Below are 139,025 nucleotides of genomic sequence, written 5' to 3' on the forward strand. Positions count from 1 at the left end.
CACCGCCACAGTGGGTGCCCAGGCTGACTGGCTGCCTGCGCTGATGGACGGTCCCTGAAGCAGGAGTTTGGAGATGGAGCCTATCGAGGCACGCCGAGTCCCCATGGGGTCCCCTGTATCAGAGCCAGGCTGGACGCCTGGGAAATCCCAGTGGCACAGAGGAAGATGGAATGGGGTCTCAGCCCAGCCTTCTAGACCAGGCTGTGATTTTTCTTTATCCCGTGTCACAGATACAGTTACAAAGCTTTCATGATTGAGTTTCAGTCAGACAATCAGGCTGATTTTTTTTTCCTTTGGCCACACCCAGCTCAGGGCTACTCCTGGCTCAGTGCTTGGCCTCCTGCTGCACAGCCTTGCCCTGAGCCCGGTCTCTGGGCACTGTGCAGTGGGCACCTGGGGGGGTGCACCTTGGGGCAGCCCCAGGTCATCTTCCAGCTCACTGTGGCCCTCATTCTGCAAATTTGTGCAACTAGTGTGTTGCGCATTGGGAGGGGCAGGAAGGCAAGAGAGGGAGAAGCCGCTTCAGGTGAGCCCCCGGGGAAGACCCTCACAGAAGCAGCTGCATTTGGACCCCAGAACACAAGGGGAGCACCCTGGGGAGTGCCTCCCTCCTGCCGGGACTGGCTCAGGCATGCAGGGCCCTGTGCCCTCCCACATGTGGGGTGCACATGGGTCGTATTGGCTCTGTGTGTGAGATGCCCTTGTATGTGTGTGCATGTGCATATGTATGTACATATGTGCGAATGTGCTTGCAGGTGCCATGTGTATGTGTGCTTACACGTGTTCATGATGTGTACCAAAAAACAGCCTGTGCTGAGTGCTATGCACATGAAACACATACTTAGACACGCATGAACCACACGCTAAGATGGGTACAAATGGCCCCGTTGGCTGCCTCGGGGCTCGGTCCATCGGGGGGCTCCTCACCCCACCAAGAGAGGGCAGTTGAGACAGCAAAGGGTCTGGAAGGGGGCTGGCCTCAGTTTCCCCTGTTTGAGCAGTGGGTTGTTCTTTCGTAAGGAGGACTCAGGGTGGGGGGATTCTGAGCCTTTTTGGGGTGCAAAAAGAGGAGGTAACAGATGGGAGGAAGGGGGCTAGGCATCTGGCCTAAAGACCAAGTCCCCAGACACCAAGACGAGCTGTGCCACTGCCCTGCCCCCACTGGTCTCTGGTGCCCCAGAAAGCCCTTTCCCCACGACTGCAGGCCTGGGGAACCCAATGACTCTGCGGGGGTCACTGCATTGTCCTGGTGGTGATTTTAGAAAATTAAGGTGGGGACAGCTCATGATTCTGCCAGTGTGTTGGACCCCCAGAATAACCCGTGTTCATCTACCCTTGCACCCTACCCAGTGTGTCTTGGTCACACCGGATATATGTGAACCACATATATGGTGTGAACCACAACAAAGTGTGCAAGCACCACAGCGCATGCAAACCCAGTTACTGAAGTGCTCATAAAGGGGAGGGGTGGGGCCACAAGCCCGGAGTATGGTGAAACTGGAGGGGTGTCCCGCTTCTCCTGTGGGTGGGGGTGCTGGGGCCAATTTCTGGGACAAATTATCTTTTTGCAGGGGGAGGGCACACCAGTCTTGCTCAGGGCTGACTCCTGGCTCTGCACTCAGGGAACACTGTGGCAGAGCTCGGGGAACCATATAGCGTGCCGGGGATCGAACCCAGGTTGCCTGCATGTGCAAGGCCAGCACATAGCTGTTTTCTGGCCCGTTTCTTACTGAAGGAAGCACAGGTGCAGGTCCCTGCCACGTTCTGCTCCCTGCACTCCAGCTCTCGATGCTGCCCTAACCTGGGATCTTGCAGTGGGACTCATGGAGATGGGGCTCTAAAGAGGGAATTAGAGGGCTGGAGAGATAGCACAGCAGGTAGAGTGTTTGCCTTGCACGCAGCCAATCCAGGTTCGGTCCCCGGCATCCCATATGGTCCCCCAAGCACCACCAGGAGTAATTCCTGAGTGCAAAGCCAGGAGTAGCCACTGAGCATCACTGGGTGTGACCCAAAAAGAAAAAAAAAAAAAAAAAAAAAGAGGGAAATATGACGTCAGGCAGGCGATGGCTGCCTGCACAGCCAGGGACGAGGCCCCTGGGCAGCGGCCTGGCCTGTCTCAGGTTCCGGCCTGTGAACGGGGAGACCAAGGGTGATGTTGGAGCCTCCCAGAGCTACCATACAGCGGGTGTGGGCCTTGCACGCAGCGACCCAGGTACTATTCCAGACACTGAGATGGTCCCCTGAGCACCACCAGGAGTCATTTCTGAGCGCAGAGCCAGGAGTAAGCTCCGAGGGGTCAGAGCAATAGACAGCGGGGAGGGTATATGCCTTGCATGGAGCCAACCAGGTTCAATCCCTGGCATCCCATATGGTTCCCTGAGCGCCGCCAGGAGTAAGCCCTGAGAACCACTGGGTGCAGCCCAACCATGAAAACAAAGAGTAAAATAAAATCTATTCTATTTTCGGGGCTGGAGAGATAGCACAGCGGGTAGGGCGTTTGCCTTGCACGTGGCCGATCCGGGTTCGAATCCCAGCATCCCATATGGTCCCCTGAGAACGGCCAGGGGTAATTCCTGAGTGCAGAGCCAGGAGTAACCCCTGTGCATCGCCAGGTGTGACCCAAAAAGCAAAAAAAAAAAAAAAAAAAAAAAAAAAAAAAAAATCTATTCTATTTTACTTAGGTGAGGTGAGGGTTTCCCGCACCTCTCAGAGATCCAGGATGCCATCCTGGGCCATACAGGAGGGGCCGGGGGATACAGAGCAGAGGACATGGGGGAAGAGAAAGGCGCTGGGTGGTCAGGGGCACAGTGCCACTCCCTAGCTCTTAATGTCTGTCAGCAGGACACTGAGGCGGGGTATGGGGAGCACTTTCGAGACTGCCCAACCCAACACCTCCCTGCATCTTTTTCATTTTTTGTTTTTGGGTCACACCTGGCGATGCTCAGGAATTACTCCTGGCGGTGCTCTGGGGATCATACGGGATGCTGGGAATTGAAGCTGAATGGGCCGCAAGGCAAATGCCCTCCTGCTGTATCGGTATCTCTGCATCTCTGGCCCCTGCGTCTTTTTCTTAGTTGTGGGGGGCAGTGTTGGGGGCTATGGGGTGCTGAGAACCGACAGAGGACTTCACATCCACCCTCTTTAACTGTCCCACAAATGCTGTCCTGATGGGCTGTTTTGAGGTTCATTCTATAGATCCCTCATTCCCCGAGTTCCTGAGAGCTGGGCCCACTGTGGGGCATAGTGAGGGGTCTGGGCTGTGGAAAGCCCCTTGCCCTGGTTTTGTGGAGATTGTTGGTCAGACCTGGCAAAGAAAGGAGGCCAAGGGCTGGGAGGCCAGGAGGGAAGAGTGGCTGGGTGGCGGGCACTGATTGTTTCCTCCATGGGTGACTTGGGCAGCTGTGTCCTGGGCGCTGTGACCACCTGGGCTGGGGGGGGGGCAGCATCTGTGTGAGTGTGGTGCAGTCAGGCAGTGTTAGGGGTAACCTGATCACCTACTTGGCTCATCTCCCCAACACCTCAAGGGGGCAGATAGGTGCCCTGTCACCTCAGCCGGCAGGGCTGCCTCCCCCAGCTCCTGGTCTGTCCTCAGGCCAAAGGGGGCTGCCGCAGTCTGTGGTCTTCAGGACCATGCTTGGGGGTGCTTCACATACTTTCTGGGTTCCCCTGGGTGTCAGGTCCTGAAACTTCCCTGAGCCCCTCCCAGGCATGCTCCTCCAGGGCCAGTTCCCCTCCGATGTGCAAAAAGCTGCTGCCTTTGGTTCTTTGTCCCTGGCCCCCCAAACATGCCCGTGTGGGCCCAAGCAATGATTCCAGCAGCGGGGCCCGATGGGGAACACAGATCCCCCCAGAACCCAGGTCACAGGCTGGAAACTGTTCAGAGCAGCCCTGTGGAGGACCAGGCAGCGCTCGCACGACACCTTCCTGGGTGGCCCCATACTCGAGCTGCCTGAGCACGTCCTGTCTCAGCCCACATGCATTTGGTGGAGGGCAGCAAAGGCCACCAAAGTCTGGGGCTGGAGCTATAGCACAGGGGTAGGGTGCTTGTCTTGCATGCGGCTGACCCGGGTTCGATTCCCAGCATCCCATATGGTCCCCTGAGCACTGCCAGGAGTAATTCCTGAGTGCAGAGCCAGAAGTAACCCCTGTGCATCGCTGGTATGGCCCAAAAAAGCCAAAAAACAAAACAAAAAAACAACCCCCCAAAAAAATGCCACCAAGGTCTGTGGAGCAGGAGAAATAGAAACCACGTGCGGGTGGGCTTTGTCAAAAGCTTTGCGTTCAGACTAAGCTGGGTGTTGCGAGCCCAGCCCAGGCGGGGCCTGGGACGGCCCTTCTGCCCAGGTACTCCACGGGTCAGGGGAGTCTCTCCTTTCACTTGACCTTCTGGCTACTGACTTGTGCCACAAACCAAAGATGAAGATGGGGTCCAATCCGGGCCCCTGAGCCCCAAGGAGGGAGGGTCTCTGCAGGACTGGCCTCTGGAGTCTGGCTTCTCCAGACTCGGGCTTCTCCTCACGGGCTCCCGCAGCTCCCAGCTGCCTCCGGCTGAGGGTGGCCTTGCAAAGCTCTGCAGTGACTTGCAGAATACCCCCAAATCTGTGTCTCTGGGGTCCCTGCCTGCTCAGACAGCTGGAGAGAGGAAACAAGAAGCGGTGGAATGCATGACGTTTATTTACAAGAGTCCAAGTTACATACTGTACAGGCTTTTTACACACAGCAGTTTAAACCGTCACTGCATCTTTACTACCAGAAGGTAAAAGAAAATTTTAATAAACTATTTTATGCAAAGTGACGGGTTGGTCATGCAACACTTTAAATTTTGAAATCCTCTGCTAAGTGCAAATACTAGATTCCTCTCTCCAGTTTTAAGGCAAGTAGAAGGGGACGGTCACTCTGGGGAGTCAGCATGGTGGCCTAGGAAGGCAGCTTCATCCCCAGATGGGGCTGTTTGTCTCTGATGGGGGCTGGCTGCCACGGGGTTCTGGCATCTGTGTTCTACGGCACCTGTCGGCGGGTCAGCTGGTGGGAGCTCTCGGCAGTGCCCTCCTTACCATGGCGTGGTGGCTGGGATGCACGGAGCTGGCAGCTCGGAGCTCCCTGCCGAGGACCATCTTCCGTTTCCTTTCAGTCTCCTCCCTCCTTGGCCTGGGATCTGGCCTGATCCTACTGGACTGCTGGACATCAATGCCAAGGCCTTCGGGTCACTAGACCTGTCCCCACAGCAGCCCGACTCTGTGATCCACGTCCTGTGGGCTCCTTCAGAAGAGCCATTCACTGTAGGAGGCCGAAGAGGTCCCTGTGCTTGAGGCCCCAGTGAGTGCTGTCACTGGTGGGGGAGGTGACAGCGCCTGGGTTCCTCCGCCCATCTGGTGGGCAGATGGCTCACTGCTCAGATCCTCTCAGAGGTGTGGGGGACACGCTTCATCAAGCCATCCCGCCACAATGCCAGCAGTGTGCCTGGGGCAGAGCTTTCCTAGGGCAGGGCCAGGCAGGCCAGTGGCAAAGGTCAGGCGGTGCGCCACGCCAGATGATCACTTGCCTCCATCAGGTCTCACTGGAGGGGCAGCAGCGAGTAGGCGCAGGTGACCTTGGTGAGGGGCTTCACTGCATCTGCTGCCGATAGGGCAGCCAAGGCCACACCCATACTCTGCACTGAGTGGATGTCGGGGGCCATCTTGACCAGAGAAGGTGGCACATGCGAACACAGTGCAGACCCATGGTCACTGAAGTGCAGGCGTGGCTAGCTGATCCGAGTGGACTGCCGGACATCAAAGCCAAGGACAACCCCATGGCCGCGGCAGAGCCCTCCTCCTGATGCCCTCGTCATTAAGACAGAATGCGGAAAGAGGGCACCAGCAACGCCAATGGGGCGGCATTCTGGGGGACAGGGCCCCAAGGAAAGCTGTGTCCCCACCAGATTTCAGGAGCAAGGCGGTGGCAGAGAAGGCTCAGAGCCGTCGGGCTGCATGGGGCAGCCTTCAGGCCTGTCCCTGCTCCTCTAAGGACCTTCCGGCTGGCCCTCCGGAGCTGCCAGTGGGGGCAGGTTTCTTAGACCAGGGAGAGAAGCTCTAGCAGGTCACAGAAACCTGGGTCAGTTCTAAGTAAACAGTGAACGATTTTTAGAGAAACTATGGAATGGAGCCCCCAGCAGTGAGATGGCTCTCTGGGGGCTCCTGTGAGTGGCTCAGGAGGGCAGGGGAGAGCCCCCTGAAAGGCCTGCTCATACCAACCCACCACCTTTCAGCTTGGACTAACCTGAGCCTCGGAGAGAGAGGCTGGGTCGGAGCAGAGGGTATCTGTCTCAGTGGCCCAAGTGCAGGGGTGGGGCAGGAGAGCTGGACTGTACCTGCTGCTACCTTGGCTCTGCCCTGGCTGCGTGGCAGGGAGGAAGGCCTACGTGGTCTGGGAGGGAGAGCAGTGGCGGCAGCAGAGCGGGCAGCATCCTCAGTCTTCTGCAGGAATGCGCGGGACACAGCTGGAGGGCTTGCCCGGGGCCTGGGACTATGGCGCCGGCCTCTAGGAGGATGGCAGAGCTCTGCAGGGAGAGGGTGTGGCAGTCCCCAATCTCCAGGGAGCCCCAGTTCAATCCTGAGTGGGACTCAAGGTGTGTGGGCTGCCAGTCACTTTTGCAAGCGGTAGAGGCTCTTCCTGACCCGGCCTGTGTGGGGTCACTCCACCAGTCCTACTTGAAGGCAGGGGCAGAGCTGTCTCAGGGGTGAGGGGACCTCGCTAACCCACCCACACAGGCTGGGGCTGCTCAGTGGGAACTGTCCGTGGGCTCCTGGCCGTCAGAAGCGATGCCGGGGCTGGGGGCCAAAGTGCATGGGCAGGTTGTGCTCCAGGGGCACGTGGACAGGTGCAAACTCATAGTTGACCCGCACGTTGGGCAGCGGGGGCACATAGGGTGCAGGGATGGGGCCCATGTTGAGGGGGAAGTTGTTGAACATGGGCCGGACGGGGGGCAGAGGGAAGGGCGGGGGCACGAAGGCGTAGGCGGGCATCTGTGGCTGGTGCAGGTTCTGCGGGACAGGTCGGGGTAGGGCCTCCATCCGCTGCACTTTCTCAGGAGGCTTCTCCAAGGGGGGGCCGATGCGCTTGAAGGTGTTCTCTGAACAGAGACACAGGGAGTTAGTGGGCGGCTGACGGCTCAGCACCACTGTGTTCGGGCCAGCAATAAACTATTGGAGAGATAGTACAAAGCTTAAGGGGTCTGCTTTGCGTGCAGCTGACCCAGTTCAATCCCCAGGACCACACCCTACCCTCGACCACTGGGAAACCTCCAGGAGAGCTTGGAGTAGCTCGGGGTCACTGCTGGTGCTCGGAGACTTGCCCAGGCAGGCACTTTTCTTGAGCAGCATCTGTTTGTTTGTTAGCCATACTTGGTGATCAGGGACCGTGTGGGGTGCCGGGGACTGAACCCAAGCGTTGTACTACCTCTCCATCCATGCAGAAATCTTTCCTACACAGAAGAATGGCTGATGAAACACCCAATGTCCCCCTTATGTCTAGCTGTCACCTGAGACAAACCCTGATGCCCTCCTGTGATTGGTGGAAGGGATGCTCAGCAGAGGGAGAGCCTGTGTGTGACATCTCCCTGGAGAGCGTGACCCGGCTGAGCCACTCACACAAACCCCATTTGTACGCAACCTCGGTAAGGGAAGGAAGGGCTTCCACCTGCCTCCTACTCTAGCCCACCTGGTACTTCCTCACCATCAAGGCGAAGCGGAAACCTCCTTTAAATTAAGAGGGGACCCTTGCTTCCTGCTCCCAGAGAATGGGCTGGGCAGCACTTGCCTCCATTCTTCCTTTTCTGCTCCTCTTCAGCCTCCTTCTGGATTTCTTCAATGAGCTTCTCATCATCCTCCTAGAAAGAAAGCAACAGGTGGGCGGGCACAGTCTCAGCAGCCCCCAGGAGCCTTTATTTGCCGGGAGTGCCTTAAGAGTGGGCCAGGCAGGTCACGTGCCAGTGACCAGGTGGACAGAATGCTGTACAGCTCAGGGGGCAGACTGACCAGTGAACACTGAGCCCTCAGCAGACCCTACCAGCACGACAGTGGCCGGGATCAGGACTCAGGCACCCCATATCATCCCTTGGTCCCCCCAGGAGTAATCTGGGAATGATTGAGTGCGAAGTCAGAAATAAGCTCTGAACATCCCTGGGTGTGCCCCCAAACCAAAAAAAGCAAAAGAGGTGCAGCTTGGAAGATGTTTTCCCAGGATTTCCTTCAGTTGATTTCCACAGTTCAAGGGAGACTTTGTTTTGCTTATAATTATTAGTAAGTGTCACTTGCGCCAGTGCTACATCATAACTTAATTGTGGTCATGCCATCATTAGTTGAAGGATGCTGCCTGCAAGGCCCCTGATGGCACGGGACAATCCTGTTTCCTGGGAACACCGATACCCAGGTCCTTGAATGTGGGGGTAGCTGGCAGTGACAAACACTTAATACTCATTCACAGTGCCACTCCTATAATTCTCCCAGGGAGGACCCACAGAAAAGACCTCAGGTGGGCGGTTCCTGTCCCCTTAGCTTATTCAATTTGGACATGGGGTAGTCTGCTCATTCTTTCAAAACGGAGTCTTGCATGGTCAGCACGAGCCAGCACCGTGCGGGGTGCAACCCAGTCCCTTCCCTCTGTCGGGGCCCAGATCTATGACTTGGGAGATGGTGCCAAGGGTTGGAGCACACACTCTGTGCGTTAGAGCTGAGTCCTGGGGCTGAGGCCTCCTGTCTCGCAACCCACCCTGTGAGCTGCCCCTCACTTGTACCCTGTTCTATCTGGGAAGAGGATTCTGGCATGCTTGATCTAGTGGAGGCAGTGAAAAATTCTGTATCAACAGAGATTATTTCACTAGAAAATACCAGCGCTTAACTAGCTGAGCAAGGATTGTTACCATAAATAATGAGAAAATTGTTAGTTATACCTAAATTCTTGGGTTAGATCAGATTTCAGCATTTGCAGGCATCACAAAGCACTGCATTTAGAAACTAGAAGTGAAACAATGTTTTTTAGGACTGGAAAGATTGCTGTGCTGCATGTCCCTTCACCCCAATTCCTCTGAGCAGTGCTGGGATGGCCCTGGGAGCCCCTCACCCTCCCAGGAGCTAACTGCTGCACTGCTGGACTGTCTGACCGAGCTGGCAGGCCGGCTGGGGCGCCCCCAGCACTGCTTGAAAGCCACTTCCCAAAATGATTTTTTTTTCTCAAAGGGGAAAAATGACATTTTTAGCCAAATATGTTAGACTCTGTGGGGAAAAAAATTTTTTTTTAACTTCATCCAAGGCAAAAGTTCTTAGCACTGTAAATTCCTAAAGTCAAAGCAGATCGAATCATATTTTATAAAGGGCAAATCTTATTTTACCATGATTAAAAAAATAACGTTGAAAAGAATGCAATGAAGTCAGCATTAAAATGGACTTTGAGATCCAACACAAAGACCGGCCTCTCATCAGAACCCTTCTCAGGTTTGGGCTGAGTGACAGCTGGGCTAATTGAGGCTTCTCTGGAGATGAGTCCCCAGGGAACATTCTAGGCACCTCTGGTGAATAAGGACACTTGCAAAGAAGACCTGCTTTTCTGCAAATCTAGGACATACCTAAGCTGCTGGAAATGGGGAACAATAGGAGGAAAGCTGACAAGCAGGCGGGCGCGGGGGTGGCTCCCAGACTCCTGGGCCCCAGCCCGCTGCAGGCTGAGTCGGCACAGGAAACACAGGTCTGCCGGGCGCACCTGAACCGTGCCTGAATGCCACAAAGAGCGGGCCTGATGCGAGGGCTGTAGCTTTAGGGTTCTACAGAATGGGGCTTCGGCTACACCCCCACACCAACTCTTACCACCTACTCTGGGGCTTCCATTCATTTTCACAGCAGGTTTATTGTAAGAAACTAGCATCTTTCTCACAAGAGAACCTCAAGGGATGGAATCTCAGTAACAAATGGGAGTTAGGTATTACTATCAAATCCCCACTTGTCTAATGAGGAAACTGAGGCACAGTGAGATTTGAGCCCAGCCTTTTCAGTCTTCAGAGCTCCAAACCAGAATTGGATTCTGGAGCAGAGCAACTAGACGGGCCTTGGATGTTGGCTCCATACCACCCTCAGCACGATCCAAGGTAGTAACACTTCTAGAAAGACTACCTCATCTGGAGTCATAGCATATCATATATTGCACTTGCCTTGCATGCGGCTGACCTGGGTTCGATCCCAGGTATCCCATATGGTTCCCCCAGCACCGCCAGGAGTAATTCCTGAGTGCAAAGCCAGGAGTAACCCCTGTGCATTGCTAGGTATGACCCAAAACGCAAAACAAACAAACAAACAAACAAAAAAACCCAACAATCCCCTCCCCCATATATCTATATATAAGCACAAAGGCTCAACCTGTAACAGCATGTTAGTAAATCTCTTATACAAGGGCTTAATGGCTCCAGGCTGAGATACAACAATCTTCACACACTTTCTTCTAAGGAAATTTTGATCATTTAAAAAAAATTTTCTCTTGATCATTTTTAGCAGATTATTAATAATAATAAAAATAAATTATTTAGGGCCTGCTATTGGGGTAGGCGTGGGTGATGGTGGGAAAAATTCGAAATATTGGTGGTGGGAAGGTGTAATGGTGGTGGACTGGTATAGGAATACTGACTGTAATAAATGATTGTGAACTTTATAAAAATAAAATAAAAATTAAAAAAATAAAAGAACATTCTTTTTCCTAAAAAAACCAGAGCTTAGAGTCTCAAACATAGTAAAACAAGAAGAAAAAACGTTTAACAAAACAACACAAAGTTGCCCGTAGTAGAGATAAATCCTGAGAACATCTTTACTAACTGTCCTGCCAGCTCTGGACCTCAGGCTGCCTCCCAGCCCCGCTGCCATGCCTGTCCGGAGCTCACTTCAGAAAGCCCTCAGCTCTGCCTACAAGACCGTGCCGCCTTAGCCGTGGACCAGGCTAGTCCACATACAGCTACTTTTCCCAGCCGCAAGGGATGCCAGGGATTTTACCCAGAAGGAAACTGAGGCTCCAAAGTTGCAGTGACTTGCTGAGATCAATGAGTGGTGAAGTAGGAAGCTGGGAGCAGGCTGAGAGCTGCCTTGCCTCTGCCTTTCATCCCCAGAGGCCGGGCTAGCTTTCCCACTCAGCGAAGTCAAGGCTGAGGGGCCCAAGGGTGGGCTGACAGGGGAAGCGGCTTGAGTTTCCTGGACTCGCCTTTGCTCCCGCAGGTCTGGGCCCCAGGGCCACTGCAGGAGCAGGGGTGGGAGGGGGGTGGTTGTCTGCCTTGCCTCCCCCCTCATCCCCTTGGGCCCCCTCCCTCTGTGTGTCTGGTGTGGGCTTGATGGCAGCAGGTCTGGGTCTGTCCCATCGGCTTAGATGAAACCCCTCCTTGTCCTTCCTGCCCACCCCCCTCACTTCCCCATCACAGTGGAACATCCAGACATGCACAGAACATAGAGCATGGCCGGGCTGAGGGAGGAACTAGATGCTGGTCAGGGATGCGGATGTTCTGAGACAGGCGGGTTGCAAAAGACGTAGTGAAAAGGCAGCCGTGGTAGAAGTGAACCCCAGCACTTGTTCTTGCTCCCCACAGACCATGAGGGGGAGTCAGCAGCAGCCACAAGGCCAGTGCACGTGCACGTAGGGCTGAGGACAAAGGACTGTTGTGACTGAGAACAGAGTCTGGCGCCCAGCAGATGTGGAAGGAGTGGTTCCACAGAGACAGCGGGGCATCATAACAGGGTTATTTCCTTTCCTTGAGCTCCTTTGAGCTCGACAGGCCACAGAAAATGCTGGAAGACAGACATGCTTGTTGCACATGGGGATTGGGTGGGGATTAAGGCGAGAGCATGAGTGGAGCCTCTCTAGAACACCAACTCAGCATGGCTGCTGCAGCGGAAGTGAGCGGGAGAGTCACCAGAGGCTTATGGGTGGGGAGAAAAACGAAACACCCAACTCCTTAATAATAAAGCCGGCAGCTCTGCCCAGGCAGTGGCATCTGGGCAGGAGGAAATGAAGAAGAGAAATATCCAGAGGTTCAGATATGAGACAGATGCTTCCACCAACCACGTAACAGCAATAACCAGCAGCCAGGGCTGAAGGGTCCCAAGACAAACTTCTGAGAGCTTGGCACCAGGCTGCTCTGGACAAAGCAGCCTGGTCCGTCTGAGCCCAATTTTTTCACCAATTTGGTCACTAGTCTGACAGTCCCCTATGCCCATGGAGGGAACACCAGCAAGCGTTCTTCCCAAGCTTCTCCCCCTGAAAAGGTGACAGGGAACTGTGAACCAACTGCTTCCTCCTGCACGGCTGGGCTGGGGCTGGGCTCCAGGTCCTGTGTGGTCACAGCTGCTGTTAATAAACTTGCAATGATTCTGTAAACGCTTCCAAGGAGCTGAGGATTTAGTTTCAAATTGTTCCCAGATCTGCTGCAGATAGATGAGCAACAGCAGACCCCAGGGCCCCGGCACCCAGTTGTTCTCCTCTGACAGGAAATTGGGGGTAGGGTAGGTGGAGGGTGCAGTGCTGGAGTGGCACATGTCGAACAGCTGGGCTCTGGACCACATGCTCCTGGCTGGCACGGGCTCAGTTCCAGGGGCCCAGTGATGGGGAATGCCACTAGGCAAGGACGGTTGGCAGGTCGAGGGCAGTTGGGGTCTGCTGTTTGCTGAAGGTGCACATACCCCGACACCTGGCTGATGGTTAGCCATGCTGCCAGGGCCCCTTCCCTACCAACTACAACTTGCACAAAAGGAAAGGAGCCATTGCATGGCGGGCCCGGGGAGGTTCCTGAGCTCGGAGACCTAGAGGCCGCTATCCCCGCTTGTGAAGGACCTGGAGGCTAACTTCCTGGAGCTCCAACGGGTAATGGAATGCTCAGACCAGACAGTGGGGCGGCAGCGGGCCCGCCACAGTGGGACTCACTTCACTCTACTCTTCGTAAGATGAGTTTCCGACCTAAGTCTGGATGCTCTTTTCTCTGAGGTTTCGCCTTCTCTCCCCAGTCCTCCCTAAAATTCTTCCCCTTCATTCTTACACATCCTCCATCCTTGGACCCCAGGTCAGAGTCCCAGAGCTGGCCCTCCTGGACCTTCAGAAAGCTACTAGCCGTGGGCTAGTCTGAGGTGCTGTGAGAAGACACGAGAAGAAATGAGCCTGGGCCTCCCTTCACTGACCGGTACCTGTCCTGTCCGCCTCAGGGGACTGTCAGAATCCCAGTCCACAGCAGAGCAGGTGCCACAGGCCACATACTGGGGGCGAGAGACAAGCCTTCGGACCGAATGGCTGGGCGAGACGGCACCACACTGGAAACTGGCTGTTAAAGCCTTGGGGTCTATTTGAAGGGAATACGCGTCAAACTTTTTTTTTTTCTTTTTTCTTTTTGGGTCATACCCAGTGTTGCACAGGGGTTACTCCTAGCTCATTCACTCAGGAATTAATCCTGGCGGTGCTCGGGGGACCATATGTGATGCTGGGAATCAAACCTGGGTCCGACACGTGCAAGGCAAACGCCTACCCGCTGTGCTATCGCTCCAGCCCCATGCTTCAAACTCTTATTCAGAAAATAAAAGGTTCACGGGGACAAAGGGATGGCTGGAGCAAGAGTAAAGTGCGTGAGGTGTTTGCTTTGCATGTGGTTGACATGGGTCTGATCTCTTCCACCCTATATGGTGCCCTGAGCACCACACTCGAGTCATCCCTGAGTGCAAAGCCAGGAGTAATCCTCATGGCCCCAAACAGAAACGAACAAACAGGTTCATGGGGGAAACAGCTGAAAGGGCTGGAACATGTGCTTGGCGTGTGGGAGCACTGGGTTCATCCTCCAGTGTCTATTCCACTGGCCGAGAAGAGTGTGCCTCCCACACGAAAACCCAACCAACTAAAGCCCGCAAAGCAGAAACAATTTTCTACAGTTAGCTTCCCGTAGCCCAGATCCAAGATAAACATGTGTTTGTCCTGCATTTCCAGACTGATTTGCTGGAACCCAGACACCAGGTGGATGCTCTAAAGCATCTTGTATGCGCTGACCATGCACAGACCAGAGTTGGCATACTAAGCACAGAGCCAAGAGTAATCCCTTAGCATCATTACCAGGTATAGCCCCCCAAACCAAAGCAGCAACAACAGAAGCCAAACAAAGAAAAACCTCCCCAAAATAATAATAAAAAAAAATGCACCAGAAGACCAGAGTCCACTCAAATCCCAGCATAATCCTCCCTATGGCAAAATAATGTTTGCTCATTTACAATAGAGATTTAGCTTTGCACTATATCCCTAAACTAGAAAATTGGCTTGATGTGATTGCAATATTCCCCCAGCCGTCCTTTCCCTCTTTCCTAAAAAAGATACTTTTTTTGGGTCACACCCAGCGATGCTCAGGGGTTATTCCTGGCTTTGCACTCAGGAATTGCTCCTGGCAGTGCTTGGGGGACCATATGGGATGCCGGGGATCAAACCCGGGTCGGCCACGTGCAAGGCAAACGCCCTACCCGCTGTGCTATCGCTCCGGCCCCTAAAAAAGATACTTTTAATAAAAGTTTTGGGGCTGGAGCGATAGCACAATTGGTAGGGTGTTTGCCTTTGCAAGCGGCCAACCCAGATTGATTCCCAGCATCCCATACAGTCCCCTGAGCACTGCCAGGAGTGATTCCTAAGTGTAGAGCCAGGAATAACCCCCGTGCATTGCTGGGTGTGACCAAAGAGGGAAAAAAAAAAAAAAGAAAAAGTTTTGCTCAGGACTTACTCCTGGCTCTGTGCTCAAGGAGCATTCCTGACAGGCTCAGGGGGCCATATGGAATGCTGGGGACTCAACTTGGATCAGCGCCATACAAGGCAAGTGTTCTACCCACTGTGCTATCCCTTCAGCCCCAAGGACATCTTGTTTTGTAAGACTTTTAGCTGAATGTGTTCAGTTTATTTTTTTGGCTTTGGGCTCCACCTGGCTGTGCTCAGGGGACCACCTGAGCAATGCAATTCTGGGGATGGAACTAAGTTGGCCAAGTGCAAGGCAAATGTCTTAATCCCTCTGCTCTGTATCTAGCTCTTGGCTTATTTCTGATAACAAACACAGTTACTAATCACTAGTCCAGCTCTAATCAGAAACTAGTACAGGCTCCTGAGCAATTTCTAGCCATTACGATGAAAACTCAATTTGTTTCCAAATTACCAAGGGACAACTCTCTTCACTGACAAATGAGAATCCTCCTGGCCTTGCCGGTTAATTAAGCCGGAGCACAGGCTCAGATGACAGGGCATGCTTTGTTCCTCTCAACTTCTGAATGGCTTTGTGTTCTCCGGAGCCCCAACAGATGCTAGGCTGGAATTCAATCAGTCTCCTGGTGAGAACCAAGGAAACAGGGCTGATCCCAGTTTTGATGGGAATGCGACAAATGGAACAAAATCTCTGCTGCGGCTAACCAAGGAAATTGGAGGGATTTGTATTTGCTTGACCTTCCTTTGGAACTTTCAGAAAACACGGAGCCTTCTATCCTTGCTCAGGATAGAAGATGACACCTGAATGAAAAAATAAGGGGCAACTGTGTGCTACTGCATCCCAACAAGGTAGCTTCATGCTCACTGCCAGGGCGGGAAGGCAGAGGGCAGGGGAGGGGCAGGAAAGGGGAAAGAAGGGCTGTCCCCCTCCCCCTCCCGTGTTTCAGAGAAGACCAGAGGAAGACAGACAGTCCCTGCTGACGGAGAAGCCTATTTCGCCAGTGGGTCCGAAGTCCGGAGAATCATTAATTAAGTCTTACACTCCAGGTACTTGAGCCCCATAGATTACAGGGTTTTGTGTGTGTGTGGGGGGGAGGGGGCTTAGGAGAGGTTGGGCATTTAGGGGGGGTGCTTAGGGATCATTCCTGGCTCTATGCTCAGGGTACCATATGATGTGCTGAGGACCGAGTCAGGGTTGGCTGTATTCTAACTCTCTGGCCCTCCTATGATTATCTTATTTTTTCCTGATCTATGGAGTATCTTACTTTTCATGAGCTGAAATTTGCTTTAAAAAAAAAACTGTTGTGAGGGCTAACTCCTGACAGTGCCTGGGGGACAAAAGAATCACACCCCATGGTGCTTGCAGGCCATTAGGACGATGTCGAACAGTGCTGGAGTGAGACTAGGGCCTTTCAACGTGTCTGAGTCACAAACTTGGCTTTAAAATCTCTTTTTAGGTTCTAAGACAGCTCAGAGGAGCCTTGGCTTTGACTCCCAGCACCACATGGTCCACCAAGCACCACCAGAAGCAAATTTGTTTTAGGATTTGAGCTACATCCAGTAGTACTCAGGGCTGACTCCTGCCTCTGTGCTCAGGGATCACACCTGCCTGTGCTTGGGGGGCCATATGAGGTTCCAGGGGTCAATCCTGGGCCAGCCATGTGCAAGACAAGCACCCTACACACCTGATTATGTGTCCCCACCGAGCACTGCCAGGTGTGGCCCTCACACCAAACAAAAGTACCCGCTATTATTATACTGCTGTACTGAGCCTACAAAGCAAGAGGCAGCCCTGCATTCACTTACAGTAGGGTCGGTCCACAGAGAGCATCTTGAACACTCTTGGCATGGGGCTCCAGGCGAGCGAGGGTGCTGGCAGAAATGGTCATAGCCATTGATAGAAACTCGGCAGAGGTAGCACATCTGGGCACCGCAGCGGCAAGACATTCGGTTGCAGCCCTCAGATTTGATGAGGCCGGTCCCACACTTGTGGCACTTCCTGATACGCGCAGCGGTCATTTTTTCCTCACTGGAAAAAGGAAAATGGGTTATGGACAGCAAGAGACCGAAGAGCAGGCTTCACTCTGCTCTACACAGAATGCTTCATCCTCCCCTTCAGAAAAAAAGCATTCAGCACACCTCCCAAATCTACCTTCTTTCAGTGAACAGTCTGTGTCCCCCTGTTGTACCTGAGGCTACTGCCCTCCTCCATGGGGATGGGGGTGCGGTAATGCCCACCTCTGAAAATTGCGGTACAGAAGAAAGAAAAATGATGATAGTAAGTATTCTTCTACCTGCATTGACTGTGTGCACTTTGGGGTCATTGAAAGAGCAAATCTTTCCCTTCCGTGCTGCTAGGGATCACAGAGCCTTATGTTTCGAGGAATGCCCTCAACTACCAAGCCACACCCTCACCCTGGGGAACCCATGCCTTTAAGTCTGAAAACTCAGTTCATCAGCTTTATCACCAAGATTCTCTAGGGACCTAAATAATGTGCCTTATACTTTCAAAGATAAGAGAACAGACAGCCAGGAAGTCTAAAACCTTAGTAACATACACCCCTTGGGGGTTTCAAATACACAAAAAGGGGATGGTCCAACTTAGCCTATAGTGTCCTCCTACTGATAGGGCTCATACCTCTATGTCAAAACGTCACTGCCAGACTCCCTCACAGCAGCACATCAATCAAGCTGGACAATGGGAAAGTATTACAGGGGTTTTTGGTTTCCAGAAGCATCTAACTGACACAGAGGGGTAGATGGCTAGAATCACAACGACAAGTCTTAGCGAGCTGTTAAGAGCAGACACAGCCGACAACACAACATTCACTGTGTACCTGCTGCTGTCAGAACCGTCACTCACCCATGTGGGGTGTGCGCTGCTCACTGAATCCCCGAGGGCTGTGCTGTCATACCGCCCACCAGCATGAGAAAGCTGGTTCTGAACAGAAGATCCAAGGGATGCCTGATTGGAGCATCCGGGGCCCTAAGTTTGGGTCACCCTGAAACCTGACCTTGTACTCCCACTTCAGCCCCTTTCTGTTGCCCAAGCAGGAACTCAGTCTCGTGACCAGGAAGTGCTTCAATGCTGAGACTGTAGAGCGTGGAGCTGCCCTCTGAGCTGCATCCTTCCTGAGGTCCTAAATGTGGCTCCCCCCTTTTGGGGGGACAGTGGCACTGAGGGGACCATGCAGTGCCAGGGATCAAACATGAGCTCCTACATGCCAAGCTGCACTCAGTTCATGAAACGATCTCTGGTTCCTGTTGCTCACTTTCCTGCTGAGGGAGAGCAGCTAGGTGAGTGCAGCAGAGAAGCCAGATCACAGTTAAAACAAAAACATGTTGGGAAATTGGCTCTACTCACTTGGTCTACTTCTACTGACTGAACATGAAGGGAGCACTCCGGCTGGAAGATGATGCCAGAAATAGGCCCTGAGCACTGGCAGGTACGGCGTAACACCCTGCCAGGTTCCACCCCTGGCACCCCTCTATGGTTCCCTGCCAGGAGTAATTCCTGAAAGCAGAGCCTGGACAAAACCCCGGACACCGGTGGAGGTAGCCCCCAAACAAGCAAAGCAAAAACCAGTTTTCTACAGCACAAGCTTTCTGTGTAAGAGCACCTGAGAAGGAGTCGGGGTCACTTGGCCCAGGGCAGCTGCTGTGGCTCTAGTGTGAGAGCCGTGGAGAAAGAAAACAAAGCCACATGGATCGTTGCCCAGGGCTTGGGAAGAGGGCACACCTGCCTAAGGGAGGAACAGATAAAGAAGGCTGACTCGCAACACGGCTCCGTGCATCCCCATGCTTCTGCATTCACAGGGACGAACACCCGGGAGCGAATAGGGGTGCTGGCAGGGGCTGTGGTGATCACGCAGACAGTAACACTAAGTGCAAAGTGGGACTGGGGAGAAACCACAGATGATTCTTTTGGGAAGAGGGCACTTTGCAACTTGATTCTAAACCAGGCAGGAAACACACAGCCCCACAGGAAGTGCTCCTGGACAGGACAGGAAAAACAGTGTGAGTTGCAGCTGTGCCTGCTGACCTCGTGTCCAAACAGGAAGGTTTACTGCGCTTTTCTACATGACCATGTAAAATCTGTTTTCCTTTCTTTCTAATGTTTAAATTTTTGATTTTTGGGCCATAGCTGGCAGTGCTCAGGGAGCCACAGGTAGTGCTATACAATCCTTTCAGCCACTACTGGAAATCTTTGGTGTGTGTGCCACACTTTGTGGTGCTCAGGATCACTCCTGGTGGGGTTCAGAGGACTATATAGGGTGCTAGAGATTGAATCTGGGGTGGCCCTGTGCAAGGCAAATGCCGACCTGCTGTCCTATTACTCTGGCCCTGACTATTTGAGATCTTCAATTTTCCTCTGTAGTGTAAGATTTTATGTATGCAGGCATTGTTTATGGTGGTTAAAATGCACATAAATAGGGGCTGGAGCAATAGCACAGCGGGTAGGGCGTTTGCCTTGCATGCGGCCGACCCGGGTTCAATTCCCAGCATCCCATATGGTCCCCTGAGCACTGCCAGGGGTGACTCCTGGGTGCAGAGCCAGGAGTAACCCCTGTGCATCGCTGGGTGTGACCCAAAAACCAAAACAAAAAACAAAAAAACCCAAAAAAACAAACAAAAAAGCACATAAATAGCACCATTTTAAAGGGCACACTTCAGGGATATTTAGCTTATTCACAATGTTGTGCAACCATCAACATCATCCAATTTCAGAATATTTTTATCACTCAAAAGAAAAGTTTATTGGGCTAGAGAGACAGAGCGAGAGCAAGAGCGAGAGAGAGAGAGAGAGAGAGAGAGAGAGAGAGAGAGAGAGAGAGAGAGCACAAAGCTATCTCGGCTCACCAGCAGCGCCTTTGATGCCCACACACCACCGACCGTCTGTTCGTGGTGATTTATAGATTCGTTCAGCAGGGAAGTTTTGCCTATACTGCACTCACGCCGGCGCCACCAATGAGGTGGTTCTAATGTCTATATTTGCACTCAGAGTCTGTTCAAGGCAGAATAGGCAGAATAGGTTGTTTTCCATCATGCTTCCCAGATTCTTGCAGCCTCTACCCACTCCTATTCTGGGGCAAGGGAGGTAACAGTGATAGAAGACTCGCCTTGGATGTATGAGGCCCCCAGAATAGTACCAGGCACTACCAGGCGTGGCCCCTAAACCCAATCAAAACAATAAATGAATTCCAACTGAATTTCTACTTTTAGGTAGTTTCCCCCACACACATGGCAGGTTTTTATTAGAAAACCCCGTTTGGTAAGCACTTCTAGACTAGGACCAAGATCAGGCAGCAGCCAAGGTGCGGTGTCCCCTGACCCCCTATCCCCAGAGTCCACGCTGCCAGGAGCACCCCCATGGTGCCTCCAAGGGCCTGGAGGCCAGGACTCTGCCAAAGGCATTCCTGTTCATATGGCTTCAGGCAGGGACCCAGGAGGCGCTGGGGGCTCCAAGAGCAGGTGTGAGGTGACAGGAGCAGAGGTGGCGGTGATGACAGTGCCCTTCAGAGTCCAGAAAGCACCTGGGTGTCCTAGGCTGAGAGTGTCATGGAGGCTGACTCAGTCTTGGAAGTGTCGTACTTCTGCTTGCTGGAGTGCCACAGCAGCAACGGGATGCTGATGGATGGGAGCGTCATGACCCCGAAGTCTGCCAAGTCCAGAAAGTGTGGGGAGAACCGTCGATCAAACTCCCGCTGGGCCAGGATGCTGCCCTGTCCCGGCGCACTGGTGAAGCCCACCACCACTGGGCCGTCCTCCTGCGCCAGGTAAGTAACAGTCGCAGAGGTGAAGCTGAAGTAGCCTGCCTTGAGGGGGCGCAGGACCACTGTGTGGGAGACGTTGCTGGCCAGGGCAATGCAGTCCCATTTGACATTAAGCATTCCGGAGATAAAAAATATAAAACGCTTCACGAATTTGCGTGTCATCCTTGCGCAGGGGCCATGCTAATCTTCTCTGTATCGTTCCAATTTTAGTATTATGTGCTGCCGAAGAGAGCACTGTTTTTTTTTTTTTTAAACAGCAGTACTTGTTTGGTATCAAAATTTTGTTTTCTACTGCTGCTGTTATTAATTACCCAAATTTCCTTCCATTAACATAATACAAATTTGTTTTTTTTTTTTTTTTTTTGCTTTTTTCGGCCACACCCGGCGATGCACAGGGGTTACTCCTGGCTCTGCACTCAGGAATTACTCCTGGCGGTGCTCAGGGGACCATATGGGATGCTGGGAATCGAACCCAGGTTGGTCGCGTGCAAGGCAAACACTCTACCCGCTATGCTATCACTCCAGCCTCCAATTTTGTTCTTTATTTTCTAGAGGTTGTGAGGGCTGTTGGGCCACACCCGGAGGTGCTCAGGACTCACTCCTGGTTATGCACACAGGGATCACTCCTGGCAGGACTCAGGGGACGATATGAAGTGCCTGGGATCAAACTCAGATCTGCCACGTGCAAGGTCAGCACTCTATTGTACTATCGGTCCAGCCCCCAATTTGTTATTCTGTGGCTTTTCAGGGCACAAGTCCACCAGAGATCTCATGAGAATAGACTCAAAATGATAGGAAGCTCACTCCGACTGGAGGCTCTCCAGAAAACTGAGCTGCTCTCTGCACTGTCAGCAGAATTCAGTTCCCCGAGGAATTGGAGAGAGGGGCCTATTTTCTTGATGACTGCTAAAAGCAGTTCCCTATTTCTAGAAGCCACTACATTCTTTAATATTCTTCTTCCATCTCGTTGTTGGGAAATGCAGTCCTTCTCAGTAACATCCTTGCTCTGTCCATCACCCCATCTCCATCTGACCAGTGGGGCCTCCTGCTCTGAAGGAGCAGACTGAGGAAACTGGGCTCACCTGGATGATCCCAAGGTCCATAACCTTAGTTACATGTGAAAAGTCTCTTTTGACATATAAAGTGACACTTGTAGGTTCACTGGCTCAGGACTAGGGCATGTGTGGGCATTCTGGGGACAATTATTTGCTTGGCAAACTCGTGATAAAAAACACTATCAGGAAAACTTTTGCTTCGGCTCAAATTCCTGCTTTGCCACTTAGTCCCTGTGTGATGATGAACAAGATGCCTGGGCCTCTGGGCCCCAGCAGGAGTGTTAGTGGAATGAAGGTGAAACATGATGTACTGAGACTCAGCAAATGCTCCACGCCCCATTGCCACTTCTGTTAGTAACCAAACCTGATCCTTATCCTTCAAACTTAAACCAGACCTAAAATCATTCAGTTAGAGGTCATATTAGGTGTCTGCCCCGTGATCCGGTGACTCAACATAGAGGTATGAGTGAACGCGCACATATGCGCGCACACACACCCCCCAAGTAAATTTATGAATTTATAAATAAAATAAAAACGTATATTCATCTATCACAACTTAAAGAACTCATCTCTTTCTTCTTTCCTCTGAGCTAGAATATAAATGTGGCTACTCCCCAGTTACAAGCAGGCAGAAAAAAGATACCTCCTTAGTAAATGGTGAAACAAGGAGAAAAAACAACCCGAGTCTCTCAATAACCTAATGGATTTGCGTGGTCAGGCTGGGAAGACTGGGATATTTTATGAAACAGTGAGATTTCTGTGTTGTCACTCTATTGTTGCAACAAGTTAATATTCTGAATGTATTTAGCCACACAGAGTGGTATACGGAACTGGTTCTTAATTTTTTTTGGGGGAGGGCACACTCTGCAATGCTCAGGGAGGCTCTGCGCTCAGGAATCATGTCTTGCAGTACTCAGGGGACCATACTGGGTGCCAGAGATTAAACCCGTGTTGGCTGAGTGCAAGGCAAATCCTGTTTTCAGTACTATCGCTCAGGCACGCTGGTTCTGAATGTTACTGATTGTATTATTTTGCAAGCCGAAGGTTGCAGTTCTACCTCACATCTTCATATCACCAGTGACTGATAGAAAACAGACACAAGTGACAGTAGCACAATTGAATGGAATAGAAACACACCATTTATAGGATAATAAGGAGCAGTGCATAATATGCTGCTCATGGCCTCAGAGACAGCTCCACGAGGCTGCAGAGACAGAGGCTCAGGAGCTAGGGCACTTCCTGAGATTGCTCTAGCAGGGAGTGGCTAGACAATATTCATTCACACTCCCTATATGCTAAAAGGGCAAGTATGAGTCAGTCAGGTCACTCACATAGATGTTCGGTACTTGATGTCATCTTTTTCAGCCAGCTCCTCACAGGTGAGGCCATTGTGCTCTTTCCAGAGTCCCTGACACTTCCTACAGGTTTCCTGGGGAGAAAGAAAAAGACAAAGAGTCTGTGGTAAGTGATTACATACAAGTTTCTGTGCAAAAACAGGGCACACAAACACGCTTCCCTTGACCTGAATTCTTTCAAAGTTCACTATTACTTTCATCAGGGATGAATCTAAACATAGCTCTCAATAGAAGAATCGTTAGGAACAAGCATAGGGAAACCATTTTCTCTGTCAGTGGCTGGGAATGCTTGGTTCACTGGCCATATAAGGCCTGTGCAATCAGATGGTCTGGCTGTGGTACATGACAAAACAGACACCTATGCTTTTTGTCAGCAGCCCACGGCTTGTCTGCCAGTATTGTATGGCCTGTGAATGATGTTATAAATATCCAAATGACTCTTGGCAGAAAAAAGGTTTCCCACCCCTGTCTTAGATCAAAGAAACGATTGCTCCCAGTCACAGAATTTGCATAAGGCTTTCTTTTCTTTCTTGAGGGAGGCACATATGCACTCAATCTGTTGAGCTATCTTTCCAGTACCAAAACTAGGTTTCTTTTTTTGGTTTTTGGGCCATACCTAGTGGCCCTCAGGGATCAGTCGTAGTGGGATTGGGGGACAATGTGAGATGTTGGGGATGTACAAGGCAAGTGCCCTACCCGCTGTACTATCTCTTTGGCCCCCTAGACTTTCTTTTTTAAAAGGTTTTTGAAGGGGGTGCCATGCTGCCAGCAGGCCAACCTATACTAACGGGGTGAGTGCATCAACTGCCTGATGGTGTCTTCAGGCTTCCTGATACCCCCAAATTGCCACTGAATCACTGGTCGGATCCCAATAACTCGGGACCAAGTTTCCAGAGAAATTATATAAGGCCAACAGTTAGGTATATGGGAGCTACATCCACAAACCATCTCTAGCTCTGCTATAGAAGCTCATTTATGGGCCTTACTTCAGAGACCCAAAAATCTCAAAATCTCAAAAAACTGCTGAACAGACTGGGATAAATCAGAGGGGAGCGGGTTAGCCTGGAGCCCGCTCAAGCAGAGCCCCCGGCAGCCACTTGCTTCCACAATTGCTGCCATGCCCCTGGCTGGACTCCACCTTCTCGGGACAGATCTTACCAAGATACAATCTGCTGAAAATCTGTGTATGCGGGTTTTGACTGAAATCTCTAGGTTTTCTTGAGCTTGGGATGGGCTACCTCCCCATACCACCGGAAGCCTGGGCAGTCACATCCGCACACCAAAGCTGCTACCCAGTTAAAAAGCTACTCCAACTTTACCTTCCCGATAAAAATACTGAATGCCCTGAACAAATATAATGACCTCTTAGTACTTGCATTGCAAACTGTAATGCACAAAAGAAGAGAGAGAAAGAAGAAAAGTGCTTGCCATAGAGACAGGCTGGGGTGGGGTGGGGGGCTGGGAGATGGTGGGAGGGAAACAGGGGACACTCTTGGTGGGAAATCTACACCGGTGGAGGGATGGGTGTTGGATCACTGAATGACTAAAACCCAATCATGAACAGCTTTGTAAGGGTCTATCTCACGGGTATTCAGTAAAAAAACAAAACAAAACAAAAAAACAAAAAAACTCAACAAAACTTTTCCTCAGTTTCACTCAAAAACTTGGACATCACTTCCCAGCTCAGCTGAATTTTACTTAAAACATGAGTTAGAAGGGGTGGTGGTGGTGCCAGACACAGCAAAAGGGCTTTAGGGTACACATCTCACACACAGTCAAGCACAGTTTGAATCCTGGCACTGCAAGGTCCGGGCCGTCACTGGATCCACGTGGCCCTGGAAGCCCCCAAACAGCACTTCATTCTTGGGGTCAACATTAAACCGCTGTGCTCAGTTGGTTAGAATTCCCAGGTGTCACCCCCATTTAAAAATTAAGACCCTTTATAATTTATAAAATATTTTTATGTAGGCTAGAAATGAATTCACGTGAGTAATAAAAGTAATGTGGGGCGAGGAATATAAGCCTGTGGTAGAGCACATGCCTTGCATTTATGAAAGCCAGTATATGATCTTTGGCAACATGCATGCATACAATTTAGACTCAATTTTAGTACATGAAAATTACAACTCCAAGCAGCACAATGAAGTAAAAGACGGTACTGTTGCAGCTTTAACTGGGAGCCTGATCAGTCTGCTGGGACAGTGAAGAGTTGAGGAAGTGGACTCTGCTGTCTGAAAGACGAGTCAAGACAGGGGAAGGAGAACCGCGGCCAGACAGACAACACTCAAAGAAGACTGAGACAAGCTGGCACGTCTGGTTCCTGAAGCTGAATTGAACACAGTGGAAAAGGTCTGGCGAGGCTTACAGGGCCTGATTTGTGTGGGGTCTCAGATGGGCACAATCGTCAGCCTGATACCTTCTACAAGTGTTAGAGCTGTGTCACAGGTGTCAAGTACAAAGAGTTCGATCGGGTATGTGACCTGAAGAGACTGTCTGAGGCAGGCAGAGCAGACAGAGACTGAGGAGTGGAGCTGAGGCAGAGGAAAGTTGGCCGACTAAAAAGGGATTCGCCGAGTATGACTGGGTCCTGAGTGAGAGCTGGGTGTGAGGAAGACCCAAGAGGACCTGTGGGACACTCAGTGGAGATGTGAGCTCAGGCAGGGAGGAGGCAGAGATGGTTAGCATGGCAGAGGCCGTTAGGAAGTGCACTGAGTCTATCTTTATCTCTAGAAACATCTACCTGTACCCTTGACCTGTGACTGAACTTTCTCTTAAGATAATTCTACTACAGAAGAGAACAGAAACTACTATTTTTACATTTTAAAAAGGTGGTAGGGGGCTGGAGCCATAGCACAGCTGGTAGGGCGTTTGCCTTGCACACGGCCAACCCGGGTTTGAATCCCAGCATCCCATATGGTCCCCTGAGCACTGCCAGGAGTAATTCCTGAGTGAAGAGCCAGGAGTAACCCCTGTGCATCACCGGGTGTGACCCAAAAAGCAAAAAAAAAAAGTGGTAGTGGGGTGGGATAGACAGTATAGCTTGCTTGCACATGGCCAACCTAGGTTCAATCTATATAATGCACCCTATATAATGCCCTGAGCACAAAAAAGGAGTAATCCCTGAGCATCCCTGTGTGTGGCCCCAAAAGCCAAAACATCAACCAACCAACCAACCAACCAACCAACCAACCAACCAACCAACCAACCAACCAACAAAACAGAACAGAAGTGAAATGTTACTGTTCGGGGACCAGAACATGAAAACCTGTGATGGAAGTTGTGACAAGATGTCACTGAATGGAACGGGCAAGGTATGGCGCAAGGAGAGCCTGATGGTAGTGTGTTTAAAGGCCACTGATTCTCAGGGACAGAATATGTCATTCGTTAGGGCTCTGTACCTACGTCCTTACCAGTAAAGAGGCTATATCACTAGCAATTATTACACACCAACATGTAAAGCAGCAAAAGCCTGTTTTTAAAAGTCCTTGTGCCTAACTATTTTGGGAAACTGGAGGATAAACAACAGCTGGAGAATAGAGGGGCTGGTATCTGGATCCTAACCTTCAAACAATACCAGCCAGCCACCCACAGGAACAACAACTTGAAAACAATGCACAGCATTTAACATGCTTTTCAGCATTCCTGGTGATCCAGTTATTAATTCATGAGACCTTCTTTCTAAGGGTAGACTCAGCTCTAGGGGGCACAACAGAACAGACATGGCCACCTCACTCCACTGTGTGGGGGTCACCAGGAAGTCACTGTTCCATTCCCATAAAAATGGCTTTCAGTTACTGCACTTCTCATGGAGGGGGCCCTGGGGTTCCAGAGAGCATCGTTTGTAGAGAGGGTGGTTATAAAAGTAAGTTAAACAAGCAAACAGCAGTTTGGATGACCTTACAAAACACTCTCTTCTAACTCTAGTAGATTTTAATAAATTATAATTCCTCTTGAGCACTCTATGCTTTGTTCCCAGGCCCAATGAATGCTTAGAAGTGGCCACATGCTTCTGAGAGGCTACTAAGAAAGTCTCCAGGACCGAAAAGGACCTGTATATCCTGGCTCTCCACGCTCAGTTCACGAGCTGCTGAGCTCCTGGAACAGCGAGGGCCTGGGCCCTCGATTCACCATCACCGCTTTTTGGGGGCCAGTAAGCAGGATCAGGTCTGCTAGTCTTTTTTTTTTTTTCTTTTTCTTTTTGGGTCACACCCGGCAATGACAGGGGCCACTCCTGGATCTGCACTCAGGAATTACCCCCTGGCAGTGCTCAGGGGACCATATGGGATGCTGGGAATCGAACCCGGGTCAGCCGTGTGCAAGGCAAACGCCCTACCCGCTGTGCTATCGCTCCAGCCCTGGTATTATTTCTTAAGGTCTTTTTGTGTTTTGGGGCCACGCCTGGCTGTACTGGCTCTGCCCTCAGTAATTCACGGATCCTGGAGGTGCCTGGGGGACAATGTGGGGTGCTGGAGATGGAACTTGGTTGGCCACATGCAAGGTATCCAGCTCCCATCCTTAAGGTCTTTTTTTTTTTTTTTTGCTTTTTGGGTTACACCCGGCGATGCACAGGGTTACTCCTGGTTCTACACTCAGGAATTACTCCTGGCAGTACTCAGGGGACCATATGGGATGCTGGGATTCGAACCTGGGTCGGCCGCGTGCAAGGCAAATGCCCTACCCGCTGTGCTATCGCTCCAGCTCCCCCCATCCTTAAGGTCTTTTTTTTTTTTCTTAAAGAAATATTTTATTGAACCACCGTGAAAACAAAAAAAAATACAAAGCTTTCAGGTTTAAGTCACAGTCAAATACTGATTAAACCACCTTCCCTTCACCAGTGCACCCGTTCCACCACCAAGAACCCCAATACACCCCCCATCTAAGTAGCTAATGATATTCCCATTATTCTCTATATATATTGAGTACATTTCATATTTCCATACAGAACTCACTATTATTGATTGGAAATTTTCCCCAACAATCAGGCCTGCTGAATAGGCATCATCTAATAATTTCTCTTCATTGGTAAGAGTGAAGACTTTGAGTTTTGGGTTTCTAATATTTTAGCTCAGTTCACAGTCAAAATGGATGGCTGCAAGAATCCGCTCTGGTGCCAAAGTGGGTTAGGAAACCTCAAGATCACAGTCAATAGGCGCGGAGGCTCTGCTTCTCGTGCCGCGGCTCTCGGTTCATCTCTGGGTGGAAGGCGCGCCGGGAACACCCCCCCTCCCAGGACCACCTACAGGCTACGTCACTAAAGAAAGTCCTACCTCCTGGTGGAGGGGTCTTAGAGGGTGGCTCTCACCGCGTGGCTGCTGCCGCTGCCGCCATTTTCGCTCAGAAAAATGGGGTGGAGAGGGAAAAAAATCCCTCCCCGGGCTGCACGAGGTTGTAGCTTAGTTCACTGTCAAAATGCATGGCTGCAAGAATCCGATCTGGTGCCAAAGTGGGTTAGGAGACCTCAGGATCACAGTCAATAGGCGCGGAGGCTCTGCTTCTCGTGCCGCGGCTCTCGGTTCCCATCCTTAAGGTCTTAACTGTCAATATCAAAGGAATAATCCAGAGCCTGCCTTCACACCTACTTTCTCAGGAGGGCCCATTTCCAGCCCATTTCCAGTCCTGTACTTCCTTGGGAACAGGACCATGCAAAACACCATGTGGCGTTGTGAATGGCAGCACACCAGGCAGGCACCTTAACCCCTGCACCACCTCTCTGATCCCGAGGGAATGTGATACTGAAGATGAACGTGCAGGGAGGGCGGGCGTGGGGAGAGGATGCAGAGGGCTTGCTTCCTGAATGAAGAGGAAGTGGGTGCGCACAGGTGCTAGAGCTGGGGAAGGCATCTATGATGTCGGGTGAGTGGGGGAAAGGACAACACTCCGAAACATGTTTTGAAGCCCCATGGCTGCTGAGTGCGGAAGAGCGCTGGTGGGGTGCAGGACCTGCACCGCTCCCTCCCTGAACGAGGGCCCATCATCGTCTTCTAGAGACAGACTTAGCCTGCAATGATTAAACTCTTGGCCAAACTTCCTCAATATACCTCCAAAAAAGGGCCTCGACTTCCTGAAACAAATTCTGCCAACACTGTGACTGGGGGAGAGGGACCCCTTTCCTGATGTGGCACTCCAACGGGCTGTTTTCCTCTGCACGCACACTCTAGGCTTACTCACTGATGGATGCAATCTTAGTTGTCTTAGTTGAGGCGCAAAAGGCTGTGGCATCTATAACCCTTTTGTGTGGCCAGAAATTGCCTGTGACTGTGGGGATCGCTGACAGCAGAGCCACCAGAACAGGGCTCAGCATCTGTAGAACACTGGACTTGTGCACCCAGCCACACTCTTGCAAGGCTGGCATCCTGTGCCCTTGCGCCCTTGCATATTACTCCGGGCTTACTGTTATTATTATTGTTATTTATTTTTTTGGAGGGGGCATACCTGGAAGTACTTGGGGACCACACGTGTTGTTGGGAACTGAATCAGGATTGACTGTGTGAGAGGCAAGCACCTTAACCCCTGTACTATCCCTTTGCCACCCCAGCCCAATTATTATTTTAAAGTAGTGACAGCACAGTGGGAAGGGCGTTTGCCTTGCACACGGCCGACCCAGGTTCGACTCCTCTGCCCCTCTCGGAGAGCCCAGCAAGCTATCGAGAGTATCCTGTCTGAACGGCAGAGCCTGGCAAGCTACCCGTGGTGTATTCGATATGCCAAAAACAGTAACAACGAGTCTCACAATGGAGACGTTACTGGTGCCCACCCGAGCAAATCGATGAGCAACAGGATGACAGTGATAGTGACAGTTACAGATTATATTCTAGTCTGGGCTCTTTAGAGGAGCTTCCTACTGCAGCATCTTAAACAGCTGTGTGAGTATCCTAGCAGTGCAGGGGCCTCCAGGGCTGCAGCTGGCTGTACTAGGTAGGCCCTGCAGGGACTGAATCCGGGTCCAGGCAGGCCAGGCATGTGCTCCAGCCTTTGTGTTATCTCCCCAGTCCCTGTGGAGCATCTTCAGGAGAACCTGGGCTCCTCTTTTTCTCCCACTCCACGCAGTTTTGTCCCAGGCTCCAAGCCGGATGTCTTTCAGCAGAGTCCTGCACACACGCGGCCCTCACAGCATTCTCCGAAGGAAGTACTGGATCACTACCCTGCCCGTTTTTTTTTTTTTTAAAGTGACCGAGAAAAGGCTCAGAGAGACAAACTGTTTAAGTCACAGAGGACGGACTCTCTTCTACTGCCCGCTAGCAAGAGCAGCCCATTGTTTACTGAAGGCCAGAGGGCACAGGGAGCTGAGACAAGGCCCGGGTTACAATGGCATCCTGTGTAAGGAGACCCCAGATGAATCAGAAGGCTGCAAAGCTGACAGAGCATGACAAAGGCGAGGCCGCCCAGCTGCAGCTGTGCAGGCTGCTGTGTCCAGCTTCCTGGAGATTTGGGAGCCATCCAGAAGGAGGCCTGACAGAGCAGGATTCACCGGGGACACCGCTTCTCAGTGATAATGACAGGAACCTGTTAGTCACAGAGCAACCTTCCCACAACACCGTGAGGAAGTAGCCATCCGGCCAGCTCCATCCTCTCTGCAGGACTCGGAGATGAGGGCACTGGTGTGTAGATTCCTGTCAGTGTCCACCTCCTCAGTAAGCATCCGTTAAATAATGTATGTTAAAGTATGTCCTTTCCTTAACTAGCCAAGGGCCTTTACTCACCAGGTCAAAGGTGGCCAGGACATACTGCTTGAGGCCACTATATCACTCTAACTGCTCCAGGTAAAAGTTCAGTTCACAATGATCTTAGACACAACTTATTTATTTATTTAGTTTTTTGGGGGGACATACCCGGCAATGCTCAGAGGTTATGCCTGGCTCTGCACTCATAAGGGAAATCATAAGGGATGCTGGGGACCGAATCTGGATAGGCCACATGCAAGACAAATGCTCTGCCTACTATTATTCCGGCCCTGGACACAACTTCTGCACTGGAAGGGGTCCAGGTTCCCTACAGAGCAGAGTCTGGGGGTGGGTTGGGGTGTGGCACGCATTAGGGAACTGAAGCCAGGTGAGGGCATGACTATTTCAGTGCAGAGGGAGAAGTGCTTGGCCGGGGAAGAAGCAGCAGCGGGCAGGGCAGCACCACACGCCCGGCACCGTCAACCATACAACACTCCAGACATCCTTGCTCTTTTGGACATTCTCTACTTGCAAGTTTTCATTTCAAATGCCAGGGGTCTCGGGAAAGTAACAGTATGGCTGAAGGCTGGAACTCCTTCGCTCGTCTCTTGGAGCACTTGGCTCAAGCTCTACTCTAGCCATTCCCAGAGCTTAATCATCTGATCGGTCACAGCGCAAGGAGCCAAGCACTGGAAGGCAGTGTCTGCAGCCTGCAGATCCCTTAGTCTGGTCAGAATAGAGGGTTCAATTCACCCTAACAGCTTCCTTCTGAACCTGTTTATGCTACATGGGGATATGTTGGAAAAAAATGTCTGAAAGAAATTTCTGATCTCAAGGTTCTGATCCTAAGATCAAACAAAGGACTGAGAGTATAAAGCCTTATCAGGAGCTGTCCAGGCACAGCCCTTCCCTGCACAGTGACGAACACAGTCCAGCCCTGTTCCTATGACTTCTATATACCACATGGCAAGAAGTGCAAATGAAAGTTAGTGTACTGACCTGTCCCCCCAAAACATTACTTCCAAATGATCAACCCTTCATGTCTGTAAGATGTAAGGTATAATGAGGATCTTGTGAGATAAAGATTATAGGGGCCAGAGTGATAGTACAGCAGGTAGGGCGTTTGCCTTGCACGCAAATGACCCAGGTTCAATCCCCGGCATCCCATATGGTCCTCCAAGCAATGCCAGGAGTAATTCCTGAGTGAAGAGCCAGGAGTAACCCCTGATCATCGCTGGGTATGACCCAAAAAGCAAGAAAAGCAAAACAAAACAAAACAAAACCCCCAAAATGACTATATACATATGTAATTCATTAGCTTTTCCCTTTTCCCCCCTTTTCTTTTTTGGGCCATACCAAGTAGTGATATGGAGACCAAATGTGGTGCCAGGGATCAAACCTGGGTTGGTCACATGCAGATCAAGAGCTTTATCCTCTCTACTCTTTCTCTGGCCAAGGAATTCACACTGTCCGGTGAATTTATTAGCTTAACTCTTAAGAATACATCCTAGTTTCTATCTCTGCTCTTTAAGTCCCTGCCCTAGTCTAAGATTCATAGCTTCAGAGATCAGTTATCACCAAGAAACTAATGGCCACATGCCTGCAGATGGCTCTCAGGAAAGTCACATGGGTTTTTCTGTTTATTTCCTCTTCAAGTTTCAATGTGTGGAAACTGGGGTCCTTTTATTCCAGAAGGGAGCTTCAAAAGCAAGTTCAGTCCAGGCCAGGAGGCAGACATAACCGTCAGTGGGTTCTTACTTGCCCCTCATCTTTTAATCATTTCTGGTAAGGACCTGAAACATTGCATCTCTTTCTCTCTCTGGTTTTGGGGCCACACCTGGTGGTATTCAAGGGCTTACTTCTGTTTTTTTTTTTTTTGCTTTTTGGGTCACACCCAGCGATGCTCAGGGGTTACTCCTGGCTTTGCACTCAAGAATTACTCCTGGCAGTGCTTGGGGGACCATATGGGATGCCGGGGATCGAACCCGGGTCGGCCGCGTGCAAGGCAAACGCCCTACCCGCTGTGCTATCGCTCCGGCCCCTCAAGGGCTTACTTCTGGCGGTGGGACTCTGGTGATCACATACTGTGTCAGGACTGGATCTGGGTCACTACGTGCAAAGCAAATATCTTTCCTGCAGTATAATCTCACAGTTCCGGGCTTTCTTCTTGTCATTCAGTCAAAGTTTTAATTCTCACAGACAAGAGAAACTTTTGATTTGTAAATGCAGAAATTCAAAGCTTGATAAATGTTCTGAGACCTCAGCAAGAGACTGAGAGAGATCCCAGCTCATAGAAATCCAGAGAAAAAGACTTCTATGGGGGAGGATTTCATATGGGGCTTAGCTATTATTACATGTCATTCAAGTACTAAATAGCAAAGGTTTTGACGATTTTTTTCCTCTTCTTAAAAAAAAACTTTTTCTGGGGGGGAGTCACACCCGGTGATACTCAGGGGATACTCCTGGCTCTGAACTCAGGAATTATTCCTGGTGGTGCTCAAGGGGCCATACGGAATGCCAGGGGATCAAACCCAGGTCGGCCACGTGCAAGGCAAATGCCCAACCCACTGTACTATCACGCTGTGCCCGGCTTTTACAATTTTTATATATAAAAACAGACTTTGAGGAATAGGAATCTGTGCATTTTACTGTTTTGAATTAGAAAACACACACTCCTTTCCTTCAGAACAGCTAGGATTAGGTATCAAATCAGAGTAGGTTTCTAATTCGGTTTCTGAGCTAATGCTGCCCCCTAGTGATGGAATGTGGCAAGGCCTGAAGATTGCACAGTGGGGAAAGGCAAGGATAGACATCTTTATACTAAGCACCTCACAGTCACTGTCATCCCGTTGCTCATCTGCTCATCGATTTGTTCGAGCGGGCACCAGTAACATCTCTCATTGAGAGACTTCTTGTTACTGTTTTTGGCATATCCAATACGCCATGGGTAGCTTGCCAGGCTCTGCCGCGTGGGCTCGATACTCTCGGTAGCTTGCCGGGCTCTCCGAGAGGGGCAGAGGAATCAAACTCGGGTTGGCCACGTGAAAGGCAAATGTCCAACCGCTGTGCTATCGCTCCAGCCCCACCTCACAGTATCAGCTGTTTACCAAAAGAATTTCTAGGACAGGTGAGAGCCAAATTCTCTGTGGATTGAACCTGGGTTGTCCGTGTGCAAGGAAATACCCTACCTGCTGTGCCTCTGCTTGGAAAAGCACCAAGAAAAGCACTGCTGAAAAACATACCCCCCCCCTTTTTTTTGCTTTTTGGGTCACACCCAGCAATGCTCAGGGGTTACTCCTGGTGATGCTTGGGGGACTATATGGGGATGCTGGGGATCGATCCTGGGATGGTTGTGGGGAAGGCAAACACTTTCCCCGCTATACTATCACTCTGGCTCCAGAATCCTGTATCTTTTCTTTTTGTTTTTTGAGTCACACCTAGTGATGCGTAGGGGTTACTCCTGGCTCAGTGGTCAGAAATTATGCCTTGCAGTATTGAGGGGACCATGCCGAGGATCAAACCCAGTTGGCCACATGCATGGGAAATGCCATATGCTCTGCACTATGGCTCCAGCACAGAATCCTGTGTCTTTAAGACAGACATATCCAAGAACAGAGACAAGACTTTTGTTGGGGGATCTTTGGGCCATACCCAGTGGTGCTGAAGGATCACACCTGGTTGGCAAGGGGAACCATGTGTGATGCTGGGGACTGAACATGGGTCACCTGTGTACAAGGAAAGCAGTCTAAACACTGTTTCTATCTGTCCAGTCTACAGACAGAAGATTTACAGTGGTGTCAAGGGGCAGGGTCTGGAAATGAAGTAAAAATACAAATACAGTAAGGGAGGATCTTTTTTTTTTTTTTTGCTTTTTGGGTCACACCTGACGATGCACAGGGGTTACTCCTGGCTCTGCACTCAGGAATCACTCCTGGCGGTGCTCAGGGGACCATATGGGATGCTGGGAATCGAACTCAGGCCGGCCGTGTGCAAGGCAAACGCCCCACCCGCTGTGCTATTGCTCCAGCCCCAGTAAGGGAGGATCTTGCTGAGCTGATTCGGATGGTGAGCCCTCATGTGAGAGCAGGGTTGATTGGTATTTGTGGACTACAAAAAAAAAGTGTGAGTGTGTGGGTGTGGGGGGAGGTGCAGCGCTAGAAGAGTGGGGAGGGCGCTTGCCTTGCATATGACTAACCGGGGTTCGATCCCTGGCATCCCATATGGTTCTCTGTGTACCAACAAGAATAATTCCTGAGTGAAGAGCCAGGACTAACCCCTGAGCATCACCAAGTGTGATGGGGGTGGGGGGTGGGGAATGGGGAAGAGGTCATGAGGCCCTTACTGTTAAAATAAAGAGGACCCTATAGAAACTGTGATCCAGGGATATACATGGATCTATATTTATTTATTAATTTTTGGGCCACATTTGTAGGACTCGGGACTATATGGTGTTGCTGAGCTGCAGTACCTAGTCAGCTTTGCAAATATAAAAACTTCCATGTTGTATCCACTTGGAGCAAAATTATAGAGGAGAGGGGGATGACTGAATCTTCTCTTGATGCCTTCTCCTTATTGTGGCATTCCACTGGACACTGACCACCCCCCTCCCAGCTGGACTGGGGAATACCATCCAGTCAGCCAAGACCTCCGGGCAACCTGTGCCCACTCACAGCTGACTGATGCGGGTTCTACCTCCAGCATCCCATATGGTCCCCGAGCACTGCCAGGACTAGTCCCTGAGTATAGAGCCAGGAGTAATCCCAGAGCATTGTCGGTGTGACCCAAAAAGTGAAAAAAAAAAAAATGAACAAACAAAAAGGGTAAATGATTGCAGAACCTGCTCTGACCTGAGCTTGTGGTGCCTTTCTATGGAGACATCTCCACCTGGGAAGAGCAACTCTCACTTCGGTACCCACAGGGCTGCCTGGGATAATACTGGGCCAAAACCCTCACCTCAGTTCCTCAGAGAGCGGATCTTCCAATTGAAGCTCACCCTAATTTTACAGGGTCCACAGTGTTTGAATATTTAATGTGCTTTAATAAAGCCACTTATCAAAAACAAACAAACAAAACAAAACAACCCTCCCCCTGCGACAGATTTAAGATGCCAGAGGGATATTACAAGGACGAAGGTGCATGTCCAATGTTTGGCCCACCCAGGTTCAACCCCCAGCACCACACAGTCCCACATGCACCAGGGGATGGCCTGGGTAATCCTGGGTACCACAGGAGGACCCGAGTAGCTCTCTGCGTCCTCAGGCCCTTTCAGTGAAGTGTTGGCGCAGCTGGCAGAAAATTACCCAGGACGGACTAAAGACCACTATCTGGGAGGTATCATTCCTGGTTTACTCTTGGTGATGCCAGGGAACAAAGGCAGGCCAGCCCTGTATAAGGCAAGTGCCCTGCCCGCTATACTATCTCTCAGTTTCTTCTTTTGCTGTTCTAAGAAACATATACAATGCTCTGTTAGAAGGATTTTCCAATTTACCATTCTGAGTAGACAGACCGACATAAAAATCACATAAAGGAAGTGAGACTGCAGAAACTCACTGGGAAAAAAAAAAAGGTTTCTGAGGGGTAGTTTCAGGGGCACGTCTGAGCAGTTAAAACGGCAAGTCCCACTGGTTTTCCTTCCAGTTTTGTTTTTCGAGCTCGCCTGCCCTCCTCACCTGCTGTCCTAATTCCTTCTGAGAGGAATAAAGACAGCACAAAGAGCAGCAAGGCCAGAGGCTTGGAGAGAGAAGGCAAATGATCTGGGGCTATTGGCCACTCGGGGCAGGCTCCTGGTCCTTCTCAAAGACTTTTCTCGCTTTCCCTGGGAGTGGAAAGATTTGGTGGAAAAATATGCCATCTCTGGTGTGTGCTGGGCACTCGGAGGCCATTCCTTTGAAGGCTGCTTCAAACTCTGTCATCTATCAGGGCTCTGTTCTTTGTTTCTAGTATTCTGAGCTTCAATACCAAGTCAGACACTCCTTGCAGCTTGCTTTTCACACTTGTCTGGGATCTGGCATATATAACTGTCTTTTTGCCTTCTTTTTTTTTGGTTTTAGGGCTATATCCTGACAGCACTTAGGGACCATATGTGGTGCTGGGGATCTGAATCAGGGCTGGCCACACACAAGACAAGCATCCTGACCTCCTATCCTATCTTGCTGAACTCTCTTCCATTTGCTCCATAAGTCTGCAGGGCACACATTGTACTTATAACATTTTACTAAGGGCTCACCAGGGACCAGAGAGGGACCAAGCAACAAGCTAGGTGCTGTCACAATACTTGGAGTTCTCAAACTGCGTTTGCTTTGGTGTTTCTAATACTGGAATATCTGAGTAATTGAAGGTCCAATCCTTCAAAATGCAGGCCCTGGCGGATGCCAAAGGTCTTTTTTTCAGTGGTCTGGGCCTTCTTTTTGTCTTGTCCAGGAGGCATCAAGCATAAACCTACCCTCATGGTCAGTTCTAAGAAAGACTTTTAGAGTAACTTTCCTTTCCATATTCTTTATATCATGAAGAGATAGAATCCTTAGCATCTTCCCAGACAGAAAAGCACAAACCAAAGGAAAGCCAGCCAAAGGCCAGAGTCACTTTAAGTCCTGAAGACTACTTCACAGACAAGCCATGGCTCAGTTCTGGTGTCAGAGAAGAGAACCAGGGCTGTTTCCAGAAGGTCGTGAGAGCCTCGAGTCACAAGGCTTGCCAATGTGCTCCAGATGACAGTTTCTTTCCCTTGAGGCCTTTCCTTTCCTTGCTGCAGGCAGAGCTATGCCACCCTTCCAAAGTGCCTTTTACACAGAACTGAGGTGAGTTTCACAGTAGTGTTGAAAAGGAAACCCTTCCTCTGAAGTGTAAGAGCAAAATTCCCTTGTGGGTTCTGGAAATCTGGACTGAGTCACAGGTCAGAGGGACAAAAAATTCTGTCAACCTGACCAGAGAAATGAGAAGTACAAGTGGAGGTGTCCTGCTTAAAATGAAGAGCAGGGACAGTATTCTCTACAAATGCCGTGCACGGGCAACTGGGTGGGCCCGTGCCATTCTCCCAGTCCTCCTATCTTGGCGGTCCTGTCATGCTGTTAGAGCCTCTCTGACTTTGGTCACGGCACACAGTCAACACCACTGGGTTAGGAGGTTGTTCCTGACACCTCCAGACAGAAGTCTTGTATACCTCACTCAACGTGTGCCCACCTGGCCTGCTCTCCAGTTTCCTATGAGGAATGAGAGATCCCCCCACTAATTTCTAGTTCTGTGGGACTTACTACTATGAAGAACACGAAGAAAACCCTGACTCTTTAGGTTGGTTCCAAAGGATGGGAGCATTGGCTTCACCCTAGAAGCTTATTAGAAACACACAATCCCGTGTTCCATGCTCTACCTCCTAATCAGGCTTTCACAGGAAAAGTGATAAAGTTTGGGAAACTCTGATCTCTATGTGGGTCATGGTTTTGATGATCTTTTGATGTATCTATAAAAAAAAAAAGGGGGGGGTTGGAATGACATTACAGCTGCTAGAGCATTTGCCTTGCATGCAGCTAAACTGGGTTCAGACCTAGCGGACTCAGTGTCCATTTGTGGCCAAACAGCTCCTTGGTTCAACACAAGGGCCTAAGAATGGAATTGTTCAGTGACGCTTGTGGAACCATGTGGTTCCAGGACTTGAACCGGGCTGGGAAACAGTACAGGTAAGTACTAGGAGCTTGTAATTATAAGTAATTCTGATGTATTCTGGGCCTTACCTGGTGATGCTCAGGGCTTACTCTTGGCCCTGCACTTGGGGGGACAATATGGGGTGCTGGGTATAAACCTGGGCCGGCAGCGTGCAAGGCAAATATAGTTCTATTGCTCTGGCCCCCTATTTTCCTTTTTAATTTTTGTTTGGGGGCCGCACCTGGCGATGCTCAGGGTTTACTCCTGGTTCTGCACTCGGGAGTCACATTTGGCAGGGGACCTTATGGGATGCTGGGGACTGAGCCCATGTTGGCAGCATGCAAGGCAAGCACCGTACTTGCTATACTATCTCTTCGACCCCAATGTAAGTTACTATTAATGTAAGTTGGACAACCAAGCCCAGTGTTAAAAGTGTCACACAGAAATGAGATTAGGTTTCTCTAACTTTTTAATTTAAAAGATGCCAGAGATCTATAAAATCTTATTTTATATGCTAGAAATTAACTTTTAAAAGTTTATGAAGGGGCTGGAGTGATAGCCTAGCGGGTAGGGCGCTTGCCTTGCAAGTGGTCGACCTGGGTTTGATTCCCAGCATCCCATATGGTCCCCTGAGCACCGCCAGGAGTAATTTCTGAGTGCAGAGCCAGAAGTAAACCCGGTGCATTGCTGGGTGTGACCCAAAAAGCAAAAAAAGAAAGCAAAAAGATTATGAAAATGGGGCCAGGGGTGTAGTTCAGCATCAAAGCACTTGCAAGACTATTAAATGTCTGAAAACCTGACATGTAACATGCAAGACATAGAACTCACTCAGCTGTTCTGCAAGGTCAATTTCTGGTTTTAAAAGAATGTTCCAGAAAGAAGTAGTGGTGGCTCTGGGACACTGCTACAGGAAAGCTGTACTGGGAAAATCTCCCAGCAGCGCAGCACTCTATACCCAGTCCTGTGGGCCTAGCTGTGTGACTGCCGCAGCCTTGAAGGACACCCTTCCGCTCGGAAAGCACCAAGAAGGACAGATGTACATACACGTGAAGTGCAGCTGTGACTGTCCCTTATTCTTGCAGAACAGAGAGCTTCAGGCCTAACGCTGGCAAAGAAAGGAGAGACTCATGCGCACTGAGCACGCCGTGAGAAACACAAGCAACAAACCCTGCAGCCTTCCTGGTCTCTAGTTCAAAGCACTTCCCTCTGAGACGCCCCCTTTCAGCCACTGTCCCGGACTGCTCTTTCAAGGCTGACCTTGGGTCCTGGACCAGGTGCACTCAGCTGGGGTCTCCGCAACAGCAAATGTGGGCTGTCATCTCAGCCATGGCTCATACTCCCAGTGGAGAGCGATTATTGTTTCTTAAACAAAACTGTTTGAAGTGAGCTTTTGCTTCACCCAAACAAAAGCAAACCCAAACAAATGTGTGTTAAGATGACCTTCTTAAGAAACCAAACCAGTGGGTCACCAGGCAACTCTTATCCTTGCAGGAAGTCACTGGGAAGGACAGCACCACATTCTTCTCTGTAGTTCGGTTTTTTATGTCACACCCCGCTGTGCTCAGGGTTCACTCCTAAATATGCTTAGGGGCACATATATGGTGCTGGCGAACAAACATGGGTGCAAGGCAAGCATCTCACCCACTCCACTGTACACCTCTTCGACAACTAGAACCACATTCTTCTGGCTGTCTTAGAATTCCCTCTCCCTAAGCCTTTTATTATAAAGGAGAAAAAAAGGAAAAGCAAAATAAATAAATAAATAAATAAATAAATAAAGTATAAAGATCCTGACATGATTTAAGGTCACTTACACAAGCTTTTAGAATGTCTAACAGTAAGCATTTATAAAGGCACCGACTATTTCAAGTAATCTCCCACTCCCAGCTTGGGCGGGAATTACTAAGACTCAGTCTAGAATCTGGTCACTCAGCTATTGAGACTGGGTCAAGAGCCACTTTCTAGGTGTGGTGACCGCCATCTTATAAGGACCACTAAAGAGACGTACTAGCTTGCAGCAACGGGATGAGCTCGAGATCTCGGGATGGGGGCAGTACCAGCGTGCTCCCTGCCGAGATGTGACCCGAGTGGCCACACGTGTGTGGCCTCTCCGTTGCTGGATGACCATGATCCTGGAGGCCAGCTACTTTTCGTACCAGCAGCTTCTTGCAGAAATGTCTCTAGACTGTGAACTAAGCCACAGCCCCATGCCACCCTAGGAGGGGAAAGGTTTGTTTCTCTCCACTTTTCCTTTCCTGGGGGAAAGGTGTGGCAACCGCCATCTTATAAGGACCACTAAAGAGAGATATGAGCTTGCAATGATGCAATTTCTGGCAGATATTTCCCTGGACTTAGTTACTAAAATACTAAAATACAGAAATCCAAAACCTCATATCTCTTCATTCTCAGAAATGGAAAACAAATGATCAAATGCTTCCTTTTCAGCAGGTCTGATTTTGGGGGGTGGGAGGAACTCCAAACAATAATAGTGAGTTTTTTTGTGGAAATATTGAATGTAATCAAAGTAAAGAGAAAGTAAAGTAAAAATTATCAGCTACACAGGTGGGGGGGGGTGGGCATGGGAGGGGAGGTATAATGGGGTTCTTGGTGGTGGAATATGTGCACTGGTGAAGGGATGGGTGTTCGACCATTGTATAACTAAGACTTAAGCCTGAATGCTTTGTAACTTTTCACATGGTGATTCAATAAAAAATTTAAAAAAAAAGCCACCTTCTCTGCCAATGACCCCACGGGGCATTTACTGTCCACACTCTGGAGTGTTGCTCAGGAAGGGAGGAGTGGGCAGGGAGATGAGGGTGCCCAGGCAACAGGCCCTTGAGGACTGGGTCTGAAGCCAGTATATCTCAGGGCAGGAGCTAGTGGGATAGAGAGAAAGACCAGCCCCCCCCACCCCCCACCCTTCCCAGGTCCAGCTGGTTTCCGTTTTTACATACAATAAACATAATCCCATGCCCCACCCACCATGCAAGATCATGCAAGATCACCTGGCTCCCTATCAGGTCCCCAGATTGGGCCACTGTTTTTCTCTAAGGACAGTTACCTCTTTCTGCTCCTATCTCATCTCTAAAGCAGACAGAACTTCACCCAGTCTCCATGATGGAGACAGGCAGCTTGGGGGCCCTCTGGTGCCTACCTGCTGGAACTACTAGAACAAAAAACACCCTCAAAAAACCCTTCCCATCTTGGGGCTGGAGAGACAGAACAGCGCTGCATTTAGCCAACCTGGGGCTGAGTCCCTGAAACCCGCTGTGGTCCCGAATGACCCTTGAGCACAGAGCTCTTCACAGGTGCCTGTGTCTCTCCTGCAGGTCAACCTTATCTCTGAGCCTAGGGCAGTTCCCTGAGGAAAGATAACCAGGAACACAGTCCTACTGGAAAGAAAGCCAGAATTATGTTTTAAGAATCTTAAAAAATTGAATTCTCTTGGACCTAGGAGTTCTACTCTAGGCATGAAGTGGCAGATAATTCTGGAAAAGGAAGGGTTGATGTACAAAGCTCTTAGGCATTATATGTAGCAGCAAACGCAGAAACACCCTCCATTTCCAATTCAGGGGCACTGTCACTGGCGCAGAACAGACCTGTCTGTCAGAGTAAAAGGAATGACACTCTGTAAAACAGTTAAAAAGGCAGAAAAAGCTTGTGACGAGCCCAGGAAACAGCAGGGGCAGAGCAATGTCACGGTGAATTAAAGAGATCACAAAATGAAGAGCAAAACCAGACCACAGCCAAAGGAAGAAAGTGAGGAGTTGAGGGCTAGAGGAAGAGTCTGACCATGAGCAAGACCTAGACTTCCTGTCTCCTTCTCCACACACACGCGCAAAATGAGCACCTGGAAGGACTTCTGCAAAGACCACTGAAAGGGCACTCTCAGTGACTGACAGCTGCCACAGGGAGCAAACAGAGAGATGGGCATTGCCTCACTGAGCCAAGGCAGGCACTGGAGAAAGCCCCAAACTTGGCATGACCTAAGTGTGAACACACACTAGTCTTTAGGGCTGAGGAGACAGCTTTAGTGGTGCACATGTGCAAGGCCCTGTGTTTGAGAGCAAACACTGCATGGCCTCATGCGCGGTACCAGATACGGCCCTCAGGCCTCCCCACCTTTTTTCTTTTTGAGTCACACCTAGTGGTACTTGGGGGTGCTTGGACCATACTGGATGTCAGGGATCGAACCCGGGTTGGCTGCATGCAAGGCGACACCCCCTAAACCCCACCTCCAGGCCTTTGAACACTGGGCCCAAGCACCAACAGGGGTGAACTGAGGCCCCCAGCACCACTTGGTTTGATCCCTATAAATGCCTCAATTCTGGCTCTGCCTTGATGACACTGAGCCTCTGACTTCCCATCTGGTGAAATGGGGATAATGTGGATGTTTCTTTTAGGTTATTCTAATAGATGTTAAAGTGTTAGCACAGCAGTAGACAATTGACGAGTCATATAATTACAGGGGAAAGTGTGATGGAATAAAATTCATAAAGAGCCCACAGTGAAATGAGCAGGGCAGAGCCTAGTCACTGCCATTGTCACAGGAGGAGCCACACGAGACAGGCATTGCCAGCTTTGTGTCTGATGGTGATAGGACGGCTTCGACTTAAAGAAAATGGTCTCTGACAAGTGACATATGTTGAGAAGGCTGGTTCTGACCTAGTTAAGGAGGAGATAAAAGCAGACAGTGACATGTGAACAAGAGGAGGGTGGTCCAGAAAGCAATTCAGCAGGCCCAGCGCCCTGCCCTGGGCTGTGGCGGAACATGGGTTTCTATCAACTGGGCTTCCTGAGCCTCTGCACCAAGTGACCCCAATCTACGCCAGGGCATGAGGCCCCATTCCTGTTGTCTGATACTCCCTGGGGTTTCTGGAAAAACAAGCTTGGCTTATGTCACTGGCAGCAAAAATTGCCAAGGACTCTGTTGTGCCCCAGATCCCAGCATGTGCAAGCTTCTCACCTACTTCAATGGTTCCTAGGTGACAATCATCAAGGCTCCCCACAAACTGAAGAAAAATCCCACCTGTTACTTTGGTAGTCCTCTCTTCTAGCCAATCAAATGATAGGTCACATTTTGCTGAGGTGACTAAAGGACAGGTCAGCAGAACACTGCATATGCTTCTCCCGAAGTAAGGAAGAGGAAGCTTCTGCTGGGTCTGTGACTGTTCCTCTTCTTGACAAGTGCAAGACAAGCGTGGTCTAGTGAGTCTAGGGCTGTGCCATGAGCAGCATGTTGGATGAAGTTAAATCTCGGCCTCCTCGAGCCCACCATACTTGCTACTGGCTGTTGGGCTGAAGCAGACAGAGGCAGCCCCTGGGAAATGGGGCTCACTGGTAAAACGTGTGAGTTACACACAGGATATTTGGGCCCAATCTCTGGCAACAACAAAAGAGGACATCCCTAGGCTCAGGCTGCAGACTCAGGGAAGCTCCCACTGGGGTCATCATCAACTGGTGCTCCGCAGGCAGAAGCAACAAAAGAAACACAGCGAACTTAAGTCACTGTCTTCTCTTTGTCCCATAGGTTCACTGCTTCCCTCCACCCTAAGAACCAGATGAAAGCCCGGGATAGTACAGTGGGGAGGGTGTTTGTCTTGTACATGGCCAACCCAGGTTTGACCATGCAATCCACATGGTCCCCAGAGCACCCTCCAGGAGCTATTTCTGAGTGCAGAGCCAGGAGTCAGCCCTGAGTATCACTGGGTGTGACCAAAGAAGTGCCCCCCCCCCCAAAAAAAAGAACCAGATGGATTAATTTGATTCCTGTTGGGGGATAGGGGGCCCCACTGGTCCCTCTCTGGCTGGAGCTTTTCTCTGGGTCTGTGTCCATCCCTCCTCTCCATGAGCTAATAAAGTAGGATTTTTTGTTTTCCTCTTCCGGGCCACACCTGGCAGTGCTCAGGGGGCTGACTATATAGGGCATAGTTTGACCCTGGGTTAGCCCCGTGAAAGACAAATATCTTTTTTTTTTGCTTTTTGGGTCACACCTGGCGATGCACAGGGGTTACTCCTGGCTCTGCACTCAGGAATTACCCCTGGCCATGCTCAGGGGACCATATGGGATGCTGGGATTTGAACCCAGGTCGGCCGCGTGCAAGGCAAACACCCTACCCGCTGTGCTATATCTCCAGCCCCAAGACAAATATCTTATCCACTGCACTATCTCTCTAGTCCAAGAAGTATCTTTATTTATTTTTTTGGCTTTTGTGGTCACACCTGCAATGCTTCAAAAGGTTACCCCTGGCAGTGCCGGGGGGTCATATGGAACGCCAGGGATTGAATCGGGGTCATCCTCATGCAAGGCAAATGCCCTATCTGCTGTACTATTGCTCCAGCCTCCAAGAAGTATTTTTAATGTTTGGGAGAAAAGGTTGTAGAAATGGTTTATTTCTGATTTCCCTTGATGCTCAGAGACATACATACCAAACGCTCCTCATTTGAAGAGAAAAGCAAAGCTACAAGATGAACTACAGGCGGGTAAATGTTCTTATTTCTTCTCAAAATCCAAAGGACACAGTGAAGTGCTAACTAAAGCTGGGAGAGGAGCAGGTAGTTCGATGCTGAGGGCTGATCCTGACCCAAGTCACCAAGATTGCAAACATAAATCTCAGGAGAAACTACATTCAATCAATTTCAGGAAAAGAGCTTTAAATATTAAAATCCTTAGTTCTTGTAATACACACACACATGCACACACACATATGTGTGTTAAAAAGGCTTGAACAAAAGGCAAAAATAAACCACCCCACTTTCAAACTGAATTCTTTACATCCACAGCATTATAACACACGTCTAAGCACCAACCTTAACAAACTATGCAAAAAATCCATGGACACGATGCTGTAAAAACATGGTAGAGAGAATGTAGATACAGTTGCAGGCCAAACTGAGCTTTAAAGAATGTGCTTTGATAAACATCTTCACTTGTACTGTACATATTTACCCAATAGTAATCTCTCCTTTTCCACCCCTTGGGGACCTGAGAAGCAGCCCCCACATCTTGGAAAGCCCTTCACTTCTGCTGTCCTGGACCCTCTTTTCTGGTTTATTTCCATGTAAAAATGGCACAGCTTTGTGTCATACTCAAAGGATAACCTTCTGGGAATCAACCACCATAGAAAAGGTAAGAGCCCCAGTGTTGCTTATCTTGGAGGGAAGTTATTCAACCCCACTTCCTCCTAGGGCATTGGTCAAAACTTTCAGGGACACTACAGCCATCACTGTAGTGTCTGATGAGCTGAGCCTGTCAAAGGGCCCTTAGCACCTGGCATCAAGATGGAGTGGGAATCAACACACAGGCTATTCCACTGAAGACAGCGGAGCCAAGGTCTGGTTCTCTCATGAAGAGCTTCACTGCATTCAGGAAAAGCTGTCACACATAGGTCAGTACCTATAGTGGTTTCCAGTGATTCATTTAGCACGGGGTGGATCTGTTACAAGTATAGTTATCAACCATTTCTTTAAAAAAATATGCACTGGTGGTATGGAGCAACTACTATGGTGAAACCCTAATCTCTGAGATGCTGGTGTCAGAAGGTGGGGTCTTTGGAGGACGATCAGATCATAAAGGCGCTGTCTTGAATGGGACCTGTTATAGGTGAGACAGCTCCAGCTCTTGCCAAATGAAAATATTTTTGAAGAGGGACATATGCTAACAGGAAGGGGATCTTCTTCAATGGAATCTATCAGTCCTTCAATCTCAGTCTTCCCAGCTTCCAGAAACACCAGAAACGGGTTTGTGCTCCTCAGTCTACTGTAACTCGTTAAGCAGCTTGAGGTAATACTGCTGCATCTAAAAGACCTGTCAACACATCTCTCAGAGACGTGATACATGTAGTGAAACTATCTACAGAAGGTATTACAAAATAGCAGCAGAAGCCCAGATTTTCCAGTTGGCCTACTTCTTCCCCTTTTCAGAAAAGAAATCCCCTAGCCCCTGGAAATCTACCTTATGTGGACAGCGTACTCCCAACTGCACTGGCCTCCGGCACCCCCTGGACTGTTCCAGCATGGGGGTCGGGGTAGAGAAGTTACTCTCCTCTTTGGGAATCACAGCCTACAGGTTAAAAGTACTTGTCTAGGGGTCAGAGCAATAGCACAGTAGGTAGGGCATTTACCTTGCACACAGCTGATCAGGGTTCAATTCATGGCACCCTATATGGTCCCCCAAGCACCACCAGGAGTAATTCCTGAGTACAGAACCAGGAGTAACCCCTGTGCATCGCCGGGTGTGACCCAAAAAGCGAATACTACTACTCCTAATAATAAATTTAAAAATAAAAGTTCTTTTTTTTTTTTGAAGTTTGAAATTCTTTTTTTTTTCTTTAAAGAAATATTTTATTGAACCACCGTGAAAACAAGAAAAAAAATACAAAGCTTTCAGGTTTAAGTCACAGTCAAATACTGACTAAACCACCATCCCTTCACCAGTGCACCCGTTCCACCACCAAGAACCCCAATACAAAAATAAAAGTTCTTGTCTAAGAGTTTCACAGTATCTTTCCTTTAAGCACCAATGATTCCTGATCACAGGTCCTGCCATTCCCATTTTCCAGGTTAAGAAACCAAGTTACTAAGATAAGAAAGAATTTGCTTAGCTTATACCCAGACTTCTTAATTCACCATAATTAACATCATACCCTTCTTTATGTTCCCTCTGTAGTTAAGCAGGAAGGAGAAAAAAAAAAGCTGTTCTGCCTATTTTACTTATTCTACATGGAAGGTACTGGCTTTCTGAAATGAAGCTCAGGTGGTCAGGAATAAAATATGGCAGGAGGATATAACAACGTTCTCTTGGTCTGTGGATTGACTTAGATCCCTAATTGAGAAAACTCAAGACACTTATTTTAACATCAAAGTTTTTATCCAGTGAAACACAGACCTTGACACAACTCCTTGAGGCCTAACAGATGGAGGAAACACTTCCGTCCAAATAACACATGGAATTTTACTAGCTAAACAGTGCAGAATTCTGCCAAGACTTCCTGGAAGAGTCTCTGAGTAAATCCTAAGGAAAGTTGTTTCTACTACAAATTCTGAATTTTTGCAGCTGGCTAGGGAGAACATCAGACTGTTGTGAAACTACAAAATTATATAAAACTAAAGGCATTTCTAGCAATGATTAGTCGTCTTTCAAATACCATTATTATTATTATTATTTTTTGGCCACAACTGGCTGTGCTCAGGGGATCATATGGGGAGCTGGGGATTAAAACTGGGTTGGCCTTGTACAAGGCAAACACCCTACACACTGTACTATCTCTCTGGACCCTTCTTTTAAATGTTCTTAACACAGAAAGATCTATAGAGGGCTTAAGTAGGTAATAAACAAAATGACATGATCCATAACATATATATCCACAAACTATAAAAGAAGGCAAAGTGCTGGGGAGATGGCTTTTCGGGGTGCCTAGTAGAACACATGCCTAGCACTTGAGGCCCTGAGCTTGATTCCAGAAACAGTGCAGGGTATAGAACTGGCAGCCCCATAGAACTGCTGGGTGTAGTCCCTATTAAAACAAAACAAACACACACAAAAAGAGAAAGGAAGAGAGAAAAAAGAGACACAGGGAGGGGAGGGAAAAGGAAAAGGAGAGGGAGGGAAGGAGGGAGAGAGAGAGAAAGGGAGAGGAAGCATGACTAGTTCATATGACAGGCACCAGAGATATTTTTCAGCTAGAACCTGATTTCTGTCCTGCACTGTTGTTTGCTTTTTCAAGTCTGTGCTGACACTGGTCTAAGACAACAAAAAGAAAAACATGTGCCTGTCGTGCCAAGAAATACGAAAAGTCAGCATGAAAAGCAGTAAGTATTTGCTCATTTTGAATCTGGCCTCATTTTGAATCCTGGCCGCACCAAGGAAGCATCAGACCTTTTGAATCATCACTCCTGCCCCAAAGTTAAAGAAAATTCCAAGTTTTGTATCCTCTCAAAACAATCTTTCCTATAATTACAAATGCTGCTGTCGACCCTGGGGAGAGAACTCAAGAGTGCGAGAGCACATGCAGGAGCCCTAGTTCAATCTTTAGCACTGTTAAGTACTCGAGCACCATCTGGAGTGGCCGCCAGGTGTGATCTAAGAACAAAAACTTAGTTCAGGGGCTGGAGCGATAGCCCAGCGGGTAGGGCGTTTGCCTTGCACACGGCTGACCCGGGTTCGATCCCCAGCATCCCATATGGTCTCCTGAGCACCGCCAGGGGTAATTCCTGAGTGCAGGCAGAGCCAGGAGTGACCCCTGTGCGTCATTGGGTGTGACCCAAAAAGAAAAACAAAAAAACAAAAAAAACTTGGTTCAAAGCAGTTTTCCTTTTTCTCCTGGATTTCCCAAGTTTGGAAAGCTTAAGAACTCTAGCTTTGGGCTGGAGCAAGATAGCACAGAGGGTAGGGCATTTGCCTTGCATGTGGCCAACCCATGGGTTCGATCCCCAGAATGCCATATGGTCCCTCGAGCACCACCAGGAGTAACTCCTGTGCATCGCTGGGTGTGACCCAAAAAGCAAAAAAAAAAAAAAAAAAAAAATCTAGCTTCAAGGCTTTATTTCGATGTGAGTACATATGAGTAAAATAATTTAGATTATGCAGTGTTCAAGAAAATGTAGGGTAGGGGCTGGAGAGATAGCACAGCGGATAGGGCGTTTGCCTTGCACGCGGCCGACCCAGGTTCAAATCCCAGCGTCCCATATGGTCCCCTGAGCAAGGCCAGGGGTAGTTCCTGAGTGCAGAGCCAGGAGTGACCCAAAAAAAAAAAAAAAAAAAAGAAAGAAAATGTAGGGTAGGGACCGGAGGGATAGCACAGCGGGTAGGGCGTTTGCCTTGCACGCGGCCAACCCGGATTCGATCCCCGGCATCCCATATGGTCCCCCAAGCACCACCAGGAGTAATTCCTGAGTGCAACGCCAGGAGTAACCCCTGAGCATCGCTGGGTGTGACCCAAAAAAAGCAAAAAAAAAAAAAAAAAAAAGTCGGGTAAATTTATAGAGGGTTGTACTTTACATCTCATCACACAGAAGTCATCATCACAAAATTACTGCAGCTTTTTTGATTTGCTTATTTTACCTGGCAGTGTGCTCAGGGATCACTCCTGGTGGGCTGAGGGGACCATACCTGGTTGGCCATGTACAGGTATGCACCTTCCCGCTATACTATTGCTCCCATTGTTTTGGGGCCACACTTGAGTTACTCCTGGCTCTATACTCAGCGGACCATGTGGGATGCTGGGGTCGGGTCGGAGCCAGGTCAGCGGTGTGCAAGGAAACAGCCCTCCCCGCTGTACTTACTGCTCCACCTCTACCTTTCTATCTATCTATCTGTCTGTCTGTCTGTCTGTCTGTCTGTCTGTCTGTCTGTCTGTCTGTCTATCTATCTGTCTGTACTATCGCTCCAGCCCTAGCTCTACCATTTTAAAGCAACACCAGCACAATAAAAGGAGACCAGGTCAATTTCCTTTGAAGGTTGGTGGGTTTGGTTAGAGACCTTGCTAAGGTTCCCCAGATGACATTCAAGAGCACAGATGCAATGAGGGGAGGTGTACATCTTGCCGTACTCAAATACCACCAACCCAGCTCACAGTGGCATGGCAACCCAAGGGCTGGCCTCCACAGAGAAGGAAGGAAGTGCCCTGGAGAGCTGAGGGCCTCTTCTCAGAACCCTGTTCTCACCGTGCTCTGCCACTAGCTAAGTGCCTGCATGCTCCCACGGAGCTGATCTGGAGGCTTGCAATTCTGATGAAGGCGAAGCAGCCAGCTGACCCCAGGGAAGCACTCGTACCCTGCAGCTTCCGCCAGTTTCCCAGAGGTTCCTCTGTCAGGAGGAGGGTTCTGAACACATTTACATTCCAAGAGAAATGAGTGCTCTTGCCTAACCATGGGACAGACTGCAAGCCTGGGTATCAATGTGAAGTCTCACCTCCCACCAACAGGGTCTCTTCCTGCAGTTCTGTGGTGAAGACCCACACCCACTCTGGACAAACAGAACCCACACACAATAAATTATGCCCGACAGCAGTGTTTTACTGCTACAACACTGTCTTGTGACCCACTTTACTCCCTGCTCCCTACTTCTCAGTTATAAGCAGTAATTAGTAATGTCAGTGTTTTGGCTGGACTGCTCCAGGCCCATTAATAATGCACAAGCAGAAACAGGATGAACGCCTCAGTGTACGACAGAGCTTTCAAGGTTAAAAGCAGTAATGGAGAGCTCTTGGAGGGAGGGGCACAGGTGGTGTTGTACAAGAGCAGGAAAATGTGTGTGAGAGAATTTTCAATCTATTTTTAACACCCCTCTTCAGCTTCCTTTTATGGACCCTATGTATGACAAAGCACAAAGCACAGCTCGTGTCACTGAGGGGCTAAGTGCAGTGGCTTCTTGCTCTGGCCTCCCTGCAGGGAGTATGGCAGTGCTAAGCCTCCGGCACTGAGGAGTTTTTAGTATATTGAAACTGAAGTCAGCAGGCAGGGCCAAAGTGATAGTACAGCAGGCATGGTGCTTGCTTTGCACGCATCCAGCCTGGGTTCGATCCCCGGCATCCTATATAATCCCCTTAGCCTCACCAGGAAAGGTTCCTGAGCGCAGAGCCAGGAGTATACCCTGGGTACCACTGGTACAGCCAAACACCCAGTCTACCCCCAGCCCCCAAAGAAGAAACTACATCAACTTCTTGAAACTTTTTTTGCGAGGGGTGGTGCTCAGGAGACCACATGTACCTGGGATCAAACCCGAGCTTCTTGAGTATGCTCAGTCCACTATCTCTCCCACACCACCTCACTTTTTTTTTTTTTTAAAGCTTTTGCCTTTTAAAATGTGTTTACAAACATTACTATTTGTTTTAGGTATACTGTACTACACCACCTATCAGCCCATCACTGTTGTGAGATGCCTTCCTATCCTCCTTCTTTCTTGGCAGAATCAGTTCTGTTAGGATTTCTGGGTTTGTTTTCATTGGCCAGGCTAGCCTGCCTGCCTGCCTGCCTTTGTGGCCTGGCATCAAACCCAAGGCTCCACACAGCAAGAAAGAGCTCTCCCACTCAGGTGCACCCCTGCTCCCTATACTTCACACGTATGAGATCAGCTATTTGCTCTCTTTGACTACTTTGCTTAACAGGATACCCTCTGATTTCGCCTAAGTTGGAGGGGAATACAAGATTCTTTTATTTTGGAGGCTTTTAGTGTCACACCTAGTGATGCTCAGGGGTTAATTCTGGTTCTGCTCTCAGGAATTACTCCTGGCAGTGCTGGAGGGCTTTATAGAATGCTAGGGATTAAACCTGGGCTGGCTGCATGCAAGGTAAAAACACCCTACCTGTACTTTTGATCCAGAATAAAGATTTTATCTTTTCTTATACCTGAGTAGCATTCAACTGTGTATATAATATGCCAGAATTTATCCACTATTGTTATTTTGAGATCTTGGGTAATGTAAACAGCATGGTAATGAACATAGATTTGTATTTACTTTAAACTACGTGACTTTGAGTTCATGAAATAGATGCCAAAGAGAGAAATTATTGGATCATATGGTACCTTTAGTTTCAGTTCTACTGAGAAATCTCCATACTGTTTTCCACAGAGGCTGAATCTGATCACACTCAGGTTTTGCCAGCACTGGATGTTTCCACTGTTTCTGATATAGGCTATTCTCACAGGCATGGATTGATATTTTATTGTTGTTTTGATTAGCATTTCACTTTCTGAGTACTTTCTGGGTCACACCCAGCAGTACTCAGAGACTACTCAAGGTGTTGTGCTTGGGGGTAGGACTCAGGCTCTCACTTGCAAAAACATCCCTTTGAGCTATCTCCCTGCCCTTTAAACTTGTTTGTTTTGGGAAAGGGTTTGGGTCACACCCATCTACCCTTGGGGCTTCTCAGCTCTGAGCTAAGGAATCACTCTTTCTCAGGGCTCAGGGAACCATACTGGGTGCTGGGGACCAAATCCAGGTTAGCCTCATGCAAAGCTAGTATCCTGCCCATTGTACTATCTCTCTGGCCCCACCCTTCAACATGTTTTTGACTTTAATGTCTACTTGTTCAGCAGAACTGGTACTTTTCCCCCTTTATGCTTTTACAGGGAAGTCAGGACAAAAGATATAGAACAGGCCTGGCTCTGGCAAGCAGGCACTCAGTGGAAAAAGTGGAAGAAAACTGTTGTTACTGTTTCCCCATCTCTGCACATCCCACAGCAGCAGTGTTTCCAAGTGGGGAATTTAAAAGGTATATCCCACATTCCTGCAGTTTTGTAGAACAGGACAACAAGCCTGAAAATTACGCCTGGAAGAGCACTGGTACAGCTATTTGAGAAAACATTTGCTATGGAGATAGAAGTATGGACTGAGGTCTGTGCCACCTGACTGGAACTGTTTATATTGTATATTGCCTTTAACTCCTCCCTACATACCAAAAGTGAACTACTTTACATGCTGGAAAATGAAGCACCTTATCTGCTGCTTTCTAAACAAAAACCAAACATAAAAAAGTAAGTATGTGGCTGACCAAATAAAACACACACACACACACACACACACACACACACACACACACACACACACAAAACCCAAACCCAGGGCTAGAGAGATAGCACAATGGGTTTGCCTTGCACATGGCCGACCCTGGTTCAATTCCCAGCATCCCATATGGTCACCCAAGCACCACCAGGAGTAATTCCTGAGTTCATAAGCCAGGAGTAACCCCTGTGCATCACTGGGTATGACCCAAAAAGCAAACAACAACAAAAAATGCACACAAAAACCCCAACCCATAACTGGTCTTAGCAGTGCCTGGGTGAATCAGAATCTATCCTTAGTCAGAAAGAGTCTCTGTGGGAAAAGGAAACATTGGAAGCAGCCTTGAATCCTAGTCACTGAAGGCTGTATTGATTCTCACGGGGTCTCCACTGGTGCATACTGTCCAACAGCCCTGAGCCTGTGTGGGAGACTGTGCTCCATACAAGAAGGCAATGAGAAGAAGAAAGGTGGACTCCAGGTCCCAGTTCTTTCCACTAAATACCCCACCTACAACCCAAGGCAGGAATTCTCTCTTGAGGGTGGTTAAGGGAAGCTCCCACAAGGACTCAGTAGAAATGGCTATGAGTAAGCACTGTTTAAAAATTTTTTTTTAAAGTCAAATTTCTATCATTCTTCTCAAGTTCTTTTTTGATAGCAAAATGAAATAAGACCCCTTTGCTTTCAAAGTTGAGATGGTTATGGGGCTGGCTTGACAGCACAGCAGGTAAGGTAAGTATGTGGCTGACCAGGTACAATCCCCAGAACTCCTACTATTTCTTAAGAGATCAGAAAGAAAACTGTTGTTACTGTGAAAGAAAGAAAACAGTGACCCCCTTAGAAACCCCTCCAAAAAAACCCACCCCCCAAAAAAAAGTTGAGATGACTAAATGGGTGTGGTGATTTTTTAGCTGAAGGAATCCTGCATACCCCCCTCCCTACACTTAGTGAGTCCTCCCCCCAAAACAGTTTTCTGCAACCTACCTTACTTGTCTCTGCACACAGAATATGTTTACATGTCAGCATGTATCTCCTCCTCCTCCTCCTCCCCCTAAAACCCAAACACACAGTGTTCCCAATGTTCTCCAATTTGCCTGTGCATGTAATACATCTTGCCCCTCCCTCCCTTAGCCCTCGGCAGAACTGGAACCCAAGTCATTCTTTTTAGTGCTGAAACATATGCCAGAAGGGTGGCAAACTATAGAGTTCACAAGCCTGGCCTACTGCCTGATTTTGTAAATGGAAGCTTCCTGAACCACAATTGTATGCATTTGTTCACACGCTATTTAAAGTTATGTGAGCCACAAAGTAGAGCTGAACAGAGGTGACACAGAATAGACTCTAGTCTAGAAACGCTCTTGTTCTTTATAGAAAAGTCTTCTGGGTCCTGGTAAATGGGTGCACCAAAAGAACGCTGGCCACTCCAGTGGAAAATGAATGTATTTTTTCCTTTTCTTTTGGCCACACCCTAGTGGTGCCTGGAAGAGCCAGGACGGAATCCAGGGCTCCAGCTGTAAAGCATGCATTCCCTCCTCGGAGCTACCCCTCCGGCCAACACATGGATCTCCTTAAGAACAGGAGTAAGCCGTGTATTGAGAGGCACTGAAAAGAATCAAGACTGAAAGAGCAGGAAGAAATTGGCCTGAACAGGCAGGCTTAAAGAGAGAAGCTCGGGTAACTCGCCACAAGTCGCTTCCTCTTTTCAGAGGAAATCAGAGGCAAGGCCTTTTAAGAGGAACTCCCTCTTTGTCATATCAGAGCTACTCTGTTCATGTGTGCGTGTGTGTGTTGCTCAGTGTTAGGCAAGGCTGCTTGAAGCACACTGTGACCAAATTAGGAAGTAAGGAGCCTGATGTCTCTGACCCATCACCACAGGCCCGGACACCCAGGCGAGTGTAGACAGTGATGGATGGGGAAAGAGAGACTCAGTCCAAGAAGGAAATGCTATTTGCTTGAGAAGCTAGTCTTCAAAAAATTACTTAATAAGAATTAATGATGTTCTTTAAGATGGAAATTCACTTGCTGGTACTGACAAAAAAAAAAACAAGTACTTCCAAGTCTTCCACAAGGAAAGGGGTGTGGTGCACAGTGGGGCGGGGACTGGTATTGCTATTACACCAAAGGCAGAGACAATCTTATGAAGTACAAGGGGAAAATATCCTAATTAACTCTTTGATAAATTACTAACATAATACTTAGGTTTACATTACTAAGAAAAAAAAGAATTTAGGAAAGTAGGCTGAAAAGGAACCCTGGAATTTCCTCATCCTCAGACTGCCTACAAAGTAGCTTTATGTTAGGACAGGAAGACTGGAAAGGAGGCTCCCAGTTTCAAGCAAGGCCTAGGAGTGTGATACTGACTCATTCACGCTAAGCATGTCGCCTCCCTCTCTGCTCAATGACACTCTCTTACAGGAATGGTTTCTGAGTTAACTTCTGATTCGGAGCCAATGAGCTCAGAATATATTCTGACTGCCAGCACTATCTTGAGAATCTCTGCTTTCCCCCAAATCTCATGATCAGCAAGATTCTTGGACACAATTTTATTCCCTTAGGAATGTGCTCAGTTCAGTTGCAGTATCAGCTATGAAATCTGATGTGCAGTTCAAGTAGGTTTTAAAGGACAAAATAATTCTTAGTTGTATTTTTTTCACAGGAAAACTTTCAAGGGAGCCAGGAAGTAAGATGCAGGCACAGTTCTTGGCTCCATTTTCGAACCCGTTCTCTCAGGAAGCCTCCCTCTGCAGGTCTGCGCGTGGTGGGGAGCTGCTGGAACAGTGGGCTGTGTGGCAGCTGTAGGACGGGTGAGCCTGATTCCTTTGCCAGGCTGCAAGGGGCAGATATGTCACAGCTCAACTCTCCAAAATGCTTGAAATGTCACAAAAGGGGTGTGTTTGCTTTCTCCTGCCTATGTATTAAATCATGATTTACAATCACCTAAAGAACCCATGAAGGTCTGGAGCGATAGCACAGTGCGTAGGGTGTTTGCTTTGCACACAGCCGACCTGGGTTCGATTCCCAGAATCCCATATGGTCCCCCGAGCACTGTCAACAGGAATTCCTGACTGTAGAGCCAGGAGTAACCCCTGTGCAACTCGGGATGTGACCCAAAAAGGGAAAAAAAAAAAAAAACCAAACCCATGAATGGTTCATTTACCAGTAATGCTATCAAGATTATTTTTCAAAAGACCCTAGCTGACGGGCACACAGAGCTACCAATTAAGAACACTATTCCTATTAGTCAAGGTTTCTGTGGCTCACCTGTAATTAGGTCAAACTGTACACTAGTGGATACTGCAGACAGAGACAGGTTAGAGCTTTCCCCGAGGCTTAAGTCCATATATAAGGAGACAGGAGTTCAGTGATTTCCTCAAGCCACATGAACCTGGCACTTTACCTCTTCCTTCACCACACAACAAAGGGCTCTGGCTTATATGCTCTCCCAGATCTTCCTTGTAAATCCAGCATCATACCAAAACAAATCAGGAGCATCACATGCCAAGAGAACCACATGGCAGATTCAGCACAGCGACTGATAACACTTGAGTCACACGCTTGTGTGTCCCGAGAGACAAGTGTGAGATGTCTGTGGTTCCAACGCCTGTCCTGAGCATGCTGCTGTCCGCTGGACCACACACCTTCCACTCTCTGTGCCCGTCCCAAGCCGTGATGTGGCTCTGGAAAGCACTGCTGTTCCTGTGGTCGTGCTTCCCTCCCCAGACCCGGATTCTGCTTTCTCACTGCAGTGCAGAAGCTCCACAGCTCAATACAAGCACATTGCCCTTTTATGGTAGAAAAATGAATCGCTTGCCCAGCAGCGAAGCCCAGAGAGATGACAGGACGGAAAGTTGTCATTTGTTGTGGTTTTGGCAGTGGAAGAAGAGTGCTTTCCCCTAGCCACCCTTGGACGGACAGCTCACGCCAGGCATCCAGCAAGGGAAAAAGCAAAGCCCCCGCCAGGCTGGTCCCACAGGAACTGCTCCTCGCCTGTCACAGAACGTTGAGTGCAACTGACGAAAAAGCATCAAGCCTTACTTACTTGTATGGAAATGCACTTTACAAAATAAGGTTCGAAAAGGCTTTTTGTGTTCTGTTGAAAGATCCAACAGTGCCCTAGAAAACACGGACTCAGTGAGAAGGCAACCAAGCACCCAAACACATTTCCTTGCAAAATGAGGATGCAGGCTCATGGGGAGCTGCAGGGAGGTGGCCTCACTCTAAGGGAGGGGCTGTGGCTTCTGTGGAGCCCAACTTTAGCCTGATCGGCTCCTGTGTGGTTCAGAGAAAACAGGAGAGTGGCCAGGAGCTCCAAATAAAGACATTCCCTGAGGAAAACCAACATCCAGGGCCTGTGGTAGTGAACATAAGTTGGTGCCACAAGGCCTTACATTCTTTGCATTTGTCAGGAGGCCCACAGAAAAAGCGGGCTTGTCAGCAGCTGAAAAAGCTGCATACAGCGAATTAGGCAATTCTCCGTATACACATCCAAGCTACAGAGAAATTACACTTATCTGAGCAACAGAAATTTAGTTTATCTGACATGTTTTCACCTAGAAAACAAGTCCTTTTTTAATTTTTTTGCTTTTTGGGTCACACCTAGCGATGCTCAGGGGTTACTCCTGGCTCTGCACTCAGGAATCACTCCTGGTGGTGCTTGGGGGACCATATGGGATGCTGGGAATCGAACCTGGGTCGGCTGCGTGCAAGGCAAACGCCCTACCCGCTGTGCTATTGCTCCAGCCCCGAAAACAAGTCCTTTTAAGTGGGTCGGGGAAAGCGTGGGACAGATAGTTAACATGGCTTCTCCCATGACTGGTGCACACTGGCCTGGACACGTGCACCAAAGCAGCAGCTCCGAGATGCTCAGTGGCAGCAGTGCGAGCCCCACTGCCACTAAATCCCCTCTACTCACAGGGCTATTCCAGGGACAGCCTGCCACCTGAGGCCGCTTCCTGGACACATGGGCTCAGCGCCTACCACCAGTGTCCATGAGCCTCTTCTCCCCTCTCATACCCCCAGAAGAGCAGTGTTTGTTCAGGCCAACCAAATCCCATGTAAGCTGACTGAACACGGACGGTAAATACCTGCAGCTTGCACACTGCACAAATGGCTCTGGGCTACTAGCCCAACACAGGACCAAGGGCCACTGTGTCCTCAAGTCATTAGAAATGACTGCCTATGACAAGTACACTGAACAGACGTTCAGATTGCCAAACACCATCTACCACTCGATCTTTCATGGCTTTACAAGATCATCTGGTCCAAACAGCACTTGATCACAATGTCCTTCGCAGTCCCCTGTGTCTAGGATCCCATTACTGTGCTTGGCAAAACTCTCTTCAATCTGGGTGCTCTTGTCTTTTAGTTTTATTTCCTCCCATCTGTCACACTGCTTCCTGGCCAAGCCGTCAGATAACCTGGTCATTCCTGGACCCAGAGTATTGCATTCCCTTATCTCCAGCTGTGAGATGCCATCATAGGAAGTAGTTCCTGTACTGTGCCATTTACAACCACCGCCTCCTTGGGTCATTTCCCAGGGGAGGGCTCAGCTGCCCCCTTTGCATTTCCTCAGGCACAGCAGTGCTCCAGGAGTGGTGCCAGTCCTATTAGGGGCCCTGTTGAGGGAATGGCTCACCCTTTGTTCAGAGGAGAGGGAAGAAACTTCCAAACAGATACTGGCTGGGCATCTCAGAAAGTGGAAAGTCAAAAGAAATGCAAAGCAGGAGGAGAAGCTGTAGGCAGCTGGGTTCGGTGGCAGAATGTCTGCCCGGACAGAGACATCAAATGGAAGTGAGGTTAGGGCAGAGCGGAGGCAGGCCTTTTCGGAAAAGGGAAGTTTTCATGATAAGCAAGAGGTTCTTGGAGCCAACAGGAAATGTGGCAAAGTTATTTTAGCAACAAAATCTGAAGGAATGGGGGAGACGAAAGCAAAAGGACTAGCTGTACACAAAGACTAGGGAAGAAAAACTTGGGATTTATCTCACTCACAGCTCAGACACAGGGAGCCTTTTAAAAAGAAAAATGCTTCTCATCAGAGGTTCTGATGGGAACTAAGGCTAATTTTTAATGTATGAAATAAGTTCTTTTATGAGGCTATAGGGATTTGACCTTAGAAGCTCCTTAGCCTGTTTCTTTTTGAGAAACAAATCCAACGCCAGTTTGAAAACTCTCAATACTTTATAAGTTAGTCTTTGGATGGAAGGATGCTTGGAAGGTAACTTGGTCTCTCTCTGGCCTTTAAACTCAACTACATGCTAGGTAAAAGAGTCACTCCAGGGAGGGACAAGCTTCTGGGGTCCTGCCATCCTGCACCATCTCAGCTGGGTATGGAGTTTGCCTTGCACGTGGCAAACTTGGGTTTGATCGCTGGCACCACATATGGTTCCCTGGGCCTGCCAGGAGTCATCATCCCTGAGCACAGAGCCAGGAGGAAGCCCTGAGCACCTCAAGGTATGACCTAAAAACAAAACAAAAACCCCAAACATAAGACAAAAAAGTAAAATATACACAAAAGTGGTTAATACAATAAACCCCATGCACCCATTACTCCCATTTCATAATTACCAACTTGTGGTCAATCTTGGTTTATACCTTATCCGTTCTCTCATTCTCCTCTTCCACTGTAATCATGATGCAAATCCCAGGCTACCTGGGATTAATTTGTAAATATATATATTCTTATATATATTTATATATGTATATTATATATAAGATAGGACTCTTCAAACTAATCCCCGCCGGAAAAACACAGCAACAAATAAGTCCCAAATCTGGACTCCTCATGTCACCTTCCAGCTATGGTGCTGAATGGAAAAGGAACAAGAAGGCACCACAATCTGTAGGCGCCTACTGGCAGCCATCTCAGTTCTGCTGGTTTGAACTCGGAGGTCAAACACCCACCTCCAGGAACTCTTACTGCATCTGCTCTGGTTTTCAGTATATATGCTGAGAGACAACATATCAGCATCTGACAGTTCCTCAGGCTCACCTCAGTGCTGTGGAAGTGCACTTAACTCTCTCAGCACTGCTTAGTCACCAAGATCATTTGAAGACCATCTTCACAAAGATGTAGTACGGACAGACACATGGCTGTCATTTGGTTTCAAAAGATGTGGCAGAAGGTTGGAGCAATAATACAGCAGGGAGGGCTTTTGCCTTGCATGCAGCCAACCCCAGTTCAGTCCCTGGCATCCCTTATGGTCCCCTGAGCACCGCCAGGAGGAATTCCTGAGTGCAGAGCCAGGAGTAACCCCAGAGCACACGGAATCGTTGGGTGTGACCCAAAAAAGGGGGGGAAAAAAAAGAAGATGTGGCAGAAGGGTTGGAGCTATAGTATACAGTGGGTAGGCTGTTTGCCTAGCACACGGCCTGGGCTCGATCTCTGGCATCCCATATGGACCCCAGAGCACTGCCAGGCATAATTCCTGAGTGCAGAGTCAGGAGTAGCCCTGGTCATCACCAGGTGTAACCACAAAACACTGAAAAAGGAGAAAAGAAAAGAAAAACAACAACAACAACAACAAAGATGTGGCAGGATTGGCCCCTTCCTTAGCCTGCTATACTGGAGATAAGAGTAGTGGCCTCAGGGGAACAAAACAGGTGACAGAGGCCTTCTCTATCCTCTGTTTGCTTGTTTCAAAGTCAAGGACGACAATGCAAAATAAAAAACCACTGGCATTTCTCAGCCACCATACAGCAGTGGGAAATGACCTTGAATTCATTAGTGCAGCCCATGCTCTGCTAGGATTTTGCTCAATGCTCTGAACATCCTTCTTTGCTACTGCTTCCTTTGCTCACATTCCTCCTCCCTGACACACACACCCACGGGAACACAGGGTGTTTTCATGCTTGTGTCATTACCATGGCAATATTTCTCTGCTACCTAGAAGGCTGGAAACCCTGCAGTGCTCTGTGCTGAGAATGCAAAAAGGGGACACAATTGCTCTGTCCTCTAACACACATGCTCCATGCACACATGCACGCAAGTGCTTGCTCGCTCTTTCCTTCAAGGACATCACAACAAGAGTCACTGTGACAAATTAAGATGCTGACATGCAGTAACATATAATTAGTGTGAAAACATAAAGGAGGTAAAAGACTCTTTTAAAAAGGTTTTGCATGCCAATTCTTCTGTGCTTCTTAAGGCAAGATTTCTGAAGACTTTTAAGCAAAATGCATCTCTCCTTTGATGAAGCCACAGACAAAGAAAAATGCCATTAAGTTATTTTAACAAAACATGTAAAAGGCATTAAACAGTCTGTGGTTTCCAGAAAGAGCAGCACTCAAAGTTTATGATCTCTGTATGGTCTGTGAACAGGATCAGACTGAGAAGAGTCTGAGAGGCTACGGCTAATGGCAGCCACAAAAACCATGCAAAGGGTCAGAGTTCATCTAAATAAAGGGTTCATACAAACCTGCTAAGAAACCAGAGGTTTTCCCCCTGGAAGTCATATCGACATTGAGCTTTAGAAGAGACTAAAACAACAGCAAAAAAGGAGTCAATGAGGTCTTCATTAGGCCCGAATCTCTACTCCAAGGACAATACAAGTGAGCCTGCCTGCAGCACTAAAGGTATTGACATGTTTAGGATTCAAAGGTCTCTGCCCTCCCAGGACAGAAAGATTACCAATGAGTCATGGAGACAAGCCGTGGACTTTCATCTTTACTTTGTGACTAATTATGAATTCTATAGCAAAATGCATTATCTGTTTTTTTTGTAGGCCCATCCAAACCTTGATCTCTTTGAGTATGCCTGAAGATAAAAATCTTCCCGGGTAGGGATGAAGAATCAGGAAGAACCTGGAGGAGAGGTGCACTGAACCCCGGAAAGCAAATCCACAGACAACTCCACAGGACAGAGCTCACCCCGAGAAGCCCAGTGTTACTTCCCAGGCTCAAAGCAGGCAAAGATGGAAGTTGTCATTTCTCAAACATCTAGCTGTTAATTACAAAAGTTCGTTTCAGGGTTGACTCCCTACCCACGATCCATCCCCAGTACCACATGGTTTCCGGAGCACTGCCAGTGTGGCCCTGCTGGTCCTGTCCTGGAGATCCCCAGGAGCACTGGGCCAGAGCAGCACCCTTCTCAGACCCACCTGGTTGAGTACCCTCAGGAATGGCCCCTAGGCTCCCTGTGCACAACTGGGTGACTCCATCTCTAATGTGGCTTCAAGCATCAGCCGCTCTCCTTTCCTTAGTAGTCTGCCAGTAAGAAATCTCTTGAGCACAGAAGTAGAAAAATAAAGTTAAGTGAGGAATCATTTGTTCCCCCCAGGGGAATTTCCATCAGCCCACTTGAAGGGAAGACAAGGTTCTCAGGGCAGCAGACTTCACAAAGTTGGAAGTCCCTCAAAAGTTCTAGGAATTCCTTACTGCACTGACGTGCACCCCACATCCAGCTGTCTGTTCACACTGTGCTTCACATGGCAGCAGTGATCTGAAAGAGCCTGCTCTGCAGTGAGCGTTTCACCTACATCATGCCTGAATCACAGACTCCCAACAGGCTAGCTTTGATGAGGAGCCAGTACTTTCCTCGGAAATTCTGTAACATATGGTTGTTCTCCTTTTACAGATAAAGGAAAGTTACTCAGGAATATGCTGTATTCCTCCAAGGTCACAAAGCCACATAGTAGAAGGGCTGGAACAAAAGCAGAAGTAGGTTTTAGTTCAGAATCTTGCATCTCAGGGGGCACAGGGGGTGGGGGAATACATCAAAATCTCTTATCTTAACTATTATGCCACAGTTTCCTGAGCTGTAATGTGAGCAATAGCTGTGGAATTTTGATTATTTGGTCTTATACCACTGGTATAGTGCTTGACTCACACTTAACACACGGGCCATGGTTCTATTAGAAAGAACACCCCAAATATGTAACTTACTACTCAGGTCCAATATCAGTACCTATCCCAGTTACTCAGACAAAGGAAATATGTCTCTTCATTTGGAACAGGAAGTTGTGTGACTTGTCTCCAGAAAGTGAAACTTTTTTCTTTTCTTTTCTTTTTTTTTTTGCTTTTGGGCCACACCCAGCTGTGTTCAGTGCTTACTCTGGGTTCTAGTCTCCAGAATCATGCCTGGCAGGGCTTGGGGGAACTGTATGAGATATGGACAGGCAAGTGTCTTACATGCTGTATTATCTCTCAGACCCCCAGAAGACGAAACTTTTTTGGTTTCTTTTTGGGTCACACCTGGAGATGTTCAGGGTTCTGCACTCAGGAATTACTCCTAGCAGTGCTGAGGTAACCTTATGGGATGCCAAGGATCAAACCTGGTTAAGGCCCATGCAGAGCAAGTACCCTACCTGCTGTGCTATCTCTCCAGCTCCAAAGATGAAACTTTTAAACCCTCCAGAGTAGCTTCATGGCTGAGAAACCAGCATCAGTGAATTCCAAGAAGAGGATACAGCAGAGCAAGCCCATCTCCTGAGGTCCAGGCTGCTGAGTGTTCTTGGCCGTTTCCAAGTTTGCACCAACAGCTCAGACTGGACCACTTGTGCTCTGAGATGCATACTACTGGGAAACTGAGGTGCTGTGTCAGTGCTTGGGAGTGAGCAGCACATTACCTTGTGCCCCTTACCATGTCTCAAGTCAACCCCAAGGCAAGGCAAAGGGCAGAGGTAGTGGCTTTTACAATTCATGTCTGCATGTGGGAGCAAGAGGATGAATTATAGGAGTAAAAACAACTTTGCACATGGCCTACCCAGGTTTGGTCCCTGCACTGTATCTGGTCCTCTAAGCTTGCCAGGAGTGCTCCCTGAGTGCACAGCTAGGAGTAAGACCTGAGCACTCTGATGTGGCCCCCCAAACCAAAAACCAACTCTGTAAGACTGAGGGGAAACTACAAGATCCCCTTTCCTACCAGCATCCTATATCAATGCATGCATACTTGTATTTTCCCCTGCTTCAGGGTAATCCTCATCTCCCTTTTAACTGAGTAGCTGTAAGTAAGGGAGGAGAGTGGTATTTGTGTGACTTACTGGGGATGCAGACAGGGAGGAAAGGGTAACAGTGCATCTGGCTTCTGTTGCTTTTGTTCCTACTGGAATGCTCTGCTTATCATCTGCTAGACATCAGATACAGAAGTGTTCACCATTTACAGATTCCCTGTGCTATTCACTGGGGGGAATTTCAGAAGGAAACTAAAAACAAAATCAAGAAAAGCAGGTTAAATTTTGGCAGTCAATTGGTGCCACTGTGCCAGCTCTACTCAGGGACTGACGGACAAGGGGAGGAAGAATGTTAGGGATCCACTGCAGGGGTTCTCCCAATGGCATCTCCCATTTAGCAGTTCTCATCAGCAGCCTCATACCTCTGGGTCCCTCTCCCAGGGTGACCAGAGACGCAGAAGAGCAGAGGGATATGTGGGGCATCCTGCAGTGACCTCAGCTCTCACGCTAACCAAAAAGAACCTTTGGGAGGAATTCCCACAACACTCACTTCTTTTGCAGACTTACATTATGCAGCGTGATCTTCCACACCAGCAAATGAATCCTCATTTGGGAGCTTAAAAATCCTTTTGTTATCTAAACATTTGGTTCCTGTCAACACTACTTCCTGAATAAAGGTCCTCCCTGATAGTAAGGACAATAGGATCAAACTCCATTCACACAAGATCAATGTAAAGGCCTGTGCTCAGCACAGGAGTCAGCTGACCAGCTGGCATCAAATCACTGTGCTGTTAATAAGTGCCAAGCATCCACTGTCACAGCTGGAGCGACCCTGGCATTGACAGCTGCTAGAGGCTCTTCTCATTCCCCCCACGAAGCCCCTCAGTTAACTGTGGGAGGCCACAGACACCTGCTTTGCAGTGACAAACTGCTTCACTGCAGATGGATATCTATTTCACCGGGCCTGCCACTAATACCAAATGCCACAAAGGTTAGGATGGGATGTTTAAAGGGCAGAACTCGTGAGAGAGCTAGCAGTGATAAAGTCACAAAGACCCGATGTCACACAACCATAACTCACACATCAGTTCCAAAAAAGCCATGGCAGCAGGTGGTTCTCAATAAGGATTCTGAGGAAGGCCTCACCACTGACTCCCCTCCTGGTACTTGTTTAAGTGCTAAACCCCTCTGAGTGGCTCTGGTCACCTTCCTTGAAAGTTCTTAAACATCTCTAAGTTTGCAGAGCAAAGCTGTGGTTTCAGGAAGCAAAGAGATTCAACAGGGAAATTTATAGCCTTAGATTCCTAAGCAGTCCAGACACTTCAAATCTCCTTTTATCTATTACCCACACCAAACACAACCAATTCCTTAGTAGCAAGATACAAACAACTTGAGGAACCTTTTATTTGAGAATGAGCAGGTGGGAGGGCCTGCTGAAGCTTTCAGTGAAACAAAGACACAATAGAGATAGCCTGAGTAGGTATTCAAATTCTTCTCCAGATAAGGATCAATGTAACTATCTCAACTCAGTGTGACAAATTTCTGGAAATCTAACTGGAGTTTAATAAATCACTGGCAAAGATTCTCAATGAGGAAGCAGATGCCCTTCACATCACACAGGCCCAAACTAGTTTGTACCTCATTTTTTTTTTTTTTTGCTTTTTGGGTCACACCCAGCGATGCACAGGGGTTACTCCTGGCTCTGCACTCAGGAATTACCCCTGGCGGTGCTCAGGGGACCATATGGGATGCTGGGAATCAAACCCGGGTCAGGTTTGCATGCAAGGCAAACGCCCTACCCGCTGTGCTATTGCTCCAGCCCCTGTACCTCATTTCTTAAAAGTTAGATATCTTCAAGGGCTGTTGGTTTAGCCCTGATACTGAAGACAATAAACAAACAAACAAACAAATAAATAAACCCATCATTGGAATGTGTACAATGAGGGGCAGGGGAGACAGCTTGAAAGGGTTGAAGCACAAGCCTGGCATGTAAGGACTTGGGTTAGATTCCTAGAACCATCAGAGTACCCCAGTGGCCCCCAGCACTGGGGGTGAAATACTACCAGGAAGAGCCTTGTGGGCCCCTTGGGCACTGCCTGGAAGACAACCCAACCCCTACAAAAAGAGAAAAATAAAGAGAATGTGTACAAGTGAAAAAAGTAAAAACATGGATTCAACAGTGATTCTTTTGTGTTAGACTCTGGATGCATGCAGTGATTTAAGTACTAAGTCTAAAAGAATTATGTCAATTTGGCTTCCAAGACATTGTTTTTAGTGACACCCATACTTTTTGAAATCCCCAGGAGAAATGCTACTCTTCCTCTGGAGTGTCAGTGCCACCTAGCGGCACATTCCTTTCCCTCCACCAGACAGGGTGAGGACTACTCCATACCACAGGGTGGTGCAGACTTCAGGTTGCCAGGAGACAGTTTTTGCTTAACTTGCCTCAGTGGGTGATGCCCTGCCCTAACAGTGCCAAGTGATGATAGAATGTGAATACATCGCCCACAAGTTCTGCAAAGCCCCACGCTGCATGCCTGTTACAATAAACACTGCTGAGGGACTTGAACATGTGACTCAATGGGAAAACTTACCTTGAGCTTAGAAGGCTCATTCCTTGTTTTTGTGCCACGGCAATGCCTGGGGGGTTGGGATTCAAACCAGGGTCATGGCCATACCACATACTAAGTATCTCCTTACCCTTTGTACTACCTCTTTGGTCATTAATACTATTTTGCACTTTTTTGTTTTGGGGTCATATCTGGTGGTGCTTAAGGACTACTTCCAGTGGTGCCCAGGGTCAAACCTAGGATTGTGTGTGCAAAGTATTTGCACTAGCAAATTAAGTCATCTCTTCAATCCGGGACTCAACAGTTTTAAGGCAGTACCTTCCCTAAACTTCCTGATAAATTTAATATGAGTCTAGTAAAAATGCCCCTGTGCCTTGTTACTGTGTCAGAATCCCCACATTAAAAAGAAAAATGACCTTTCCTCAGTCTTTACAGACCAACTTTATATGGAGGAAGATCTTCACCCATGAACCTGGTGTAGATTCTGAGGCTCCTCAAATCTTTGTGTAGATGTGTATCATGTGAATATATGTGCACAATTCTCTAGCCTTTCTTTCCCCCTTAAAAAAAAAAAAAAAACTACTTAGGTTTTGCTGAGGTGTCTTTCTTTGAGACATTCATGCAGTCTCCTGCTCCCTCTAGTGTTTCTATGTAGTTCTGCAGATAATCTGGAGCTGCACTAACTACCCCCCACACCTCTTTGTTTTTTGTTCTCAGCTGCTTCAAGGCCTCTAGAACCTTTAGCTTCTATAAACTGTATATTGCAACCCCACAGCTGGTTTCTTAACAATGTAGGGGTGGTGCAAACAATTGGCAGCAGTTAAAAATCCAAAATTAACAGTGTAAGGAATCTAAAGTGCTTCCGGCAGCACTCACGTCTGTGTTGCATTCTTGCCTCTCTCAGCCAAAGAGAGAGCTCAAAGGGCTGAGCACATGCCCTGCATTATCTCTGGAGCAGTGCTGGGATACCCCATGCACCCAGCATTAAGCTTTGTTAACATTAGGGTGTGTGTGAGAGCACATACTTGAGTGCATGTGGATACCTGCGGATGCACACAATCTTAAGATAGTTGAGCATCACAAAATGTGGAAAAGAGCAAGAAAAACACTGACACAGAGGGGAAAAAAACAAAACCAAAAACCCCTCACAATTTCCACGACTGCATCCACCCTAGTAGGCAGAGAGTGTAACAAAGGGACCGAGAGTTCTGGACTCGAATCAGGTTCCCAGCACTCATGAAGAAACACATTGACATCCTCTCACAGGTCAATACGCAGAAAACCAGATGTAATTTGGGCCAGAGGAAGAGCCCGTGGTGCCAAAACTCAAATATAAAACACCTCGCTCCCTACCTTTCGGCATCGAGGATTGGGACAACTGAATCTCTTCACATCACTGTCCAACAGAGCAGGAAAGCTACAGGAAGGACACCTGGAGTAAAAAACAAGAGAATATTACTCATAATACTAACATTTGAGGGTGGGAGTGATAGTACAGCAGGGAGGATTGTTTGCCTTGCATGAGGCCTACCCAGGTTCATTCCTCGGCATCCCATATGGTCCCCCGAGCAACGCCAGGAGTAATTCTTGAGTGCAGAGCCAGACGGGACCCCTGAGCAACACTCGGTGTGACCCAAAAAGCAAAAAATAAAAATCCAAACAAACAAACAAACAAAAAAACCCAAAAGTTTGATTTGATTCAATGTGATTGTTAAGACTAAAATGGGAGTTTTTTCCAGACAACATATGGCTTTTTTTTTTTTCTTCAAGTTTTGTGGTCACACCCGGTGAAGCTCAGAGATTATTCCTGGCTCTTTCGTGGCTCGGGACCAAATGGGACGCCAGGGAGTAAACCCACTATACTAATACTATGGCCCCTAGACAATCATATAGCTTTTATTTTTTCATTTTTGTTTTGGGGCTACACCCAGCAGTGCTCAGTGATTACTCCTGATTCTATACTCAGAGATCGCTCCTGGCAGTACCCAGGGGTTCATACGGGGTGTCAGAAATTGAACCAAGGGGGCTGGAGGATAGCACAGCGGGTAGGGCCTTTGCCTTGCACGCGGCCGACCCGGGTTCGAATCCCAGCATCCCATATGGTCCCCTGAGCACCGCCAGGGGTGATTCCTGAGTGCATGAGCCAGGAGTGACCCCTGTGCATTGCCGGGTGTGACCCCCCCAAAAAAAAGCAAAAAAAAAAAAAAAGAAAAGAAATTGAACCAAGGTTTGGGGCTGGAGTGATAGCACGGCGGGTAGGGCGTTTGCCTTGCACGTAGCCAACCTGGGTTCGATTCCCAGCATCCCATATGGTGCCCTGAGCACCAATTCCTGAGTGCACAAGCCAGAAGTAACCCCTGTGCATCGTGGGGTGTGACCCAAAAAGAAAAAAAGAGAAAAAAAATTGAACCAAGGTTAGCCGCACACAAGGCAAGCACTCTACCCGATGTACTATTGCTGCAACCCTACAATAGTGTAACTCTTTAACCCTGGGTTGTACGGGGGCAACACCTGGCTGAGCACAGGGACTGAACTTGGGCATCCCGCATGCAAAATATGTACTCAGCCCTTTGAGCCACCTTTCAGGCTCTCTCTCTCTCTTTTTTTTTTTTTTGCGACCATAACTAGTATTGGCTGGGGTCTACTCAGGACTCAGTGCCTGTAGGTGCTCCCTATGTTGTAAAGGAGACCAAGTTGTACCAACAATCAAACCCTGGCCTCCTTCACAAAAACCCTATGTTCCAGCTCTCTGCGTCAACTCTACAGCTTCTTCTTTGGTTCTCTTGTATAAGTTTTGAGCCCCAGTCACTACTCCATGGCTGGGGAGATAGCTGCAAGCATCCAAGCGCCTGAGTTCAATCCCAAGCACCATGAAACCAATCATTAGTAGGCTGAAACCTCCCTTCCAAGGGCTTTCACAGAGAGTGTAGATGCCAGTCTAGGTCTCAATGCAAACCACTTCCTAAAGACCCATCCCCTAGCTTTCTGAGCACACCCTGAACATATCTCTCTGCTAACACATAATACAATGATAGTTCTTACAAACCAGATGATTAAGAGGTGCTGAGGAATGCAGGTAAAAATATAAGCAGCACATTTTTCATTAATAAAACTGCCAGGGCGACAGTACAGTGGGTACTACATTTGCCTTACATGTGGGCAACGTAGGTTTGATGCTTGGCATCCCATGTGGTCCCCTGAGCAGGGTCATAAGGCAGAGCCAGGAGTAACTCCTGAGCATCAACAGATGTGGCTCCAAAATAAAAAACAAAAAACCAAACTGTCTTCTTGTTCATCAGCAAGTAATACCAGAAAATCCAAGAGCCCAGAAGATGTTCCTTCATTACTGAAGTGCCCGGGCAGTTTCCCTAAAGGGAAGGAGTTGATGGCAGACACCCTCCAACTCTGAACATACCTGACAAGCTCATCAGCATAGGCTGCAGCAACTTCTTCTTCAGCTTTCCGCTCATAGTATTTACCCAGAATGGTTTGGGGTAGCACCTTTTCCAGCTCGCTGGTTGGGAACGAACATGTGCAGCTGCCTTCCATGCAGCTAAGCTCTGACTAGATCAGGGAGCAAGGGGAAGAAAAGAAAAGGTCAACCAAGTTTTCAGGAAAACATCTCCATGATTAAATACACATTTCAATGTTAGAAAAATAAAAATAATGCTTAAGGGCCAGAGCGATAGTACAGTGGGTAGCGTTTGCCTTGCACGCAGACAACCCAGGTTCAATCCCCGGCATTCCATATGGTCCACCAAGTCCTGCAGGGAGTATTCCTGAGTGCAGAGCCAGGAATAACCCCAGCATTGCTGGGTATGACACAAAATGCCAAGAAAAAAAAAAGTGCTTAAGAACTCAGATTTTGAGGATGCAGTGATACTATGGCAGTAGAGCACTTGTCCTGCATGTGGCCAACCCAGATTCAATCTCTGACACCACGTATGTTCTCCCAAGCGCTGCCAGGAGTAATCCCTGAGAACAGAATCGGAAATAAACTTTGAACACCAATGTGAACCCTCCACCCAAAAAATAGAAACTTCAGATTTTGAGATGAGAAGGTCTCTCAGTCCCTCTTAGAAACCACACTTCAAAAAATTGAAACTAGGGGGCTGGAGAGATAGCACAGCGGGTAGGGCGTTTGCCTTGCACTCGGCCAACCTGGGTTCGATCCCCAGCATCCCATATGGTCCCCTGAGCACCGCCAGGAGTAATTCCTGAGTGCATGAGCCAGGAGTAACCCCTGTGCATTGCCAGGTGTGACCCAAAAAGCAAAAAAAAAAAAAAAAAAAGAAACTAGGATATGAAACTCCATGTCCATCCCTGATACTATCAGAAAATCCTGTTAGTACCCACAAAGAAGTAAAGTAGATGTGGAAGGGAAAACGCAGGGAAGAGGAAGGTCATAGCACAAGGTCTGAATAGTAATCAGGCATGGCCCCTGGTTCCCTGAGCACTACATAAGGATCCCCTCCAGCCCCAAAATATATTCCTTTCCCACTGCTTTAGACTAGTGGTAACAAATGACTTGAATAGAATAGGGAACATATAATCCAATTATAAATATTTTGTAAATCTATTTTTACAATATATATTGTAAAACTCTCCTACATTCAAAGATGTTGCCAGGTGCCATCTCTGATTCCCTCCTTAATTCTCATCCTAAGTTGGAAGATGAGTGAGAGACTCCATGCCCCTGCAGAGCAGGTGCAGCGGCATGGGAGAATGGACCTATCCCATGACAGGGAATCTGCTGTGCTCTGCAGCTATTAAGTGCACACTGGGACTGTCCTGAACATATATGAGCATGCCTTAGTGGAACTCTACCTCACATTCCAGAAAAGGTACTTCTACGAGATCTGACACTTAACTATAGGCCTTAAACTCTGAATGTCTCCATATATGGACATATGCCCAAGTTCTTACCTTTCCAGACCCAAAGACCGCTTCCTGGGCATATCTGATGAGACACTCCTTGCAGAACAAGTGAGCATCTGCACACTGCGTCAGCTCCTCAAATGGAAATTCCCCGTAGCAGCAACGGCACTCAATCAGCTGGCCATCCTGCAGGTCATCAGAAACACAAAAGAAATTCTCTCCACTAAAGCAGAGGAGACAGTTATGGCTCAAATAACGCATAGCCACACTCACTCAGCTCAAAACTAATCCTCAGAAATCACAAAACAATGAACTGATTTCTGTCATACAAATTTGGCTGAAGATGCTTTATAAATATTAAATATAAAAAGACAGAGAAGGGGCTGGAGTGATAGTACAGCGGGTATGGCGTTTGCCTTGCACGCGGCCTACCCGGGTTCAAATCCCAGCATCCCATATGGTCCCCTGAGCACCGCCAGGGGTGATTCCTGAGTGCATGAGCCAGGATTGACCCCTGTGCATTGCTTGGTGTGACCCAAAAAGCAAAAAAAAAAAAAAAAAAAAAAAAAAAAAAAAAAAAAAACTGATGGGGCCTTGAAGCTGGAGCCCAGCGGGGAGGGCGTTTGCCTTGCACGCAGCCGACCTGGGTTCTAATCCCAGCATCCCATATGGTCCCCTGAGCACCGCTAGGGGTAATTCCTGAGTGAAGAGCCAGGAGTAATCCCTGTGCATCGCCGGGTGTGACCCAAAAACCAAAAAAACCAAAAACAAAAACAAATAAAAAGACAGAGAAATTTTGTGCATTTGTTTTATATCATAATATTTACTCAGTAGTGCCAACAGAATTTATTTCTGTAATCCAATGCTAATATAAGAGCTGTAGAAAAGTAGCATGAAGGATACTATCCAAAAACTTTAAAAGTTGGCTTCTCCTGGTCTCGTTTTAAGATAGGAGTGTAAAGAGACTTAAACTAAAGCTGAGTGTCCAGCTCAATATTTATCTTGGGGCTGGAGTGATAGCACAGTGGGTAGGGTGTTTGCCTTGCACACAGCCGACCCGGGTCCGATTCCCAGCATCCCATTTGGTCCCCTGAGCATGGCCAGGGGTAACTCCTGAGTGAAGAGCCAGGAGTGACCCCTGAGTATCGCTGGTGTGACCCAAAAAGCAAAAAATATATATATATATATAAATATATATATATACACATATATATATTTATCTTAAGAGTTCACTAAAACTACAAAGCAAAGCAATAACTTTCAGTCCACTGAGAGATATATTTGTTTTATCAGTGGTTAATCCAATCACTGGCCCAATCCTATCAAGTAAGAAAAGGCCACACACAAAAATGGCAGACATACTTCCTTCTAGTGATACATGAATTCTAAATTTTTCTCTAAGAGTATATCCAACAGATCACCGGGGTAATTTTTTTTTTTTTTTTGCTTTTTGGGTCACACCCAGCGCTGCTCAGGGGTTACTTCTGGCTTTGCACTCAGGAATTACTCCTGGCGGTGCTTGGGGGACCATATGGGATGCCGGGGATCGAACCCGGGTCGGCCGCGTGCAAGGCAAACGCCCTACCCGCTGTGCTATCGCTCCGGCTCCCATCACCGGGGTAATTTTTAATAAAGTCATTTCTTTTACCAACTTCCCTTCAATTTCAATCCAAAACTAGTATCAAGACTATATCTAGAGTGAGAGATATCAAATTGGAATGCACCGCCACAGAGGCGGGGTGGGGTTGGGGATGGGATTGGGGGGGTGGGAGGGATACTGGGTTCATGGGTGGTGGAGAATGGACACTGGTGAGGGATGGGCTCTCAAACATTGCACGAGGGAAAAACAAGCACAAAAATGTGTGAATCTTTAACTGTACCCTCACTATGACTCACTAATTAAAAAATAAATAAATTTAAATAGAAAAAAGACTGTCTAGTTCATGTTCTGACTGTAACTTGGTCAAACCACAAACTCTGATCATTAGGTTATACAGAATTAATTTACTATCAAGATGCAAAAAATTAAAAAAACTGCCTATGAAAATAATAGAGTAAGCTATCAAACTACCTTTTGATACTGTTCTTCATTCATTTGCAGGGCAAGCAAAAAATCTTCGTGCTGAGGAAAAAAAACAAACATGAAGATAAAAATTTAGGAAATTAATTAAAATTAATTCAATTTAGAATTAATTCTCATAAAAAATAAGAGAACTCTATTATCAATGGTCATCTTTGATATATTATCAATGGTAGGTTACTCACCTGAAAATATGGAAGAAAGTTAAATTTGGGGCAAGAGGAAAAGTACATTAGGTAAGCGTGCAACCAACTCAGGTTTGAGCTTCTGTATCATATAATATCCCTGAGCACCGCCAGGAGTTATCATGAGCACAGAGTCAGGAGTAAGCCCCTACACTGGTGAACGTGGTTCCAAAAACAAAGAAAAGAGAAAGCTAGAGTAAAAAGAAAACCATTAAAATACTAGGGAATATGGGGTAAAATTTATTAGATATTACTTTAAAAGGAGGAGTAAAAGACTGACATAAAACATAAAACACTAGGGGGTGTGGTGCTGCCAGCAGGTCAACCTGTACCTGTGGGGTAAGTGCATCAGCAGCCTGATGGTGCCTTCAGGGTTCCCGATACCCCAAAATTGCTGCTGTGCCTATGGCCAGACCTCAACAACTTGGGATCAAATTTATGAAGTAATTAAATGGCCAAAAGTTAGGTGTGTGGGAGCCATACCCACAAACCACCTCTGGCTCAGCAATACAAGCTCATTTATTGATCTTTATTTATTTATTTATTTTGCTTTTTGGGTCACGCCCGGCAATGCACAAGGGTTACTCCTGGCTCTGCACTCAGGAATTACTCCTGGTGGTGCTCAGGGGACCATATGGGATGCTGGGATTCGAACCCGGGTTGGCCGCATGCAAGGCAAACGCCCTACCCGCTGTGCTATCTCTCCAGCCCCTATTGATCTTATTTTAGAGACCTACAGATATATCTTGAAAGAGATCAAAAGCAGCAGAAAAGCTCGTACCCGAGCATGACAGAACAGACCGGGGTAAACTGGAGGGGGGCGGGTTGACCTACGCTCACCCAAGCAGAGCCCCCAGCAGCCACTTGCTTCCACAATCCAAAATCACTGCCCTACCCCCAGACTGAATCCACCGTCTCAGGATGGACCTCACCAATACATAATCTGCTAAAAATTCTGTAATGTGGATCTTAGCGCACCAACAGCACCAGAGATACAACAGCAACTCATGGAAGACACCACAGTGCCAGAGATCTCTCCAGGCCCCATACCAGGCCAATTTCACTGGGGCACCCCAGATGGAGCAGGTGCAGTCACCTCTCCTACTCCAGATGGAATCCCGGTGACCAAGAGCTTCCACAAGCAAGGGCCAGGTATGCAGGCTCCAGGACTGAATTTCCAGGCCACATGGCGGCAGAGGACTAGGGTTGTCCCTTCCCAGGTCCCTGCCTGCCCAGCAGACTGGTGGTCATATCCACGATTTGCCTCTAGTTCTTTTTTTTTTTCTTGAGTCATACCCAGCGATGCACAGGGGTTGCTCCTGGATCTGCACTCAGGAATTACTCCTGGTGGTGCTCAGGGCACCATATGGGATGCTGGTAATCAAACCCGGGTTGGCTTCGAGCAAGCCAACTACTCTACCTGCTGTGCTATTGCTACAGCGCCTCTGGGCTTCATCTTTCTTTTTGGGGGGAGTCACACCGGGCGATGCACAGTGTTCACTCCTGGCTCTGCATTTCTTCTGGCTGTGCTTGGGGGCCCATATGGGATGCTGGGAATCTAACTAGGGTTGGCTGCGTGCAAAGCCCTGCCCGCTGTACCATCTCTCCAGCTCCTGAGCTCCATCTTAACACATCAATAGCCCTGGCCCACAACTCCCAATTGAATTCCAAAATGTTGTTAGTGCCATATAGAAATGTCTCTGATACTCAAAATGAGCAATGAAAAATAATCTAGTGTCTCCTCTGGAAGGTAAGCTTGAATGGTGGTGGGAAATTTTGAGCAAAACATAATGCCCAAAATTAGAGTACTGGGCTGGAGCAATAGCACAGTGGGTAGGGCATTTGCCTTGCACGCGGCCGACCCGGGTTCGAATCCCAGCATCCCATATGGTCCCCTGAGCACCGCCAGGGGTGATTCCTGAGTGGAGAGCCAGGAGTAACCCCTGTGCATAGCCAGGGGTGACCCAAAAAGCAAAAATGAATAAATAAATAAATAAATAAATAATCAAAATTAGAGAGTACTGGGGAAATTATTTGCCATAGAGGCAGGGTGAGGACTGGGATGTGGGAGATGGAAAATGTGCACTGGTGGAGGGATGGGTGTTCCATCATTGTATGGCTGAATCTCAAACACGAAAGCTTTGTAACTCTATCTCACGGTGATACAATTAAAAAAAAAAAAGAGGGGAGGGCTGGAGCAATAGCACAGCGGGTAGGGGTTTTCTTTGCACGCAGCCAACCTGGGTTCGATTTCCAGCATCCCATATGGTCCCCTGAGCACCACCAGGAGTAATTTCTGAGTGCAGAGCCAGGAATAACCACTGTGTATCGCCAGGTGTGACCCAAAAAGGAAAAAAAAAAAAGTAATGTGGAGTTCATGCCCAATTCAATCAGCTTAATCATGGCTGAACAAATAGCAGTACTCCTATATTATAAAAAACAACAAAAACACATAAAACACTTTTGAGTAGCAAAAAGGAACATAAGAAAAAAAATTTCAGATGGGTGAAAATACAGTTTGGCAATCTAAGTTTATTGGAGAGGCGAGTTAGGAAACAGGTGCTTAAATATTACCACTGAAAATGCAAAATAGTATAATCTCCACAGAAAGAAATTTCTATCTGACATAGTTTCTTAAGTATTTACTCTTTGATTCATCAATCCCACTTACTAGAACCCATGTCAAAGATACCCCGGGACAGGAATCTTAACTGCACACAAGGAGATTCATCACTGCACATAAGTGGAAATCACCTGAATGACCACCATAGGGGAATAATTGAACCAACTCTGGATCAACACTAACCACCACCCAAGATCTCTGTACAAAGGAATACAAGGGGCTTCCAAAAAGAGGCAAATCTGTACATAGCTGTAATTTTCAGGATGCACTGATAAATGAAAAAAAGAAAGAAAAAAAATCTCTCCAGCCACTGGTGTTTGTTTTGGGCTCTGCACTAAGGAATCACTCCAGCATAGGGATGAAAGGGATGTTCCAAGGCTGGCTCTGTGCAAGACAAGTGCCCCACCCGCTGTACTCTCTCTCCAGTTCCTTATGAAACAGTTCTATACTGAGCACTAACCACCACCCAGAATCCCGGAAACAAGATCCAGGCATAGCCGCCTACCTACCTCTGCCATCTCTTTGACTTTCTGCTCATAGAACTCCTGTTCTTGCTGCACAGCTGGCAGGAGGGCACGCCGCTCGTAGGACCTACAATGCCGCCGCTTGTTTTCCAGAAAGAACATTCTCTTTTCTATTTTTATGTTACCTAGGAGATATATGACAATGCAGGATCATGCAGAACACAGTTTGCTAGGACCCTAGGCAGTTGTTGAGTGGTCAGTTACCTTTTTCCTAGGTACATTTCAGGGCTCTCCTACAGGTGGAGGACTGAGCACCTCCCTCTTCCCTACCCTACCATGGACCCAGCCTTTCAGGTCCTTGAGCCTTCTGCTGTGTTCCCAATCGGACTTCTCCTATGTGTCCCCACAAGTCCTCACTCATTCCATGGAAGGAGGAATGAGTGGTAGGATGTCCAGTCTGGGGCAACATAGGATTGCTGTGTAGCACAGTCCTGCACACATGAAGGAGCTTCAGAAAATAGTGGCAGTCTTCTAAAGTGGCTGTACTAAATGACACTCTTTTCACCAGCAATAGGTGTGACTTCTTTCCACACTCCACATCCTTAATGCCTGTTATATCCCCCCTCCCCCCGCATCAGGATTCTGTGTCACAACTGGCAATGCTCAGGGGACCGCATGTCGTGGTGCTGGTGATCAAGCCAGGGTCAGCTGAATAAGCATCTTTCTGTACTATCTTTCCCCCACAATATCATCAGTTTCAAATTTTAGCCATTCTGTTAGGTGCACGTTTTATGTATCACTGCAGTACTGTCATCCCATTGTTCATTGGTTTGCTCGAGCCAGCACCAGTAACATCTCCTTATGAGACCTGTTATGTTTTTGGCATATTGAATGTATGCCATGGGTAACTTGCCAGGCTCTGCTGTGTGGGCGAGAAACTCTTGGTAGTTTGCCAGGCTCTCTGAGAGGGGCAGAGGAATCAAACCCGGGTCGGCCTCGTGCAAGGCAAACGCCCTACCGGATGTGCTATCACTCCAGCCCTGATTTAAAAAAGCGTGCTTTGGCAGCACATACACTAAAATTGGAACGATACAGAGAAGATTAGCATAGCCTCTGCACATGTTTTATGTATGTTTTACTTTTCAGTTTTTTTTGGGCCACGATCTGCAGACTTGGAGGTTACTCCTAGCTCAGGGGTTGCTCCTAGCAGTGATCATGGACCATGTAGCACTGGGGGGTCAAACTGTGATTGGCCAAGTGCAAAGCAAATGCCTTAATCCCTGTATTTTCTCTCCAGTCTCATGTTTGTTGGTAATCCTTTTTTTCATTTAAGGAAATACCCCCAGGAATGCTCAACCCAGCAATGCAGACCTGACACCTGGATGGTACTCAGGGGCTACCTGAGTCACACCAGCAGTACTAGGAGAAGGTACATTGGTGGGACTAAATTGACGACTTTTCAAATGCTGGCCATGAGCTTCTACTATTTATTTTTCCCAGTCCAAAGTTTTTCACTTTGAAAATCTCTAAACAGAAAATGGACACATAATAACATTTATAAATACCACTAAAAAAAAGGGGAAATAATAACAAATGTATCAGGTTATTGATCTGCTAAAATTTTTGCATTTCTTCTATTGATTTGTTAATTTACATTTTCCATAAAACTAGTCCACTGAAATGTTCAATGTTCAATGAAATGTCTGTCCTACTAACAGCATCCAGGCTTACTCACTGTAGCTATGTAGCAAGTCTTGAAGTCAAGTAGACAAATTTATTCCACTTTATTTAAAAATGTTTTGTTTTGAGCCACACCCTGAGGTGCTCAGGACTTAGTCCTGGTGGACTTGGAGTACCATATGGAGCGCTGACATCAAACCCAAGTTGGTGGGCTGGAGCAATAGCACAGCGGGTAGGGTGTTTGCCTTGCACGCGGCCGACCCAGGTTGGACTCCCAGCATCCCATATGGTCCTGCAAGCATCGCCAGGAATAATTCCTGAGTGCATGAGCCAGGAGTAACCCCTATGCATCACTGGGTGTGACCCAAACCACCCCCCCCCCAAAAAAAACCCCAAGTTGGTCATATTTTTTCCAACAAGAAGTGGAAGCTGAACCTGTGTTACCTCATGTGCCAGAAAGCACAAGTTGTTGCCAAACCAACAGTCCAGCTGGTACTGTTGACTATGGCCAACCCAGGTACGATCCTGGGCACCCCCTACAGTAACCCACGAAGAGAGATTCATGAGCACAAAGCCAGGAGTGAGCCCTGAGCACTGCCGGGTAAGGCCCTTTCAAAACAAACAAAATAAATAATAAAATCATAACTTAGGGGCTGGAGCGATAGCACAGTGAGTAGGGCGTTTGCCTTGCTCGCGGCCAACCCAGGTTCAATTCCCAGCATCCCATATGGTCCCCTGAGCATCACCAGGAGTAATTCCTGAGTGCATGAACCAGAGTAACCCCTGTGCAACGCTGGGTGTGACCCCCCCCAAATAAAAAGAAAAAGAAAAAATCATAACCTAATATATTAAAGGGCTATATTTGATGTATGGGGCTAAAGCAAGTAAAATGGAAGTTGACAGGGGAAAATACAGATGCAAAAAATCCTAATATTTGGAACTTAAAAGAGTGGGTTCTGGGGCAGAGTGACAGTACTGAAGGTAGGGAGCTTGCCTTGCATGCGGCTAACATCATATGGTCCCCCAAGTCCCATCAGGAATGATCCCTGAGTGCAGAGCCAGAACCATAAGTAAGTCTTGAGCACCACCAGGTGTGGCCCCAAAATGAAGCAAAAAGACATGGGAGGGAGAGAGAAAGAGGTAACAGAATCTTTTCAGAAGCAAGAAAAAAACCAGACATTTTATGAAGGAATATTTAGACCTGAAAAGAAGAACTAGGCTGGAGAGACAGTATATCGGGGAGGGTGTTGCCTTGCATGTAGTCAACTAGGTTCTATTTCCAGCATCCCATAAGGTCCCCTGAGCATGGTCAGGAATGATTCCTGAATGCAGTCAGGAGTAACCCCTGAGCATCACCAGGTACAGCCCAAATACAAACAAAAACAAAGAGGGGGAAGGAAGAACTTTATATAAAGTATGACTGGTCACTAGGGAGCGGCCCATATTACAAACTGGTACTTTCTTTTCACTCCAAGTCAGAAAATGTACTTGGGATGCTTTGTAAAAAATGTGGACACATTCAGCTGACTAAAGACCCACCTACATAGTAGCCCTGCTTTCTGTCACATGGGAAGAGACTGTCATGTGAGTAGAGCACTGTTCCATAACTCATGGAAGGTCTACAGGATACAGAGCCTATGAGCTTTTCTACCAGGTCCTTAAGAGTTCAAATGCAAACACTTTTCAATTCTACAACTGCATGGATTTTTATTTAGTCACACATGCTATGTGATTAAAAATAGTGGTAATACATAAGAGGAAAGACACATTCCTATTTATGTCAAAATCTATAGACAATGGTTGTAATGCACTTTTTTGGGAACACAAGTAAATATGTTGCACAATCTACCAAAGTTATCTTATTGGGATAGGAACTGAAGCAGTTTTTTTGAAAAGGATTTTCCTCAACTATTTACTCAGAATAATAGAATTTAAAATGACAAGAGGATATTGAACTGCATTTCCTGTGCAGAGCTGCTCATGTGTGTACATGACCCTTCTGTAGTGAGCAAATCGAGCTAGAGAGTTTATACTCTAATAAGCTAAGTCTCACCACACTGATTCCTTCCCATCCCCATGCCCAGCTTAAGAGCATTACCAACACTTTCCCTACATATGAACCCTTTAACATACACAAAACTATCCTGTCACATGTATCCTAAGAAGACAACTGTGGTCACTTGCTAACATACTGATGTGTTGTCAAAGCAGTCACATCAGAGTCACTCTGTGGGCTACCTACAGCCAGTGCCTCAACTTCCCACACACCTGTGCAGAAAGGTCCTACAAAGCATCCTCACACACTATCAGCAACATTCACAATTTGCCATTACCTTGTTCAAATTTGAAATCTATGTAAGAATACTGATTCATTTCTTTTCTCTTTTTTCTTTTTCCACTGGTTTCTGGTGATAGCTCCTGCCATTTTTTAATGGCATCGGAAAAGGCCTAAAAATTGAGAAAGGGAGAGGAGGTTATCACTGAAAACAGGACAGAAGAATAGGTGAAGCAGTCCCCAAATCTCACTTAATTATTTCTGCTACCTGCCTGGCTTACCAAAAACAGGCAGTGGTTGGTGCCTGAGCAATAGTACAGTGGATAAGGCGTTCACCTTGCACATGGCCAATCCGGGTTTAATCCCTGAACTCTATATGGTCCCCAAGTCCTGCCCCAAGTGATCCCTGAGTGCAGAGTCAGAAGTACTAAGCACCACTGGATGTGGCCCCCAAATAAGCAAACAAACAAACAAACAAAAAAAAACAGGATTGTTCTCTTAAACTTTATAAATTACAACATACAATGGCAGGAACAAAATGCTCACAAATGAAATGGTGAGCTATGAAAATAGAGGCTATCTAAGTACAGGTTAAATTACATTACAAATGTCTTAGGAGTTATACTCAAGTCATTTCTACGTGACACCTTTCTGTTCTACAATCCCTCTTCCATTTTCCACTAACTTCCTCCTTCAATTGTCCTCTTTGCTTTTACTATATTCCCCAAGAACTGCTTACTTGAGCTCAAAAATTCCTACCCTAGTGATAATCATTTCCTTTCATATCTTGAGGGCTCTCCTCTGTTTTTTAAGAGTTTTACAATTAGAATTTTTTTTTTTCTTTTTGGGTACTACTGTACCCACTGTACTATACAGCTCTGGCCCCTAAGCAAAATGCACTGGGATTTTGATGCACAGGGATTACTCCTGGCTCAGGCACTCAGGAATTCCTCCTGACAGTGCTTGGGGGAAATATGAGATGCTGGGAATCAAACCTGGGTCAGCTGAGTGCAAGGCAAAAGGCCTACCCAATGTGCTATCGCTCTAGCCCCTACAATTAAAATTTAAACATGCTCAAGTTGACCATCTGAAAGACAGAAAACCCGTCCTTTCAGCTACAAGCCTTCTTCCTTCCTCCCACCACTAGTGAAAATAGTCTAAGGCCCTGTCTGCAAATAGCTTCATTATCTTACTTACTTACCAAGAGCTTTCCAACTGCACACTAACCTGGTCTAATAATGCCACTCTTTCACTTGCAAATCTTAGTAATTGCTACAATGTATCCTTACCTCCCTTGACCTCTCCAGTACCCTAACACTGCCTGCTCCATGCTCTCAGCCTACTCCTGGCCTGCCACCCTTCCTGTGCTCGGTCTTTATACATGTAGAGTCCTGAGAACAGCCCCGGCTCTCTTTGCACCATTCCCTAGCCGGTGGGGTCACAAATGCCAAGGACTCAAATATTCTTTCTCCAATCTATTTTTTTTTCCACTCAGCCACCCAAGCCTGTTTCTTTTTTTTTTTTTTTTTTTGCTTTTTGGGTCACACCCGGCGATGCACAGGGGTCACTCCTGGCTCATGCACTCAGGAATCACCCCTGGCGATGCTCAGGGGACCATATGGGATGCTGGGATTCGAACCCGGGTCGGCCGCGTGCAAGGCAAAGGCCCTACCCGCTGTGCTATCACTCCAGCCCCCACCCAAGCCTGTTTCTACTTGCATGTTCTACAGGTTCTACCCAGCATGCTAGCAATCTCGCATGCTGTTTCAGTGCATGAGCCAGGATTAAGCATGCGAGATTGTTTCAGCATGCGAGATTGCTAGCATGCTGTTTCAAGTTCAGTCTCAGATATTCCCCAGACTGAACTTATGTTTGTTTGTTTTTTTCCCCTTCTAAGTATTTCACACTAGAAAATGATACCACAACCTGTGCCCCACTTACCTTACTCCTTCCTATCTGCTGTGCATCATTCATGTTTGTAATCAAAGTCACTTGGTCAGAGATGCCCTCCTGGAACCTTTGACTCTAACCTTGGGATACCCATCAGACTTCCAACGCACTTTGCAATTTCCTTTCCTATTACTTATAACAGACGTGTGTACTTATCTACTTGCTTGGCTCTGTTTCATTTAAGTTCCTGAACTAGGATGTGAACCTAGAAAACAGGAAATGGTTCCACGGCAATGGTGGATGCCAGCAAGTTGCAACATCAATATCTTAAACTCATTTGCTAACTAAAGTCGAAGGGGTGTGTCTTTTTTTCTTCTTCTTTGCTTTTTGGGTCACACCCGGCAATGCACAGGGGTCACTCCTGGGTCTGCACTCAGGAATTACCCCTGGTGGTGCTCAGGGGACCATATGGGATGCTGGGAATCGAACCCGGGTCGGCCTTGAGCAAGGCAAACGCCCTACCCGCTGTGCTATCACTCCAGCCCCCGAAGGGGTGTGTCTTTATTGAGACAATGCTGACAAATCATTCTGAGCATATTCTTTTTGTTTTCTGGGCTACATCCAGTCCAGAAGTTACTCCTGGTTATACAGTTAGGCAGAGCTTGAAGAATCATATGGGGTGCTGGAATTGAACATGGGCTAGCTGTGTGTAAGGCAAGCATCCTACCCACTGTACTACAGCTCTGGCCCCTAAGAAAATTACTCTTGTTTTGTTATTTTTAGTTTTTGGATCACAGCTGGGGGTGCACAGGGCTTAATCCTGGCTCATGCACTCAGGAATTACTCCTGGCGGTGCTTGGGGGACCATATGGGATGCTGGGAAGCGAACCCGGGTCGGCCGCGTGCAAGGCAAACTCCTTACCTGCTGTGCTACTGCTCTAGCCCCTAAGCATATTATTCTTAAAAAAAAAAAAAAAAAAAAAATTGCATAGGGCCTGACCCCGTGCCAGGCTGTTCTCACCAGAGCAACTTGGAACAAGGCGGGTTGAGTTTCTCTCCCCGCTCCAGAAGAACCAAGGCAGCTGAGAACCTCCAGAACTCAATCGCAACCATGCTCAAGGCCACTCTCCACAGGCTCGGACAAGCCTTACCTACAGGAAACCTGCAGAAAATCCCAAGTATGAGGGACCCATGACTGAGATCTTCAAGCTTACTCGTAGCAGGACTGGGCCTCCTCTCACCTGCTCCCAAGTTTTCCAGTAACTTGGCAATCACACCCACAAACTGATCCCACCATATAATCTCATCAGTGGCCAAGAAAAGAGTGACATAGGCCTTACCCATGAGTGAATCTGTTCTTAATCATATTCTAAATTTCAGAATTCCTGGACCTCTCATATTCTAGCCCACTGAAGGACCAAAAGTAGCACACATTCGTTTGGGTTTAACATACATGCTTGTAATCTCTTATACAAGGGCTTAAATGACTCCAGGATGAAATACAACAATCCTCATACTTTCCTCTTATGGGGTAGGAAGCTGCACAGTGGTGGGATTGATGTTTGAATATTAAATGCAATAAATTATTGTGAACAACTTTATAAAATAAGAAAAAAAGTTGTGTATTCCTGGAATCTGTGCTAACTGAAAGAAAACTTTTGCCAAGCCTGAGTGATAGCACAGCAGGTAGGGCGTTTGCCTTGCATGAGGTCAACCCAAGTTCGATTCCCAGCATCCCATATGGTCCCCCGAGTACTGCCAGGAGTAATTCCTGAAGTAACCTCTGTGCATCACCGGGTGTGACCCAAAAAGCAAACAAAAAAAGAAAAAGAAACAGAAAACTTTTTAGCTAGTAAATAGGAAAATATCACCCTTTCTCTGAATGTATGTATGTATGGTCATTTGCTACATACAAGTACTGTGTGCTGAATATAACACAGACCTTTCTCATGACTTCTCCTCCACACTGGCCCTTGGAGGAAGGTATTGTGGTTATAGAGTAGAGGGATTCGAGGCCTAGAAGAAATGGAAAGGTTTCCTACTCAAACTTGAATGGTAGGATTTCAACTCAGGCCATTCCCAGAATCAAAATTCTTCTGACATCACCTTGCTCTCACAGGTAGATTCCGTACAATCTGGCTGTGCTTGGGGACCATATGGGATTCTAGGGGTGGAACCTGGATCAGTAGCATGCAAGGTAAGTATCCTACCACTGTACTATCTCTCCAGTCCCCAAACTGCACTCTTGATTCTCAAAATTAACAAATTAAGTGGATATTTGAGTTGTGCAAGTAAGCACAGTAAAGGCAGAAATGACAGGTAACAGCAAGAGGAAAAATGATTCTTGAACACATGTTATTCCTCTTGGTTGAATTTTTGAGTAACTGGTGGTAGTTATCAGATTTGACATTGAGAATACTGGCATCAGAAGATAGCAAATTCATTTCCTTCCAAAGAGCTTTCATTCTGGTTGAGATTTTTTTAATGATTAAGACAGTATGAAGTACATTTGTCAATGCTTGCTAAGGGGACAGGCTTGTAAGGTTGGTGGGAAACTAGGGACATTAGTGAGAAAGGTGACACTGGTGGTGGGATTGGTGTTGTAATACCGAATGCCCAAATGACAGAAACAACTATATTATGAATAACTTTGTAAATCTATCTTTGGATAAATTTCTTCTTTTTCTTCTTCTTTTTTTTTTTTGCTTTTGGGGTCACACCTGGCTATGCACAGGGGTTACTCCTGGCTCTCCACTCAGGAATCACCCCTGGCGGTGCTCAGGGGACCACATGGGATGCTGGGAATCGAACCCGGGTCGGCCACGTGCAAGGCAAATGCCCTACCCACTGTGCTATTGCTCCAGCCCCGATAAATTTCTTTTTAATGTAATTTGGAAATACTTTTAGGACTTCTGAGTGATCAAAATGATACTACAATGGACACTTCAGAATTTAAAATCAGGAGTGGAAAGAGGCTTGAGCCTGGCAGTGAAAAAGATCAGAACTAGGCAGAGCTACCTCGATAGAAACAGATAACAAAGAACACAGGGGTGTGAGAGTGGAGACCCTCAGAATGACACTAGAGAATAATAGAAGTTGAGGAAAGGTTAGAAAAAAGACAGTTTCAGGGCTGGAGCAATAGTATAGCCAGGGCATTTGCCTTGCATGTGGCCAACCTGGGTTCAATCCCTGGCATCCCATATGGTCCCCTGATTCTCGCCAGGAGTCATTCCTGAATGCAGAGCCAGAAGTAAGCCAAGAGCATCGCCGGGGGTGAACCAAAAAGTCCCCCCACACAAACACCCAAAGGTTACTTTTCACAGTGCTTCCTGTAAACTGCCATGCTTGGACAGTGTCTCAGAAAAGAGAAGCTACTATTACTTTTAGAAAGCACCTACAAGAAAAAAAAGGTGAGCTGTTGAAATGGATGAAATTGTACACACTTTGGACTGGATCATAGTATAGCGGGCAGGGTACTTGCCTTGCACACAGCCAACCTGCATTGTGCTTTTACTTCTTATCTGGGTTTCCTTGGAGCTCAGAAAAGGAATAAAGGCACCAGGGGAATAACAATAAAAGATGCTAGACTAGTCTGGAATGAAAGAGGTCTTTCTTATGGTTATTAATTTTGGGGGAAATTTCATTTATTTTTCAATGACAGAAGTCTACATTTTTAGCACTGAAATAAACTTTAAAGTAAAAGGTACCAATTGTTCCTTTCAGAGTAGTTCAGCCTAAATTTAACCTATGTTAGGCCTTTGCTGAGGAGCTGTTTAATCTTCCTTACCATCCAGATGGTAGACAGGACCTGGACCCAGCATACCTAAGATTTGCATCACTTCAGTTAAATCAAATGGCCATTTTAACCATTAACAGTAATTCCCCATTTGTTGGTCCTCTGTAAGAAAGCAAACTTTTGGGCATCAGAAATTGAGCAGGAGAAAGGGTCTTGATGGTGGAAGACTAAGAGCAACCACCCAAGGACTTGTAGGAGCTCTTACTTTTCTAGCTAGCTGGCTTAAGCACTGTGAAGCAGGTACTGAGCACAAACTGCATGGAATCAGGTATGTCAGTTATCCATCAGTGACCACACTTTCTAAGTCATGGAACATGCACCCGAAAACCATAGAAGGAGCCCCCATATAAAATCACACTTAGGGCTTTGGGGGTGGAGGGAACAAACACTGGCAGTACTCAGTAATCAGTAGCCATTCACTCCCTTCTTAGGCAAATCACCACTCACTGCCTGACGAGTACTGTACATGGACACTAGGTTTTTAACCCAGTATCATTAAAATCCAGTCTGGGGCAGAGGCCGTTCAAGGCTTGTCAGAACTTAAATCTGCAACCTACTGGGATTATTTCATGCTTAGATCTGACTGAAAGCTAACAGGAATTGAGAAAGCACTCCCCCCAAGTAACCCAGGCTAGTCTTCTACGCTTTTCATTCTCAACAGAACTGATGCTGCCTCTATGATCCAATATGTTAACAAATACAAAGCAACCTTTCACACTTCCACCCCAAAAGCAGAGATCCAGAACTGGAGGGGTGAGGGAAAAAATATTGCCCACACTGGGAAACATGGTTAAATGTAATTTTCCTGGGGGCCAAAGCAATAGTGCAGCAGATAGGGTTTTTGCCTTGCACACTGCCAACCCAGGTTCGCTCTCTAGTATCTCATATGATCCCCTGAGCACCGCTAGAGAGTAGTTCCTGAGTGCAGAACCAAGAGTAAGTCCTGAGTATCACTGGTTGTAGTCCCCAAACAAAACAAAACCAAAGTAATTTTTCTTTCTGTTTTTGGGCCACACCTGGCAATGCTGAGTTTACTCTTGGCAAGGTGCCCAAGGGTGTTGGTGCTTAGATCATATGTGGTGCCAGGATTATAGAATTCCAATGTAAGGCAGACTCCTTACCCACTATACTATCTCTCCAGCTCTTAAAGTCAATTTTAAGGACTGGAGTGGTAGTACGGTGGGTAGGGCATTTGCCTTGCATACGGCCAATCCGGGTTTGATCCACAGCAGCCTATATGGTCCCCTGAGCACCACCAGGAGTAATTCCTGAGTGCAGAGCCAGGACTACCCTCTAAGCATTGCTGGATGTAATCCCAAAAGCAAGTAAATAAATAAGTAAAATTAAAATAGAAAAAAAATTAATTTAAAGGCAATTTTAAGGTTGTACATACAGGAACTGGATGACTTACCACTTGGGAGGATTGGGACTGCCCCAGTCAGAAAGAAAATCAGGAAGAAACAGCATAGGAATATATATATGTTTCATCCACTAGCCACCAACCACCCCAGGATCCAGGTAAACTTCAGTACCTTCCTTGGCTTTATTGGAAAACCAGAATTTCCCCACATCTAACCTAATTTCTTTACATTCAGTTCTTCCTGATCAGAAAATCCCTTTGGTCTACTTATCTTCACCCTGACAAACTTCTTAGTTCTTTGTCATCATAAACCTTCCAACTCTTCATTCTGCTATCATGGCAAGAAGTAGTCTACAGTGACCCCACCAAGACCAAGTTCAGCACCTTTCGGGTGATTGCATAGTGTCCCTTGAGTTCATGCAGGGCCCATTTGATGTCCTGACTGCTAAGCATTTTGAAATCAGCCATCAAGAGGTCAGCAGCTTGGATGAAGCAGCGTTGGTCAAGAGGAGCCAATTTTGAATAGTCAAAGAAGTCTATCTTAGGCATCTGAAATGAGAGAGAGGCACAGTATTAGAGGCTAAAAGGAGCATTTCCCAAGCAGAAAATTATCAGAAAGACTCCTTATTAAAGACTGGCACAGCGGGTAGGGCATTTGCCTTGCTCACTGCCAACCCGAATTCAATTCCCAGCATCCCATATGGTCTCCTGAGTACCGCCAGGGATGATTCTTGAGTGCAGAGTCAGGAGTGACCCCTGTGCATTGCCAGGTGTGACCCAAAAAGGAAATAAACAAAAACAAAAACAACAACTAAAGACTGGCATGATTTCATTTATTCTCATAACTACATTTTATGAATAATACCAGTTCTGAGTAGAGATGAAGAAAACTGCCTGGGAACTAGTTTTATAAACTAGAACTACTAAACAAATATAGTGCTGGAAGGACTGGAGAGAGTACAGTGGGATAGGGAGCTTGCCTTGTTCAATCCCTGGCATCCCAGATGGTCCCCTGAGCCCTGCCAAAAGTGATACCTGGCAGAAGAGTGAAAAGTCCAGAGGATTGCTGGGTGTGCCCCACCCCCACAAAAAGAAATTCTCACTGGAGATTTGAATGCCACCTTTCAGCCATTACTCTTCACTTAGAATGAACTTGTCCTGCTATAGACTACGTCAAACAGCTAGTGAAAAGCATCTGGGGGATAGAAGGATCAAGCAATAGCCTTTAATGAAGCAGTTCTAAATCATGTCTTATTTTTGTCTTTTTATTGGGGAGAGGGGCATACCCAGTGGTGTTCAGGGTTTAATTTTGGCTCTGGGCTCAGGACCACAGCTCCAGCGCCTAGTACTGGGAATCAAACTGAACCCTGGTTGACCGTGTGCAAGGCAAGCGCCCTATCCCACTTAACTCTCATTCTAGCCCCCATATTTTCTTCTACCACACAATACAGAATATGCTTGTGTGGATTACAAAGAAATAAGACTTAAAATATTAAAAGTCCGTATCTTTTTCTTTTTTTGGGGGGGCGGGCATGACAGTGCACTACACTTGGCTGTGCTCAGGGTTTATTTTTGGCTTTGCACCCAGAGATCACTGATTGGGGGCCCCATACAGGGTGTTTGGGGTTGAACGCAGATCTACCTCACACAAGGCAAGCATATCATCTCTCTGACCCTCACACAGCTTGTAACTTAGTAAGGCATTTGGTTACGTCTTTGTGTGTGAGTGATGTCGGGAACTGAACCCAGGGCCTCACACAGGCACAGCACTGCTCTACTGCTGAGCTGCACACTCAGCCTCAGGGATCTGGTTCCATAGGTACAACATGAACCCAACACCAAAACAAAACTATAATGGATAATCAACTCTAAGTAATCTCGACAATTAACTTTTTAAAAAGCAGGGATTGGGGTGGGGGTGATGAGCTTGAGTGATAGTACAGTGAGTAGAGCATTTGCCTTCCACGTAGTGGAACAAAATAAAAAAAAAAAAAAAAGAAAAGGTATTGAGGGATGAACACTAGCAGTGCTCAATACATCTTCAGAATACTGGGGAACTCTTGTAACACTTCGCGAAATTAGTGTGGAGGATTATAGCTACTGAGGATGGTGCCTTAAATGCAGAGGTTCTGGGCTCAATACCCAACACCACAAACTTGCTTCCTTCCTCCAAGAACGTGACGTGTAACCCCCACATCAATTTGGGAGTGGAGGGAGAAAAATTTAATTCTCTATGGAAAAAGGAAGAAAGTTACAATGAAAGTAACACAGGAATGAAAGTGGCCAGGACTGGGAAATTCCACTATGCATATACTGATGCTGAAATCCAGTTTTCCCAGCTATTCTAAAAAAATGTGTTCCTCCAAAGCACCTTCTTCCACCAAAGATGATTAATCAAACAGAGTATTTCAAGATAAGAACTATATAACTGGAGGACACACTTGCCTTTGTCTCATCCTGGCTGGCAAGCAGGCTGCTACTGGGGTTGATAATGACTCTATCTTCTCTCTTTGGATAATCTGGGTTTTCCAGAAGGAAATTACAAAGTCTGTAAAATACAAATGATATTACCATTGTACTGCTTACATTGTATTGTCCATTGCTTCACGTGAAATGTTGAGGGAAAAAAAAAGTACTGGTTAGGACTGACAATTGGTCTATCAAGAAATTAAAATGCCCGTAGATCAGAAATACAAACAAAAGCTAATTACAATACATTTATATCTTTGCCTAAGTTTAAAATGGTGGTGGATGTGTATATCCACTAAATGTATGCAGCAACTGTATATCTGAAACATTACTATTTACAGTCTTGGTAAAACTAGAAAAATGAAAATACTGATAAATGGGACACAAAGCCATAGTGCAGTGGCTTAGGGTGACACCCTTCCAAGCTTATGATCACAAGTTCAATCCCAAATCTGTTAATCTGGTCACATTTTACTAATATCTCACAGACATATAATCTTGTAGATTATTTAATTACCTTGCAATTTTTTTTTTTTTTTTTTTTGGCTTTTTGGGTCACACCTGGCGATGCACAGGGGTTACTCCTGGCTCTGCACTCAGGAATTACCCCTGGCCGTGCTCAGGGGACCATATGGGATGCTGGGATTTGAACCCGGGTCGGCCGCGTGCAAGGCAAACGCCCTGCCCACTGTGCTATCGCTCCAGCCCCAATTACCTTGCAATTTAAAAAACAGAACCACACCCAGAGTACTAGGGGCCACAAAGACCAAATCCAGCAGTTAAAGGTCAAAGTAAGTGTTTAAGAATCAGCAGAAATTAAAGGTCAAAAATGCAGTGCTGAGGATCAAACTGGCACACTACATTGTTCCCCAAGCCCCACCAGGAGAGATTCCTAAGCACAGAGCCAGGAACACACCCTAAGCAACATGGGTAGGGCCCAAAAACCAAACCAAAAAATAATGTCATATCGTTCTCTAACCTCTGCTGCCTGCCAAATATTTTTGTATGGTCTTTGTGTCTATGTGTACATGTGGTGCTGGGGAATCAAACTCAGGCCTCACATATACAAAGGACATGATCTACATCCCTGGCCCACATTCATTTTTATAATAAAAATAAAACTAAACATCATTCCATAACCATGCAGAATTCTTTAAAATCCAGGAAGAAAAACCCTGCAGATGACCAAGTACAGAGTCAGTGTTAACATGGGGACAATTCCAGTTTTGAATTTAAAAGTTCTGTAATTAAAGTGATGGCTGTAAATATATATGCAGGAAACACAAGTTAATTCAATCGCTGTTATCAAAAGGTCCCCCTAGAATCACCAGGAGAGACCCCATAGCAGAGTCAAGAGTAGGCCTCCAAGCACTTCTGAGTGTGGCCCCAAAATTACAATCAAAACCAAAATAAGCAAGTGTACTTAATGCTAATGAACTACATGCTTAAAAAAGTGACTGAGGGGCCAGAGCGATAGCACAGCGGGTAGTGCGTTTGCCTTGCACGCGGCCGACCCGGGTTCGATCCCTGGCATCCCATATGGTCCCCCAAGCACTGCCAGGAGTAATTCCTGAGTGCAAAGCCAGGAGTAACCCCCTGAGCATTGCTGGGTGTGACCCAAAAAATCCAAAAAAAAAAAAAAAAAAGTGACTGAAAGGGTAAATTTTTAAATTGTGTATTATTTTACAAGAGAAAAAAGGCAAAAAAGACAAATAGCATACTTACACATTTAAATCGTAGTAATTCTTCAAATGAATTATTTCTTCTATATACCCATTTGCTACATCTGGAAATCTTGCTTCCTGGAAATAATTTCAAATTGCAATAAAAACAAAATGACAAAAAGTATACAAAAGAGCTGTAAAGTACACCTGTCTGGGTTAAAAGTCAACACAAGGGGCTGGAGCGATAGCACAACGGGTAGGGCGTTTGCCTTGCACGCGCCAACCCAGGTTCGATTCCCAGCATCCCATACGGTCCCCTGAGCACCGCCAGGAGTGATTCCTGAGTGCAGAGCCAGGAGTTTCCCCTGTGCATTGCCGGGTGTGACCCAAAAAGAAGAAAAAAAAAAAAAGTCAATACAAGATGCCTAGACTTTTTTTTTTTGCTTTTTGGGTCACACCCGGCAATGCACAGGGGAAACTCCTGGCTCTGCACTCAGGAATCACTCCTGGCGGTGCTCAGGGGACCGTATGGGATGCTGGGAATCGAACCTGGGTTGGCCGAGTGCAAGGCAAACGCCCTACCCGCTGTGCTATGGCTCCAGCCCCAAGATGCCTAGACTTTTCTGTCTACACAGAGTATGGAATCTAGAAAGGATCAGAGAGATGGTAAACCAGGTAAGGTGCTTGCCTTGCACAGGGATGACCAGCGCTACATTCAGTTCCTTGAGCCTCACTATGAGTGATCCCTGAGTGCAAAGCCAGGAGTGAGCCCTGAGCATATTAAGGTGTGGTCCAAAAAAACCAAAAAGGTCCTTCGTGATCATTTGGACTCTGGGCCTGTTTGAACGCTCACTCTTCATTCTTGCAGCAAGATACAGAACCTATCTCTGTCCAGCAAAGAAATCCAAAGATAAACAAAACACATTCTAGTCCCTATCCTCAAGATCTTCCACAGTTCAAGAAACTTGTTTAGGGGCCAAAGCCATAGTACAGCGGGTAGGGAATTTACCTTGCATGCAGCTGACCAAGGATTGGCATCTCATAAGGTTCTTTGAGCACTGCCAGGAGTAATTCCTGAGTGCAGAGCCAAGAGAGTAACCCCAGAGCACCGACAGGTGTGATCCCAAAATAAGCCAAAATAAATAAATAAATTAATTAAATAAAGGGAAGAAATAAAAAGAAACATGTTTAAAACAAGCAGCAGGGGTCGGAACAATATACAATGGGGAAGGCACTTGTCTTGCATGCAGCTGGCCCAGGATCCCCAACACACCATATGGTCCTCCCAGCACAGCCAGGAATAACCCCTGAGTATTGCCAGGTGTGGCCCAAAATTAAAAAATGAAAAATAAAGTTAAAGACAAGCAGCAACTGAGTCAGGACATAAAGCTCTGCTTTGCTTTTGCACAATAATGAAAATGGGAGCTGGAGCAATAGCACAGCGGGTAGGGCCTTTGCCTTGCACGCGGCCAACCCAGGTTCGATTCCCAGCATCCCATATGGTCCCCTGAGCACCACCAGGGGTGATTCCTGAGTGCAGAGCCAGGAGTAACCCCTGTGCATTGCCAGGTGTGACCCAAAAAGCAAAAAAGAAAAAGAAAAAGTCCTAGTCTCTGCTTTCTAATATGGCAGCCATTGAGTACCATGTGGCAATTGACTCGAAAAAGTGACTGGAAACAATTTTAAGTTTTATTCAACCCTAAGACAATATGCTTTAGGTAATCTTAGAAACTTTTCCCCCCTTCTATTATTCTGTTCCCCTACGGAATTTTATTTTTATTGACTGAGGTTCTGTGATTTCACAATACTGTTATGATAAAACTACGGAACGCTTCACAAATTTGCATGTCACCTTTGCACAGTGGCCATGCTTATCTTCTCCATACTGTTCCAAGTCATATATGTGCTGCCAAAGGAAGCACAATCTTAGAATTTTTAAGAATCTGAAGCTAGAGCAAGTGTTATTTTTTTGTTTTCCCCACCCCTCCTTTTGGTTTTCGGACTACACACCTGGTGACGTACTAAGATTACTGCTGGCTCTGTACTCAGGAATGACTCCTCTGGCACTGAGGAACAAATGAGATGCTCAGTATTGAACCTGGGTCAGCCATGTTCAAGACTGCTATATGATCTCTCTGGCCCCTAACAACTAGGGAAATTACTCCTGTGACAGCACTAGGGAACCCACAATCTGCATAGTGGTGCATTCCAGAAAATTTTCTGTAGGTGAGGTGGGAAGGAGGTTAAGGACAGACTACGGAACCCTGACCTAATTTCTGGGTTTTTAACTTATTTTTTCTGGGCCATATGATGATGCTCAGGTCTAACTCCTGGCTTTGCACTCCGGGATCACTTCTGGGAGGCTTGGGGACCCGTATGGGGTGCTGGGAATCTAACTGGGGTTGGCCACATGCAAGGGAAGCAACCTACCCACTGTATTATTGCTCCAGCCCTTCTAATTTTTACCTGTTTTTTTCCTGTTTACAGATTTACAATGTCATTAGAAAAATGTTCATACACATCATATTTTTGAAATAAAGAAACTATTTTAAGTGCCTACATTATTTACTAAATAAAACTTACTGTTTCTTTCACTAATAGTGCAACAAGTTCTTGATCTACTGTAGGAGCTTCTTGACCCCAAAACTTTTTCAAATTGGGTTCCTGAGATCTCTGAATTGGGAAGGCTGGTCCTGGCACTTCATCATCTATTGCTAATTGCTGGTCTTCAAGTTCTTCAAGAGGATGAGCTGGATGAGGGGAAGGGGGACGCGGAATTCTATCCTGCTGAGGTTCTGGTCGTGGAAAAGCTGGCCTTGGAAAAGTCGATCCTGGAGGTTCATGTTTGTACAACAATGGGCCCTGATCCACTTCAGGCTGTCGTTCCTGAGGAACAACCTGATTTGTTATCTCCTGAGGCTTTTTATTTACAGACTGTAAGTAAGGGTGGTCTAACCAGCAGTCTTCCTCGATGGCCTGATCATCTATAACAGCAGTTGGTTCTCCAAGGTTTGATAAAAGTTCTGACTCTGAGTCTTCAGATGACTGATTCTGAATTTCCAAAGTGTCACTATCTGGGAACAGGTTACTTTCTTCCAAGATAATGATTTTCTGCTCTGATCTAGGGTTGACAATGTCATTTGCTGCTTGGTTCTGGCTGGGTCCAGGCTTGGGTTCTCTTTCAGCTTGGCGATTTGGCTTAATTAATTCTGAAACTGCAGAAGTCCCAAGATCCAGAAATGTACCGTATTCATCCTCAGAATCATCCTGTGCCCCAGAATTAAACAATGAGCTGTTATACATTGAAAAATAGCCGCTCTTATCTGATTCAAATGCTGCTCTAGACTTTTTAGGCCTTTCTTCTCCCAATCTTTTGAGATCTTGCCACTGGGCAGCTGGTTTGATGGGATTGGGTCTTGGTGTCTGAGGTTTATTTGTCTAAGAAAAAATAAAATTTTAGTAATAATTCAATTTCTCTCTTTTCTATGTCTATGCCTCCTTAGGTACAATCGAATTGAGTTTCTGATATAGGACAGGAAAAAAAAAACAAAGCCCAAATACCATCCCCTACAAAACCTACTCTTCATATTATCATAACACTATAACAATGATAAGAATGAAAGTCATTCCTAGCTTGAAGCCAGAGCTACTATGAATTATAATTTCATTTGTGAGGCTACTGAAACTAAAAATTACTGCAGAGAAGAGAAGAAATAGTGAAAAGAATAATAGCACAGTAAATAAAAAAGCTTAATAGACATGAAAATAATTAAAAAGCTTATTGGTATTCAACAAAAAACATTATGTTCATGGAAATAAAAGATTATATTGGAGAGGGGAGACTGGTGAAGCAGGAAGAGGATAGAGGAAGGTATAAGAGTTAAGTCAGTCCCATCAGTGACATCTTATCTCTCTGGCAAGAATAGTTTTAGTTACAGGTGGTTTTAGTCCTCCAGTAACAGGAAGTGTGGGCCCAGTCTGGGTGGATGCTACACGAACCAGAACAATGTCAACAATTACCCCACCAGGAAAGCCTAGTGCTATCATCTGGAAATCAGTGTAAAAATTAAGACCTAGGCCAGACAGACAGTACAGTGGGTAGAGTGCTTCCCTTGCACATCAATCCTTGGCACCACATGACCCCCCAGCACCTCCAGGAATGATCCCAGGAATGAGGACAAAGTCAGGTGTAAGTGTGAGTACAGATGGGTGTGGACCCAAAACAAACAACAAATAAATAAAAGATTATATTGATCATTTCAGGAGAGAACTGAAAATTGACTAAAAACAAAAAATGACAGAATCAAATAGAAATTCCAGAATGAAAAGTAAAATTTAGGAATCAATGTATAGCATTTTAAGTAAACATGATTGAAATTAGTGAATTGTAAGATCAAAAAAAAAGAGCAGATACAAAATAATTAAAAATTAGATAAGAGAATATATAGTCAATGATTACAAGAAAAAAGTTTTAATCATGTAACTGAAGTTCTTGAAAAAAATACAAATATTCAAGGACTGAGATTTTATTTCAGTTTTGGCGTTAAAAATTAGATGAGGGGGCTGGAGAGATAGCACAGCGGCCAGGGCGTTTGCCTTGCACGCAGCTGACCCGGGTTCGATTCCCAGCATCCCATATGATCCCCTGAGCACCACCAGGAGTAATTCCTGAGTGCAGAGCCAGGAGTAGCCCCTGAGCATCGCCGGGTATGACCCAAAAAGCAAAAAAAAAAAAAAAAAATTAGATGAGGGGCTGGAGCATAGTACAGTGTGTAGGGCATTTGCCTTGCATGCTTCCAACCCAGGTGTGATCCCTGGCACCCATTTGGTCCTCCCAGGACGGCCAGGACTGATCTGATCGATGAGTGTGAGGCCAGGCCGGAATGATAGTATAGCTTGGGTAGGGTGTTTGTCATGCACATAGCTGACCCCGCTTGATCCTTGACCCGGGTTTGATCCTCAGCATCCCTTACAGTCCCGAGCAAGAGCACTACCAGGAGTAATTCCTGAGTCTGTAGAGCCATGTGTGCCCACTCCCCCCACCCACTAAAACAAAAATCCTGATCTGAGTGTATAGCCAGGAATAAGCCCTGAGCAGTGCCAGGTGTGGCACAAAGCAAAACAAAACAAAGTACAAAAAAAAAAAAAAAGTAAATAAAAGGTAAAAGATCCCAAACAAAGGCAACCCAGGTATAACATAGCAAGTCTGCAAAAATTCAGGCAAGGTGAGGTAGCACAGCAGGTAGGGCATTTACTTTGCACACAGTCAACTAGAGTTCAATCCCTAGCACCTTCTATGATTCCCCAAACCCTGTGAGGAGTGATCTCTGAGCAGGGATCCAGAAGTAACCCCTGACTACCATGAGCTGAGGCACTAAAGGGGAAGGTGGGATAGAAGCAGGAGCTTATTAAAAAAAAAACAACAAAAAAACCCACACTGAGGTAAACTCAAAATGCTCTGGTTGAGGAACATAATGAAAACTAGTTTAAATGAAAAGATGAAATTGATTCTTACTCAGAAAGGGTCAACAGTGCGTACTGATTACAGCAGCATGAACTGGATAGGAGTGGTCAGAGTAGTGCACACAGAGTTACTAAGTCCAGAAATGGACAGAAACAGAGGGCATGTAAAGCCTTATGTATGGTGAGAAGGATGCCGTTCTAACTTAGAAATAGCACATGCAAACAAATATTCCAACTTATTTGAGAACAAAGCCCCAATACCCGCCTCAGAGAAGCTGAGGAATCCAGACCACTACCTTGCAGTCATGCTTTACCATGGTAGTTTAAGAATACTCACTTCTGTCAGGATAACATCATCATCCAGGTCATCATCATCGTGTTGCTGAGCAGCTGGGGTGACCAGCATTGGAACCCCTTCTTCATCAGAGGAGTCAGATATGGTGATGGGTCCATCTCTGACATTGATCCAGTCTACAAGGAAGCAAAGAACACTATTACCGAGAGCCGGTATGATCACATTCAGTTCCTTAATTCAAGGGCTAGAGAAAACACAGTGGGTAGGGTGCCTGTACTGCATATGGTGAACCCAGGTTCAGTCCCTACCATCCTATATGGTTCCTAGAGCCCACCAGGAGCGATCTGTAAGTCCTGAGCACCAGTGGGTATGGCCAAAATCATCATCATCATCATCATCATCATCATCATCATCATCATCATTCCTAATTTGACCTGCATAACACAGTCAATCCTCAAGTCAAGCTCAAGGTTTGGAGTTATCTCCTCCAACTAGCACATGTGCCCTTGTATTAAAAGTCATGCTACCAGAGAGCCGAAGCAATAGTACAGTGGGTAGAGAACCTGCCCTGCATGTGGCTGACAGGGTTCAATCCCCAGTACCTCCTGGTTTCCCAATCACTGCCAGGAGTGATCCCTGAGTGCGGCCAGGAGCAAGTCCTGAAAATCGAAGAGTGTGGCCCGCAAACCAAAACAAAAAACATATTTTGGGCTAGAGCAATAGTTCAGTGGGGCATCTGCCTTGTACATGGCAGGCCTGGATTTGATCCTGGCATCTCATAAGGTCTCCTATGCACCTTACTCAGGAGTAATTCCTAAGTGCAGAACCAGGAGTAATCTCTGAGCATCAGCAGTGTGACCAAAAGAGCCAAAAAGAAAAACGAAACAAAAATACCACGTTTCTAGACTGTTTAATAATAAATTGGAAATAACTAGATAAGAAGACACCCTTAACTTTTCCTTACCCTATGCTGAGATATCTGTCGATAAAATTCTGCCCATTTCTCAGCTCCTTGCAGAATGTCTCCAGCCTGAGAACTAAAGCCGCGACCCCATGCCCGCCCAGGAAGGGAAAGGTATTTCTCTCTCTCCCCTCTTCCTTTCCGGGGATGAAGGGCGTGGGGACCGCCATATTATGACGACCACAGATGGGATTTTACGACAAAAACTGCAGCAAAAGGACACTAGGGTGCTCTTGGGAACGTGGGAGGCACCGGCCCCTCCTGCCGCCGAGATGTGATCCCGGGGGCCGCACTCATGTGCGGCCTCTCCGCAGCTGCATGAGCGTGAATCCAGACCCAGCTAAACCACTTTCGACATGGGCAGCTCCTTGCAGAATGTCTCCAGCCTGAGAACTAAGCCGCGACCCCATGCCCGCCCAGGAGGGGAAAGGTATTTCTCTCTCTCCCCTCTTCCTTTCCGGGGATAAAGGGCATGGGGACCGCCATATTATGATGACCACAGATGGGGTTTACAAGCTTGCAATGATCCAATATCCGGAAGAAATCTCCCTGGACTTAGTTGTTAAAGTACAGAAATCCAAAACCGCGCAGCTGCTACTGCGGCTGTGCAACCTCATTTCTCTTCACAACAGGTCTGACTCTAGTGGGGTACTCCTAACAATAATGGTGAGGTTTGTGTTGAAATATTGAATGTAACCAAAGTAAATAGAAAGTAAAGTGAAATTTATCAGTTACAAGGCGGGGGGGAGAGGTGCAGGGATGGGCGGGATGGGAGGTGTACTGTGGTTTTTTTTTTGGTGGTGGGATATGGGCACTGGTGAAGGGATGGTTGTTTCAGCATTGTATAACTAAGACTTAAGCCTGAAAGCATTGCAATTTTCCACATGGTATTCAATAAAATAAAATTCTTATTAAAAAAAAAAAATTCTGCCCATTTCTTGCTTCTATTTTTTGGGTCACACCCGGCGATGCTCAAGGGTTACTCTTGGCTCAGGCACTCAGGAATTACTCCTGGTAGTACTCAGGGGACCATACGGGATACTGGTAATTGAACCCAGGTAGGCCACATGCAAGACAAACGCCCTACCTGCTGTGCTATCACTCCAGCCCCACATTTCAGATTCTTAAGTTTTGTTTTCTAATGTAGCAAGGTATTTTTTTATTGAAAGAAATTCACTTAAATGAATACAAGAGTGAGAGGTATTCAACAGAGAATACTTGTTCAAGAGAAAACACAAGCTTCTCCGGAGTCAAAGAAGCCTAGACCGTAAGTTTTCTTTAAAACATGACATAATATGCATCTTATATGCTTCAACTGATTATATTTCCACTATTATACATTCAAAATATTTTCTCTGGATTTGCCAAATTAAAAATAAAATAAAACCAAGAGGTCAGAGATAATAAAGCAGGTAGGGCAACTGCCTTGCATGCAACTAACCTGGGTTCACTCCCCGGCACCCCATATGTCCCGTGTGCTCCAGTAATGATCTGGGAGCAAAGAGCCAAGAATATGTCCTGAGCACAGCCAGATGTGCACCATCTCCCCCAAAAAAGAGAGCGATCAAGGCATAAAGGAACCTATCCGGGTTTTTTTTGTTTGTTTTTTTTTAAAGTTCTGGGACTGGAGGGGGCTGGAGTGATAGCACAGCGGGTAGGGCGTTTGCCTTGCACGCGGCCGACCCGGGTTCGAATCCCAGCATCCCATATGGCCCCCTGAGCACCGCCAGGGGTGATTCCTGAGTGCATGAGCCAGGAGTGACCCCTGTGCATCGCCGGGTGTGACCCAAAAAGCAAAAAATAAATAAATAAATAAATAAATAAATAAATAAATAAATAAATAAATAAATAAAGTTCTGGGACTGGAGAAATGCTTCCCTTAAAGTGGCTGATCCGGGTTAAATTCCCGGCACCCGTATAATCCCCATAACACCATCAGGAGTGATTCCTGAGCACAAAGCCAAGAGTAATTCCTGAGCACTGCAAGAGTTACCAAACCATAAATAAATAACTAAATAACTAAATAAATAAGATTCTATTTTATAATTAGGGAGATAATTTCATAAAATTTGGTAACAGAGTCAAGGTGATAGTTCAAAGGCTTTAGTGCATGTGTTACATGAAGGAAGTTCAGGTTCAATTCCCAGCACCACATGCTCCCCTGAATAATGTCAAGAGGGATACATAAGCACTAAATCAGGAGCAACCCAAACACTGCAGGTCATCGCCTAAAAAAAAAATCCTCAGGATGGCACAAAATAAACCAAGATTTGTCTAATAAAAAAGCATAATAGGGGCTGGAGAGATAGCACAGCGGGTAGGGCGTTTGCCTTACACGCGGCCGACCCGGGTTCAAATCCCAGCATCCCATATGGTCCCCTGAGCACGGCCAGGGGTAATTCCTGAGTGCAGAGCCAGGAGTAACCCCTGTGCATCGCCAGGTGTGACCCAAAAAGCAAAAAAAAAAAAAAAAAAAAAAAAGCATAATACCTGGGGCGAGAGTGATAGTACAGCAGGTAGGGCATTTGCCTTGCAAGCGGCTGACCTGGGTTCGATCCCCAGCATCCTGTATGGTCCCCTGAATGCTGCCAGGAGTAATTCCTGAGTGCAGAGCCAGGAGTAACCCCTTAGCATCACTGGTATAACCAAAAAGACCAAAATAAATAAATAAAAGCTTCATAATACCAAAGCCAGTGCTTCTCAAAGGGAAATAACTGTTTAAGAAATTCAGGTCGAGGGGGCTGGAGCAATAGCACAGCGGATAGGGCATTTGCCTTGCACGCAGTCGACCCAAGTTTGATTCCCAGCATCCCATATGGTCCCCTGAGCACGGCCAGGAGTGATTCCTGAGTGCAGAGCCAGGAGTAACCCCTGTGCATCACCAGGTGTGACCGAAAGAAAGAAAGAAATTCAGTTTGAGGGGCTGGAGTGATAGCACAACAGGTAGGTAGTGTGTTTGCCTTGCACGCGGCTGACCTGGGATCGAATCCCAGCATCCCATATGGTCTGGTCCACTGAGCACCGCCAGGAATGACCCCTGAGCATCGCCGGTGTGACCCAAAAATTAAAAAAGAAAAGAAAAGAAATTCAGTTCAAGGGGACTGGAGAGATAGCACAGTGGGTAGGATGTTTGCCTTGCACATGGCTGACCTAGGTTCGATTTCCAGCATTCCATATGGTCCCCTGAGCACCGCCAGGAGTAATTCCTGAGTGCATGACCCAGGAGTAACCCCTTTGCATCACTGGGTGTGACCCAAAAAGAAAAAAAAAAAAAAAAGAAATTCAGTTTGAGTATATTTAAAACCCAATAAAACAACTATAACACTAACTTAATATACATGTGCAGAATGATCACACATTCAAATTAAGAGATTTAAAACTTTATGAATCAAGGGGCTGGAGCGATAGCACAGCGGGTATGGCGTTTGCCTTGCATGCGGCCGACCCGGGTTCTAATCCCAGCGTCCCATATGGTCCCCTGAGCACCGCCAGGGGTAATTCCTGAGTGAAGAGCCAGGAGTAACCCCTGTGCATCGCTGGGTGTGACCCAAAAACAAAACAAACAAACAAAAAAAAAACTTTATGAATCAAAATAAATTATGGGAACTATCACTATCAAATCAGAATAAACTAATAAAAGCAGTATTCCTTACACACTCAAAATCTGCAAGGCTTAAGTAATTCTATTTTTCCCAATTTATTTGCTTAATAAAACCTCCTCAATTTTAAGTGCAGAAAGATAAGTATTTACTTTCTTCATCTTCATAAGTACCAAATATTGTTAATGGGAAAGAAATAAAAACTGAAACTACTTCCACAAAATTTGTACTTGTAAAAACAATATCTATTTTTTTCCTGCACACCTGGCATGCATTTTCCACCCTGGTCGAGGTATATGTGTGAACTGTACTTAAGGCTGTAGATGTGCCATACTGGCAAAGCATATGGCTTACATGTATAAGATCTTGGGTTCAGTCTCTGGCACTGCACAGCCCTCACGCCTTACCCTTCCCTTGGTATCACCAGGGTAAGGTACCCCATATGGGTGTGGCTACCACAACTAATAGCAACAGGTACCAAAAAGAGTGAATCATGATTTGAAAGAAAATTTCTCTGTAGTTAGGTAGGGCATTTGCCTTGCACTCGGCCGACCCGGGTTTGATTCCCAGCATCCCATATGGTCCTCTGAATGCCACCAGGGGTGATTCCTGAGTGCAGAGCCAGGAGTAACCCCTGAGCATTGCCAGGTGTGACCCAAAAAGAAGAGAAAAAAAAAAAACCCACAGACTACCTTACCTTTTTTTTCCCCCTTTTTTAAAATTTTATTATTATTATTTTTTTTATTTTTGGGTCACACCTGGCGATGCACAGGGGTTACTCCTGGCTTTGCACTCAGGAATTACCCCTGGCCGTGCTCAGGGGACCATATGGGATGCTGGGATTTGAACCCGGGTCAGCCGCGTGCAAGGCAAACGCCCTACCCGCTTTCCTATCTCTCCAGCCCCCTTTTTTCCCTTTCTCTTGGGTCACACCCGGCGATGCAGAGGGATTACTCCTGGTGGTGCTAGGAGGACCATATGGGATGCTGGGAATCAAACCCAGGTCAGCCGCTTGCAAAGCAAACGCCCTACCACTGTCTTATCGCTCCAGCCCCATACCTTACCTTTTTGATTCAATGAATTTCATGACGTTTCAACACTATAAAAGAATACATATCCTAAAATTTTCCTATCAGACTAAATTATATTCTGTCAAAAAAGAAACTGAGAAGACAAACATGTATGAGGGCTATACTTTTGTTGGTTTTGGGCCACAGCTAGCTGTGTGCTCAGAGCTCACAACTGGCAGTACTCCCAGGACCGTACATGGTGCCAGGGATTGTACATGGGTTGGCCACATGTATGGCCATATGCAAGGCAAGTGCCTCACTAGCTGTACTCTCTGGACCCGAAAGGATATACTTTAGTAGCATCTTTACAGTCTTACATCCTACAGGAGGAGCACTCCTTTGCTATTAAACAGACTTGTGCTCTTTCTGTATTCCCACCTCTGAAGAGCCTATGGCTGCACATTCATAGCTTTTTTTGCTAACTAGTCATCAAATTAACATAATTGTGTTTGATGATTTTTTTAAGCTTCTCTTTTCCAGAACTAAGGATGGAACCCAGGATCTCACATACTTGCAAGTCAAGTGGATCTACCACTGAGGTACATCCCTAATGCCTTGAAGGATTCTTAAGCCTTATTCATGACAGTAGTAGGTATCACAATTTGACAAGCTTCCACTTTCCCTGCTATTCTAAGGGATTTTATATGGTGGAAATGGGTTCATTTCAAAGAAGACATAACTAAGGAAAAGAGCAATGACAAGGTGAGGACATTTACCTTGCCCTCTGTGGCAGTGAAAGTTGTTCAAGTGAATCACTTCTTCATTGTTGTTTCTCTTTGCCATTTTCAAATGGAGATGTACACAAATGCTAATACTTAAACATGGCAACTATCTGATCCAAAGGGCCTGAAAATCAAAAGGAAAAAGAATATTAAAGAATGAGGAAGGGAGCTGGAGGGATAGTACAGCAGGTAGGGTGTTTGCCTTGCATGCAGCTGACCAGGAAGCCCAGTCGACCTTCAATCCCTGGCACCCCTATGGTCAGCCAAGCACCACCAGGAGTGGTTTCCTGAACACAGCTAGGAGTAACCCCTAAGCATCACTGAGACCCGCCCCCGCAAAAAAAGAACAAGGGAGTACTGGGGCCAAAGAGACCACAGAATAGGTAAGGGACCTGCCTTGCACGAAGCCCACATGATTCAATCCCAAGCACCACATATGGCTTCCCGTGCCTGACCAGGGGTGATCTCTGAGAATAGTGTCAGGAGTAAGCTCTGCATAGCAAATGAACCCTTGTTCCCCACCCCCAACACACACACAATAGGGTAAATCAACACAGCTCTTCCCACCTATCATGTCAAGATACATTCTTAAGTTTAAGGGGAAAGCACACAGTGCAAGAAACAAGACAATACAAAGTATTTTTAGGAGCCAGAGCAGCAATAGTACAGCAGACTGGGCATTTGCCTTGCATACAGCTAACCTGGATTTGATCCCCAGCACCTCATACAGCTCCTTGAGCCTTGCTAGGAGTGATCCCTGCTCACAGATCCAGAAGTTAAGCCCTCAGGTATGGTTATAAAATTAAAATACATTACAAGAAATAAAGTGCCTACTGCATGCTTGTCATGTGACATAAAGGAATTGTGTAATGCATCATGGAGAACACACAAAAACAATCTAACAGGAATCTTACCTCAAAGAATCTGAGGTGTTAGTAGTGAGAGAAATTAAGTAAGGTATACTATAATATATAGCCTTACAACATACAACCTTACTTAATATACTATTAAGGTATACTACTATATATATATATATATACACACACACACACACACACACACACATATATAGTCCTTAATACAATAAAGAAATGACTATTCCAGTTAAAGGAGAAAAGTTGTCAGGGAAGGCTTAGTAAAGTCAGCAGTATTTTAAATTGAAGACCGGGCCATTTCCAAGATTTGTCTTTAAGACTAGAACAGTTTCCATACAGGGGCTCTAGGAGCCCAGAGTCAATCAAAAAGTAGGAAGTCTGACTACCCCACCGGTAAGTTAATATGCAAAACCTGACATTACAGGGAAAGAATATTCCAGCAGTCTCTAGGTGAGTGATAAAGCTATTCTGGAGAGTCCCTCCAGAACCAAACACATTAGCTGACAGTATATCCACCCAGATAAAAAGGTTTAAGTGATCCCTTCCCAAGACCCTGACTCACAAATCTGTCATCAACTAGAACCACTGTGTTTAGTTAGGGAGTGGTTTGCTATATATCAACCCGTAACTGAAAGAGAATTATTATTTTCTAACCAATAGCAAACAATACAATGCAAGTTTATGCACACCCTATGTCTAGGAAATTCTAATGCCTAGAAAAATCAACTTAGCTCAATGTATAGGCCAGACTGTAGAAGGTATCTGGTAGCAGAAAACAGAAGAACCAGGAGAGCCTGAACTAGTGGGGGCAGGGGGCTGGAGAGCTGAGTACAAAGTTAGATTTAATGGCAACTTAATTTTTTTGTTTGTTTTGGGTAACACCTGGTTTTCCTCAGGGCTTACTCCGGGGCCTGTATTTGAGGATGACTCCTGGCGGTGCTTGGGGGACCAAATAGGTGGCTGGGGATTGAACCCACGGCTGTGTGCAAGGCAAGCGCGCTACCCCCATACTATTCTTCTAGCCCCTCACTGGCATATTTGTATGTAACTATACATTAGGGCAAGAAGAAAAAGGGGAGTCAGAGTCGACCCAGATAGGAGGCTAGGTGATTGGAGAATACTGGTGTGATAATGGAAGAATAAGCAGATGATGTGTTCTAAACAATAAAATAAAATCCTTGGAGGCTCAGTCATAGTAAAACGGGTAGGGCATTTGCTTTGCATGTTGTTATCCTGGATTCAATCCCTGACACTTAATATGGATCCGATGACAAAACAAGAAAATACAACTCATCTTTAATCTGCAGAGCCAAAGAGATACACTACAGGGGCTAAGGCCTTGCACCATCCACCCCAGTTCAATTCCCTTCACTGCCTATAACTCCCCAGCACTTTAAGAGCAACACCCGAAGTGAGTCAGAAGTAAGCCCTAGCACCCCTAGATATGGCCCTCTAACCAAACAAAATATCTTAATCTGCTGAAAAAATGAAAAACTAAGGTAAAAGAACACCCATAATTACAGACGAAACTGTAGCACTGTCATAGCACTGTCGTCCCGTTGTTCATCGATTTGCTTGAGCGGGCACAGTAATGTCTCCATTGTGAGACTTGTTACTGTTTTTAGCATATTGAATAGCCATGAGTAGCTTGCCAGGCTCTACTGTGTGAGCGGGATACTCTCAGTAGCTTGCCGGGGTCTCCAAGAGGGATGGAAGAAATAAACACAGGTCGGCCACGTACAAAGCAAACGCCCTACCTGCTGTGCCATCGCTCCAACCCAGACAAAACTAGTGTGAACTTTTCAGTTATCAATGTCTTTTAACAACCAGAAAGGTTTTAAACCAAAAATTACATTAAAAATCTTCAGTGGATAACGTTAACATATTACACAAAAGTAAGTTCACAGAGACCGGAGGCATTGTACAGCAGGGAGGGTACTTGCCTTGCACTGGGGTTCTATCTCCAGCATCCCATATGGTCTCCCGAGCACCGCCAGGAGTGATTCCTGACTGTAGAGACAGCAGTAACCCCTGAGCATAGCCAGGTGTGACCGAAAAACAAAACAAAACAAACAAAAAAAAGTACAAGAAAAAATCAGTTCAGAAACTGGGACAGAGAAGTCCTCAGCCACCCGGTGGGGGAAATCAATGTTTTCGATGATCTTTTCACAGCCAACTCCTCTGTGAAGTCAGAACACTTTGCCTACCCCTATCCATCTTCGTACTGCCTGCAGTTACCCTCTCTTATGTACAGATCACGGTGAAAGCTTTTTCCTTTCAACCAAAGCTGCTCATGGTAGAACCAAAGTGCTGTTTAGTAGGGTCCCTGCCGGCCTAACAACCTCACCCGCTCCCCTTCCCCACTCATCATCAAGTACTGGCAATGACTCAGTTTCCTGGCATGTCAGCCTCCCTCCTACGGCTCTTCTATCACTGGATCATTCACTCTTCACTGCCTCTTTTTGATCAAATTAACTCTATCCAACCTTTGGTTCCTTTTTTCATTTGCTTTTGGGGTCACACCTGGCGATGCACAGAGGTTACTCTTGGCTCTGCACTCAAGAATTACTCCTGGCGGTGCTCGGGGGACCATATACCATGCCAGAGATCAAACCCGGGTCAGGAGCGTGCAAGGCAAACGCCCTACCCGCTGTGCTATCACTCCAGCTCCCCTTTGGTTCTTCTTAAATGCCTCAGAGAAAAACCCTTTGCACCCAAATCTGCATTCATTCTCATATCTCACTTCTTTCACCAAAAAACCGATCTCACAACCATTTAGAAAACTATTTATTATCTACACCTCGGCTAAAAAGAGTTCCATGAAGGTAAAGGGCCTACATGGTATCCATTCCCACAGTCCCAGAACTTGGCACACAGCCGGGCCCCATGTTGGCGGCGCTGGAAGAGCCCTGTTTTTGGCGGGGCTGGCGTTCTGAACCAGTAGAGGCTCTGCCAGGAGTCACAGCCCCTGGGTGTGTGTGTGGGGGGGGTGAAGTGGGGGGGTGAAGCGGGGGGGGGGGGGGGGGGAGAGATGAAGAACTGCTCGGATAAAAATCTCCACCACTACAGCACAACCTCAGCAGCAACAGCGCTGGAACCTGAACGTGCTCTGGCCCTTTCCCAGCCCCCCTTCTGGGTAGGACCGAGGGGGCCAGCGATAGCACAGCGGGGAAGGCTCTGCACAGGGTCCCCTGAGCCCATCAGAGTGACTGCTGAGGGCAGAGCCAAGAGTAACCTCTGAGCATGGCCAGGTGTGGCCCAAGAACCAAAATAAGAAATAAAATAAAACATAAGGACGGGGCCGGGGTTGTGGCGATGGGGTTGAGAGCATGTGTCCCACAGATACAGCCCGAGGCCCTGGGTTCGATCCTTAGAGTAAATAAACGATAACATGGTAATGATTAATAATCAATCGACAATGCGCATTGATGGGAAACGCTCAGTGCGGTGCCTGACACTTAGTCAGACCCCTTTGTGTTGTCCTACTGGGGGCTAGGGGGCTGTTCCGAGTACACGCCGCCAACCTTAGCGGGACATTTAAGTGCTGAGAGGTCACGCAGAACGGAGGACCCCAGGGCTGCACGGATAGAGCCGGGGTGGAACTGGGTCCCCCGCGAAGCCCGTGCGTCCCCGCGTCCAGCCCCACCGGCAGCGCCCGCCGCGCCCCCGTCACTCGGATCCCAACAACTTTCGGGCCCCGGCACTGTCCGTCTCAACTTCCTCAAGTGAGATTCGCCTCCGCCCGAGCGGCGACGCCGTCGGGAGCCTGCGGCGCCTCACGCAGCGGGGCCGGACCCAGAAGTTTCTGTGGCGCGGGGCGGGCCGGCCGGCGGGACGGGAGTCGCGCCCCCGAGAACGCGTCGCCGCCCGCCGCGCGCCTCCAGTCAGGTGCCGCCGGGGCAAGCGGGTCCGCCGAGAGCTCGCGCCGCCGCCCGGGACCCACCGGCCCGCGAAACTTCCCGAGCGGCGGGAGCCACGGCCCGCCCGCCCCCGGGTCGCCCGCCGCCGAGGACCCAGGCCCGCGCACCCCCCCCCCCCCGGCTCGCAGCCCCTCACGCCCGCGGCCCCCCGTCCTACCACGCGCTCCGGGGAGACGCCGCCGACGCCCGACGCGCCCCCGCCGCCCCGGCTCGCCCCTCAGCTGTGCGGCCCGAGCGCTCGGCCCCGGAGCCTCACCTTCGGCTCATCAGACGCGGCCGCCGACAGCTCGCCCGCCGCCGCCGAAGCCGCCGCCGCGCTCCTTCCGGCCCTGCCGCGGCGTCACCGCGCGCCTGCGCACAGCGCCCCCTCCCGACTAGCGACAGGAAGAACCATAGAGGCGCGCCCGGGGCTAGGGAGGCGGGGCTGGGGCGCGTGAGACCATAGAGAGGCCCGCGCCGCGTCCTGGCCGCCCCGGTTCGCCTTTGACCCCACCGAGAGGTCACTGCAGCAGAGAAGGTCGTAGGGGCCGGTGGCTGCACGATCACGCTGCAGGACAGTCAACATCCGTCCACCACAGCTTTTCCGCAGGCTTCCTGTGTGTCAGGCGCTGTGTTAGGGACTTGCGGGGCAGCGGGTCGGTCCCTGGTGAAGCCCCAGTTTCACAGAGCGAGTTCATCACTCCTTAAGAAATTCACTGTGGGGGCTGGAGCAATAGCACAGCGGGTAGGGCGTTTGCCTTGCACGCGGCCAACCTCCCGGGTTCGATTCCCAGCATCCCATATGGTCCCCTGAGCACCGCCAGGGGTAATTCCTGAGTGCAGAGCCAGGAGCAACCCCTGTGCATCGCCCGGTGTGACCCAAAAAGCAAAAAAAAAAAAAAAAGAAATTCACTGTGGGGGCTGGAGCAATAGCACAGCGGGTAGGGCGTTTGCCTTGCACGCGGCCGACCCGGGTTCTAATCCCAGCATCCCATATGGTCCCCTGAGCACCGCCAGGGGTAATTCCTGAGTGAAGAACCAGGAGTAACCCCTGTGCATCGCCGGGTGTGACCCAAAAACCAAAAAAAAAAAAAAAAATTCACTGTGGGTTGGGGGGCGCTGAGCGATAGTACAGCGGGGAGGGCGTTTGCCCTGCACGCGGCCGACCCGGGTTCGCTCTCCGGCATGCCATATGGTCCTCAGCACCAAAGGAGTAATTCCTGGTGCAGAGCCAAGAGTAACCCGGGGCGGGGGAGGGGGGAATCACTCAGAGAGAAAGAGAGATGCCATAGAGGCAGGCAAGGGGTGGGGGGTGGGGTGATGGGAGGGAACCTGGGGACACTGGTGCTGGGAAATTACACTGGTGGAGGGATGGATGTTGGAATACTGTATCACTGAAATCCAGTCCTGAACAACTTTGTAAGGGTCTATCTCAGTGATTCAATAAAAAAGTAAGAAAATAAAAAGATTAAGAAAAACCTCATTTTCGAACTGATGCAATCACTTTTTTAAAAAAGAAAGAAATTAGGTTGCTGGAGCAATAACACAGCGGGTAGGGCGTTTGCCTTGCACACAGCCAACCCGAGTTCGATTCCCAGCATCCCATATGGTCCCTTGAGCACCACCAGGGATAATTCCTGAGTGCAGAGCCAGGAGTAACCCCTGTTATGACCCAAAAAGAAAAAAAAAGAAAGAAAGAAAGAAATTCACTCATATTAACTCTGGTGGGAAGTCTTGGGCAAAGAAGGCAGAAAAAGAGTGAAGCTTATGCTCAGGCCTCTCTCAGGGAATGTTCCTATGGAGGAGACCAGGAGCAGAAAGCCAACTGAGGTCAGGAAGGAGCTCAGAAGGTCGAGGTGGGCAGAGCCGAACAGTGGAGTCCCGCCCCCCCCCCCCCCCCCGCCCCCGCCTTGGAGTTCCCTGCAGGCACAGTCCCGTAGGCTAAGGCTTGGAGGCTTGGACCTCAGGATCCCTCAGGCCACCCTGCCAGCCTGAGTCCTCACACCCTGCAAACACTGCTATAGCTTCCCTGACCTTTGCAACCACAGTCACATCAAAGAGAAGGGGAAGGGGAAATGAAAATAAACTTTACTGTAAAAAAACAACAAATACCTGCAGCCGGATAATAGAGGAGATAAGGCCCTAGGCTTAGACAAGGAAGGGTTTCCTGGCTCCACAAGCAGAGCGTGAGTCCAGCCCTGTTCCCGCTCTCCCAGCACCCAGAGAACCTTTTGCAATTGGGGTTCCTGCCCTTCCCTCACTCTGGAGCAAGCAGCAGGAAGTTTTGTTAGCTTTATTGTTGTTATTGTTGGGGGAGGCACGCCCAGCAGTGCTCAGAGCTTCCTCCTGACTGTGCTCAGGGGTTACTTCTGGTGATGTTCAGGGGGTCAAAAACTGGTGCAGAGGATCAATGTGAGGTCACTGGCGTGCAAGGCAAGTGGCAATTTCCTCAACTTTTTTTTGGGATGGAAGACTTCACACATGAAAATAAGTGCTCCTGCACTTGAAAATAAGTGCTCCTGAGCTGAGCTACAATTCCCCGCCCACCACTGTAGGATAAGATAGCCTCAGGTAGTTTAGGTTTATTGGGTTACTCCTTCACAGTGCTCCCATTCCTCTGTGTTTATTGGTAGCAAGAAAGAACACTCTTTCTTAGTGTCCTGTTGACTTGTAAATATTGTTTTTCTCTTCTCCTTGAGTCCTTTGCATAGTTTATTCAGAGCAATCTCCTTTTTGTATGGACACAGGAAGACTTAGCAAATGCCATGCTTTTGTAACCTGGGAGTCATTTGACTTTACGTGATATTTTCCTCCTGGGCATCTGTTCTCTCGACCTAAGCCTCAGCTGCCCTTACTTCCTAGCACCCCCAAAACAGGCTCCCGACGAGGGACGGGACTGACCCAGGGCAAGCGGTGAGTTGTGTGCTACCCTGGCATCAAGATGGGCCTCGCCGAAGTGCCTAATGCTTAACTATAAGTTAAGAGCTTGGTCATGGACAAATGCTGTCATGCTCCAAACAGTGATAACTAGATTAGGGTGAGGAATGATTAATCTGACCTGAGTGCTGTAGTTGAGTCTGTGGCAAGATGTTGCCAGGAGAGCAGCCTTGCAAGCCTCAATGTGTCTCTTGCTATATCCATACAAAAATAACCAGTATTAAGGTGTTAATGAGTGTTTGGAATAAGGAGAGGAGAAAAAAACCCTTAAGAGGTATTTTGCCTGCTGGCAGTCAGGAAGGGCTTTGGAATGCCCCTAGGTTGTGTTCCCTTTGAACCTGAAGACCCTCAGGAAGGGCTTTTTTTTTTTTTTCTTTTTGGGTCACACCTGGCAATGCACAGGGGTTACTCCTGGCTTTGTACTCAGGAATTACTCCTGGCGGTGCTCAAGGGACCATATGGGATGCTGGGAACCAGCTGAGAGCAAGGCAAACGCCCTACCCACTGTGCTATCAATCCAGCCCCCAGGAAGGGCTTTCTTTTTTTTTTTTTTTTTCCTTTTGGGTCACACCTGGCGATGCACAGGGGTTACTCCTGGCTCATGCACTCAGGAATTACTCCTGGCGGTGCTCAGGGGACCATATGGGACACTGGGATTCGAACCCGGGTCGGCTGCGTGCAAGGCAACCGCCCTACCCGGTGTGCTATTGCTCCAGCCCCAGGAAGGGCTTTCTTATGTTGATTTTGCTACCTGGCGGTGTGTAACCTAGGGGCAAGAGCAAGAGAGGAAAAAAGAGCGAGATGAGAGAGGCTGAGGTAAATCCAGAGAGAGGACGGAGCTGGAAGTGCGGGAGATGAGAAAGATGGAAGATTGAATAAACGGTAACTAATCAGCAACCAGCTTGGTCCTCGTTCTTCCTTTGCCTGTCCTTGGCCAACAGCTGTCCTGATCCAGCCCATACACAGCGGTTCCAGAGCACCGAACGCGGGCCCAGAGAGCCCGCGAGTGCACATGCCCGTTGGCGTGCCTTAGTTTTTTACACACCACTACTTTTCCCATTAAAAAAGTCTTGCTTTTGGCTGGAGCAATAGTACAGTGGATAGGGGTAGGGTGTTTGCCTTGCATGCAACCAACCCGGGTTCAAGCCCTAGCAACTCAGATTGTCCCTGAGCATCACCAGGAGTAATTCCTGATTGAAGAGCCAGAAGTAACACCTGATCATCGCAAAGTACGACCCAAAAAGAAAAAAAAAAAAAAAGCCTTGCTTTATCTAACGTGAAAATTGTGTATCAGATCACCAAGCAGATCCGACCCTATTTCAAAGAGTGAGTTCATCACTCCTCTGAAAATAATCACATAGGTTCAACTAGCACCAGCCAACTTAGTAAACCGTCAATGACTTCAAGTAGCACCATTGTGAGGTAGAACAATTTTCACAAGTGGATTTTTATTCACCTATTTTCTGATGACTCCATTCATTTGCCTTTGTATTGTAAGGCGCCATATAAAAAAAAACTTATTTGATGCTTGCAAAGGGAGCGAGCTTGTGTGGTGGGTAGGAAACTGGGCACATTGGTGGAGGGAAGGGCACACTGGTGGTGGGATTGCTGTTGGAAATGTGAATGCCTGAAACAACCGTATTATGCTTTTTTTTTTTTTTATCACGCCAGCGATGCACAGGGGGTTACTCCTGGCTCTGCACTCAGGAATTACCCCTGGCGGTGCTCAGGGGACCATAAGGGGATGCTGGGAATCGAACTCGGGTTGGCTGTGTGCAAGGCAAACGCCCTACCCGCTGTGCTATTCCTCCAGCCCCAACAACCGTATTATGAACAACTTTTTAAATCACAGTGTTCTAATAAAGTTTTTTAAATTCTTGATTTTCTCTTAGTCCCCCACCCCATTGACACCCCATGTCACCACTAAGCCCTGCCTTAGGCAGAAGAGCATGAAGCCCAGCATCACCTTGAAAATGACATCTGGCCATGAGAGCGGAAGGTCTGAGTGTCTTTCCCCAAGTAACTGTGTCCCTTGGTTGGAAGAGTCAAGCCAACTCTCCAAGTCCAGCTTGGCGGTGTAATTCTTTTTCCGGTAAGGAGCAGGAATGCCCTAACAGTGGAGCTTCCCACAAGCAGTGCAGTGACCTGCTGGTAAGCAGAATGCTGCTCAGGGAGCAGGGTAGCATCTGTTGCAGGGCACCCAACCTTTCAAATCACAGAATCCAGCTTACCGTTCACTGTGGGTTTTGTCCACTATGGGTTTTGTTGCTGGGGAACTGCAAGTACAAATTAAACTCAAGACAGGTATGACCTGTCTGGGTAAGAGGAGAATGAAATGACCTGTGTCGGATAGCAAGGGACATTGACTAGGTTTTTAAGGGGATAACGAAGTTGTGTGTTGGTAAGAGAAGTCTTTCTGTTATTATTATCGTTACTATCACTCTTAATGTTAACCAGTGTCAAGGCTTGGAAAGAGGCAAAGAGCTCTACCTGGATTCCTGGAGGACTGCGCTGGGACCAGTTAGGTGCAAGGCAGAGTCCAGCCTTCCAGGGGCTGCACATTCTTCATCTGCTGAGTCACCCCTGCCTGATGCCTCCATCTCGATTTCTGGTTACAATGACTGCCAGTGTGCCCGTGACCTGTCCAATCATTTACAAGAGTCAAAGCCAAACCGTTAAAAGTTTGTGAATCATCTTTTTATTCCCAGGAGCTGTCACCATTGCCATCAGCTGGATCTAGATGAAGAATTGATCGCCTGGCCACAGAGGAAATTATTCCTGAACTCTGTCTGCTTTTCAAAGTAGTCATTTCCTGCAATTCTGGCTCAAGGTTCTGTGTGTGTGTGTGTGTGTGTGTGTGTGTGTGTGTTAATCAATGTTATTACGGTATAACATATGCACTACACTCAGTTAAGGTGCATGTTTCTCAGTCTTGACAGATCTGTGTGCTCACCTCACCAACACCACGATCAGGAGAGGGATTGCATCCATCACCCCCAGATTGCATCCATCACTCTGATGCTCACAACACCCCAGTTGCTGTGCAACCACTTACACGCCATCAGAGTGGATGAGAGTTGCTCTTTCTGTAGCTTTTCATGAATGAGCTCAGAAAGCATGTACTCTTGGGTCTGTTTGCTTTGGCACAATTTATTAATTTTTCTAGGCTTGTTTTGTTTGTGTATTAAACCTAACATCAAATCTACCATCTTAACCATTTAGCATCTTAGCCATATTCAACAGTATCAGGGCTTACTCCTGGCTCTGTGCTCAGGGATCACTCCTGGTGGTACTAGGGAATCATATGGGATGCCAGGGATCAAACCTGGGTGAATTGAGAGCAGGACAAATGCCTTCTAACTATACTGTCACTATGGCCCTTTAAATTTTCTTTTTCTTTTTGGGTCACACCCGGCGATGCACAGGGGTTACTCCTGGTTCTACACTCAGGAATTACTCCTGGCGGTGCTCAGGGTACAATATGGGATGCTGGGAATCAAACCCGGGTCGGCAACGTGCAAGGCAAACGTCCTACCCGCTGTGCTATCGCTCCAGCCCCCCTTTAAACATTTTTAAGAGTAGATTGCAGTGACAGCCAATGCATTCCCATTGATGGAGGCAGGTGGACAGGGAAGGTCCTCAGCAATAAAACTTAGGTCAACAGAAGTTCTGGGAGGAAAATGCTAAGACTGATCCACCTGTGGATACAGAAAACAGACCTGGTAAGAACTTCAGCAGATCCTGAGGAGATTGGATCCCTCCCCATGAAGTTCCTCTCCTCGAAAATCCTTGGACCTCTCCTTTAGTCTGACTGACTTTAGTGATTCAGCCCAGAGAAGACTCTAGAACTCCTAGATCAAGACAACCCATCAAGACTCCAGAAGACGGGGCTGGAGTGATAGCACAGCAGGTAGGGCGTTTGCCTTGCACGCTGCCGACCCGGGTTCAATTCCCAGCATCCCATATGGTCCCCAAGCACCGCCAGGAGTAATTCCTGAGTGCATGAGCCAGGAATAACCCCTGTGCACCACCGGTGTGACCCCCTCCCCCGCAAAAAAAGACTCCAGAAGACTCCAGAACTTCTGGATCAAGACACAGTGGCCTAGGGGGCCAGAGTGATAGCACAGCGGGTAGGGCGTTTGCCTTGCATGCGGCCGACCCGGGTTCAATCCCTGGCATCCCATATGGTCCCCCAAGCACGCCAGGAGTAATTCCTGAGTGCAAAGCCAGGAGTAACCCCTGAGCATCGCTGGGTGTGACCCAAAAAAAAAAGACACAGTGGCCTATTAAAGCAACTGTGAACATATGCTCCTTGAGCCCGTGTGCTGCTTGCGCCCACGTGGCCAAGTACATGTGATGCCCGAGCACATGAGTCTCCCGCATCTCCCCTCTTGAGATGTGTATGCTTTCCTATCTAATGCTGGGGTGTGTGCAGGTGCTCTCTCCGCCCTTGGAGAAGCCTGTATTCTCTCTTGAGTGTATTATTCTGTCTCTCTTACTCTCCACTCTCTCCCACTTCCTCTCCCTCCTTCCCTTCAAAACCTCCAAATAAAATCTGTTTTACTTCACTGCTTGTCTACTCCTGAAATTCTTTTCTGTGAGCAAGACAAGAACCCAGTAACCCTGGGTTGCAGGTGGCAGAGGCGGATCAGGAGAAAGTGACTGTCTTCCTCCTCCCAACTCATGTGAGCTACCCTTGGGGTCCACCTACAATCACCATTAGTGTACAACCAATGTCTTCATCACCATCCATCTTTTCCCATAACTTCCTTCATTTTACAAAATGCAGGCTCTCTCCATAAAACAGAGATCCCTCTCCTGCTCCCCAGCACTGATTTGCTTCCTGTCTCGAGGATTTGAATTACTCAAAGTCATCCGTGTAAATGGAATCATAGAGAGAATTGATTTTTTCCCCCAACTGGCTTATTTCACTTAGCCTAATGTCCTCAAAGTTCATTCACCTTTTAACATGTCAGCATCTCCTTTCTTTTGGGGGCGGGAGAAATAGTACAACAGGTAGGGCATAGTATAGCTGACCCACGTTCCATTCCCAGCATCCTATATGGTCCCTGAGCACTTTCAGAAGTAATTTCTGAGTGCAGATCTCGGACTTACCCTTGAGTATTGCTGTGTGAGACCCCAAAACAAAGCTAAAAGAATCTCCTTTCTTTTTAAAGGCTGAATAATTCAGTCCATTATAATTATTTTGACTTATAATTCTACAAATATTTTATTCATATGAATATACAAATGTCTCTTCCAGGTCCTGCTTTTATTTTGGATATAAATCCAGACGTGAAATTTCTGGGTCATACAGTAATTCTGTTTGAAAATTTTGAGACTCTCAGGTGGAGAGATAGTGCAGGGCTTAAGGGCATTTGCCTTGCATGCATCAGACTCCAGTTCCATCCTTGGCGCTTTATGTGGTCCCTCCAGCACAGCCCCCAAAGACCACTGGGTATGGAGTGAAACCCTCCTCCACTGAAAAAGTTTAAAAGGGTCAGAAAGGGGCCAGAGAGATAATACATCGGGGAGGGTACTCGCCTTGCACACTGCTGACCCAGGTTCAATTCCTGGCATCCCAAATGGTCTCCCGACCCCACCAGAGGTAATTCCTGAGTGCAGAGCCAGGAATAAGCACTGAGTATTACAATTGTGGCCCCAAAACCAAAATAATAAAATAATAATAATAATTTAAACATAGAGGGTCAGAAACACAGTATAGGGCTTGGGCACTAGTTTTGCATGCAGCTGATCCCAGTTCGATCCCCAGTACCACATGGCTTCCCAGTACTACCAGGGTGACACTCCAAGCACAGAGCCAGGAGTAGCCCATGAGCATGGCCCAGTGTGGTCTAACCTCCCCAACCTCAATACCTACAATATGTCCCTTGTCACAAAGCACCTCCAGTATTAGCTGGACCACTCTCCAGCCTGAGCGCACACACCATTGCCCTTCCATCCTCCCTTTCATTCTGTGCTTTCACAAACCCATATGAGCTCAGCTTCAGCCTTTCCAGAATCATGCTCATGATTGCAGGCTGCCTGCCCTCGTATTCTCATCAGTCTCCTCCACCCTGCCCATCTCCTTCCCTTGCAAATCATGTTCCCCTGGGTATTAATCAGGCTAGACTAAAACCAGGTATTTCTCCTCAGTGTGTGATATGTGGCAGGAGTTGGAGGCAGTGCAGCAGAGCAGAGGACAGGCCTCTGGTCTGGGCCTGCCTGCCAGTCAGTTGAACAGGCCTGCTTGCACACTCAGCTGGGAGTGTGTTCCAATGGCAGCCGGGACATGGCACCTGCTCCAGGGCCTCTGACTTTGAATCAGACTGAGGCGCCCCAAACAGTAGCATAAACAGTGGCATGAGGTGTCTGTCCCTCTCCAGGTTCTGGGATTCACAGCACTTGTGGTCCCCTGGGCGCTAGAGCCTGGGAGCTGCAGGTGTGTGCACCAGAAAGAAAGTGTTTTCTCGTTCCAGCGCTAACACTCGCTGATGAGAGCAGGGGCCATTTCTGGCGTGCCAGCTTTAGAGATGGAGGACAAAGCCACCTTATATTCAGAGGAAGACATTCAGAGACAAATGAATGAGGCCACCTTACGTAGTTCTGTGACATCACCTGACAATCTTCTCCGGTGCACTGGCTTGACCTCCAGGAGCTTATGAATCCTCCTGCCCCCACCCCCCAACTGTGTGGTGCACAGTTTTAGATAGGAAACCAGCCTAAGAACTCACAGACAAAACGGACAGGCAGGGAGCTTCTGCATGGGAATGAACCCTCCAATCCCAACAAGAGTCTATACTGGATCTAAAGGCTGATCTGCAAAGAAAATAGCTTTCACTGGTTCAGCTGTTTTTGTTTCTGTTTTTGAATTACTGCAGAGGATCTTGGGTCAAATCTCTGTTGCTATGGGGATGGGATTATAAATGTGCAGCATGTTCCGTTGCCACAGTGATCAGAGGCATCTTCTCTACCCCCTACAGCTGCTCTGTCATGTATTAGTCAGGGGAGAAGGACTCAGGCCTCAGGTGCTCATAGAAGGAAGAGAAAATCGCTTTTGTGAAAGGGTTGGGGAAATGGGAAAATTCCACTTTTGAGCTGACCTGGGGAGCCTCATGCTAACATCTAGCAACATGGATGGCTTAGTTCGAGGGATGGCTTTGTTGATTGCATGGTGCAGTTCCATGATTAAATTAGTCACACCGGGGCTGGAGAGATAGCACAGCGGGTAGGGCGTTTGCCTTGCACGCGGCCGACCCGGGTTCAAATCCCAGCATCCCATATGGTCCCCTGAGCACCGCCAGGGGTAATTCCTGAGTGCAGAGCCAGGAGTAACCCCTGTGCATCGCCAGGTGTGACCCAAAAAGCAAAAAAAAAAAAAAAAAAAAATTAGTCACACCAACGGCATCATCACTGGTGTCTCCAGGGAACTGGTTCCAGGGGAGGAGGTTCTGGTCAGTGGCTTCCTGACTCCATCAGAAACCTGCAGGATGGGGACACTCAAGTCTCGATTGCTCCAGAAGCTGTGAGAAACACACAGGAAAGCAAAAGAGAGTTTGCATTCATTTGCCTTTTGGATTTGGGGCAACACTTGATGGTGCTCAGGACTCACTTTTGGCTCTGTGCTCAGGGATCACCCTGGCAGGGCACAGGGGACCTGTGTGGTGCTGGAGATCAAACCCAGATTCATTGCATGCAAGGCACGTGCCTGACCCACTGTACTATCACTCCAACCCCGAGAATGCCATTTGTTTTTTTTTTTTTGGGAGGAATTGGTAGATACCCTAAGGGAGACAAAACATGGGCAAGCTCCAAGAATAGCTAACTCAGGGGACGGATTCTGGTGCCTCAAAGAGATGCTTCAAGTGTGTGGGTTATTTTCCATGGAAGCTGGTGCTGGTGAAGAGTTCTCAGCCTTGGAGCCATCCCCCATCCCATTTTGCACCACGTATGGTATTTTGGGAAGTGTCATGGCATCAGATGTGCAATGGAGGGTTATGTGGTAATTGCATGACAATCATTAGTTATTTAATAGTGGACCAAAGAGGTCAGGCAAGCTTCTGGAAAATCCTCTGGCATCTTTAGCCCCCTCCGATCCCAACTTCACCCTCATCTCATTTGTGGTGAGAACATTGTGAGAGATATGGCCTAGAGGACGCAGTTGGAAGTTTACCTCAGTTTACCTCTGACATGTAGAGAGAGCTGAGTGTTCACAACAGCCCGTGTTGCCAGATCTCCCCAGGCAGGCCATGATTCTGAGCTTGGAACTCTCCCCGCTCTAGCCTCCAAGGACCCATGATGTCAGCTTACCCCATCTCTCAGGCCTGGCTGTCAGGTGTCCCCAAAAATCTTGTCATTCCTTCTTGGTAGGGACAGGAGCTCAGGGCAGGGTTTCTGTCCCATCTGTCTCTGACCCCTCAAACACAAGAACATGGCTTCCTCGTCTACTTCTCCAAGTGTAAGACGGGGTCATGAGGAGTCACACTAAGGCATGTTGTATAAGGTCTATTAACTCCGCTGGGGAGAGGGCAAGAGCTTGCCCTGTTTGAATCACCGTCCAGTGGTGACCAGCGTCCTCTGCTGCATTAGGGACCCCTAGCTGCGCCCCGCCTGGCTGATGGACAAAGGAACAGGTCCACAGACTGGTGGTAACCAGTGGTGACTTTATTCAAACCAATTTGAATTATTCTATAGAAATCGTGAAAGGTTGGGGGACAGGAATTACACATAGGTGTGGTTGAACATTCACATGAACAGCTGAAAGCGCAGCCTTCAGGGAATATTCTGAAAGACTGCCCAGGGCGGCACTCCATGTACGGCATATTGTTTTCCCCTTTCCTTTTCTGGTGATCCATTTAAACAATCGTATTAAATTTACTTCTTAATAATATTTCTAGTCATTTTATAAAAACACAGTAAGAGACAAAAACACTTATCTATACACTGGATTAAGGTTAAAACTATCTCTCTATGATGTAGGCAGGTAGATAGAGAAAGGCCCTTGGCAATGAAACAGATTAACAGTCTCTGGGAAGGAGAATCCTGAGACTGACCCACCTTGTGGATACAGAAAATAAACCTGATAAGACCTTCAGCAGACCCTGAGGAGGTTGGACCCCTCCCCATGAAGTTCCTCAAATTCCCTCGACCTCTCCCTTAATCTGATTAAAATGTGATCCGGCCTAAAGAAGACCATCACCACTCCCAACCTCCCTGGTAACCTCCTTAGCAACGGACTTTTACCTGGGAAGAAGCCCCCACGTGGGGGCAGGTTGGAGAAACCCTATAAAGGCCACCTTGAACAAAGGAAGTGCGCACATATGCTGCCTGAGCCCATGTGCTGCTTGTGCCCATGTGGCCGAGCACATGTGGTGCCCAAGCACATGTGTCACCCGCATCTCCCCCCTTGAGATGTGTACTTTCATGCTTTCATGTCCAGTGCTAGGATGTGTGTAGAGCTTCCTCCACCCTTGGAGAAGCCCGCGTTCTCTCTTGAGCGCGTTATTCCTACTGTTTTTTCCTTTCTACTTATCCCTTCCTCCTTCCCTCGGAAACCTCTAAATAAAATCTGTTACTTCACTGCTTGTTTACTCCTGAAATTCTTTTCCGCGAGCGAAGACAAGAACCCAGTAACTCTGGGTCCCGGGTGGTAGAGGCGGCTGGAGAGAAAGTGACCGTCTTTCTCCTCCCCACTTCACGTAAGTCACCCGTGGGACCCACCGACATCATCTAGACTGACAGAACAGGGTGGTTTTTCCTGGGGACATCAGGCCAGATTAGTTTTTCCTAACCATGATAGGGTCCTTTGCAGTTGCTTCTTTTTGGGACATGAGAGAGCTTGTTCCATGACTGTGCTCTTAGCCTATTATACTTCATAGGGCCCTTAGGCTGTTCATTAATTGTCCTAGGTCCATCCAAGGCCCTCGGTGGGACCCACCTTTTGGGGTGTAAGGAACTAAACTCAATCTAAGGGCAGGCGAGGCTTAAGTCAAGTAAGTAAGACAGATATGCCCAGGAGTAAGTATTTTTCAGTCAATTAACTCCCATATTAGAAAAACTTAGCATTGTCTTTTTTGTGTCTATACAAAAAGAACATAGCTCTAGAATGAAAATATGCAAAGGACATAAAGGAAAGAGGAAAGCAAATATTTCACTTGCATATACAAAATCAGAGCCATCAGGTTTGACTTTATAAATCAACATGTCTAATCTGGAGATATTTGTGACTACCAGGGAAGAACACAAAGGAGAGGTTAAAGATAAACATTGTGGATTGGGAGAGCCCAGGTGGGGCCAGTGTTCCCCCAGGATCACTACAGTGGGTGTAACTCAGTTAACAGAAGCAGTTGACATAGCAGGAGGAGAAAGGATAACCCAAGGTTAAGCCTGAGATACTTCTATCCAAGTATCGTGAGATACTATCATCCAACGCTGTCCCCATGGTGTAAAACGTGGGAGTGACGCCAAATATTCCCCACCTAATGCGTGACTTCTACTGTGGGACAGTTCTTCCCACCTAACTGTTCCTTAACTCCTAAACTGGGGATACTTCGATTTAACTGTTCACAAGTGAGAAGAAACACAACAAAATAAGTTACTTCCTACATTTTATTTTCCCTGAGGGCAAGTCCTTGCTTCAAACAACTTGATGTTTTTGTTTTTGGGCCCCACCAGCTATGCTTAGAGATTACTCCTGTTTTTTGTTGTGTTTTTTTTTTTTTTTTTTTTTTTTTTTTTTTTTGCTTTTTGACTCACACCAGAGCTGCCCAGGGGTTACTCCTAGCTCTGCACTCAGGAATTACTCTTGGCAGTGCTCAGAAGACCATAAAGGATGCTGGGGATCGAACCTGGGTCGCCCGCATGCAAGACAAATACCCTACCCACTGTACTATGATTTCTTCCCCAGAGATTACTTCTGGATTGGCACTCAAGGATCATTTCTGGCAGGCTCAGGGGACCATAAGGGATGCCAGTGATCAAACCCATTGTCCGCATGCAAGGTATGCGCCCTACCCAGAGTACTGTCGCTCCGGCCCCTCAAACAACTTTTTAAAGTAACAAACCTTATTATTAGCCACCAGCATAATGTCCTCCAGAATGGTTTCACAAATGGTCCTGAAAATCCTGTGCTTGGCCTAATCAGAAATCCTTCCTCCTCCCTAACTTCTTGCTAACTGATCCTTCTACTTTCTCCAGGATTCCAGATGGGAGGAATCATGGAGTCCTCGGCCTTTATAGACCGAGAGAGGCTTCTTTCACTTAGACGTGTGCATGTCAGGTTTCTCTTTATCATTCAGCTCCTGAAAATGGATTTCCTTTCAGTCCCATGAAAATTCCAGTGTCTGTATCAGCCACCATTTGTCTAGCTCATCAGCTGCTGCAGCACCAGCTTGTGGCTTCCAAGTTTTGACGATTATGTGGGGACCTGCTCTAAACACTGGCATGCAGGTTTGTATGTGGATGTAGGGTTCCATTCATGAGGGTAAACACCAAATAAAACAATCTCAAGACAAACCAGGAGTTTGCCATTGGCTTTTATTGAAATAGAACCCACAGTATTCCTCTGTCTTGCTTTTTTGAGGGTGTGGGGAGGTTGATTCCAGAGACAGAAACCAAGACCTCATCCAGGAGGCACATGCTTTACCACAGAGTGCCCTCAGCATCTACCTTGCTTTTCATAATTATGTCTGGGCTGTCTTTTTCTGTCTTCCAGTAGCATCATTCATGCCTTTTCATGGCTGCATGGTACTCCACACGTGTACCCATCATGAGTTCGTGGCTGTTCTACGTTCACAAACCTCCAGATTGTTTTCGGCTTTTGTCGATTATACATAGAACTGCCTTAGACTTCTCGTACATTATTCCCTTTCAAAAAGATACTGTGTGGATGGACTTAGAGCAGAGGTCTCATGTGAGGTGACCTCTGCCTGCCCCAAGAACTCTTGGCAAAGTCTCACAGCATTGTTGCTGATCACAGTCTCCAGGCTTGGGGAGGCATCACTGGCCTCTCGTGGGTGGGTGCGGGCATGCTGTCTTTCCTCCAGGGCACCAATGGCTCATCCTCCCAGGAAACCCTCGAGGCCTGGGAAGCAACGGGGAAAGGCAGGTCCCTGGGTGTTGGGGTGCTGACCTCGAGTTTATGTCCAGGAGGCTTTGGGAGCCGTTTCTGGTGGGAGAGAGGTGGGCTGGGGCAGGGGCCACCCCTTAGGTGACATCCTCTGTGGTCCTGTAGCCCAGCACCCGCAGCAGTGCACCCTGCATGTCACGGTTGCGCAGCGTGTAGATGGCGGGGTAGAGCAGCGGTGTGATGTTGATGTAGATGAGCGACACCAGCTTGTCCTCCTCCAGGTCACGGCTGCTCAGGGGCCGGGAGTACATGGCCGTGGCACAGCCGTAGTGCAGCACGGCCACCGTGAGGTGCGATGCCACCGTGTTGAAGGCCTTGCGGCGACCAGACCCCCCAAACCCCATGATGACCAGCAGCACCCGCGTGTAGGAGAGGAGGATGAGGGCCAGTGGCAGCACCAGCAGCAGCAGGCAGGCGGCCAGCAGTACGTGCTCCTGCAGCGCCCGGTCCCCACACGCCAGCAGCAGCACCGCCGGGAGGTCGCAGAACACATGGTTGACCAGGCCCCCATGGCAGAAGGGCAGCTGGAAGATGACCGTGGTCAGGCCCACGGCCAGGATCGAGCCCCCCAGGCAGCAGGCCGCCAGCAAGCGCCAGCAGAGGCTCGTGGTCATAATCTGGGGGTAGTAGAGGGGGCGGCAGATGGCCAGGTAGCGGTCAAGTGCCATAGCCGCCAGCAGCAGGCACTCGGAGCCCCCCAGGGCCACGAAAAGGCCCATCTGGGCTGCGCAGGTGTTAGGGGCCACGGCCTGGCCCCCGGGAGGCAGGAGGAAGCCGGCTAGCATGCGCGGGGTCAACACCAGAGTATAGGCCACCTCCACAGTGGACAGAGCCGCCAGGAAGAAGTACATGGGCGTGTGCAGCACTGGGTCGGCCAGCGCCAGCCACAGGATGAGCAGGTTTCCTGCCAGCGTCGCCAGATACAGGGGCAGGAGGACCGCGAAGAGCAGCATCCGCAGCCCAGGGGGCCACCCTGAGAAGCCCAGGATAATGAACTCCAGCGGGGCTGTCCAGTTCGAGTCGTGCCAGAGGCTTATATTGGGACCTGGGTGGGGACAGGCCGAGAGAGGTGGCACTGCTCTTCCCCTGCTGGCACCCCACACACCCCCTCCCATGCCCACCCCACCCCCAGCCCAGGGTCCTCGCCCAGCTCAGTGTTTCCCGGTGCCGGAAACCCGTGCCCATGCCCAGGGGCTCTGGGTCTGCACATCCCTCCGTCCTGCCCCTGCCCCCCTTTTGGAGCTCACGTACCCCCAAAGCTGGCCATCCTGTGCTCTCCCAGAAGGGACGAGAAGTACAAGAGAAAGGTGGACTTCGATAGACTTCAGACACTCCTGCATGGAGACACAGGGGACAGTGAGGCTCCCAGCATCACTGCCAGACCAGCTGCGGCCTCTCTCCTCCCTGACCGGTGATTGCCAGCGGGCCCCTGCTTGGGGTCTCCAGAGCCCGTCATGCTCAGGGGAGTGAGGTGATGGGGACAGGACCCGAGCTGGGACCACGCTGTGCCCATGCCTTACCGCTGGACTTGCTCGAGCCTGTCCCAGGTTCCAGTCCTATTCCCGAGCTTCCCTTCGCTGGACCCAGGGCCAAGTCCAGGATCCTCCCGGCCTGTCCTTCCCCTCTGACCCCGGTGGGGAGTAGAGGCAAGCAGAAGCCCCCACCCCCACCACATCGTACATCACAATGAACGTGGAGGGGCCCTCTGTCTCCACTTCTCCCTCCTCTTGGCAGTAGATTTGGAATGTGTCTGTCCCTGTCACCCCTTCAGCTTCAGCATGTGAGTCACACGTGTGGTTTCCCACCCTCTGGCACTGGGCACACCGGGATGTCACTGTCCATTTTCTGGCCTGGGCCCACCCCACCCCTGCCGCCAATGCCCTCAAGCCCCAGGGCTCTGCCCCTCCCAGTGAGCACAGCATAGCGGGGTGTTCCTGCTCCGGGGGCTCTCCACAGTCAGCGTGGGACAGGCTAAGTCCCCCTCTACACCCTCCGAAGTGCCCCGGGCATCCTGCCCCTCAGGCACCTGACCAGGCCCTGCCTCCCCTGCCCCCCGCCCCAGCAGACACAAGGACTCACCTCACCGGCGGGTACAGCTTGGTGTCCCCTGGAGCCTGCCAAGACTGTCTGTCTCCCCAGCTGGCACCTGTGGGCCGCGTCCCAGGTGACGGCCACTGTGGTGGGCTGTTTTAGAACCCAGTAGCACAGTCACCTTGTTCACAGAGTCATTGGAGAGGGGATCGGGGAGTCTATGCCCCTCCCCCCAAATGTCAGAATCCCTCCTCCTGCTGCCACCCCACACCAGCAGTTGCTCCCCACAGTAGCCTCAGGCGGGGTCCTTGCCACCAGCTGTTTGGAGGGACAGAGCCCCTGGCCACAGGCTGGCCAGAAGGGCCCTCCTCATGCACCTTTGCTCTGCTTTCCCTGCCCGTCCCGCTGTCCTGTCCAGTGCCAAGGCGATGGGTGATGTCCACTGTCACTTGGCCTTCCTCACTGCCCTCACATCATGGGGACAGGACACTGCTGATACCTTGATCTCTCTCTCTCTCTTCTCTCTTTTCTCTCTCTCTCCCTCCCTCTCTCTCTTCTCTCTCTCCCTCTCTCTCTTCTCTCTCTTTCTCTCTTTCTCTCTCTTTCTCTTTTCTCTCTCTCTCCCTCTCTCTCCCTCTCTCTCTCCCTCTCTCTTTCTCTCTCTCTCCCTCCCTCTCTTTCTCTCTCTCTCCCTCCCTCTCTCTCTTCTCTGTCTCTCTCCCTCTCTCCCTCTCTCCCTCTGTAGCACCAAGGCCAAACACAACTGCACTGGGAACCGTGAATCCATCTGAGCACACACCAAATCCTTGAACCCTGCTCATTTCCAGCAAAAGCCGCTGGTGGCTGAGCTGACATTCTGCAGGGACCCCAGTGTTTGCAGACCAGCCTGCTGCTGCCAGAGCCCAGGGAGGGGCACACCCAGCCTGATTTGGAGCATGAACTGAAACAAGGCCACCCACATCCAGAAGGTCCCGGTCAGCCATACGGGCGACACAACCAAGCACTCCTTCTGGCCACACTTGCTGTCACGTGAGGCGTATGGCACACGGGAGTCACATGTCAATATCCCTTTGCTGATATACATGCATCCTATGTGCATCGTGTGTACTATATGTGCGTCATACATGCATCCCGTGTGTGTCACCTGCCTGCACATAAGGGCTGCGCTGGAAGGCAGCGATCAGGGGACACTGGGGTTGATGGGGGCTGTTTTCTTGCCTGTTGTAGCCAATATCTTTCCTCACCCGCCCCCTTCACTGAGCAGATAACAACCTGTGGCCCGATGGCACTTCCCAGAGCTTCAGGGAGGCAGCTGGTCTGTGTTTCTGTAGAGCCCGGATGCCCCATGGGTCAGACGGGACCTCCCGGAGCTCCCCACTGGTCTTCTGTCCTGCCCCAGCAGCCTCGGGGTGGATGAGAATGCACGCTGCCCGCTGCCCGCTGGTAGCAGCGTTCTCGGGGAGAGAGAATAGCTGCAGAGAGAGTTGCTGCACCTCGACAGGGCGCCCTTGGGGTACGCGCTGCTCACAGCTGCTGTCCCTACGCCTCCCAGCATGGCCTCCGGTGGAGTTCGGGGGCACGGGACACCCCAAGGAAGAAAGGAGTGGGCACCTACTGTGGTAGCAGAGCCCTGAAGACTCAGAAGGGTGGCCTAGTGAAGTGTCACACTGGCCTCAGGGTCCCACCCGGCCCCCCACCCCACCCTGGCTGAAGAGAGACAAGCCCACCTGGAAACAAGGACAGAAATATGGTCCCTGGGGCCAGAGTTCAGGGCACCCGACTCCCGGGCGGCCCAGCAGAGAGGAGGAAAGGGGGCTGGAGGAAACACAGTGGATGTGTTCCTCCCCTAGAGATTCTGCTCCTTGGGGCGCAGCTGCCACACGGATTCACCCAGCAGGGACTTTGTCCTCCTTCCCCACCCCACAAAGAACCATCAGCCAGGGCTTGCTTCCCTGCGGGCAGAAGGGGCTAGAACAGACATTCGTTTAAGACACTCCCAGACTCGCTCTCCCAGCCCGTGTTCTCCCATGAGTACCATCTCGCTGTCTTGTCTCGATGTTTCTTTGTTCACCTATTTCCATTCTGGAGAAACCTGTGCTCTCTCCCGAACATGTTCTTCTCCTTTTCTCTCCCCTCACATCTTCCTATATAAGTTTCAATAAAACTTTCTTGCTTCGCACCCCCACCCGCTGAAGAAAAGACATCCAGGCATCATTATGCCCCGATTCCTGCCCAGATGAATTTCTTAGCACCTCTGTTGGCCAGGCCCCTTGGCCACCCTCATCCTGGAGAGAACATGGGTCCTCACAATCCCTGAGAGAGGAAGGGGAGAAGGTTCTGGAGAGAATTCCACCATTGGGGCTCACATGCCTGATGCTGTGCCCTTCCCCCACTTTCTCTACACCACAGAACCCCCCGTGTGTCCCAATCATGCCTTCCTCCCTGACTCACATGATTTCCAAGGTCAGTGTCCCTTCCTCACCTGGAAATCTGTCATTCTTCAAGGCCCAGCTCAAACATTAGCTCCTCTGTCCATGACAGGAAGTCCACAGAGCAGCCGGTAAGAGGACTTGCACAAAATGGCAGGGGTGGACACCAACACACCTTCCTTCCTGCTCTGTCACCTCCCAACTCTTCCAAGGGACCCTCACTACAAAGGAGTCTTAATAGGTTTCCCAGGGCCCACTTAAGGGACCAGCTTGCTGCAAAGCCCCAGGGCCTCATTAACAGTCTTCCCCCACCCCACCCCAGGGGCACAGTGGTCTCCCAAGACAGGGAGCGAGGGGGACACCAGAGGAGAGGACTTGGGAAATCTGAATTGGAGGATCCCTGGGGAGACTGAAACTTTTGGGCCAAGAAAACAGGAGGCCACATCCTGGCGATGTTAGAGAATACAGTGAGAGCAGGGGGAGAACTTAAACCTGGGGGTGACAGCCCAGGGCAGGAGAGCAAAGAACTCCTCAAAAAATGACTTTCCCTTCCACGTTTCACCAGATTCTAAGCAATGGGTGGCTAGGAAGCTGACAATTTCACAGTGGACTGGCTGGCTGACAAGGGTAGACATATTCATAATTATCAACACCAACCTCTCCATCCTTACCACTACCATCATCATTCTCACCACCATCAGCATCCTCATCACCATCATCCTTACCACCATTAGCATCTTCACCACCATCATCCTTACCACCATCAATATTTCACCACCATCAGCATCCTCACCACCATCAGCATCCTTACTACCATCATCCTCACTATCATCAGCATCCTCAGCACCATCAGCATCCTTACCACCATCAGCATCCTTACCACCATCATCCTCACCATTCTAAGCATCCTCATCACTATCATTCTCACCACCATCAGCATCCTCACCATCATCAGCATCCTTACCACCATCAGCATCCTTACCACCATCATCCTCACCACTCTAAGCATCCTCATCACTATCATTCTCACCACCATCAGCATCCTCACCACCATCAGCATTCTCACCACCATCATCCTCACCACTCTCAGCATCCTCATCACTATCATCCTCACCACCATCAGCATCCTCAGCATCCTCAGCATCCTCAGCACCATCACAATCATCCTTTTTATTTTTTCATGGGGAGAGGATTCCTGGTGGGCCTCAGGGCTTACTCCTGGCTCTGTGCTCAGGGATTACTTCTGGAGGGACTTGGGGAACCCTATAGGATTCCAGGAATCCAAGTTGGGTTTGCCATATGCCATATGCCATATGCCATATGCATGGCAAATACCCTGTCCACTTTGCCATCTTTTCAGCCGACCCCATCCTCATTCGTACCATCCTCCTTCCCTCCTCCACCGCTCTCAACATTACCACATTCCACCACCACCACCATTATCATCGTCATCATCACCATTGCTGGAAAGTTCTTGAGAATGCTAAACAACAGAACATAGAAGGCAAACCTGTGCTCTCAGTGGCCGTGTACAGAGAGAAGGATCACACTACATGTGTCATGGCTTGTGCCCTGAGGTTTCCATTTAATATTGAACCATGCACGCTTTGACGTTGCTACACATTGTTCATGACTATCTTAGGGATTGATTTATTGCTTTCTTATTTTAAAAAAATTATTATTATTGATTTTGGGCTATATCTGGTGGTACTTAGGGCTTACTCCCGGCTCTGCACTCAGGAATTACTCCTAGCAGAGATCAGGAGAGTAATGTGGTACCAGGAATGAAATCTAGGTCAGCTGCATTCAAGGAAAGCTTCCCAGCAGCTGCAGTCTCTCCAGCCCCATTTGTTGTGTCTTAGAATATAAAATTCCTCATTCAAAATTCAGTCTAGGGCCAGAGAGGTGGAATAGAAGCTTAGGTGCTTGCCTTGCATCCTGTCCCTTAAGGGGTCAAAATTGTGGCATCACATATGGGCCCGTAAGCATAGCCAAGGGCGACTCCTGAGCACAAAATCTGATATAACTCCTGAACACAGCTGGGAGTGGCCTCAAACACTTCCCCTGGCAAAATAATAAAATTCAAGTAGTAGAAAAACATGTTCTGAAGAATTCTTCTTTTACTTACCCAGCAACAACACTTTTTAAAAAAGAATTTAAAATTTTATTTTATTTTTATATTATAAAGTTGTTCACAATAGTTTATTACATTTAATATTCAAACACCAATTCCACCACCGCACATCTTCCCACCGTCATAAAAGTGTGTGAGAATTGTATTTTATTCTGGAGCTGTCTAAGTCCTTATAAGAGATTACGAGCATGCATGTTAAACCCAAACACATGTGTGCTATTTTTGGTTCATCAGTGGGCTAGAGGATGAGAGGTTCAGAAATATTGAAATTTAAAACATGATTAAGAGCAGATTCACTCATGGGTAAGGCCTGTGTCATTCTCTTCTGGGAGCTTTATTTCAAAGTCTCTGGATCTTGGCCATTGATGACATTATATATGGCACCTGGGACAATTTGTGGGCATGACTGCCAAGCTACTGGAAAATTAGGGAACTGGGGGGAGGAGGTCCAGTCCCTCTCTGAGAAAGCTTGGAGACCTCAGTCATGGGTCCTGTGTACCTGGGCTTTCTGCAGATTCCCTTGTGGGTGAGGCTCGTCCGAGCCTGTGGACAACAGCCTTGAGCATGGCTGCAGAGCAACAACATTTTGATCAAGATTGTTTTTCTTTACAGAGATAGTCTGGAGAGTCTGTGCGTGTACAGATTATCTTGCTTTACCAGAAATATCTTCACTGGTACTTAATCCGTGAAGAGAAGGGGAAAGCTTATTTTTTATATGTTTGGTCACCAATTTAGAACTGCCTAATTTGGGCCAGATAAATAATAAAGGATTTGTCACTTACCTTACACATGGCTAACCCTGGGTTGATCTCCCTACATGTATGATCCCCTCAGCACTAATGGGAAAACAGACCAGAGAGTAATCAACCAGGTCTGGCTCAACAGTTCAATCCTTACCCCAAAATTACCTGATACGTAAAGAAGCAGGAAAATATAACCCATAAGGAATTCCTAAGATGTGTTGCATTTGATGTTGGCAAAAATATTTTCTAAGCACTATGGAGCTTCTTCCAAGCTAAAGATAGAATTACCACATTCCCACCAAATCCTCTTTTGAGGACCCGTTTGAAGAATACAAAATAGAACAACACAGAAGGATCAACTCACCCTGTGTTGACCGCAGCATGGTTTGCAATAGATAAAATATGAAAGCAACAAAAGAACCTGTAGTTAGTGGTTAAAGAGGAGGCGGCATATTTATACAATGGAACGCTATTCAGCTATAAACAGGGTGAAAAATATATCATTTCCCACAGGACAGAGAAAGTCTAAGGGAATTGTGTAAAGTGAAATAAGTCCAAAGACAAGTGTTAGATGACTTGATCTGTGTGTGAAATAAAAAGAGATATCACTGATAGGAAAAAAAGTCAAACTAGGGACATTGATAATAGAACCGAGATTACCTGAGGGGGAGGTAAAAATGGTGAGGTATTAAAAATAATTTAAAGAAATAAAGAATTACTGGAGAGGACAGGAATTGAGGCACTTTCCTTGTATGTGGCAGACCTTGTTAGGTCCCTGACATCATATATGGAACCTTGAGCACAGGGCAAGGAGTATTCCCTAGGCACCACTGAGTGTGGGCTGAGAAAGAGTAAGATGTATATATGAAAGGGTAAGATGGATATCTGCAGATCTGATCTGGAACAAAGAATAAATTCTTCCTGGGAGGACTTTTACATGGTTCTTTATTCAACCAATAGATGAAAGAAGTGCATAAGAAAATATGGGTTTCTTCAGCGAACAAATGGATAAGGAAGAGGTGATATGTGCACACCAGGAAATTATTTATGGGTAGAAAAAGGTTTAATTTAGCAAATAAATAAAACCTGTGAAAGTACAAATGTAGAATAACATTGGTATGTCCTTTCTCCTTGGCCATAGGGAGCTTAGGTTTATTTGGGTTACACCCATCACAGTGCTCCCCAGGCACTCCCATTCCTCTGTGTTTATCTGTAACCTCTTCTCTGTGCTCTGCTTCCCCAACTGGTCAATCACCTGTATCCCCAAATCAGACTCTGTTGACTTGTAAGGTCAGAGCCTTCTAGGACACTGGATTTGTATTTGTAAGTGAAATGTTGCTTTTCTCTTCTCCTTATGTCCTTTGCATAGTTACTTTAGAGAAATGTCCTTTTTGTATAGACACAGGAAGACAGTTAATGCTATGCTTTTGTAACTTGGGAGTTAATTTACTCCAAACAATGTTACTCCTGGGCATCTGTTTTCTCGGCTTAAGCCTCAGTTCCTAGCACCCCCAAATCAGGGTCCCAACAAGGGACTGGATGGACCCAGGACAAGCTGTGAGTTACCCTGGCCAGGCCAAGTGTCATAATACTTAAATATAAGTTAAGAGCATGGTCATGGACAAATTCTGTCATGATCCAAAGAGTAACAGCTGAATTAGGACCCTGCTAGGGTTAGGAAAGACTAATCTGGCCTGAGCACTATAGTCTGAGTTCTATTGTGAGATGTCCCCAGGAGAGCTACCCTACAAGCTTAATGTATCTCTTACTGTGTCCATACAAAATGAGTAATATTGAAGCCGGAGTAATAGCACAGCGGGTAGGGCGTTTGCCTTGCATGGGGCTGGCCTGAGTTCAATCCCCAGCATCCCATGTGGTCCCCCAAGCGCCACCAGGAGTAATTCCTGAGTGCAGAGTCAGGAGTAACCCCTGAGCAACACTGGGTGTGATCCAAAAAGAAAAAAAATGACTAATATTACTAAGAAGTAGAATTAAGTTGAATGTTTAAATGGTTGTTGGACTAAGGGAAGGAGAGACACACCCCTATATGGTACTTTGCCAGGAGGCGGGTATTCTTGTTAGATGAGAATTTGTCCTAGAAGAAGCTTCCCCTGAGGGAAGGACTTTACATCTGTTGACTGTATGACCACACCTATGTGTAATTGCTACCCCAACCCCTCGTGATTTGGGATATAACTATAGAAGGCTGTAAGAGTGGGCAGAAGGAAGAAGATGGAGAAGAATAGAAAGAGAATCAAGACGAGATTGGAATAAATGGCAATTGATCACCAACCAGCCTGGCGGCGCTGTTCCCTCCTTCATGTGTGTGTCCATTGGCAGCAGACCAGGGTGGGAAAGCGGCTCATGACCACCAAACACACGTGGCAGGTGAGAGAGACCATGCTGCCACCGCCGCCCTCACTTATTTATTTTGTGAATACACATACAAGATATATATATATATATATATATATATATATATATATATATATTTCTGGTAATAGCACTATTTATCAAAGTCTGTTTTGAAAAACATTTCCACCTTTGTTGTGTTACTAAACCAGTAGTGATAATAGGAAACTCTGAACTTAATTTTTTTTTTTTTTTTGCTTTTTGGGTTTCACCTGGCGATGCACAGGGATTACTCTTGGCTGTGCACTCAGGAACCACCCCTGGCAGTACTCAGGGGACCATATGGGATGCTGGGATTCAAATCCGGGTCGGCCGCGTGCAAGGCAAACGCGCTACCCGCTGTGCTATCACTCCAGCCCCTGAACTTAATATTCTTTTATGGAAATATTCACATCTGTACTTGTTCCTTGCCATTTAGGCTCTTTCTCCTTGTACTTTGAATGTCATGTATGTTCTCAAACAGTGAATAACAGACGAGTGCTAGTATCAGATCACCAGGAAACAAACCCACTCCAGGGCACAGTGACTTGAGTTGAAATTGATGTGTGAGGTAGCTCAGGATGTCCTGAACTCTCCCATCAGAAATCCTGACCAAGGGGCTGGAGTGATAGCATGGCTGGTAGGGTGTTTGCCTTGCATGCAGCCAACCTGGGTTTGATTCCCAGCATCCCATATGGTCCCCAAAGCACTGCCAGGAGTAATTCCTGAGTGCATGAGCCAGGAGTAACCCCTGTGCATTGTTAGGTATGACCCAAAAAGAAAAAAAAAGAAACGAAATCTTTACCAAGCAGTGAATAATCTTAACATAAGTTTATTTTCTCTGAACACATGCTTTCTGCTGCTTTATTAAAACTAATGTAATGAATGCCCTGTGGGGAAGTGGCTTTCCTTGGAAACTTAGGGATTTTGTTCCTTCATTTTTATTTACCTTTGTTAAGACATTCTGCTGTAGGAACAATCCTTTGCTTCTAGTTTTTGTCTTGTGGACACATCCAGCAGGGCTCAGGGCTTACACTCTGCACTCAGGGGATCACTCTAGCAGGCTAGGTGGACCCTATGGAATGCTGGGAATTGAACCTGGGTCTGCATGCAAGGCCCTACCCACTGTACTATCTCTTCAACCCCAGAATTATCCTTTCACATGCTCTAATTTTTCTGATGTTGTTTTCCCTGACTTGGGAATATTGTGCTGTCTAGCAGAGTGGCGTCCATGTGGACCGAATTCCTTGAATTCGTTAGCACAGCCATAGTGTCATTATAAGCACAAGAACATTGTGCTTAGACACAAGAACAAAACAACCCGCATTCCACTGTGTTAAAGTAGTACTTGAAATCTTTTCCCATTACAGAATGGATGAACACTTGCACTACAAAAAAATGTTGTGGGACTAGAGAAGGTAAGGCACCTTGCATCAGCTGATCCTGGTACAATCCCCAGTAACACACAGGGTCCTCTGAACACAAGTAGGTGTCACTCCTGAGCAGAGTCAGGATTAGCCCCCTGAGTTCTCCTGGATGTAGCCCCCTTGTCCTCCACCAAAAGTGTTGCAAAGCAGGATGCAAATAACAAAATGTTGTGGAGTTAAGTGTAGCTCCAGTTTATATACACTAGGGAACGTGCAAAATCACCAGTCACATGCGGGTCCTGTGTGAGTAAACAATCATGGTTGTATTCCAGAAACAATCCATGGACACTGAAGTTTGAATTTTTTTTTTTTTTTGCCTTTTGGGTCACACCTTGCGATTCACAGGGGTTACTCCTGGCTCCGCACTCAGGAATTATTCCTGGCAGTGCTTAGGGGACCATATGGGGTGCTGGGAATCGAACCTGGGTCAGCCACGTGCAAGGCAAACGCCCTATCCGCTGTGCTATCGCTCCAGCTCCTGAAGTTTGAATTTTGTGTAATTCTCATGTAGTATGAAATATTCTTTTGATTTTTCTCTGCCACTTACAAATGTAAAGTCCTAGTCATAGGTGATACAAAAATGTGGTAAAGTGGGTTGAAGACATAGTACAGTGGGTAGGGTGCTTGACTGACTCAAGTTTGACCCCCAATATCCCATATGGTCCCCTGAGCATTGCCGTTAGTAATTTCTGTGTGCACAGCCAGGAGTAACCCCTGAGCATCACCAGGTATGTGACCCCAAAACAAAATAAAGTGGTAGACAGTTTGTCAAATAGGCCAATTTGCTAACTGCTGATTTAGAAATTTATAGCACTAAACTTTCTATATTAGAAAATAGAAGAGTTTAAAAATCAATGACTTCATCTTCCACCTTGAGAAACTAGAAAGGAAATACTGAACTAAATACAAAGCAAGGGGAAACATATAGCTCAGATCAGAAATCACCAATATAGGCACATAAATCATTATAATAGTATTGTAAGAAAAAAAAGCCTCAAAATATTTAATAGGCAACATGAAAAGTCAAAAAAATCAATGAAACTAAATATTTACCCTTTGGGGAACAGCAATGAGATCAAATAACAGCCAGGATGATCAGGAAAAAGACATACTAAAATCAGGAAGGTGTGAAAATGGGGATGTTCACTCCCCGTCAAAGGACCAAGCAAGCATCTCAGAAGCAACATGTGCACCTCACATATGTGGGTCCCTGGGTTCAATCCTAGTGCTATCAAACAGAAAAACATTCACTAAATCCTACATCCATTCCTGATAAAGACCCTCAGTAAATTAGAAAAAGATGGGATTGGAACTTCCTCTTTTTGATGAATTATAAGCAAGATTGTGCTCGTTTCTTTCCAGTAATTTGTCCAAGATATCTGATGTACTGTCATACAATCGTTCACTTACTTTAATATCTGTGGAATCTTGTTACATCATTGGCATCCTTAACACTGCTAAGTTATTTTTCTCTTGATGAGTCTGACTTGACTGATTTCTTTTTTTTTTTCTTTTTTGGGTCACAATCGGCGATACACAGTTATTCCTGGATCATGCACTCAGGAATTACTCCTGACAATGCTTGGGGGACCACATGGGATGCTGGGAATCAAACCCGGGTCGGCCTCGTGCAAGGCAAACGCCCTACCCACTGTGCTATTGCCCCAGCCTTTGACTGATTTCTTATTTTTGGTGAATCTGATTTTTACCTGGTATCATATGTGGAGAGAACATCAACTTCTTTGTTCCTTTTTATTTATTGACATTGTCATTTCCCTCTAAACAACTGTTTTAGCTATGCTACACCACAACGTCTAATACATTCTTTTATTTAAAAAAATACATTATTTTTTCTTTGTTTTGATGACTCTGCTATTAGCTGTATATATAATTGTGTATATTTACAGTAACTCTTATTATAAAATATTTCGGTTCATTGGGGCTGGAGCAATAGTACGGTAGGGCGTTTACCTTGCACACCTTCGACTTGGGTTCAATCCTGGCACCCCATGTAGTCCCCTGAGTACCTTCAGGAGTAATTTCTGAGTACAGAGCCAGGAGTAAATCCTGAGCACGGGCCAGTGTGGCCAAAACAAAACAAAACTTTTTAATTTTGTTTCTAAATCTACATGCATCTTTTTACTTTTAACCTAAAATAAATATTTAGATTCATTTAGATTTGTTAACATTAAATAGGGCTGGAGTGATAGCACAGCTGGTAGGGCGTTTGCCTTGCACGTGGCCGACCCATGTTCGATTCTTCCGCCCCTCTCGGAGAGCCCGGAAAGCTACTGAGAGTATCTCGTCCTCACTGAAGATCCTGGCAAGCTACCCGTGGCATATTCGATATGCCAAAAACAGTAACAAAAAGTCTCACAATTGAGATGTTATTAGTGCCCGCTCGAGCAAATCGATGAGCAACAGGAAAACAGTGAAACAGTGATACAGTGAATGTTAAATGAGTTTTTAGACTTGGATTTAGACATAGATTGCTCTGTAAAAATTCATGTGTCAATCTCTCCTTCCTTCCTTCCTTCCTTCCTTCCTTCCTTCCTTCCTTCCTTCCTTCTTTCCTCCTTTCATCCTTTCCCTCCCTCCTTCCCTCTTTTTTCTCTTTCTTCCTTCCTTCCTTCATACTGGGGATGAACCCAGGGTGTCACATGCAAAGTAAGTGCTCTACTCTTGAGTGAGTCACATTCCTGGCCCCAAACACTGCTGCTTCTTCTTTTTTTTTTAATTTTATTGAATCACTGTGAGATAATTACACGCTTTCATGTTTGGACTACAATCACATAATGATCAAACACCCATCCCTCCACCAGTGCACACTGCCCACCACCAATATCCCCGGTATAATCCCCTTTACCACCCTCCCCCTGCCTCCATGACAGACAATATTCCCCATACTCTCTCTCTACTTCTGGGCATTATGGCTTGCAACACAGACACTGAGAGGTCATGATGTTTGGTCCATTATCTACTTTTGGCATGCATCTCCCATCCCAACTGATTCCTCCAGCCATCGTTTTCTTTTCTTTTCTTTTCTTTTTTGCTTTTTGGGTCACACCTGGCAATGCTCAGGGGTCATTCCTGGCTCTGCACTCAAGAATTATCCCTGGCGGTGCTCAGGGGGCCATACGGGATGCTGGGAATCGAACCCGGGTTGGCCGTGTGCAAGGCAAACGCCCTACCCACTGTGCTATCGCTCCAGCCCCATCTAGCCATCATTTTCTTAGTGATCCCTTCTCTATTCCATCTGCCTTCTCCCCTCCGCTCATGAAGCAGGCTTCCAGCTATGGGGCAATCCCCCTGGCCCTTGTATCAACTGTCCTTGGGTGTCAACCTCATGTGATGTTATTCTCTGTCACTGTCACTGTCATCCTGTTGCTCATTGATTTGTTCAAGCGGGCCCCAGTAACATCTCTCATTGTGAGACTTATTGTTACTGTTGTCGGCATATCCAATACGCCACGGGTAGCTTGCCAGGCTCTGCCCTGCGGGCAGGATACTCTAGGTAGCTTGCCGGGCTCTCCGAGGGGGGGAGGAGATGTTATTCTATACTCCACAAATGAGTGCAGTCCTTCTATGTCTGTCTCTCTCTTCCTGACTCATTTCACTTAGCATGATATTCACCATGTCTATCCATTTAAAAGCAAATTCATGACTTCATCTCTCCTAACAGCTGCATAGTATTCCATTGTGTAGATGTATCCAAAGTTTCTTTAACCAGTCATCTGTTCTCAAACACTGCTTTTTTTTTTTTTTTTGCTTTTTGGGTCACACCCAGCGATGCTCAAGGGTTACTCCTGGCTTTGCACTCAGGAATTACTCCTGGCGGTGCTTGGGGGACCATATGGGATGCCGGGGATCAAACCCGGGTCGGCCACGTGCAAGGCAAACGCCCTACCCACTGTGCTATCGCTCCGGCCCCCTCAAACACTGCTTTTTAACAAGATTTCATCTATTTGTATTTAGTTACTGATAAGAAATGATAAGAAATGACTTTTTTCTACCAATTTGATGTTTTCTGTGGTCTCATCTCCTTTCCCTTTCTCCATTACTGACTTCTTCATTTCATCATTAACCAATCATTAATTTTGTGGTGCCAGGTTTGGAACCTGGGATCTACTGAAACAAAACGAGACAGAACAGAGACGAGCATGAGCCTTTCCTGCGTGTTCCCGCCACTCTCATCCCCAGTAGGTCTTTTCCAGGGCAATGTTACAATTCCCTTGTTTCCTTTACTAAGTGTTACAGATTGTTTCCTGAGTGATTTCCTGGGAATTGCAATAAATCCACATCTGTCAAACAATTCAGCCTGAAAAATCAGACTAATTTTGACAGCATAGAAAAACAATCTCCAAAATACCTGTGTTCTCAATTCTCTCCCTTAGACGCTTAGTCAT

At 47.6% G+C, this 139,025-nt stretch overlaps 3 protein-coding genes, 2 non-coding genes and 1 pseudogene across 8 annotated transcripts; 1 reads left to right on the forward strand and 5 right to left on the reverse strand.

Annotated features, from left to right (window-relative positions):
- Positions 1-4,656: 4,656 nt before the first annotated feature.
- On the reverse strand, positions 4,657-108,790 carry RNF216 (ring finger protein 216). Of its 4 annotated transcripts, XM_055134954.1 has the most exons (18): positions 108,678-108,746; positions 106,445-106,532; positions 103,621-103,750; positions 97,317-97,450; positions 94,100-94,954; positions 91,578-91,654; positions 89,829-89,931; positions 87,768-87,932; positions 80,396-80,510; positions 76,428-76,567; positions 73,102-73,152; positions 71,079-71,216; positions 69,568-69,716; positions 67,506-67,584; positions 22,873-22,970; positions 16,519-16,741; positions 7,798-7,867; positions 4,657-7,111 (listed from the first exon to the last, which is right to left on the reverse strand). In XM_055134954.1, exons 3-18 carry the CDS (start codon positions 103,685-103,687, stop codon positions 6,792-6,794), a joined length of 2,784 nt encoding a protein of 927 aa, XP_054990929.1. In that variant the 5' UTR covers positions 103,688-103,750; positions 106,445-106,532; positions 108,678-108,746; the 3' UTR covers positions 4,657-6,791. The 4 variants fall into 4 exon arrangements, with proteins under 4 accessions (XP_054990929.1, XP_054990931.1, XP_054990927.1 ...); XM_055134956.1 differs by lacking the exon at positions 106,445-106,532 and having other exon boundaries at positions 94,100-94,783; positions 108,678-108,790; XM_055134952.1 differs by lacking the exon at positions 106,445-106,532 and having other exon boundaries at positions 108,678-108,790.
- LOC129404205 (translocon-associated protein subunit beta-like) lies at positions 19,383-22,825 on the reverse strand. The gene has a single exon (XM_055134957.1). The coding sequence runs from the start codon at positions 20,646-20,648 to the stop codon at positions 20,256-20,258; it is 393 nt and encodes a 130-aa protein (XP_054990932.1). The 5' UTR covers positions 20,649-22,825; the 3' UTR covers positions 19,383-20,255.
- LOC129404518 (U6 spliceosomal RNA) lies at positions 20,614-20,721 on the reverse strand. The gene has a single exon (XR_008629916.1). It is a non-coding gene; the product is annotated as a U6 spliceosomal RNA (small nuclear RNA).
- Positions 77,438-77,536, forward strand: LOC129404568 (U6 spliceosomal RNA; annotated as a pseudogene).
- On the reverse strand, positions 93,334-93,436 carry LOC129404572 (U6 spliceosomal RNA). The gene has a single exon (XR_008629965.1). It is a non-coding gene; the product is annotated as a U6 spliceosomal RNA (small nuclear RNA).
- A 14,751-nt stretch (positions 108,791-123,541) lies between the features above and the next one.
- Positions 123,542-124,731, reverse strand: LOC129404386 (olfactory receptor 10AC1-like). The gene is made up of 2 exons (XM_055136764.1): positions 124,716-124,731; positions 123,542-124,509 (listed from the first exon to the last, which is right to left on the reverse strand). Exons 1-2 carry the CDS (start codon positions 124,729-124,731, stop codon positions 123,542-123,544), a joined length of 984 nt encoding a protein of 327 aa, XP_054992739.1.
- Between the last annotated feature and the right edge of the window lie 14,294 nt (positions 124,732-139,025).

This window comes from Sorex araneus, chromosome 4 (genome assembly GCF_027595985.1).
Source record: "Sorex araneus isolate mSorAra2 chromosome 4, mSorAra2.pri, whole genome shotgun sequence".
In the NCBI taxonomy this organism is placed as follows: domain Eukaryota; kingdom Metazoa; phylum Chordata; class Mammalia; order Eulipotyphla; family Soricidae; genus Sorex; species Sorex araneus.

Coding starts and splice junctions, on each gene's coding strand:
- RNF216 (XM_055134952.1), bottom strand. CDS start 103,687: ATGGCAAAGAGAAACAACAATGAAGAAGTGATTCACTTGAACAACTTT. Junction 89,932..91,577: donor AATTACTACGATTTAAATGT/GTAAGTATGCTA, acceptor TGTATTTTACAG/ACTTTGTAATTTCCTTCTGG. Junction 69,717..71,078: donor CGGTCTTTGGGTCTGGAAAG/GTAAGAACTTGG, acceptor TCCCTGATCTAG/TCAGAGCTTAGCTGCATGGA.
- LOC129404205 (XM_055134957.1), bottom strand. CDS start 20,648: ATGACACGCAAATTCGTGAAGCGTTTTATATTTTTTATCTCCGGAATG.